At 38.3% G+C, this 121,812-nt stretch overlaps 2 long non-coding RNA genes across 3 annotated transcripts; both read right to left on the reverse strand.

Annotated features, from left to right (window-relative positions):
* Window positions 1-26,473: 26,473 nt before the first annotated feature.
* LOC111941681 (uncharacterized) lies at window positions 26,474-31,284 on the reverse strand. Its single transcript, XR_015280543.1, has 3 exons — window positions 30,801-31,284; window positions 29,457-29,558; window positions 26,474-26,645 (listed from the first exon to the last, which is right to left on the reverse strand). It is a non-coding gene; the product is annotated as an uncharacterized LOC111941681 (long non-coding RNA).
* Window positions 31,285-46,079: 14,795 nt separating this feature from the next.
* Window positions 46,080-66,100, reverse strand: LOC147647984 (uncharacterized). Of its 2 annotated transcripts, none has more exons than XR_015280615.1 (3): window positions 65,803-66,100; window positions 64,429-64,467; window positions 46,080-49,031 (listed from the first exon to the last, which is right to left on the reverse strand). It is a non-coding gene; the product is annotated as an uncharacterized LOC147647984 (long non-coding RNA). The 2 variants fall into 2 exon arrangements; XR_015280616.1 differs by lacking the exon at window positions 46,080-49,031 and adding an exon at window positions 61,991-63,128 and having other exon boundaries at window positions 65,803-66,089.
* Between the last annotated feature and the right edge of the window lie 55,712 nt (window positions 66,101-121,812).

Genomic DNA, 121,812 nt, shown 5'->3' on the forward strand with positions numbered 1-121,812 from the left:
CATCAATGTCCAGGAGCCTTGGAAGCTCTCACTAAGGAAAAATTTGCAAATAAACAAAGTTTCTCAGAAGCTTTCTTTACCTCCATTTTTCTCTCCTGAGGCATGATGGCTATAATATAAATGAAGCTTGTAGAGAAAAAAAAAAAAAAATAAATAAAGGGAAATTGAAAGTAATTAAAGGCTTCATTTGATTTTGCAGTATAATTTTGTATAAATATATTCCAAATTCCAAGGTTAGGATTCTAAACTTCTTATGCCTGTCACTGGATTTCTGCTCATTTTATTTATTTAATTAAGTCCTCTTGTCATCAGAATCAATAATTTGAAACAGGATTTTGAAAGGCTGTTGAAAGCTGTGGGAAACTCATCACATACTGAAACATGGGAAGTACTCAGTGCTTTTGGAAATTGAAACTGCTGACAGAATGAAACCTGTCAATGAAAATAAAGTTTTTGGGGAGGTAACAAGAAGAACATTTATTACAAAACTTGAGGCCAAAAATTGTAGTAGAATATAAAGGTTTGTTCATCATCTACCCGTCAGCAATTTGCATTTGATTTAAAAAAAAAAAGAAAACCAAAAAAACCCCTTGAACACTACTCTTGGTTGCAGGTTTAGGGAAAGGGATCAGACTGGAAGGGATGCAATTATTTTGCCAGGATGTCCAAGGGAATTAGAGCAATGGATATAGGAGATGGGTGATAAACTATTCTCTTGTTCTGAAATGGAGAATAAATGTCAAATCAGGCAAAAATCCTCTCCACAGGTGGCTCAGACGGCAAAAGGTAAAAGGAGTTCTAGATGAGTCTCAGAGCAATATTTTACCCCGTATTTGCACAAGGACAAAGGCAAATCCATTTATGATTTTTGGTATGGTATTTAAGCTTGGAATTGGTTAAGTGTTCCCAAAAAACAGCAATTTTTAAAGGAAGACTGGTGGAAAATTCCCCTATATTCAATAACAAAAGCAAACACTTCTACAGCAGATTATACAGTGTGGCAAGATATTGAACTCCACACTTCAAGAGATTTTTCAAACTCTATGTTTTTATAGAGTGTATTTTACAGTTCAGTTTCCCAAAATGTTTTAGCTTTTACTTACTGGCCCTCTATCAAACTCATTGCCATCCTCTTCACTGTCAAACCAAAAACAGATATGAGAGAAACAGAGTACAAATACTGCCAACCTAACTGGGCTTTCCAAGACCTGGCCATCAAATCTTTCCATGAATTAACCTTGAAAAAAATAACTTCATTTCTTTCCCTGTTACAGGGCAATGTTAATTTATTTCAAAGTGTCTCACTGAGACAAGTGCTAATGAAACGCACTGGATATAGTTTTAACAGCTATTGTTATTGTTAGAACAACTCAGCATTTCATCTGAAGGGCATATTTTTATTAAATAAGATAGGCAGACAGCAAATGTCAAAGTCGTATAAATGTCCATGCAGGGGAAGTCAATCTTTATTCAAGGTTCTACCTTTCAAAATTAAGCAAGTAGATTAAGTCAATTAATTAGCGATTCAACATGAACGTGATGACGTCCTTTGTCAGCCATCTGCAGTGCCTAAATTTTAAACATGATGTATAATAAATTGAAACTAATGCAAAGCAGCAGGGGTGGAATGTGGGAATTATTAAGTAGGCGTCAAGGGTTTGTCCTGCAGGAATACTTCTTCCTGCTGCCAGTGAAACAGAGAGTGGCACGTGGCTCTGGAGTCCTGAAGCAGTAATGCCCACCATTACTTCGAAATGTACTTTTTTTAGAGTCCTGTCATTAAAACAAGTCCAAGAATCTCAGTTGCATTTTTGCATTATTTCTGGCCTCTGTTTCACTAAAGATTATTGTACCCCAAAGCTGCTTGGATCAATTACTGAAGGATTTTTTTTTCATCTCTTGAAAACTTTGAGGTGTCCTTTTGAAGGCTGCTAGGTTGTCCGGGACTTTAATCTCAGTATTGATGACCCATCTGCTTGGAGAGTTTGCAGCTGTCTCACAGCACTGAAACACTGAACTTTCTTTCCTACCTCATTAACTTCTGTTCACAGGCATAGCCCAATAAAGGTTAGTACAAACACATTAGGTTTCACGTCTTTTTGTCACCCCTACCTCTTTCTTTTTTTTTTTCCCCCCAAGAAATGCCAAGTCAGTAATCCTTTATTTTCATTCTACTTCGAAATATTTTTCCCCGATACATTTTAGTTGTCTGTTGGTCTAGTATGAGGTGCCTGCAGCACATACCTGCCTCTCACTGCTCATACACAAAAAGAGAATTGCAATCCATGTCCCACTCAGATTATCATGATTGAAAAGAGCTAATGGATAGTAATAAAATTGTGTTTGTTATTGTAACATTGTTCTCCTTACATGTACATATTTCATTATTTTGGGAATCTGGGAGCTGATGCTGAATCACCTGATTTCAGTGGGCATCTTGAAGATTTAAGAGATGTATTTATGCTGAGGTTAATTCTAGCTGGGTTATATAGTTAAATTTTGGAATGGGATTACGACAGGATCTAAACATGCCTCCATTTTTCCCTTGATTTCCTAAAGGAAAAGATGAAGAGCTCATAAAATGGTGTGGTGACCTTGGGAATACATTTATATTACAGTTCTTGGAGTTGTTTAGGTACAGTTGTGAATTTATGAAGTAATTACACTGACTTGCCCTGAAGCTGAAATTCTCCAATCTGCCTGCCACCCTTGGTGGGGAATCTCAGGCACAAAAATGAGCTCTCATTTGCTCTGGGACTTAAAGTGGGATGCAACCTCCTGTGGGAGGATTTTAACTCAAACACGTACATCACCCTTTACAAAAGGCACTTCTAAATGACAACAGATCATCCATTTCACTGTCTTTGTGGTAAATGATTGCACTTTGCCTTAAACTCTGAAGCATAAGATTATTTTTTTCCTTTTTTTTTCTTTTCCCACAAACATGGGTTCTGATAAAATGCAACAGAAGACCTTCTGGAGAACTTAGCAGCACAGATTTTTCCATCTCACGATCTTTGCCTTGACACTAATTACATGCATAATGTCTAAAATAATATAAAATCTCTTCTTAATAGTTACTGAAAAACAAAAAGTATCAAACCAAAGTCCAAAAAGTATTGCAGGTTTTTCTCAAGTGCTCAATACTAGTCTGCTAGACATTTCTGATGTCTTAAAACCGTAGCTTTGCTTATTATTGATAAGAATAGGTGTCTGAGTGAGGACTGCTTGAAAGGTTAATGTGCTAAGCACATGATGCAAAGTAAATCTGGGGAACAAAAACAAAAAGAAAAGGATTTTCTGAGTAAAGTAGAGTGGAAAAACAGCTTGAGTTCTAACTTCTAGTCATCACTCAATTGTACAGTTGTATAACTGCTCTTTTGGAATTCAGGAGTATTAATTCTTTCCCTGTCTGCAGCTCAGAAAACAGGTGACTCTTGTCCACCACAAAATGTGAAGGAGGAAGACCAGACCCTGGCACTGGTCACAAATGTAAATAAAATCATTGTGTTTGAAGACACCAACACCATGAGACAGCTTCTTCTCAGTCACTGGAAATCAGTGGCAAGAGGAGGATTTTTTGATTCAATTTTGTCTCAAGGGTGTTCCCAGTGTGGTGTAGCTGCACCAACTGCAGTAACTACCGCAATTGGGCTCTCCTTAAAGATGCAGGGATGAGAACAATGAGCTCCTACAAAAGGTGATTTCGAATATTCTGCTCCAAGCAGCCCCCTGGAGCATTTCTGCTCACTCTCTGGTTATTATGCCAGACACCAGCTGCCATGTGTGCTGCTCTTTTCTCACAGCAGATGACAACGTAATCAGTAAGACTTGACTTTGCTCACTGTGACTCACTGAAATGAAGCATTTGGCAAAAAAACATATCTAGCACAGAATCAGATATTAATGAAACCATTACTCCTTGCTACCAGTCTTTATTAGAACCAGGCCTTTGCATAGGGAGAAATTGCTTTGGACAAGCAGAGGAAATAAAGCATCTTCAGTTTCTCTCAAAAATTGTTGTGTTATCACAGCTGCACCAATCACCCTGCTCTGACCATCAGTTTCATGCAGCCCTTGTGCTCTGTGTTGTCCAAAGGGGTTAAAGACGAGGGGTTTCAATTTTATCCTTTTCTTCTCCATCCTGGTGAGGAGCAGACTGTGTGGAGACCCAATAGGAAACTCCCAGCATCTGAAGGGAACCTACAGGGAAGCCAGAGAGGGACCCTTCATCAGGAATTGTAGTGATAGAAAAAGGAGAAATGGGTAAAAATAAAAAAAAGGGAATTTTGCATTAAATATTAGGAGGAAATTCTTTACTGTGGGGGTGGTGAGACACTGGCACATGTTGCCAGGGAGGCTGTGGTCAAATCCAGGCTGGATAAGGCCTTGAGCAACTTGGTCTAGTCAGAGGTATCCCTGCCCATAGAAGGGGGTTTGGGGCTAGATGATCTTTAAGGTCTATTCCAACCTCTTAACATTCTATGATTCTGTGATTCACTGTTAGGGAAATTATTGTTCTACCTGGTACTCTGATTTGCCCTTTCTCTTCAGTAACCAAAACCAAAAAAAATACTTCAAAAGTTCTTAGCAGTCAATCACTGTTGTTTTTTATCCTTTTAAGGTGTGGTCCCTTATGGATTTTTTTTTTTTTTTAAGAGGGAGTGGGGGTTTAATATAAAGAATATGAGAATATCATTGAATATGGAGATGTCTACCATCTGTGAAGGCACCGGCATCATCCTTTCATCCTTTCATTTGGGATCCAGAGAGAGAAGGGAACATCAGCAGCAGTGACATCCCAGAGCACCTGTGTGCATACCCAGGGCCTGAGTTCAGAGCTGGCTCTGCCCCACACAGGTGTACAGGTCAGAATGAGCAATGCCTTGGCCATGCTTTAATAAGGGAAAGAGAAGGGAATTCTCTTGGGAATGAAGTTGGAAAGTATCTCTGCTTTCCCCGTTGAATTTCTTTTACTGTTTTCTTTTCAGTATCACCATGACCTCGACTGTGTGCGGAGTTCATAATGATGCTTCAGGTTCACCAGATATTCCTGGAAATAAAATTTGCTGCCAGTTGCAGGTGATGCTCAGTTAATGCAGCTGGACTTTCTGTCTTACAATTTTGCTGCCTGTTTTTTCTGCTTCTTTGCACTTCCAGCAATCACTTCCCCATTCTGACACACGTGGGGGAGACATGTTTGTTTAAATCCTGAATTTTGTACCTTTACTGAATTAATAGCTAGTGAGAAAGAAAAAGTGATTCTACCTTCTCTCCTTAAAGATTTTTCTGGGTCCTCTGCTATATATGAAACACTATTGCATTTATTACTGCATTATGTTATTGTTAAAACCAAGAGATAAACCAAACTAATATGGTCTCACTAAATAATATTGAAACTTCTGAAAATGACATTCTAGGCTAGATAGACCATGGATGTCACTAAGAGGAAGATTTCTTATGTTCTTAAATCCTTTTGAATTTTATTGATTCCAAAGAAGTACTGGGAGTTAGAGTGAAAACACTGCATAGGGCATTTTTTTTTTATTAGGGTGTTAAGAGTTTTATGAATCTGACAAAATTTAGTGGCTTTAATATATATTCACCTAAAAAGCATTGACATGCTAATCAAATGTCTTTTTATATGCAGTATTAAACCAAGATAAAACTATGGAGTTATCTGTCTTGAAAACAGAAATAAGCATACCTCAAACTCCAAAAAGCAAAATGATCAAATTATCCAGGAAAGAGGTTTTCTCCAACACAACTATTTTTGCATGTGACAAACCTGACTGGGACATTTCCTGCATCCCTGAGCGTGTTCCCACATGGTTAAATACTTTATAAAGTGCAGCTGCCACATGGTAGTCACCACAGCCCTATTACTCCAGCAAATTACGTCCCCCAAGCTGGGTAAGTCTTGTTGTGTGATGTCTCACTTGAAGTTTTTTTCCTGCTCCTTTGAACAAATTTCTGCGGAATTCGGCTCCCGCGCAGTGTTTGTGTTTGTGCAATATCATGTGTATTACTATAATGACTGTAATGAACCCTCCACTAAACCTAAATGAATAACTGCCTTTGAACCAACTTAATGGTCATTTTGCTTTATCACAATTTGGAGAGGATTCTGTTTGGTGCTGTTGATTGCGGCCATCAACAAGAGTCAAACACTAGGAACATTTGGAAATCTGTGTGTACAAACTGTGTGACCATCTGCTTGCTTAACTGATATGAGAAGACACTAATTATATGAGAAAAGAGCCAGCTTGCTGCCTGAGAAATCACAAAAATGTGTGCACATCACAGATACACAAATGCAGGCTCTTGTTTCTGAGCAGCATTTGAGGCAGAATGCTCCTGAAGTGGCAGATATGCCCCAGGCCCACTGCAAGCATGAGAGGTCGTTCACCACTCTCACTTCTAAATTTTTTGGCATTAAAAAAATTCTCAGCTATACTCTTTCAGTTATACTCCTTCAGCTACACTTTTCTTTATGTAGCAGTAAAAAATAACTTTGGTTTTCCTGATGCTTTGCCATTCGTTTACTGTATATCCTCCCCAAAACCATGGACAAAAGCAGTCACTGGTCCATTGCTTTAGAGGACAATGTTGTATTCAGATCCCAATAAAGGAATCTCAGATATTCCTGAGCTGGACATGGACATGGACATGTTGACATGGATTTAAAAACCTTTAACAAACAATTCATCTCCAATGTTCCCTTACCTACACTTAAATTCATGGAGTATTTATAAATATGCATGAATCTAAATATTTTCAGATTCAAAATCCATGTTTCCAATGAGAAATATTTATTTGGCAGGGATGTCTTGCTGCATGTAACCATGAAGATGTGGATTGCTCTGGGAGAGGCAAAATCAACAGTGCACATTCACTGTTGCTGTGCCAAAAAAATCAACAGCCTCTCTCCCTTTTCAGACAGCAGACTGAAACACCCAAAACAACTGCTGGCAGGATTTTGAGATTTCAACTTTTACTCCAGAAACAGTGGTGGAGTTATGTTGTTTTCCTGTGAAGAGTGTTAGATTTATATGACAATTACCACTGTGTTAGGCAGTATCTGTGTTTTGGTTTTACGATTTCCAGATTTGATCGTCATAAGAGCAGCGTAAGTTTCTGAAGGCAGAACAGTTTATAGCCCTTTTAGGACTGGTTTCTAGCAATCAGCATCTTAATTGATCCGTTATCAGCCATTTTTAAGCACATGATGCATCTGATGTTTTCTCTATTCTGAATGGCCTATTCTTCAGCTTCAAAGGACAGTATTGTAGAACAGATTAAAACCCAGAAATCCTTATTTCTGCAGAACATAGTGAGACCTCAGACTTCACATATACAGTATATGCATGTTTATACAGCCATAGCAGCTTCATTAGAGTTTCCAGCAGAAAAGGAACACAGAAGCTGTGCCTAGGCCAGAGTTACAGCACTGAGATAGGCAAAGTGGTCACCTCAGTTTGCAAAGTGTGCTGCACAAATTCTCTCCTGCAATCCAGTGCAGAAATGCAATTCTGTTTGGCAAATCATCACTGCATTCCTGGAAAAGGGGTTTCTCCCATGCTGGGCAGATGTAGCTTTTATAGCTCTGCTGGTGAGAAACACACAGGCAGTGTGAGATCAGGAACAAATTGATCATGTCCTGCCAGGACACACCCACTGTGTATTTTTTTAAGAAATCCACCTCTGCTGCATGCAGAAATGGAATTTTCCAGAACAACTGTGGCATTTCCTGATCTGTGGTTCAGGTGAAGATTTGAGAATCAAAGGTGGCTATGGGTCACAGGTGTGGCTGCCTAAGATGTCTCCCTGAAAATAAACCTTTCCCCATCCTTCATCTCAGAGCCACATCCCTGACAAGGGTGATGTTAGGAACCTAGCTCTGCCTGCTGTAGTTTCCAGAGTTCAGCCAGCCAGAGCTTTCAGAGTTTTCAGAGTTCCAGATGAGCCAGCATTGCTCCTGCAGAGGAGTTTGTCAGGCAGCTGTGCACTTGGTGGGGAGGATGGAAGGAGCACCAGGAGCACCCCAGGTGTGGGAAGGCTGCATGAATTATGCAAGGCCTGTCATGGCACATGTGTGTCCATGATCTCTCCTTCACTGGTGGGGAGAAAAATGCCAGTGAGAGCAAATAACTGCTGTGAGCAGAATGTGATAAGCCAGAGAGTTCCCGAAGCCTGGCTGCTTTGCCCATGCCCTGGCTGATGAAGCACAGCCCTGATGCTACAGCACCTGGCAGAAGGACCTTTAATTGCATGCTAAGCTGCAATTAATTGCAGGATGATTGTAAAATGTGCATTTGGACACTTACAGGCAACCTGAGGCTGCTCACACAACTGACTGAGCACAGAGGGGGAAATGCCATGTGTTACAGGGGAGTCCTTTGCACTGCATAACATTTGCAGGGGAGAGGTGGTGAGCTGGTCCCAGGGGGAGGATGATGCCAGTGCTCATTTACACAGAAGGAGGAGGCAGCCAAAAAATGCACCTGTGATTGCAGGGTCTGACTCCAAGAAGGCAAAAGAAATAATGGGATGTGCCCACATGCTTCTTCAGCAGAGCAAATTATGATAACAATGTAAAGTGTTGGCTGGGGAGGAGCTGTCATAGTGGATAATCCAACTTGAGCAATGCATTGCTGATCTGGCAGATTGCTTTGGGGTCTTGTTTTGTTTTCCTCTGGTTTTGTTGTTGTTTTTTTTACCCATATCTCTCTATTTCTTTTTCTTTTCTTTCTTTCTTTCTTTCTTTCTTTCTTTCTTTCTTTCTTTCTTTCTTTCTTTCTTTCTTTCTTTCTTTCTTTCTTTCTTTCTTTCTTTCTTTCTTTCTTTCTTTCTTTCTTTCTTTCTTTCTTTCTTTCTTTCTTTCTTTCTTTCTCTCTTTCTCTCTTTCTCTCTTTCTCTCTTTCTCTCTTTCTCTCTTTCTCTCTTTCTCTCTTTCTCTCTTTCTCTCTTTCTCTCTTTCTCTCTTTCTCTCTCTCTCTCTTTCTCTCTTTCTCTCTTTCTCTCTCTCTCTCTCTCTCTCTCTCTCTCTCTCTCTCTCTCTCTTTCTCTCTCTCTTTCTCTCTCTCTTTCTCTCTCTCTTTCTCTCTCTCTTTCTCTCTCTCTTTCTCTCTCTCTTTCTCTCTCTCTTTCTCTCTCTCTTTCTCTCTCTCTTTCTCTCTCTCTTTCTCTCTTTCTCTCTCTCTCTCTCTCTCTCTCTCTCTCTTTTACTTTCCTTCCACACTTCCTCCCTCCCTTCCCTTTCCTTCCCTTTCCTTCCTTTCTTTCCCCCTCCCCTCCCTTCCCTCCTTCCCTTTTTTAAAACCCTTGAGGTGAGAATTTATTAAAGGCAGCATTATATATTTTATTTAATGCTTTTTTAGGATATCTGGCTTATAAAATCCAACAATTCAGCCAACAGTTTACATTCACATGGAGCATAAACAGCCATGTGGAAATAAAAGGAAAAAAAACCAAACAAAAGCATTTGTCATTTGAATGTCTTCCCATTTCATTCTCAAAAAAGAAAATTAAATAAATACATAAAATAAACAGGGCAGAAGGGCTCAGTTTTACCAGCTGAGCAGCAAAGGGCAGCAGCAGGCTGGGAGGAAGGAAAAACTGCTGTATTAAAAATTATTGTGTGTTGACTAAATGTGAGCCTGACAAGAGCTCTCTCCATGATTTTTTCACATGCAGTCTATGTGCTTCTAGGTATCTTCTTCCTCCCTTTTTGCTGCTCTTCTCATACCATTTTCCGCCACCTCATGCTCAACTGGCTGTTTATATTGTACAATAAAATACTGGATAATCTATTCTGTAATGCTGCCTCGTGGCAAAACTTTGGCAGTAATAGCTCACCATTTTCAAACACCTGATGTTCCCAAGAGATGTTTGTTTTTCTAAGAAACTCCCTCTAACATTGCAGCAGCAGGATTCTAGATGATTTTTCTTGTGTCCTCATGATTCCCACATCTCTTGGTAGCAGGTGGCAGGGCTTCCCCGTGGGAAAGATGTTCCTGAAAACAAAGAAATTGTGTTTATTTTTCTGTCTATCAAAATAAAAAAATATTCATACACAGAGAGCATCTTTTATCCCTCACAAAATGTCTTCAGAGGATGTTTTCTTTTTTAGCTTTGGTGCAAGAAAAGACATTGGGAGGGTGAGGAAGTTATTTCTCTACCCACTTTTGCAAATGTTTTTGTATCCTCATATATTTAGCAACAATTTTTGCTTTGTGGGTTTCCAGGGTTGTGTCAAAATAAAGTGGGATTTCTTTTTTTTTTCCATTATGAGAAAGCCATGTGGGTTGCACAACAACGTGAGAAAAAAAAAAAGCAATGTTTTGCCTGCGTGCTGTGGTCCTTACATATTGGAAATAAATACAGAATGAAGATTGGATTTTCAGCCCTTCCTCTCAATATATTTCTCTCAATATATTACACATAATATAACATAAACCCATAATCCTGGGGTTTTTTCCCAGTTGGAAATAACAGAGCAAGAGCACACAATGCCCTTTGACCTTCCCAGCGCTGCATCACAAAGGAGACCCACAGGTCTCATTCCTTCAAAAAAAAAATTTTAAAAAAAAATCCTATTTTACCCTGAGTAGAAAAAAATCTTATGTCCTCTTTCATGCTTTTAAGACCTTTTACAAGTCACTGGCTCGATCCAAAATCTGACCCTGAGACCTGATAATGAGCACTGGGAAAAACCTGCAAATAAGGGATTTCACGTCTTGACTTTAAATGTAGCTGTATTCAAACAGTCAAAGAAAATTAACTTTAAAGTTTAATCATAAAAAAAAATAAAAATAAAATAGCAGTCATAGAAAATCACTTTCTCTTGAGTAAGGCCCACTTCCAAAACCTTTGCTTCTGGGGTAAAAATTCATTCCTTCCCCAAGGATTATGGTGGTCCTTGTTGGAGCTCCCAGAAAGTTCCTCAACCTTTTACAACAGCATCTTGTGATGAGCATCCTGGCTTGTCACCAGCCTTTCTTTACCAGTTTTTCTGAGTTGCACTTCTTCACTGCATTTTCTCAGCTGGTGGCACTAAGGTGTACCAGAGGGTGGACATCAACTTCCTGCACTCTGGCAGGATTGCATAAGTGTTGCTTTCTGTGAGAGTGGAAAGTTTCAAGCCATGAAATCTGATTTATTTGATCCTTCTGAATGAGGAGCGTTGAGATAAAAATCTCTAAATATGGTTTAAAATCATAAAGGACTTCATTAAATACATTATTTAGAGTTATTTAATTTTATTCTTTTCATATCAAAAAATTGACTTGAGTATTGTATCTTGATTTAAAAGATGTGCATTCTTCGCTGTCAATAGTCTGATTATCAGATATTCAGACTATCTGATTCAGGAACATCTAGGACATTTCTTTTTAGTTCATTTCTGCGCTTTATCTTCTGGAGTTTATTCCAAGTCCACAAGTAAAATGAATATTTTATTCCATCAGGGTGTTTACTGAACTATAACATGAATAACCACAATCACTATAGCTTTCAATGAATGAATTCCATTTTTCCACCCTTTTTTCTGTATTATTTTTGACAAGAAATCCATTATCTGATTTTCAAGGTAGCCACTGAATCTATTTTGCTAGAAAAACTGTCTTTTCTAAAGCAGAAAATAAATATCACAAATAACTTTGAGATGTCCTACTGTTTGTAGCTTATTTCCAGATATGAAGGCAATATGGCTCTATTTTTAGGGGAGAAGAAAAAAAATATAAAATTAAAATTGACCAGGCAGTTAAGAAAAGATACAATTTGACTTGCCTGAAGTAGTAAGGACAAATTTGTTTCCTAGTTTAGATATGTGAAAATAAAGCACTTTTCCCACATAAAGGTATTACCTGATATCTATTCTGGGCATTTCCCTCTTCTGACCAAACTGAATAATACTTTTTGGAACAAAATTACTTTTAAGAATATACCGTGTGAAAGAAATAAAAGTCGTGCCAGGGGAGGCACCTCGTGAGGACGCAGGAAGGATTAAATGAATAACAGCATTATCTCCTTGATTCATAAGGCGAATTTTCCCATTTCAAGTCACCCTGCTGTACTGGCTGTGAAAGTCAGCTTTTCCATGCAGCTTTTTATGCTCCTACAACCCCTCTCTGTTGCCTATTTCCCTGGCATTGTTTGGAATACAATCGAGCAAGACTCGTCCAATTATCCACAAAGAACCCTGCACGTTCAAGAATCTCCAAAGCCCCGTGGAGGCAGTTCTTTGATGAAAGGTCTGGAGCACAAAGGGGTTTTTTTTTTCCTGTGACCAAGGGGAAGCAGTCCTACAAGTGTATTTGGAAATCTTGCCTCAATTCACAAGTGGGGATTTGAGCATCAAAGGAATACGTGTTGTCGAGACAAGATAAGGCACCTTTTGACTGAAGACACAAATCCCTAAAGCAAAATTAGCCAGAACTAGTAACTGCAAGATTCACAGCGGATCGGTGAGTGAGGAAGGAATCTGCCACTTTACCTGTGAGAACTCCACAAAAAAAAAGAGTTTTAAGCATCAGAGACACTTTCAGGGATTTGGACATAAATCTCATGAAGAGAGAAAAATCTTTGAGCTTTTTTTATAAGATGGTCATCAAAATTCCTTCTTCAAGGTGGGGAAAAAAGTGCCCTTTCCTTCAGAAGGATGATGTGCAGCCCCTCTAGCACATAATATACCATTTTCACAAGGAGTAAGAAAAAATATTTCTGTTGAAGAGAGAACTGTGTGACTTTTCTGACTAACATGTACTGGCTTTAAAATATGGCTGTTCCTTCACAAGGAAAAAGAGAGTTTGGCTGCCTTAAAAGTGGGATTTAAATCCAAAATGTCTGTGCTGGGGTGCTCTAGCACCAGTCTGCTGTGTCAGTGGATGGATCCTCTTCTGCCTTTTGCACAGGACTGCACAGTGATGGAGCATCTCTATCAGATGAACCTATACAAGTAAAGCAGGAAAATAAATATTTATTCACAGCTGTTGTTCAAGCATGAATTAATTAAGTGTGCAATTAGCTCCAGGACACAATACCACTGTAGCAAGAGCAGAGCCAATGCTAAAACAATCAGTCTTTTTAAGAGTGCACTACCTCTAGAAGCAAAGTTAATGTTGGTGTTTGATATGCTTTCAGCTCATGGAGATACACCAAGTCCCAGAGCTGGCTGAGGGATCATTACAACATAGCCCAGCAAACACAGGCACATCACATATTCTGCTGGTGAAATTAGCCCAATAAACCTGTCCACTTTTCTTAATTAAAATTACCTTTTGTGGGAGAAACAGAGGAGAAAGTATCTAACAACTCTAAGCAGTGTGCTGCTTAAAAAAATCTTTAAAAGTCCAAGTGTGAGGCACATCCCACCCATACAAATGATAGAGGTGGAACTTTCAAAGAGAAGAAAGGGAATATACTGTGGAAGTGGCAGAAAAGAAATCTTAAGTCAGCACCAGTGCTCTCCATTTCACTAAGATAATTGAGCTAAAATCATATATAGGAAAGAAATCTCCATAGCTGTGTGTCAGGCACCATAAGATTATTCCATTTCACCCTGCATACTCACTGAGAACACTTTGGGATGAAATTAGATTGTACACAGCAAAAAAGGGGAGATCTTTCTAAATTACTTTTTTTTTTTCTGAATGCCAGAGAACTATTAGCCTCTTATTATCTATGAAGTTCCAAATATTTTTTTGGATAAGCAAACCATTTTACATCACAGATAAGAAGGGTCCCTATGTAGAAATCTTAAAGCCACAGAGAGTGAATTAACTGAAAGAATCACAGAATTATGCAATACTTCAAGCTGGGGGGGACCCATAAGATCATCAAATCCAGCTCCCTGCTCCTCACAGAGATAAACCAAAAGACTAAAAAACCCTGTCCAGATGCCCCTTGACTTTGTACAGGTGTGGTGTCATGATCCCTTTCCTGAAAACCCTGTTCCACCCAGTTCCAGGGGCAGACCATGCTCAGGATAAAGAACTTTTCCTGAACTCCTACCTGAACTTCCCCTGGTGCCACTTCACTCCATTTCCTGGTGTCCTCTTGCTGAGAAGAGATCAGCACCTGCCCCTCCCTCTTCCCTTACAAGGAAAGTGTAGACCTTGATGGGGTCATCTCTCAGCCTTTTCTCCAATCTGAGGAAGCCTTTTTTAAATTTCATGTGGTTGGTGGCTGCCTAACTCTCGACTCTGTATAATAAATGCACACATGCTTATTCTAAGTTTTTAAAACTTCATTTCTAAATTTAACTTCTATAGCAGGAGGAATAGTCATTCTGCTTTCAGTAGCTCCAAGAAAAACATTTTTGGCTGCAGTCAGAACCTTTCTTGCTACACAAATAAGGATAGTTTCAGTGATTTTATTCTACTCTGCTTCCCCGCAGCTGAGGCTCTTAAAAAGTATTTTCCCCCTCTCATGCTTTGACAGAAAGGCACCCAAACATTGTGAAGCCAATGCCATCAGCTCAGCACTGGCAGAGGTGAAGCAGGACCTGGGACTGCAAGGAAAGGTCAGCCAGTGACCAAAACCACCCTGGGCTCACCAGATGTGTCACAGCCTCGACACTGAGCAAGGACAAACCTGCAGGATGGAAACAGAACCTCTGCAGTAAGGTGCAGCTGAACACGTCTTAGGACTCTTCCTTTAAATTTAATCTGCAGTTGATATATTTTACAATATGTGATAAATCTCTTAAACACTTTATTTACTTCCTGCAAATGGTGGAGGTTTTTTTCTTGTGGCTGTTTGAATTGCTGAGGCTTTTAGAAATTATTCTGTCAGTGAGTTCCATCACAAGATGCAACTTATTCTTAACAGAGGTGGCTATAAGTCACAGGATAAAGTTATTATAAGTTCAGAAATGAGTTTCTATGGTACTATATAGGTCAGATCTAATAGAATGTAAATATGAATATCTGTGTCCATATCCTAATATGTCTCATTAGAAACAAAATCTTTTCTTTCTGATCCGTGTGAACCAATCACTCTGAGCAGGTAGGTCTGTTGTCAACCCTGAAGACCACAAAGTATGTATGGATAAGTAAAATCTATTATAAAATGTGGCCAAGGGCATTTTTCCTTGACGTTTTTGTACACATTTGTTTGTGTACACATCTTATTTATCCCAGGGGGTAAATAAGGCAGAAAATCACAAATATCCTTAATTTTTCACACAACCTCCATTAAATACTAAATGAATATTAAATACCTCATTCAAAAGATGTGAATTCAAAACCTGGTAAGTTGTCAGATTCATGATCTCTAATTCTTACCCACTGCTGGAAATATTCTGTCTGAAGCTTGTTCTGCCATGGAACAGCTTCCCACCCTCCTCCTCTTCATGGCAAAGCAGTGTCTGCCTCAGAAGGCCAAGCCCCTGGGACAGATCTGCAAAAATGGGACAATTCTGAGGTAATTTCAGAGTTTTGCAGACTGCACTTATGAACTTTCTGTGGCACATTACATACTCAGATAAAACCATGCATGGTCTGACCACCAAGTGCTCCTGGGGCTGCTTAAAATTAATCGGCTCCTGCACTGCTGAACTGGAAGGAAAGGCTTTGAAAAGACAGTAGGACAGTATATACTGAAGAGAAATATTTGCAATCAGTCTGCAGAAATCTCCCAGAAAAGCACATGTGCAAACATTCCAGAAAAAAATATGGATGTGCAAATTAAAAGCTAGGATAAAAGGGAAAAAAAAATTAAAAATGTTTTTAAGTTAGGGACTTCAGCAGAACAAGTCAAAAATATATATAACCTAAAGCCTAATCACTTCACCTATCATTAAACATTCCATACTGAGGTAGACTTATATCTTCAGTCTCTTCCTCCATTTAAATAAACCAATTTTTAAGGACTCAAGGTTAACACATGATTGGTGTCACCAGGATTTCCTCAATTTACCAAGGAATTCAATCAGTGCCAATAAAAGCAGTGAGTCAATTCTGTCTGCCACATCTAATGGAGAATTCTTGCACTAAGGGACTGCTAAAGCCACAATAATCAGAAGAATAAATCCTCATTTGTATCTATATTTGGCTTTGCTGTTTGACCATGCCATAACTCTATCTATTAAAACAGATGTAGCTACAGATATTTTTCTTTAAGTAAATGATGAGGCAGATCAAGAAAGCAACGTGCAGTCTCAAAATAGCAGAGCTCCTACTTGCAGAGGGATGTTCCTTTTGGATCAATATCCTTTTTGTCTTTACAGAGCAGAATTATTCATAATGACAGGATAATAACTGTGCAGCCAATTTAAAGAGAGCTGTATTTATACCAGATATAAGGAAAAGAAGCTAAGCACTTGGCAATATTAAAAAGCACCCTGGTGGCCAGATGTATGACAAAAAGCATTATTGTAAAACACATGCAGTAATTATAATATAACTATAGGCGACAAATTATATTAAAGAATAGATGTGACTCTTATAGATCATGGGCTGCTAATTATCTTAAATCTTTGAGGAATGCTGTGATCTGCTGCTCCACAAAAAAATAAACAAAACTTTATAATAGCCATTCTGTCTGTAGAGGATATTTTGACTTTATGGCTGAAAAACTGAAAAAAACTTCTATTGGCTTATTCCAGGTATTTTAAGCAATATAATGACAGTGTTAAATATGATCTTGGGACTGCTCTGTTCTGGACTCCTGAGACCCAGCCTGGATTTAGCTCTGGGATCCTCAGTCCAGAAGAGATGTGCATCTGTTGGAAATGGTCTGGAGGAGAGCTACAGAATTATCAGGGGGTACAACCCTTATCCTAAGAGCAAAAAATGAGAGACTTGAGGTGGTTTAGTTTGGATGAGAAAAGGCTGCAGGGAGACTTTATTTCAACCTTTCAGAGCTTATGAAAAAGTTATTCTAGACAGACAGACCTATTAGTGCTGCCCTGAACAATAGGACAAAGGGTGATGGTTTTCAGCTGAAAAGGGGGCAGATTTGGATGAGATATAAGGAAAAAGCATTTCCTGAGGATGTTTGATGTAGCCCAGGCTACTCAGAGAGATGATGTCTGCCCCATCCTGAGAACTCTCAAGGCCAGGTCAGACAGGTCCCAGAATAACCTGGTTTAGTAGAAGATGCTCCTGCTCACTGCAGTGAAGACCTTTAGGGGTCCTCTCCAGCCCAAACTATCCCGTGATAAAGAGTAAAGTGAAAGCTGACTTTATGACATTTCTGGTCTTCCTTCATCCACCCTTTCCAAAAAGCAATTTTGCCACGAGACAGTAAAGGTTTTTTTGCTGGAATGTATTTCTAGAATTATGAAATTAACCTGTAGGTAATTAATAGCTGGCTATGAGGTGGTGCATGACTGTGAATTCCTGGGGTATATGGTGTTTACCAATCAGAGTGACCATATCTAGGCTACTCAAGTGAGAGTCTAATTGGAGGTTAGAAAGAAATGGCTGTACATTATCCATATTGCAGAGGTCTAGCAGCCCCTTATTCTACCCCCCAAAAAAATAAAAAAAATATAAAACTACCAAAAAAACCTAAAAAAATTAGTTTTCCCTGCATTTTATTATTATTGGCATTTAGTGATGGCTTGCAGGACAGCTGGTTTGGATGTGGGCTCACTTAGAACAAGGCCAGCAGCCAGAAAGTTCTAGAGCTGATTAAAATAGATCTGCATAAGCTGTTAAATTTCAGTGCCACAAAAGACAGTAAATAGTAGTGCAATTGCCAGTCAAAGGTCTAATTTCTCATTCTACTAGTAGGACAAAAAATGAGGTAAATAGCTCCTAAAAGAGATAATTAAAATGTTTGGGTTTAACTACTGTCAGTTTTCACTTAAGGTAAAAACGAAACAGAAAAGAAATCCACAGGTTTTTTGTTGTTGAAAAAAAGGAAAGGTAGTCAATGACATTATCTGAAGAGAAGGCTTAAATTCTGCTTTTGCAAGATTTCTTTGTTTGGTTTTTTTAATAATATAATTTGATGCATAAACTGCACAATTTTTCTTAATATCTCTTTTCCTAACTTCATTATGTCTCCTACTGTAAACTTTCCAAATGTCTCACAACCCCATAACAAGTTTCGTACCAACTGCTGAATGAGTTCCATTCCATGATAATGGCAAAAATACTGTAATCCATTTTAACTCGTTCTGTATTTTGGGTAACAATGAAATGCACTCTGTTTGCTCTTGACAGTGTATATATTTGTGCTATCAGCTACAATTGTCTTTATATTGAATCAATATATGATAAAATGGGCTGTATTCTACAAATTATTTCTTGTTCTCTAGCAATGGCTTACTGTAAGGTATCATCTTTCATTACCTTTAAGTTCTCCCCAATTTACATACTGTCAGCATTCAGATGTTTGTTGCTTTATAAAAAAATAGATGTTAGTCTTTCACTCTGGATGAAGTCAGTGTTTTTAGCTTTTTCTCTACAGGAAATTGTGTAAATGGAAATACATCATAAAAGAAAAGCTTAATGTTCCAAAGTACCCAAAGAATTTATGTCAGAAAACATCAGAATTTGCCAAATGAGCCTGAAAATGTTTGTGAAATAGAGATGTAGAGTGATGAACTGATTTGAATCTCTGCTGGTGGATGCTTGATTCAAAGTCACAATGGTTTTGCTTCACTAATGTAATGAAATAAAATCCCCATTTTTTATTTATTTCACAGGTCAGGGAAAATATTGGTTAGTGGGAAAATACTGGTTGGTGTGCGACAACACGGAGTCTGTCAAGTGATAAAGGAGAATGTGCAATACATTATGTCCTATGTTCATGTGGATTTAGTGCTTTTATAAAAAATTATATAAAATTCTACTTGATACTAGAGAAATGAAAAATTCAAAGCAATTCTAACCAGGAAATTTTCATTTCCTCCCTGTGGTGGGGGACATCTCTTTGGACACAATGGATGGAATGTCCCAGTCCCGGATTCCAGCTGGCAAGCCAGTGTGAGAAACAGAGAAGTCCTTGAGACTGTGCAGAGACTATTCAGCACTTGGTAAGAATTCCTACTCTATCAACACTGTTTTGATCACAAATCCAAAACATAGTGCCATGGGAAATACTAGAAAAAATTATCTCAACAAAAGCCATTCACTCCTTCATGGATGCAAAACGTTCTTTATTGATGAATTTTTAAATAAATTCAAGGTTCCCCAAAAGAGGAAACTGCCTGTTGCCTTTTTCCAAACCAAACTAATATGGTGTTAAATAATTTCATTTACTGTTTAAAATTTGAGACAGAAAAAGAAGGCCTCAACTACTGAAATCACATTCCTAGTAGAAAAATATTTACAAGACTGATGTCAAAGACATGGATACAGAATGTAAATGTTAGACACATTCTTTTTGCTAATGGAAGAAACTCAAGGAATCAAGAGTAGTCAGTTCTTCTTTGTCTTTCACATTAGGATGCCACAAATTACCTGGTTTTGGGTTGTTATTCAGTCAACATGATAAATCAAGGTTGGTGGGTTGGCATTTTTATCTACAAAAAGAATAAAGATAATTCACTTCTTAAAACAATCATAAATATGGTACTCACTCAAGTCACTCTTCTGAAATGTGGAGAACATGAAACCAAATTTTCAATATGATACAACTGTACTCAGTCCTCAAATTTAGGGTATCCTGTGCTGAATTTCAGTAAATATCTGTAGACAAAACAGTTCCAGAGACAAAATAAATGTTATCAGCTTAGGCACAAGCTTAAGTCTATAAATGAAATGCATGTACTAGCCACAAAGCTTTAAACATGTTCTATTTCCTTCAGGCACAAATTATGAGTCTTAGGACAGAAGTAACTGGGTAAAATTCAATCATTTATCAAATGTAGAATGAGAACAGATTACATAGACCTCCAGCCCAGGATGTTAAAATGTACTTAACTAGATTCTTGAGTTGATACTGAAGAAAAATTATCACCACCACTTGGGAATTTAAAATAAGTAATATTCCACCTCAAAAATATGTATTTTTCATTGTTGACTGCAAAGAGAGAATTGGTGGCTAACTTTGAGTCCAAATCTACGTCATAAATGAAGTAGGTGGGTGAAATAAACTCCACCATGGGGGCAAGGATTGTGCACAAAGAAATCTCTAACTTCAGCCCTTCCAGAAAACAACATCTTTTCTGAACACAGCTGAAAACAGGACAACATTTTGTTGCATGTATCCAACACTAACAAATACTTTGAGGCTCCCATGGCCTAGGAGTTGATTATCAGTTCATAAGCAAAGAAAGCCTCAGGATATTTAAGTAAATGGGCTGCCAAAAAACATTCAGATCAGCCCAATGAATCTATTGAGTATAAATAGTACCACAGCCCTTCTTCAGAGAGTGAACTGTGCTTAAATTTTGTTGGAAACATGGATCTGTTCAAAAATGATCATTAATTTGGGTCTGATTTTTTTTTTTTTTTTCAGAACATGAAAATGGTATTTATTATGTGTAAGTTTATATAGACAAAACCCCAGATCCCAACCAGAAGAAAAGGAAGTCTTCAGAAAACTTTTGTCATCTACCTGTAAAAATGCCTTCCAAAACTATAATTTCAGCTGCCACCTAACTCAGATTTTGGCAAATTCAGACTTGATGGGAAAATGTTTAACCTTCCATTTTTGTTACTTGTTATTTTTTGTTCTTCAGTGAGACACAGAAGTTCTCATCCTGAACAAAAATTGTCTCTTCCTAAACATTTCAAACTATTTTTTTATTAGGGGGGTGAAATAACAGAGAAGGGAGACTTTGAAATGTAGTTAAAACATATGGGATCTCTAGGGATAGAGATCCCTGAAGAGTTCCTTCCTAAAATAGATTGTGATCATGAGGCTGGACCCACATTTTTATGGTGCTTCAGTCTCTCTCTGAAAATTAATGTTTCATTTTCCCCTCGAGGTTCAGGTGCTCAAATCCATATTTCCACCCACCATCCTGTGGTTTTGGCCACCTGAATCACCACTAGCCCTGGTGAAGATTTTCTCACTCTTCAGAAAGAATCAAAAAACCAAGTGAATGCCCTCAGGATGGGTGAGAGCTTATCTCTGTAAACATGTTCTTTGAAAGTTCACCTCAGGGTGAAAAAGAAGCTAATCATAAAAAAAACTGCACTTGCCCAACCACAGGAACACAATTTATGGCCAAACTGTAGCTCTGACCTGACTTTCTCTGTGATCATTCACTTAAATTTATCTACTCAAAATTAATTATGCCACTTCCACAGCAACTTTGCCATTTTAAATGCATTTTAAACACATCCATCCCCAGGTTGGAATCTAAGGTCATGCTCATGTGGGATTGTATTTTGATTTTTTGAGTTGGCTTCAATAGGGGTTTAAAACACACCATGTGTGCTCTTAGGCATTGTCCTGATTAGTACTGCTAAAAAAAACCCATCTCTTGATGAGTGACAAGGATAGCACACATTTTATAAACATATATATATTTATGTATATATATCAGAAATATAAAATTTATGAATAAAAAGTTAAAATCTATGAATAAGAAAAGTCTTGATTTCAGGTTTTAATACAGAAGAAATATTATCTTGTAAGAAAAAAAAACCCCAAAAATCATACTTTGAAGGTGAAATATCTAAAATTATTGCTGGTGTCCAAAAAAAAAGGCCATTTTTCAGGCTTCTCAGAAAGTAAGCTTGAAAACTGACCAAAGGCATCTCAAATGCCTGGAAATTGGAAACCTCAAAAAGAGTTTGAGTCAGAGAGCTGGATAAAGAAGAGACCAAGCCAGCAGCTGTGAAAAACAAGAATTTTGTTTTCCTATACTGATAAACAACGGCTCGGCTTTCTTCTGGCGCTGCAAAGGAGATGAAAACTGTGGATAAAATCAGGACTAAAAAGTCTTCAAAAGGAATTTCTCATCCTCTTTCCCTCCTCTCTTCTTTTTTCTCCCCAGGCAAAGGTTACTGTAGAGCTCAGATGAATAAAATCCCAAGATACAACATTACTTTACTGTCCTCATTAGTTTAGCTGAGTAAGGCATTCAGCACAGGAATGTTCAATTAATTCCTTTAGAGATATTTACATCCCTCAAAAGGCAAGTTCATGGGGGTTTTTCAAAGCACTGTGGATGTCTTTGTAAACAGAAATTGAGACAGAAGTTGTGCACACCAAAGTTTCCTTGAAATTTTCATAGTAAAGGGTGTTTGTTTTTTTTTAAATCTCAAGCTATAATATAGAATAAGAGTGTTTAAAGTCATGTGGCATAAATGATTTTTGGAAAAATATTAGTTGCAAGTATTCCATCAAGCTCTGATGGCTATGAATTTGTCTTTTACTTAAGGTTTGTAGATAATTCCAGAGAAAACTTACCTGCCCCTCTGAATTCCTTCACAGAGAAACAAGTCAGCTTTTTTTAAAGGATGGCTGAAATTTTTTTCTTTTACCACCTTTTATTACAAAAAAAAACCAAAAACAACCAAACTAAAAAACAGGCAAAAGAATCCAAAACAAAACCCCCACATACAATCAAGCAACTGAACTGTTTCAGTTATTAAAGGCATGTGGAGGAACCATTTCTTCATGAATTGAATACCAGCAGAGAACATCAAATAGAAAATAGAGCAAATTCAGGTAAACTACAGCCTGGAAAGAATAAATGTGGTTTTATTTATACAAATCTCACTTTTATGAGAAAGAAGAGGCTTTCAAAACCATTTAAGTGGTTATATAGTTATATATAGTTATATATGATTTTATAGTTTTTTACTTTCACTGCAAATAGTTTTTTTCTTGAGTCTTTTATTCTTTTCATATTCTCTGATGTAGCTTTAACAGAGGAAAAATCCTTGCTTATGTGGGATAGCCAAAGGCAACAGAAAATCACTGTATTTTGGAATATATACTTTACAAATGTGGCCTTAATAGTTACATTTAGGCCTCTTCATTACTTTTTTAACAACACAATTGACAAATAACTACAGAAAGTGTACAGTCCAGAAGAAAATGTTATATTTGCAAAGATAAATAATGGGCAGTGGAGCTAAATATTTGGGAAAATGAATTATTTTCCTATTGTTTCTGAAAAAAAAAATTGCTTGCCAAATCAATGCTCTCTCTGTTAATTTTTTCTTTCACTAAGTTTGAGTAGCCTGAATAGAGTAAATTTGATTCCTGGTTCATTATGCAAGTTATCTCAATTAAAGCCTAAGATATTGTATGTGCAGACACACTCTGAGTGTGAAGTCAGAGAGGCTGAGGGATTTATAATTCTACATATGAGTAATTAAATTCCCAAAATGGCAGGATCCTCCAAGATAAATTCTTCTAAGGCTGAATTTTCAGATTTAAATTAAAAAAAAAAAAAAAAAAAAAAAAAGAAGAGACATAAGAGCTTGTTATTGCAATGAAGATAGAAACACACTTGGACACAAAGGACACCAGAAATCAGCAGCCTGGTGGCCATAAAAACAGAAATTCAGGATTTGCAGATATTCTTATTTCAATCTTTGCAATAGCTCTAGATAGTAACAATCAAAAGTTCATTTTTCCTTATTGTTCACCTGACCTTTCCCATGAACTCTCCAGATGTAAATGTTTGGGTTTGCAGCATGAATTGCAGAGAGTATTTGACTTCCATCACTGACAGCAGTTATCTCAAACTCAGGTTTGCTGTGCAAATAGTGGAGACTAAAAATTCACTTCTATAAACTTTCTGAGTCAGTTGTTCAATATTCTCATCCAGAGAACTTCTCAGAAAAAAAACTTTCTTTTTAATAACAGCAAACAGGATGGTGACAGATAAAGATCTCTGGAAGCTATTTTATTCTAAAAATAGAACACTGTGGCACATTTCTCAATAGCTGTGTTTTCTCTTACAATACATGACAATGCCCATATATATAATAAGTTTTTCCTGCAGTTGAAGCTGTTAAACAGAATTTAGACTGCTTTTCTAACTTGAATAGACTTTTCGTAGATAATTATGTAATCTCATATGAATCAGACTAGAAAGGAGGGAAACACTGCACTGATACAATCAAAATCATCCTCAACTAATAGCAAATAAAATAAATTCATTTTTAATACCACATTATTATGGCAAGCAGTGAGGAATATTAAACATATAATGAATAACTGACACCAAGGTAACAAAAATGTTAATAACTTTTGACAGCTCATAGCATAATTAAAGATGCCATAGAATATTTCAGTCTGTAAAGTCTCTATCAGGAAGATTAATTTAAAGATTACCATATTAAGGGCAAAAATAGATTTTTCAAATCTATATTATTTGGGCCCTTTAGGAAAACATGTTGCTCTCAAGAACAGTACAAGGAGATATATTATATAGACATAAGTCTTCAGGCTCATTAACAAGAACAAACTCCTCTTAAATTTGCTGTATAGTGACGAGGAAAAGGAGTAAAAAAAATGTATCCAGTTTATGGCCAAGAAACTGCAGCCATGAATCAGAGCTGAACTGATACAGAGTAAGAAACAGAGTTATCATTAAGTTATAGAGACTAATAAATCCACACAGCACACCAGACACACCTACACGTTTGCATTGACTCACAGAAGGAAAATAAGACAGTAATGCTGCAAAAAGAGTATTTGTTGCTTGTGGTCCTTTCAAATCTTGATCTTCTCTTCAATTCCTCCTCCTTTCAAAAATTCAAATCTTGGCTTGTGGAAGAACTGAGGAATTTAAAGCAGAAATTCTGACAGGTAGCACAGTAATGAAAAACTCTGCCACTTCCTTTCCGAAAAGGATTATGCATTTAGAAAAAGGTAGTAATTAATATTTCCTATTTCTCCCTCAGTAAAAACTGTTCTTTCTGAAGAGAAGTATTACTGTTCCTGAGAAAAAATAGGAGTTGTGCGAGCTCAACCCCAGCGCCAGGCATGACTTTGGAGGCAACTCCCCCTACCAATGGCCTGGGATGAGATTTTATTCAGCAAAAGGAAACCCATCTGACCTCTACAATACAAATTTCCATACACTACAGAAAATATGGGTTTTTCTGGACAGTCACCATAGCTTTTCCTTCACAGTCTAGTTAATAATACTATCACAGCAAGGACATTTTACCCCATACAATAACATCCAGTTTGAGAACATAAATCTCTGAGAGATCAAAGTCGGGTTTCCAAAGGATGCACTGGGTTTGGGAACAGCAAAACTCTCTCCAGGAGAACTACAAGACAGGAAGACAAAGTGAGTTGTCCAGTTTCTGTAAATAGTCTTAGCTGCCTTAGAAAGGCAACAGAAAGTTAAGAGCTTTAAATTGAAGCTGTCATGCTTATGCAGTGAATTAGTATGGGGTAAAAAAAGGGTTCAGAACCGGTTTATGAGCATCAGCCATATTGTGGAATGACCTTCTTCCATCCCTACTTTACTTCCTCCTTAAGAAGCAGATATTTTTTTCCACAATAATATTTTCCAAATGCAACCTCAGCTCCTTAGCTTTCCTTCTCAGACTAGAGAGTTTGTTTCCCTTTCTCTATGAATACCCTAAATAAAAGTTTGACTCCTGCAAGCCTATCCTAGAGGAGTAAGGTCTTACGTGAGCCATTCCTTAAAGCTGTGGTAGAGAACTGGCAGCATGCTTCAAAATTCTTTGAAAAAAAAAAATCACAGGGAAAAGTAAACACAATAAATAATTTTTGGACAAAACAGAGCAGCAATCTTTAGGCAATGTTTGTAAAAATGAGGCATCAAGAGAAAAGTTATTTTAGAATACATTCCCCTGTTTTCTTTCCTCTCCCCTTGTCATTCTTTTTCTCTTTTTCTTTTTCTGGGAGTAATTTGAAGATTCCACTCTGCCATTTTTACATGAAACAGTAAATTAGAATTAAATAAATAATATTAAATATTATAGTAATATCATTAGATAATATAAATAATATATTAAATTCAATTAAATAAATTAATTAAAATTAAAATAAGTAAATTATGTTCTGACTGTATTCAAATTTAAAAGGCAAGTGAATTGTGCACATTTTAAGTGGAATTGTAGTGGTAGTGTATTGGTACCTCACTGCTCACTGCAGCTGGGTATAAAAGTGAAGTTTATTGAAAGAATATAGACTAGTATGAACAATGTACAAAATAATAGAGTATCAGCATATAGAGAGATATTTTAATGTCTCATTGCTACTCTCTCACATGTGATTATCAACTCTCAGTCTTTAGATCCTCCAGAGCCCTCCTTATTACTTCAGAAGTACAACTTAGAAGAAAAGCTAGAACATAGCAGCTATGCATCTGTACTAAAAATCAGGTTTTTAATCAGGTTTAGAAAGGGGGAGAATTTAAAACCATCCCACAACAGTGGAAATGGCCTAAAAAATCATACAAGTTTAACATGGTTTCCTCATTTCAGAGGCATAATTTACCATAATCTATCTACTACCTTTGAGATGCAAGGGCTTCTTTGGAGGATTTTATGTCTGTTAGGAATGTGGAATACCAGGGTTTATTTGAAGTCACCACACATCCTGTGATTTAAAGGCTCACCTTAAATTTATTGACGATTTTGTTGTGCAGTCAAGTCCATCACAGGGAACTGAACTTGCAATTCAAAACCCTGCCTGGCCTGTGCACTCTCCTCATCTTCAAATAATGCCACGGGTTACTTCTGAGCAAACCCCTTGTCTTCCAAGACAGATGTGGAATAATTCAGCCCTGTCTGTAAAGCCCAGGTTAAGTGACAGAAAATGATGAAATTACACAGAAAAAAAAAAACAAACCCATGCTTTTCTATCCTGTCACTTTGATAAATAATACATAAAATAAACATGAGACCTTGTAACGGTTGTGTGATACAAGAATCACAGAACCATAACATTGTTAAGGTTGGAAAGGACCTCCAAAATCACTGCTTGCCACCACTGACCTCCCCACCACTGTGTTCACCTTAAACCATACCCCCAGACTGCCAAGAACATTGGGTTTTGAGCAGTTCTGGGGGTGTTGATTCCCTCCCTTCCCTGGGCAGCCAATTCCATTGCCTGACCACCCCTTTAGGGAAGAACTTTTTCCTAATATCAAATCTAGACTGCTCCTGAGAAAATGCAAATTGAGACCATTGAATCTTGTCCTGTGTGCCATGCTGAAGTTTGAAACGGAAAGCCACAAAAAACTGTGAGGGGGAAAACAGAAAACAGAAGAGCAAAATAGGTATCAGTCATAGGATCGTGTTTTTGCACTTCCTTTGTAGGAACATTAAGTAAATTTCACCATATTCCCCAGAACACACTGAGAGAAGTCTTCCTTCCTCTTTTCTCTGCTTTAAACCCTATCACAGAGTGCACTCTTTTAATCTTAATTCTTTTTCTCTGTAAATAACTTTGCGTAATCATAATAGAAAATAAAAAAAGGAAATGTCAATTTGGGAAAAACAAATAATTGTTCTATGCGTCAGAGCCTTTACTGCTACAATCTTAGTGCCCCAAAAATTAACCGAGGAGAAAAAATTACACAGGTGAAATTATGTGTCTGAAGAGATTAGGCCATTTTAATAATTTTATTACATTTTATTGCAATACATTTATTCTGGATGACTTAGGACGAGTCATTAAAAATCAGTGCTGAATTTTGCTCTCCTAATTTCCAGATTACACAGCAGGTGGTGGGGATGGGGAAGAACAAGAAGAACAATATTACGTATGAAATGTACTGTAAAATTCTGCATCCTTATGAAATGAATTGGTGAAATTTCCAGCAAGAGTATGGTAGGAAACACAGATAATACTTTAGCAGAGTTTCTTCAGCACTTGTAAATAAAAAAAAAAAAATGGGTGCAGCTCTGTGCCTTTATTTTTCTTTTTGCAGTTTTTCTTGTTTTCAAGACTTGCTTAGAAATATCTCAAAAACAATAAGAACAATAAGAGACCAAGAAAAAGGGAAGCAGACAGGTGTGTTTGATAAACAACTCAGCTCTGAAAAAGACAATGCTGATGATCAGTTCCAGTCATTGGCTCCCTGACATTTCTAATCTGATTTCTTCCAGAGATGGCATCTCAAGCAGAAATCAGCCTAGTCCTGCCTCAGAAGTGAAGCAGCAGCAGAAGGAAACCTATAGCTGCATCCAACAGCACGTGTGCCAATTTCTGTGTACGTGAGAGAAGTGGTTTGCCTCTGCTTTTTTGTTGAATAGCAACATAAAAATGCCATTATCCCTACAAGTGCATTAGAAAGGCATTTAAAGAATGATGTGTATTCTGTGTGGGCTTTCAGGAACCACTGGACAGTGCAATGATCATGTGCACAAGATGCCCAGAAACACCATTTATCTGCCTATTTTTGCACAGCCTTGGAGCTTTTTGCACTGTTGTTTGTTTCCCAGACAGCATCCCTTGATCAGATTACATCATCCCTTTGTAATTCCCCCAGATGCAACATGTTCCATTTCTATAATTAATAAGTGACAATTGCTAGACAAACATGCTCTCTGGATGGAATAATTATTTCACTTGGAAATGTGCTGAAGCAATTAGAACTCGCTTTCCCTGGGCAGTGTGTTTGTAATAGCATAGTTTGCTGTGGAAAATTAATAGCTAATTATCTTTATCCTGAAACTTTGTGGGACAGTGCTCTGGATCCATCAAAAAGTACCTATGGTATTGCTGATTTACTGCTCCTGAGTCCAATCTAGTCTTATTTTAAGGATTTTTCCTCATATTTATAGTTTTTTACCATTGTCTTTAGCTGGGAATGAAATACAGAGGAACCAAAAACAAAACAAATATATAAAAAACAACAACAACAACAAAAAAAAAAAAAAAAACACAAAAAAACCCAAACAAAAATCTGTGATAATGAAAAGAAAAATTATTTCCATAAAAGTCTCTCCTTGTGAATACTAATTGGCAATGAAAAAGTAAAAGGAAAGTTTGTTTCAAAAAAACAGACTGAGTTGTCCTTGCTGTGTTAATATATCCAATTGAAAATGGTCAAATTTGCATTCATAGGGTTAACAGGAAGGGGTTGTATTTCACAGACAGTTAGGAAATGTCTGGGTTCAGTTCTTGTACAGAAATGTCTGCCACCCAAACCCAAATTTACTTATGAGTCTGCTTTCTCTGGCTAAACTGAGCAAAAAAAAAAAAATCACCAATCTGCTGGTAACATAATTGCACTACTTTAGCACAAAAACAATACTAATAAAATAGCAAACACAATGGCACTGCTGCACAGTGAGTCTCCTCATTTCTTGTATATTGAAAATATTTAGCTTAGAGAAGACACAGTTTCTTACTGCTGCCAGAGGAAGATCTATGGACAGTGGAACCCTTTCATCCTTTATTTTCTCCTAAGGCTTTTTTATTTTGGACAACTTCATTCATATTTTTTAAAAAATGAAACCAATACCCACACATATGAGTCAGGTAAATTCCCATTAGCCACTTTTACTAAATAAATACAATACGGGACTCCTCCTAGTAGAAATTCTCAGATGTTGGATTTTGAAAGCTTCTGAAACAAAATTAATTGGTACCTGGAAAGAAATCTGCAACTGAATGGGGGCTTCTACTCTTCTATTTTATGTCATCTGGTTAATTAGTTACTCAATCATTTCTTGCTTCTGTAAATGTGGCCTCTGCAATTCAGAAGAGATTCAGCAATGAAAGGCTGCAAGTTGCTCATGGCAATTCCTGTCCCATCTGTAACAGGTAAACAAGTAAACAAAAATTCCCTCCCACCAGGGGATGAAAGGCAGAGTGTGTGTATTTATGTGTTTCTATTATGGATCCTAGTACAATTTCAGTACCTGAAATTCAGTGTTCATCTACCTTCTCTCTAAGTGATTTAGAAAGTGTAAAGAGACAATAGCAACCAACTTGCATAGCAGCAACCAACAAACTGAATTTCAACAGCTGACTGAAACAGCCATGAAAATCCCATTAAATGCAAAAAAAAGGATAATTATATAAACTTTAGAAATACATGTTAATAGTGAATCAGCTGGGATTTACATTAATTTGGTTAAATCGCCAAACTACATCACAGCTTTTGTGTGTGTGTGTGTGTGTTTCCCTATTTAGCTGGATTTCCTACTCCTAATCCAAGAACCAGAAACATCCAAGACATTTCAAGAAGTTTCTTCCCAATGTGCCATTTTTTTTTTTCTGGAAATTAAACCTGTCCTGGATTTCTGGAGCAGAGGATGGTCCTCCACCTCTGATCATCTCCTGCTCAGCTGCTGCCCATCCCAGCCTGGCCAAGGCATGCCTGGATCACATGGGAATGTTCTCTCCTAGAGAACAGTGCCTCTGACGCACCTCAGCTTTGGAGCAGTTCCATAAAAATCCTATTTTCCCCCCAAAAGCTGGATTTACTGCAGCTTTCCAAAGTAACTGCCCAACAATGTGCAAACCATACGGTCCAAGACAAAAATGTGGAATGCGACCCTTGTTCATCCAAGTCTGAGAACCAGCTGGGCAAACACCTACATGTAAATATCACTGATCTCTTGGGAATTCAGATGAGAATTCTGACACCTACAAATAGGATTTTTTTTTTTTTTCTAAGACCCTGCTTATTTTGATCCACTTCAGAGAAATGCCAAGACAGATGTTCAAGATGCTCATCATATTCCATAAACAGGCTTAAATATTACATGTGAGTTTCACTAAAGATGTTTAAATGTCTGCATATGTGCACAAAATCACATAAAGATTTCTGTGTTTTATTCAGATATTTAACTCAAAACTAATTCTTCAGTAATTGCTTAGCATCAAAAGCTAGAGTGAATGAAGTCCGGATGCCACTAAAAAGCATTTTGAATGCCAGCTCTATAAAATATGTTTAATAAATAATCAAATACACATTTCATTCATACTTAGTCCTTTCCTGCGGATTGATATAGTTGAACCTCCATGAGGGTTGATGACAAAATACTTTAAAAATTTCCCTTTTGGACCACGGCATTCACTCTGTATGACTTTAAGAATCCCGGAATCCCAGAATAGTTTGGTTTTGGAAGGTTCCTGTGGAGCTCCCTCAGCCCAGGCCGTGCCCAGCTGGGGCTGCCATGGCTCCACACAGGGACACTCCAGGCCCTCCCTGGGCAGCTGTTCCAGGCCTCTGCCCCTCCATGGACACAAGTTCTTCCTCCTGCCGGGCTGCCGCTCGCTGCCCTTTATTTTATTCTCGGCAGCGCCCGGCAGAGCCCGGCCCCATCCTCTGGCAGCCCTCGGAGATGTTTGTGTGGATCCACGGGATCCCCTCCGGGCCTTCCCTTCTCCGGCCTGGCCGGGCCCGGCTCCCGCAGCCTCTGGAGCTGCTGCAGAGCCCAAATGCTGTGTGCGGCCTCCCCTGGGCCCTGGGCGGCAGCTCCTGGGCTCTGCTGGCCTGAGGAGCCCGGGGCTGGAGGCAGCGCTGCACAGGAGCCTCAGCTGGCCGGGGCAGAGGGGCAGGATCCCCTCCCTCACCTCTGCCTGCTCTCTCACACCCAGGCTCCCCCGGTACCAGGGTTTACAGATCGTAAATAGAGAGATGGTGGCAGAGATGAGATGGATGTAGGTTGATATTGGTATATCGTGGTGTTATAAATCTGTATTGTGATATTGGCTTTCGCAAGTATTAAGACGAATATCATATGTTAAATACTTTTTGGCTATGTATGTACTTTTTTTCTTGCTAACAAGTTTTAAGCTTAAAGGAATCTCCTAAGTACAAGCAAGGAAACCCCAGAGGGCAAAGACAGTGGGGCCCAAGCTGCTATCAGGAGAAGATATGAAGCCCATCTGCCCTCAAAGGAAGGATGAGGGGCTCAGACTGTTATCAACACTGACCATTTGCAGAAGAAAGGAAACCAGACTCAAAATAATGTTGGTCAGCAAGAATAATGATGACCAGCAGAAATAATGCTGACCAGCAGAAAAAGAACCCCATACAGAGCATGTTCTAAGAAGGCAGAACCAGGGAGGGGACATGCTTTGAATATGCATTAAACCCTCACAGCAGGAGGGGGATAAAAAGAGTGTTCCCAAGATACCAGGTGTGTTCCTGGCAACCCGCCAGGGCATCCGGCTGTTTTAATCCTTTGCTTTATTTCCTTTGTATCCTAATTGTCTTTTTGTTTATATTAAACTTTTTATAATTTATTGAGTGAATCTCATTTTTAACACTGGCTTGCACGCACTGTAGGCCTCTATATCTCATGCCCTTCCTAACTCTGGCATCACTTTGAAGTCTAATTATCTTTCATGTACTTGTAATTATACCACGTGTAAAACAGATCCCAAGTCTCTTTTAATGAATAATGAACTCGGTGCTTTCATTTGCCTGGGACAAGGGTTATGAAATCAACAAGGAGGGTCCCCATCCCAGAGAGCATCACCAGGCTCCCCCAGCATTGCCAAAGCCCTTGCCAGCATCTTTATTCCATTTTTTTGCCACAATGGGAAATTTTGTTCAGACCCACGAACCAGGATATGCTGAAGAAACCTCACCTCCACCAGGAACCAGCTCCTTACAGTAGAAAATTCCTCCATTCTGTGCTCATCTCCAGGTCTCACTGGGGTGGCCTAACTCACAGCAAGCTCCTTGTGTGGCCTGGACAGTGCAAGTCAGAACATGCAGTGAGAGGGTTAAAATTGTTCATTCTGAAGAACATCTCGCTCCCTACTCGTTCATAAAGGAACATCTGTTCTTTCAAAAAAAACCAAAAAAGTTAATATAATTGTGATAGATTGCACCAAATGTATTTCAAAAATATTTATAATACCCTGGATTAATTCTGATGAGTTCCACTTACACACCAGTGAATTTGTATATGGAAAAGACTAAACAATGACTAGACAAAGAAACATTAACCACTAATCCAAATATATATATTTATATGCTTGTATGCATATTTTTTATTTAGAAATCCAATAACCTACATGTCAGTTATCAATTAAAGCATCCTGTTACTTTCAAATTCCTTTCCTATTTTCACTGTCTTTGCCTTTATTGACTGAAAGATATATAAGTATTTCTTTTGGATCTCTCCTCCCCAGACCCCAAACTTCCTGGATAATCTGCAACAGAGAACAATGTGCAGAATTTTATATGTATGTTTATGTTTATTTTTCCATTTTATATTCATTTAATATATAAATATAAGCTTATATTTATATTTATATTTATATTTATATTTATATTTATATTTATATTTATATCTATATCTATATTTATATCTATATTTATATCTATATTTATATTGGTATAATATATATGTGTGTATATATAATACATATGTATACATGTATATCAAGGACAACCTGTAGCACTTCAACAGAAAAATGCAATACTATTTACACACAGTAAAATTTAGATATGAGCCAAAAGTTCTTCATAATGTAATTTAAAATGTAATTCAAAATTATATTCTGTGCAAGGGTGAGGACCTTATCTATTTAAAGCCACTTTATAATTTAAGTCACACAACAAAAATTGTTTTGACATTAAAAAATAATCTCTACCTCAAGTCACCATAAAATCTCAAGCTCATCAAGAAGAAAAAACAAAAATCCTTTACACTTTTCCTAACTCAAAATTAATCTGAAGAGGTTTTTTTTCATGACAATGATAACAGTAGATGATTGAATTATTTGATTAAATTCAGAAAACATAAAAAGCAAATTTCCTATAAAACATATCTGAAATACTAAACCATGTGACATCCTTGAGATTCCTCTTAGGGAAGAGCCACAAGCATTCAGGTGTCTCTCCATGCTGCAATCAAAAGTTATGACTTCCAGCTGCATGCACAAAGTAAATTCCCCTGCTCCTCTTTGATTATGATGAAACAGCCCAGAATGAGCAGAATAATTTGTACAAGAGAAATGAGATTGTCAGGAGCTGGAGCTAAAAACGGAGAAAACGCTCCTTGCGAGGGAGAAAAGTGGCAGTCAAGCAAATCATGTTCCTGAGTGAGGAAAATTCCCCAAAGGGACGTTGAGGGATTGTCCCAACTGGAGAGGTGATGAGACATCAGTTTGGGTGTAGGGGCTTTGTGTCAACAGCCTCAGGAAGCAAATGGAGCAGAGGAGGTGAAACTCTGCATTTTTAAGGTAAATTTTTCTACTGCAGCCACTCACCATCAATCTCTTAATCAGAATTCAAACAGACAAACAGGGCTTTTATATACGTGCATCTTTAAATCATGTAAATGAAACCCCTCAGAAAAGATATTTAGGGATTAACTGAATTTCATGTTTCATCCCAAATGATGACAATCAGTCAAAATAAAATGTTGTGCATAACGTTTACTTCGGAAAAGCACTGATTTGTAGCATCAAGGAAATTCTTAGCAAGGTAAATGTTTCTATGTATTCATGTCATGCAAACTTCAGTTTCTAATTTCTTTTTATATTCCTTGTCAGTCAAAAATATACTTTTTTACACAATAAATATATACCCGTATACAATGGGGAAGTGTCATTACACATTATAAGAATTGTATCACACATTTTTAAAATTTTCTTTCGAGATTTATGTTGTTGTCATGCTCTGAAACTTACAATGAAATTCAATTTTGTATGGATGCCAATCATTTATTTCCTAGAACAATTTGATGCCCACAACACATAGTTTTGAGATGGTTATATGTAGAAATCTATCATATACTTGTTTATGTAAATTTAATATTTGTAATAGTAATTAATATTTCTTTTTAAATAATATTGTAAATATTACAAAATTTAGCTTTGTTTTAGTGGTGCAAGAATAAATATATATATATAAATATATCTATAGGATCATTATACATATAATAATAAATGTTTATATATTATATATGTATTGTATAATATTTAATGATCTAAATAATATATATATATATATATATATATAATATATATTTACTTTATAAAAATAACTCATGAGTATTGAAAATAATTTAAATAATAGTCAGTTTGAAAGCTCTGCTTGCCTGAGCTTTTATCAGTTTTAAGATACATTTTTGAGTTACACATTCTGTTTACTTTGGAAAAAGAACACTCTCGGATCCTTTCTTGTTGCTTTAGAAACAGAAGGACTTGCATTGCTGTCTGGTTTTGTCCTTCTGTGTCATTTTTTTTCCCCCTTTTGATGGGAACTGGAATGGACTTCCTAAATATTTATGACCCTGTGATCAGGCCTCCTGCTAGCACTGCATTTACCCTTCAGCACTTAATCAGGATGGACATATTTAAAACATCAAGCCTGAATCTTGGCCTTCCTGTAGTCAAAAGACATTTTTCCATGGATTTAAACGAGTCCATGGCTCCATCCTCTGGGGAAGGTTCTTTGAAAAGTATTTTTTTTTTGGTGTCACTTCTGAGCAGTTGGTTGCTACCCAGCATTTTGGATTCAAGGCACTTAAAGGACAGGGTAAACAGCTCCAAAACTTTCCAGAGCAAGGCCAAGATGATTTTTGGGTTGATTTACAGATAGTCCTTTATGCCTCTTTCCAACTTTTTGAGTTTTGGTTTCTTTTATATCATTTTCCTCAACCTGCAAAAGTATTATCCTTAACTGACTGAAAATAATCACTTCCATATTATTTCGCTACACCCGAACTTTCCCTGGATTTTGATACTAAGACTACTCTCCCTTACCTCTTTAATTGTTTTCTTGTAATTCCACCCTCACAGAATCATGAGCTTTTACATAAATTGTGGAAAGATGAGCAACTGAGAAATGTTATTTTTGATGAATTTATTGCAGAGTAGAACTCTTATGGTTATTGAAAAATGTCTTCGGATTTTATTAGCATTGTGAATTGTAGCCATGAAAAACAGTACACACTGATGGAGAGAAGGAAAAAAAAAGTCGGAATGTCCTTTATATGAATTTTTGAATTTCAATTTGGTTTAATTTTTACTTCACATCTTTGGCTTAGACCAAAGAAAGTGACTTCTGAATCCTGTACTAGATCTTAAACTAGACAGACTCATTTCACCCTTTCTCTTCTGGGTATATCAATGGGAATTGGTAGACACAAGACTAAAAGCAACATCTGGAATTTTAAAAAAAAAAAAAAAATCACTCACAAAGACAAATTCAGAGTTCGTTCCAAATTACTTCTCTATAAATTGGGTGAGCTTTTTTTTTCTTGATTTTTCCCTTATATGTAATTGTTGGCCAGCTTCATGGAATCTGATTTGGTTTTTCACTGATTTTAACCTGACAAAAGTTAAATTTTATCTGGTGCAGCTCTGTTTTTAAAGGCAGAGATGTCAGGTTACACAGCTCGTTGGCATCACGTGATTCTTTATGTTTAAAACAGGCAGTTATAAATACCTCCAGATACAAAAATAAATACAGGTGGATATATATGAATTTACTCCAAATTAATAGCAACCACATTTTTGTTTCACCAAGATTGTATGCAGCACCATTCGACCTATTTTGGCCCAAAGATGGAAAGAATAAAGCAAAGATATTTATTAGTGTCTTTCTTATCAGAGCTCTGTGCCAGAGGAAAGTGAGAAAATAAAACAAGTGCCAATTTTAGCCTGCCCAGCACAGAACATGAACAGTATAGAACATTTTCCATACAGCAGATCTGCCTCTTGTGGTTCAGGGCAATAACTCAGCCAGGGGCATGGAGGAAAAGTTTATGGCTTCACAAGTTCCAAAGTCTGAGATATGTGAGGTATTGCCCCCAGCCTCTGCACTACCCTATCTATCTGCCACTAACTGAAGAGGCTGGCCACTAATTAATAAAAAATTATGAAAGTTTAGAGACCTCTGCAGAGCTTCATTCTGTTTGTTTGGTAAAAATGAACAAACAGAAGTTTGCTTAAACAAGAAAGATTACGTTGCCCACCATGAAATTGTCATCTTTTCTGAGCAGAGGACCAAGAGGAATTAATTTTTATATTTGTGCTAAATTCTTCAAGGATGGAAGTATCTTGAAGCCTCATTAAACCAAGGCTCTTAAAATAAGCATCAACATCAGATTTATTGTGAAATAAAGTTTTACTATTATTTGCACAACTTTTATTTACAATATTTATAGCATTTTATATTCAGAACTTTCCCTGGAACTGTTATTAACATCTTCTGCCGAGAGCTTTTTCACAAATATCTTGGTATAGTACTTTCTTTCAAATTCTGACCAGGCAGCTATTAACTGAATGGAAGCAAAAGAGGTGTAAGTAATATTATTTCTCTGCATATAATATTTTCATAATAAGTCATCCAGTTAATTCAGGGGACTCAGCAAGGAGCCTCTGATTGCTCTTCCTGGTTTCTAATTTTGGTCACTCTCTGCTTTCAAACTGCCCACAGGGAGGACAAACACACCTAGGAGCTCTCAGGTCCTCAGGAGAGATGTTCACATGAAGTTTTTAATTGATTGCTGTCAGACAGGAAGGTTGTAGTGTATCATTCTTGGAAATGTTAAAAATCTGTCTGTAAAGGGTCCTGGGTAACTGCATCTGGGTGCCCCTGCTTGAGCACAGAGCTTGGGGCAGTGACCTACAGAAGTCCCTTTCACCCTCAACTAAGAATTCTGTGATTCTGACACTCCTTGTGACATCAGGGAGAGCTTGGATCAAGGTCATACTGTGACATTTTTTATGTCCTTAAGGAAAACATTAACCTTTTCCTTGAAGGCTTTCAAACACAGTCTTGACAGAACTGTAGGTTTCTGTACAGAGGTAGGTTCCTTATTGCAGTTTCATTTCAATAATTTTATCTCTGTCTACGTATTCTCCATGACTGAATTACAAATGAGTATATTAAAGTATATTCATAATTATCAGTGTAACCAGAGCCTGAATAAGCCATATTATACATGCTGAATTTATGGGGGGAAAAAGCAAAAATGTATCCTTCCTGTCTCATATATTCTTCTTAAGGCTTAATCAAAACGCACCTCATAGAATTCAAAATAGCTCTTCTTGAAAGAAAATAGTAGAACTGAAAAGTATTTCTGAAAATAACCTGGAAAAAAGGGATCTCCTATCTGACTACTAATGTATGTTCTGAAGAGACATATCATCACGTTACCATTCCCTATATTATCCCTAAATGCATGGGTTCCTCCATATTAATCCAATCGCAGCCTAGAAACATAAAATGTTGTCAAAGAATCAACAAATTCATGAACTGTGTGAGAAGTAACCACCAACTTTTACACAAGTTACTTATTATGACATTATTTTTTATCTTATTATATTTCCATTGTGTTTTCCTCTTTATCTTTCTTTACCTGGCATGAGCTACCCCCAGTGACTTTGAACCACTCAGTTCTGAGGGCTAAAATAATAACAGAAATTGAAATGAAAACCAAACATAACTCTATGATAGGAGACATAAGGAACTGTGCATCAAAGTGGGCTCTCAAGTAAAAAGCAAAGACCAGTAGAAAAGCAGAGATAGTCACTACAATGGGACAGCACACTGAAGAGAGATAACCTTATTTTTTTTTGTTTCCTTGCTCCAGCTATAGCTCATGGTAATGATGATATCAGCACGAAGCTGAAGGCTGCACAGTTCAACCAGAAAGCTTCCTCCATTACTAGAGAGGTCAGCTCTACAGAAACTTGGAAATATGAATCAAGATACACAGAACTTGGTCAGCTTAAGCTAGCCAGCTGAGCCAAACAGGTGAAAAATACAGAGAATATTCACATTTTAATTAAAAATGTTATGCATCAGCTTTAAGTGGAGAAAGCGCTTCTTAGATTGCTTCAGGTGATGGAGCAGGTGCAGAGTCCTGACTGGGTCTTTAGTACTCTCTGTGGCTCTGTGAAAAGTCTCTTCATCTCACCTTAATGTCAGACATCTATTGAACTACTTATCTGGATGTCTTCTACAATTGTCTGAGAAAAACAAGCACAATTTATTTAACCTGTTTTAACACACCTATTTAAGGATAAAATTATTTGTGCTCTTCCAAGTGCTTTCGATTGGCTGTAGCAGATAAATGTGTTATCAGACACAGGCTGATGTAGTTTTCAAAGCATGGACTGATGAAACCCACCTTGCCACCCCTATTTTCTCTCATCCTTTTTCCACAGTTATCCATCTAAGCTCCAAGATTTCTGGAGAAGTGGCAACTTCTAATTTATGTGATGGTGTCTTGAATCAATAATCAAACTACCACAATAGCACTTCAGAGACAGCAAAGCCTTTTTCTCCCCCTTTTTGAAAGATCAGCACTGTTAATGTACCTGCAAATGCTTTTTTGACCTCAAAGTTAGGATAATTTTTTAAGTTCTCACGGGGACACACTTGGTGTCTGGTGCTGTTTGCACACTCAAAATAAAATGCTCACAGATTTCCCAGCCATTGCTGGCCCTATCCAGAATTAAACCTTCCTACAGCTCTTGCAACAGGGTTTTGGTACCTCAGACCACTCTTTTTTAAATACCTAACAACCAGGCTTTATTATTTTTACATAGCATCATCTCATTTTTGTGTTAGGAAAACATAACCAGGAAAACCCTTGCCTAAATTTTGCACAGTAAAATTCTCTAAAAAAGAACAAAATCATGCCTATTGCTCAGAGATCTGGCTTTGTCTGGAGAAAAACCATTCACAAGGTGAGGGAAACCGCTATGAAAACAATTTTGAAAGACTAAAAACCAAAGAAACTCTTTTCAATTTGCAGTTTTAATTTCAGTGTTTGCTTTTCTTACTTACCTTCCTCTGCCGCGGGGTCTGAGTCAATAGAAACTACTTTGGCTTCAGAGAAACTGCCTTTTACAACTAAAAAATAAAAGAACTTGTGAGGCTTGCTCAGGCTGCAGTGACATGAAAGCAAGACACTGTTTTTATTAGATCCAGGTAAAATCAGAAAAGTAAAATTATTTCCGTTTGCCTCAAGGGAGTGTTGACAATAATGACATTTTGCAGTTCTGCAAGAACATTGGGTTTGCGCACTGTGGCAATGTAAATCACCTCGAGAGTTAGATTTTGGCCTTGAAACACATTTTATCATCTTCTCAGTAACTTGATTGCATTGGGACCTCTGTTACTACTGGAGAAATGCGTCTAAAATGTTTTCCTAATGTCTGCAGTTGTCAAAATATCCTGTTATTTGCATTGTACAGCACTCTGGAAGGACAATCTTGTCTTCCTGAGCTGAGCTGAGTAGCCCATATCAGAGCTCAGTCATATTTATAGTCTTCATGTTTTGCAGTAATTTGCACTGGAATTGTACAATACCAAAGGCAGTACTTGTGCCACCTTCTGTGGGTTTTTTTCCACTCCCTTTCCCTGCTTGTTTGTGGGAAAACTTAACACTTATCTCCTTGAAATGACTTTATATTGGAAATAAATAGAGCCTAAATTCTGCCCTCAGATGAGCATTAAGTTTTTGCTGATGGAAATAATAAATTTGACTCATATCCTCTTTATACCTCTGCAGCTCTGCAGAGAGTGCTCAGGAAAAGCAGATGCTATCTGCTTTTCAGAAGTGGTTCTGCCAGGCATAGTGACATTTATTTGTCAAGATGAAAATAATGAAAAATTAATCCTCTAGCCATTAGTGGAAAAGGGATAAAACCGATGCATCCTATTAACAAAACAAAACAAACAACAACAACAAACAACCTTTAAAAAAATTGAACTTTTGTTTTGGCACTGGGAACTCTTCAGGTACAGAAAATACCCAGCAGTGTCAGCCCAGGTTAGGACATGATGTGTTTTCCTCACTGTTTGTTTTTTCTCCTTTGCTGTGAGTCTTCTGGCCTTTTTAGATGCTGAAGAACAATTAAACATGAACAATTAGCTGGGAATGAGCAGGATCTGCAGACATTAAGGAAAAAGAGATTAAAGGTGGTTCACATATGAAAAAAAACCTCCTCATCTACTTAGAATTTTGCAAGCATGATGGACAACATAAAAAGAAAGAAAAGAAAAGGAAAAAGAAAGTCTGTTTTAAAAAGAAATTGAAATAGTTGCATTATACTCTTATTTGGAAGGTAAATGAATTACAATTAACAAAATGCCCTAAAATTTCCATCAAATGTTGACAAGCTCTCTTTCAGTAAAATGGTGAATGAAAGTGTTCAGTCAAAACAGAAAATTCAGGTTGACTTGTAATGATGACTGTAAGAATACTTTCTGCTAATGATGAGCAATTTGGGAAACACAGAAATTAAAAGTAGTGTTGCTCAATTCAATACCTAGAGAGAAAAAAGGACAAAACCCATGTGTAAACATACCTGAATTTCTGTCTAGATTTTCTTCCTGAAAGAATTCTAGACCTTTCTATAAGGATGGCAAAGCTCATCTATTTCATTTGCTTCTGTCATTGTGGAGTGTCGAAGAGTAGAAATATGTCCTTTTTAACTGCCTTATATAAGAGAAGTGGAAAATATTGAAATGGTGTCTGGGCTTCTTTATTCTGTTTTGATTTGGGGGTTTTTTAGTTTGGTTTATTTTTTTAAACTTCACCTTAAGAGGCCCTTAGAAAATAAAGAATTTTTTACAGGCATAAATAAATGTTAGAAAATTAATTTTCAATTTTTGTTATGACAAGAAAGGCCTTTACCAGAAAACAGAGGAAGATGAACTAATACCATCAAAGAGTATTTGATCTCCTTCTTACATATTTTCTTGAGGAGTTTTCTTGAAAGTTAACAGCTGGAGCCACTTAGAGTGACTTGACACTTGTGCAATTATGTATATTTTTGTAAGAAATTCTGAAGCAGGCTATTCTGTTGTCAATTATAAACTTAATAAAAATATACACATCGCAGCAGGACGACCCCAGCTAGGAGAGAGAAAGGGAATGTGACAAATTTACAAACCTTCACGCCTTCCAAAGCAGTCCTACCATGACTATTAGTGACAACAGAAAATTATAATTGCAGTCACTATTAACACTAGTTTAAATTTCACATTAGCCTCAGTAAAACCAAGGTCTTAATTTGTTGCTTTTTGAAGGAGGGATACCTGAGGTGGGAGCAGAAGAAGTTGAAATGCAGCGAGGAAAGTGCTCAATATTCCAACATAAGTGCAAATGGTACCTAAACATGGCTTTACAGGTGTGTTTTGTGGCTATATGGAAAATACACCAACCCTCATGTTTATTTTAATAAAGTGTCATGCAGATAAAGCACACAGGGAAAAATATCAGTATTTATTTAAGAACTTTCCTGTCCACCTGTATCCCTCATAAAGCACCCCATTGCAGTGCTGGCACGTAAATTCCTGAGTAAATGTCTGTGCACAATAGCCTGCAAATGGTGATAACAAAATATTCAATCTGCTCTGAAGGCAGGGGGTTAGCACAATGGCATCTGCTCTTATATCTATTCTCACTGTCAGCATGCAAAATACAAAGAAACCAGGAGACTGGAAAAGAAAAATCTGGTGTGTTTAGTACAAATGACAAATACTATAAGGAAACAATATCTCCTAATTTATTATCATGCTGGGATCTGTTCCCTTTGTGTTTATAAATGAATTTAGTTTATAAGTGAAAACAGATTGCCTGGCTGTTTTGAGATAGAAATAAACAGACGCTGAACTGTTATGAGTAACAGGAATAAATTCCTAAGAAATAGCTTGTCTTAGATCAATGACTCATCTTAACATATTTATTTATAATGCCTACATCAGTGAAAGAGGGACGGGCTGCAGATGTCATTTATCTGGATTTCTGTCCCCCACAACATCCTTTTCTCTTAATTGGAGAGATATGGGTTTTATGGGTGGACATTTATATGGATAAGAACGTGGTTGAATGGTCCCATCCAGAGGGTTGTGGCCAGCGGGTAAGAGCACTGATGGATAAGCTCCACAGTCTTAATAGATATTTTTTTATAAAGAAGAAATAGGAAGATAAAAGATTTTTTTTTCAGTAATAACAGGAGGGCACTGCAAGAAAAGACTGAGGGTCACTGCACTCTGCTAGAGAGCTCACATGATGTTCAAAGAAAATTTACCTGAACAGTTAGTTTTAGACCACGCTTTGAGGCAATATTTTTTGTTGATTTTTTTTCCTGTGAAGTGTTGTGGTCTGACAACCAGGCATGAGGAAAAGCAAAAACAAAAACAAAAAAAAAATCAATTAAAAAATATAAGTTAAAAAATAAAAGTTGCCTGCTCAATATTGAAAAAAAAGATTAAATAAATATTTTATTTTCCAACTATTTTTTTTCCTAACCAGTACATAATTTCCATATGTGATGCAGTTGGTACGTGCTACAAGATTGGTTTCTTTTAATAAACAATCCCATTTCTTCAATAAGGAGACAGGAAGATGAAGAGGAAAGATACAATTAGAACAGTTTCACATTAGCCATTATTAAGAGTTACATAAATTTTGTTGTGTAGTGCTACTGTGCAAAAGATAAATACCACAAGAAATCTTATTCTCATTTGAGAGAGCTTGCAGCTAACTTCCACAGGAAAAAAAAACAAAAAAAACCCCAACAAACCAGAATTTAAAACCCAAGAGTATTTGATGGATCAGGAACATGCAGGGGGTTTTCTCTCTGTATTTCTTCTCTCTAGGTATTTTTACCAGTAAGTTAAATTATAAAAATAAATCTCAGCCGGAGCAGAATGAACCTCACATTTCTCTCCAGTCAATCTTACACCTCCAGAGTGAATGCTAAATATTTTAGGCAGAAATTAATGAATTTTGCCACACATCCAAACCCTTCTTTGCCTTGGAGTCAGCAGAGCAGTTCAGTGTACTGAACTTTCTGCTTCACTGACCCTCTGTGCCCCGTGTTTCAGGCCCTGCTTGAGGCATGGCTTAAATTTTTGATGAGGAGGAGTTGGTGTCTGGATCTCAACAGCCCTGACTTTGGGGTTAAGGCAGTAAGTAATAAAGAAATGAAAATACCTGTATTACACTCAAAAATTAGTCATCCTTGCATTGCTGAAACATGTTTGAATCATTCAGAAACGTTAAGGATTCCAGGGACCTGAAAATTACTTGTATTTTTATGTAGCCCTTGGTGGTATTACAGGACTTGACTAAAGTAGCAACCAGGTGTTTTTAAAACCTGGGTATTATTTTAGCTTAGCCACAGAAATTTGTATGTGGTGGAGAACTATTAATAGAGAGAGTGAAAAGTTAATGCTGTTGCACCTCAGATGAGAAAATTGTGTCATCTGGCAACCTGAATAGAAATGGTTCGTTCCAATGAAGCACCACAGGGGAGAGATTTCTTTAAGAGAAAAAGAAGAAGAAAGGAAAGGATTGAAAAGAAGGAAAGGAGGTAGCAGAGCATTGTCCATAAAAGTGCAATTCAGAAAAACAGAGTGGATTTACAGTGGGTTTTGGAAAAAAAATCACTGTTCTCTTCCTGCCATATGGATTGGAATTGTTCCATCTGCCAAGGGCAGGATCCCGAAGAAGTTTTTTGCTGTTTCTTCATGGAGTGATGGTGCAAGTGGAAAAAAGCAAACAAAACAGAAAAAAACAAACCAAACAAAAGCAACAAAACCAAACAAAAGCTACAGGCAGTGAAAAATTACTCACAGACTTTGTCCTGATGCCATCATCGTGGGGGACACAAAGGTGGTTTAGGATCCTTGCATATTCATGTCCCATACTTTCCAGCCTTGTGGAAAGGCCATCTTTCCTATAGTGGGTACTTGCACCTATTTGAAGAAGCCTGAAACACCACTGGATGTTTATTTCTGTGTTTCCTAAACTGGCTTTTCATGATGGTGTTAGCATGCACATTGGTGCTATAGAAGACATGTAAAACACAGCACAAACACTTAAATCATTTAAAAACATGACAAAATTATATTTTTTGTTAAATTGCCCATGCAACTGTAGTGAGGAGAACTTAATTAAGCTAGGCGTTGTCTCTATTAAAAATGAAGATAAGATCAAGACATTCCAGTAAATACAATTAACACTCCTACAGCACAGCAAGTTATAGAGGAATAAACATATTTTGATGAATTCACCTTTATGCTATGCAAAGAAGCATATGTTTCCTCACTGTTTAATGATTAAGCTTTTCTATAACAAAGAGGACTAAGTAATATATTAGAATGTACAGCAGAATATCCTATGGTTTTCTTTGTAATTAGAGTTGAATGGCTTTCCTAATTTTTGATGGCAAACTCTTTATATTCAGAATTAACCTATGTACAAAAAAATATGTATGTGGTGAATACAGACAGAAAAAGAAGGTTAATGTTGAACTTTTCTCAACATTTCCTATCAGTTAAAGGCTGCATTACATTTTTGAATGGCTTCATCTCAGTAAAGTGTGGAAGTGTTTCTTCTTTATTACATTTTTCTCACCAAGGACACTCAGAAAAAAAAGTTTAAATCTCACATCGAAGGTTCTGTCTTCACAGAAGCTTCATGACTATCAACTATTTTTATCCCACCACTTCTGGATGCAACAGAAAAGAAAACAGGGTTTTTCCTTTTTCTGTCACCTTCTCCTGTAAGAAAAGGAAGAATTTTGTCCCACATCCACATCTGAGACTTCCCCAAGCTCTGAGCTCAGCTCACTGCCCTTTTAGCAGGCAGAAAGGAGTCCTCCTGAAAGGGATTTAGCACAGGTTTATCAGGCCACCCATTTTAATAGATGCTCTTCAATGTGTTTATTACATTTGCCTGCTCTGAATTGTTTAAATCCACTCTACCTGGAACTGAAAGCAGAACTTCACCAAAACAGCAAACCTCTACAGAGAAGGTTTCTCGGAGACTTTTTAAACACGACACACACATGGAGGAGGTATTACCCTCATTTTTATTTTGACATGATTTATCATGGAGCAGGATTTCCTTCTCCCCTCCAGCCTCCACAGAGCTGATACAAATTTTTTTCGCCACTGCCTTGTGGTGTGACAAGCAGGAGGATTAATGACAAAGAACAAAAGTCCTCTTGCTACTTAACTGATAACTCCATCACAGCAAACTGTGTGTAAATCAATAACTCTGCCCTGCAGTGCCAGGGAACAGCTTGTCTGTGGGGCTCTGACATGGTTGAAATTCTGCTATGGCACCCAAGGTGTATCATTATATTTCCTCCCAGCTGCCATGAACACATTTATCCAGTGTGGGACAGTGTGGACAAATATAATTACTGTGAGGAAACAGCCCCTCCTCTGCAACGATCAACACCTGCATATTATTTGCATCAATTTCTTTTTAGCATCCTACTGAAGTTAGATCAAAGGGAAACAATTATTTTCAGGCTTTTTTTTAAATTTTGGTTTTTTTGTCAATTACTTTCTCAGCCAGCTACAGGTCACACATTTCAAAATTCTTTCAGATCAAAATGGTAGAGTACTACGTGCACATCTTGCAGTTATCAATGTTTAAATTAGCAATCTGACAAAAGCTAGGGGTAAAAACTGTGATAAAATGTAGGTTTGCAGTCTTGCTTTGTATTGACTCTGTGCATACTTGTAATTATCTGAGCAGTCAATAAAATGAAACATTAGGTTTTTGTCAATCAATGGACTAAAATGCAATACCCATAGAATTCTTTTTCTGTCTAAGTTAATACACTTATTTCATTAATCCAAAATATCCCTCCTTAGCTCTAAGAATACTGTCTGTGTATATTGCTTTAAAAACAAAGACATCTGAATGTTTTTGTCTCCAAGTAATTTTTTTTCCCCTGCAATCTCTAACTGTATGGCAAAACATTAAAATAATGAAAAAACCCTGCTTGTTTTCAATGCCTTGCTGCATGGGAGCTGCAGGTAGGAATAATTTCTGTAGAGATAAAAACACTAACATGGTGTTACTGGCCCTGGGCTCTCTTTAACAAATGTAGTAGCACTAAATACCAACTAAGCCTGTCCCCTTCAGAGATAAATTTGAGCAGAAATTTAAAATGTGTAGATGGGCACAGAAAGCTGCTTGGAGCATGGAGATGGTGAGAAATAATCTTGTCAATCACTCTCATAATTTCCTACTTAACTGACACACATCTGCATTAACACAAGTTTTTATCCCAGGTCCCATTAATCTGTCCAGGGGGAATTAAGGACTGGAAGAAAAGGATGTTTTAAGGCAGGCTGCTGTCACTGACTGGTTTGCTGCCATATGAACATCAATCCCTCGCTCAGGGCGGTGTCTGGGATTACAAGTGCTGCTGATATTTGTCAAAACGTGTTTTCTCTCCTCACCTGTAGCTTCACTCTGCCTCTGCCCGAAAATAATGATGCTGTTGATCCGAGTGTTTTGCTGCCATTCAAACAGTGCTGGGCAGGCACAAGGCTGCTGGGGAAAGTGCTGCTCACACAGCAGTGCTTTGATGAAGTCTGCTCCCAAAAGGGCTATTACTGCAGCTGGAATGGGAGTCATGGCTAGGACCCCTTTCTTCCCAAACGTGTTTTTTATGACAGAAAACAGAAAAGGGCTTTCACAGCATTAATAGGATGGCAGAGTCCCTCCTCGTGACCCCTGCTGAAAGATGAGGTGCTTTAATGGGTGATCATTTTCCCTTTTATACCTTCCTATTCCGCTGACCCCTTTTTTGGTCCCCTGTACATATCAAGAACAAATGGTCAAAGACCAAAAACCCCACCCAAAACACCAAAATATGTCATTTGGGAGAATAAACTGCACTGATCTTCTTCATTAAAAAGCTGCATGACTGCCAGGTGAGGTGAAGAGAAGCCAGAAAAACAGCACTGATCACAGATGCCATTTAACAAATCTTCCTTTCATCTGTCTGAGTATTTACCTAAGCCTTCAGTGACCTAAGTGTGGTTGAGCAGGATGGGCTAAGAGTAAGGAAAGACAAAAATGCAAGATTAGAGTACAAAACTTCGCACTTTTATCTTGCTCCTTTAATAAATAAACTTCATGGTTTTATTTCTGTTAGGGGTTTCTTTTTCAGTCAGTTTTGCTGTCTGAGCAACAGTTTTAAAAGGTTTATGGTGTAATGATACACGTAAGCAGAAGATTAAGTCACTGTTCTACCAATATTAGTTCCTCAATGATTAAATGGTAAAACAACAACAACAACAAAAATGTTTAGGCATTTAATAACTACAGGTAGAAGCATCAAGTCAGGAGAATGGTAGATCTGGGTACATCAAGAACAAAAGGTCGAGTTTTTTGTGGAAGTCTGCTCCCATTTTGGCTATTATTGCAGTTGGAATGATGTTCCTAATAGGAGTCCTTTCTTTCCAAACAGGTTTTTATTCAGGAAATAGAAAAGACCTTTTGCAGAACTAATAAGATGTCAATATAGCTCTTGATGACCCATAAATATGCCAATTAATACAGTTAAATTGATTCTTAAGACTGAAAAAACGAATCATACATTCCACTTATGTTTTGAAAAGCGTGTATTTAAACAGACATATTTGAAAGAGAAAGGAACGTACTAATTCAGATTATTCTAAATTTAGGAGCTAAAATGTGGGTGTGTTTATCAAAACTGTGCCTCGTTCCACAAAGAATGCAGAAAAATTAACTGGCATCCTGGCTAAACAGGGATTTTCTCTGGCTGATCAACCACTGAATTCTCTTAATTGCATTGCCAGTAGCAGCATGTAAAATGGAAAACCTTAAGGAGTGAGAGGAAGAACCAGCTGCATTCTGAGTGCTGCAAAAATATATGTTTTATACCTTTGTCACAGCAGCTGGAAACAGAGGGTGGCAATCAACAGCTGGGGAAGGCAAATGTCATTTTCCAGGGGGGAAAAGTTGACGTGGCTCTAAAGTTTAAAAACCACACAGAAACCCCATTTCCTTCAAGTTGTCAGCAGTCACCTGTGCATGTGCCTACGTTGCTAATGGACTGCTGACCCTCTGCCAAGGCAGCTTGCCATGGTCACAGCAAGAATCACCAGATAAAGATCCCAGGTTTATTGCAAATTTCGGTGGAGAAGATGCACAAGCCCACCCTGCGCTGCAACAGCCTTAATTTTTGTGAGAAGGTGAGGAAATCTGGATGGATTTACGTAACAGAAAGCAGGGAGGGGGAATGAAAATTGAGCATTAGGTGATCAGGATGCTGGAAATATCCTCAGTGATAAGGACTCTGCAAATAAAATCAGCAGGGATTTACAGCCTTCCAGCTAAAATTGCAGTTTCTCATCAGGCATGCAGTGCATGGCTCCAGGAGCCAGGAGGTTCTCAGGTCAATCTCCTTCAGCCACCTGGTCTGTTCCATTGTAGGAACACCTTTAAAAATAAAAAACACACAAAAGAATAAAACAGTAACACAAACCAAAGACAGATCTGAAGAATGAAAAGTCACCACCCCCAGCAACCACTTGAAAAAAGCAAAAACACCCCTGAAAAACCACAACAGGCAAACAAACACAAAACCCCAAACAAATAAACAAACAAACAAAACACACAAAAAACCCAACAAAACAAAACAAATCAAGCCCACCCACAAAGCAACGTGGATATATCCATATTGGCTGAAATTCAAGAAAAGAATCAACTTGTAATATGCAGAAAAAATGACAGAAAATTCAAAAAGAATGGACTAGCTCCAAAGCTGGGGCAAGTAGAAATATCTGTCTGAGGATGGCCATCCTCTAAGCAATGAATTTTTAGCACTTGGATATCTGGCCTGTACATATTATAGATCTATATATAATGTATTTATTACATATGTATCATCTATTGTAATAATAATAATAGATATTGTACATGCTATCATATGTAATATATATCTTATAATCTTAGCTATATCATATATATTAACCATCTACTACTAAACCCCTCAGTTTTATTTCAGTATTTTTAAACAAGCCAATTTTGTTATCATATTTAAAATCTCAGTGCTGTGAGTTGTGATTGTTTCCTTTGAAGTCCTTGGCACCTGCTGATTTCAAAATTGAAGATGCTAAAAAGGGAATGGAAGTGTCAACCACATTAAAATTACTTTAAGCAAAAATGGAAAATGTTATTTTAGGGAAAGCTTTGCTCTCATAAAATGAGACACGCACAGTTTTAAAGGATCATGTGCATCCTGAAAGATAACTACTGTATCTGGATTAACTTTGTAACCAACCAGGATTTCTGAAGTTTAGAAATTATTAGTTTTAGGTATCACTTATGAGCCTGGAAAAATGAGAAAAAAATATGAAATACAGATGTAAATAATTTATGTAGGTACTTCAGTTCAGGTTTCTGGAAACTCTTTATTCCATCAGGATGCTCAGAGTTTACAGCAAGCAAAGTCAGTGCACAACAGAATTTGGAATGATCACAGCTTGGAGAGAAGAAAGTAAAGAATTTATTTGAGCTCCTGATAGGAATAGGCCAAATGTACTGAGATAAAATAAGTAAATAAATTAAAGTTAATGAACAATCCATTAGTAGGTACAATTCTTTACATTTCCATATTTGAGAGGTTCGATGTTATAAAACTAAAAATGTATGAGTCAGTAAGTAAAATAAATAAAACAGCAATTATGCTGAAATGACACCTATAATATAAATAATATCAAATTCCAATAACTCATCTATAGGGAGAAAATAACCACTTTCCTAGCTGCAGGGGGAGTTTGTTAAACTTCACAGTATCTTCAAAATTTTTGTTTGGACAATTTTTTTTCTATCCTAATATGACCATATAAGAAAATATCAATGAAGGTCTGTAATGAAAATGCAAGTAATTCTTATAAATAATTAACAAGAATAATTATAAATCATGGCTTAAATTATCAGCCTTCCAAGAATTACCCCACCAAAACATGACAGCTGGAGTTGGTCAAAGAAACTTCAGGAGAACTTTATCCCATCAAAGCTCCCTGCTCTGAAAACTTGAAGTGTACTTCAGGTTCTTAGGTGACTTCAGGATAATTTTAGTTTAGACTACAATTGAGAAGTGAAATTGAGGCAATATGAAATCCTTTCCACAGAAATATGTTAATATTGCCTCTCCTTTTTGAGACTCCCCTTTTGAAATAAGTTCCACTTTGATATTTTTTAATGCCTTGTAGATCAAAAAGGAAACTTAAATTAGAAATAAGATGGTTTGCACTGAATGCTTCTGAAGAAAAAAAAAAAACATTTCCTTTGGAAAATTAAGGAAGGTATTGGATGACAAATGGGTTTAGACTAGAAGAAAGGATTTGGCATGCACAAATTCTTCCATGAATTTAATTCCTATGCCCTCATAGAAATCACCCATCCATGAAGGGAAGGTTCCCCATCCCAAGGGGAAGTTTAGGGGACAACCATGCAGCAGCTCTACCTCCTATCACTGCAGAGATTACTGGGTTTCTTTGCTCAATTTTCATAAATCCACTGAAGCATTAGGCAGCTAAAGCCACTTCAGTGCTACATTAAATTAGCTCTGCATTACAGTGGAACTCTTATGGCTGTTCCTGTGACACTGAAATTAATTTCAAATTAATTGAAATTAATTTCAAACTAATTAGGTCATTGATACTGGTGCAGCCACACTGGAGTGATCTGAGGAGACACTCAAAAATAAATATTTTCCATTGAATGTTGAGTAGTGAGTGCATTGTGTTTCCAAGCTATTTTTCCATTTCTGTAGATTTTTGTTAATCTACATCACTCAGACACATGAATATTTGAAGCTGAACAAGAGCCTTTTTACAAATCCTTAACTATGGTTTGACCTGCCCTGTTTCTTTTATTTGTCTTCCAAGAGTTATTTCAAATTATCTTTCCACTGTTTTGTGGATCTCCTCCTACAACAGCTGTCCTGTTTAAATTTATGAAGTGCAGGCACTACCTCAGGAAAACAAAATCTGGTTTCTCTGATGTGCCATGCAGGCAAACATCCCCACATCAAGATGCCACCCTGGAGCAGCAGCTGAAGAGAAAAGCAGTGGGATGAGTGTTTTAGAATGGTTATTCTACCTCTGTTGTACATAATTCCCTAAATGCTGCATTTCTGACCTGAATAACACACACAATTATGCTTCTTTTGTCTCCTCTGCCTGCATTGATATCAAATTTTATTCCAAAGCGGGCATATCCTTGAGGTTCATATATACAAGTAAAGAGTCTCTGTGAATTATATGAGAAATGTCTCCTTTGAAATGTCAATGTGTCTTTCAAACTCGGCAGGAATTGTTTTCTGGAGATTCCCTGGATGAGCTGGGGCCCACTTTAGATGAGAAAGCTGTGCCACGTGAAAATGATATTGTCCTGTCCCAGGTGTAGCCTCGCTCCACTCACAATTCAAAATTAAATCTGAATTGTTAAGAAGATAAGGACCTAACACAATGATGCTGTTTCTTCCTTTTATGTGTATCTTTCAAAGGCCAAACAAACAAAAAAAAAAAAACCCTTTCAATTCCTTGCTCTAAGTATCTCCAGTCTTGGCAATTGAGAGCATGATAAGTTTCATGAAGTAAAAGTTTAGGGTACTTTTAATCTATTAAAATATGTTGGTGTGAATGCTGCATGTCTACAATGTAAATAACCTTTATTTTTAAATGCTTACATAAGAAGAAAAATATTAAGATTTTTCTCACCCAAATTTGAAAAGGATTATTTGAACCACACTTCAGTTTTTAAATTGCAAGTTGTTTTAAAATTACCTTTTTCATGGACATCTCTTAATTTAGTTAAAACACAAAGTGAAAAGATTTTGCTATAAACTCATAAGTATCATATTCAATTATCGTCATATTCAAATTAAGTAAGTAGAGGTCTGCATAAATTGCAGAAATAAAGTGAATAAGTAGTTTTCCACCTCATTTTCTTGATAGAGCAGTTCCAGCTCACAGCTGTGATTCAAAAGTCTGATTTGTGGTAAATTACCCAATCTTTTTTTTGTTTTTACATGTGGTTTCATGCAGGTGCAATTGCCAGACTGGAGAATTTTACACTTTGATGCCTCAAAATAGAAAATGCAGGAATTTACTTGAACTACTGTTGTACATAATAAGAAACAAATTCTTTTCTTTTTTTTTAGATCTCATTACATAATCCAGCAGTAGGCCAAATTTTTCCCCATTTTCTTGTCACACTTTGACACCTTTTAAAATAAACCTGCAAACATATTTTTACCAAACTCCTGCTGCACAAATTCCTCAACAAACACAGCATAATTCTCAATATTCCAACCTGTTTCTTTTATTTATCATTAATTGGGCCATAAACATTAAAAGTGAGTAAAACTTTAAAGCTACAATATAATCCCTGTTCCAGCCTGCAATAATTTGATATTCAGAATTCATTTTTTTTAAATCTTGACCTTTTGAAATTATCATTATCACTATCATTATCACTATCATTGAAGTATTATTGTTGTTATTATTGTTATTATAATTCCACTATTCAAAGATATACCTCCCTTTAAAGAGAATTATTCTGGATCTACATTTTGATGGGTTCCTTGTTTCTAGACTCAGCCTTTTCATCTCTCTCTGTGCCTCTATTCTCAGCCACAAAAGGACAAATATTACCTTGTTTATTTTTAATGGAGGGAGAAAACTCTAAGATTTTCCAGGCAGTATGACTGGAACATGTATTTAAGATGTCTCCTGGTGGCTACAGTCATGATACAACACTAATAGTGAAAAAAAAAAAGCACTTCAGACAGTTCCACTTCCAAGACTTGAAAGTTGTTGGATGTCTCACAACATGAATTTGCTTTCAAAAGACTTACTCTGAAGCTTTAAGCTGTATCCTCCTGTGGTGAAGAGATTAAACATCGCCTTCAAAGGCAAACAGGAGTCTTTGCTTAAATAAAACAAAGTGTAAATGAAAAGCATTTTGCAAGGCTAAAAAAAAAAAAAATATAAAAATTAAAAATATTTTTAAACAACTCCTTTTGATGTTGTTTGTTGTCTTCCTCAGATAAGAGGAAATTGGTGTCTGTTGTAAACCTGGTTCCTTGGCTGGGTGTAGCACAGCCCATTACATTTCTGGGTTAGAATATGCCTCTTTTTTCCTTTGTTTTAGAAGTGGGTGGGACAGCAGTAAAATAAAACAATTTCCTTATTTTTAGTGTAGGGTTGTACCAGTGTAACGTTAGGCTTCTGTAAATGTTCCTTTAGTAGGTACTCTTTCACTGATTCTCTTTATAAAAATTAAGGCAGTTTAATGATTGCTACATATTTGTCACTCTTTCTTCAAGACAGAGATGGAGAATTCTTTGCATAGAAATTCCTAAAATGCTTGGGGACCAAAAGCACCAAGCAGCACAAATATATATCACTTTTATGCTGCCTATTACTATTTTCACACAGCCTGTCAATATCCACTCATTTTCAACCAGACCTTTAGGGAAGAGGACTTCTTAATTTGCCTTAACTACTCACTATGTGCCTCAGTTATTCAGCAGCAGAAACTATTGGCTGTGATTATTTCATTTTTCTACCATTTACAACAATAGTCCACAGACAGTAGCTAGCATGCAGCCAATAAAAATAAATAAATAAAATTATAAATTAAATTATAAATAAAATCAGGGTTTCCAGGGGAAGTTCAGTGGTCGGAACCTCTGTGTGGTTTTACAAACTATGCTCTAAAACTGTAAAGATAATTCTACTGCAGAAGATCACTGCTAAAAACAAAATGAGCAGGAATGATGGGTGAAAGCAAGAGATCAAATATCTCTGATTGACTGATTTTATTTTTTTTTAATTCTTTTTTTTCAAATTCCCAAATGATACCATAGAAAACACAGAAATTTATTTGGACTTATTATGTGGAACCTTTGCTACTTCTGATCTCCTCAAGCAGTCAATATCATCAAACATTTTATTCACCCACTTTTAAAAATATTTTCATATGTCTCTAAAAAAAAACACCCTCAATCAACCAAAGAAAACCCAGCCAAAAACAAAGCAACCAAAAATAATCCTAAAAAATAATCCAAAACAATTAAGCAAACTAAAAAACCTACAACAAATGCTTTAGCTGTGAAACTTGTATTTTGGATTTACTGAACCAAAGCTATATATTATCTATAAGATATACATTCCTAATATTTTCCAGCTACAAGAATCAGAAAATAAACCTTTTCTCATTTAACTATGATTGTTAAATTAGTCTGCATTTTTTCAAGTTTTATTTTACCATTACATATACCAAATATAAGTAATTAAATTTTGAGCCATATTTGACTCAGAATCTCTCATTTCCCAAAAAAATGTGAGTTATTTGGTACATTTAAATAAGCATTTATATAGAAACGCATTTTGGGGGGAAAATTCCCACTTCATTTCCAGAAGAGGGCTGTGATATCCCTTATCACATCTCAGATTTCTACTATTTAGCTATAAAAATGTTTTTGATATCAGGCCGCAGGTGGAACTACAACATCTGATGGCAGCACTCAGCCAACAATACTGCTAATGCAAATACAAAATAAATGCTACTCTGTGTCCTTTAATCATCTTCCTCATGCACTGAGCTATTATTGAACTGATGGAAGTGAATGGGCAGAATGCATTTTAGACAAGGATAAACACGTTCATGGAAGGCACGTTCATCATTTTTAAAAATGGCCCAGATGAAATATTCTTCTTCAGGAAGCCCTTAAACAATGTGTGATGGACAAAGATCAGAATGTCTTTTCTCCCATTTCATTATTTTCTCTCTCTCAGGTGGAAATAGCCTCTGATGAAAATATGCCCTGAAGGCAAACCTTGCATTTCATCAACCAGATATTTCCTCTTATTCTCAAGTTTTTTGGATTTTTTTCCTCTCATATTTTATCCACTAGACTGGGAGAGGGAGACAAGAGGGGAAATGAGGGTTGAGCACTACATCCCACTTCTCTAAGTTCAGGGAAAACATAAGTATGGAGAAAATTGCTTCTTATATGTGTGTCATTTGATTACACCTTTGCAAAAAGCTGTCTGTACATATAATTATAGAGACAATAAGAGGAGCAAGCAGAAGGCTATTTCACTCCTCTCAGCACATTTTTGAGTTTGCTTTTTTTAAAAAAACCAAAACCAAAACCAAAAAAAACTCCTCTAGATCCAGGCTTTTTTCTTTTTGTTTACTTAGGATGTCACTGCAATGGATTGCCATGCCCTACATCCTTTTAATTCCACCCTTAAAGCAGGAACAAGAGATGTATTTTCAGGAAGTCTTGGCAGTGGCATTCATAAGCCACTTAGCAAAAGGAAAAAAAGGAGTGATGTGGCATACTCCTCCAGAAAAATTTTCAGTATTTAGTGCATAGCATCTTTATTTCTGCCAAATCTGGAATTATGCTACACTAAAGAAAATAAATGGAAAACACAGGCATTGCCAAAGAAGAACGCAAACTTCATTACTACGTCTTGAAAACACTGAAGCATTGAAAAAAACAAGAAAGAAAATTAACACTAATTGAAATAATATGCCATTCATAATTCTTTTGGATATATAAATATTCTTTTTATTTTAGTTGAGTTGGAAGAATCTCATAATCCAAAATCTGTGAAAAAATAACAAATTCACCCAAGTCATTGAAGAAATTTTCAAATTTCAAATTAGATACTTTTTCATTGGTTGGCCTTGGATTTAGGGGTAGAATTTTTCCAGTACAGGGTAAACTGAAAATTTAACTGTAAATCTAATATTTAATGACTCTAATTTTGTTATTTTGTGCCATTCCATACCATTGTAACCTAGTGGTCCTAAAATTGCTTCCAAAATCTATGTATTGATTTCCTCAAGTAGTAGAATTTTTACTTCTTGCTCAGGTGTTCTCAAATTCAAACTGGTCTGCATCAAACAAAATATTAGCACAGATTATGTAACTTTATAATTTTTAACTTCCAAATTTCGTTCTTTTAACACACAGTAAAATAGAAGATTTTCAATCTTCATTTTTTCTGTTTATTTAGGTTTAATTTAAAGTAGCACAGGAGTAACCAATTTACCATTCTGTGACTTTTAATATGTTCTGCAATATCTTAGCCATTCCTTGACAGACTAATTAAATATCTCCATTTTGTAAAGTCCATTCTCACTCTGCGAATATTTTTATTGCATTCTCTACAAGTTCCTCAAAACAAACAGTACATATTTATAGAGGTTGAATATTTACAATTATTATTGACATATTTTACTTGACTAAACATGCTGGTATTTATAATTTTACACAAAATTTGTGATTATTTCTTTATCTGATTTTGTGGTTTCTCTTTAATTAACTAGAGACCTTTGCCCTGCTTTCAATGCAAAGTTGTTAACAAATATTCTCATTACTTACAGACCTTTACTTGAGGCAAACTGCACAACTGAACAGCCCACTTTGTAATTATTTTGTACATTTGTAATTATTTTGTAATTATTTTCTACAGGAAAGTTTGTATTTACTTTGCATCTTTGTGGTAATGGGTTTAGAATCCTGAAACACGAGTGGCTTGCATGCTGTATTGCCAATTATTATTATTATTGTAATTTATAAGCCAAATAAATTGCTAATATCTTGGGTCATCTTAGGGGTGTATTTCAACATGTGCAACTGTTTTTTTTTACTTATGCTCTTGCATTGGTTTAGAGCTTCACAGTTGCTGTGTTTTCTTTTTTTAATAATTAAGTATATATTTTGAACAATGTCTTTTTCTTCACCTGACTTTTAAAGGAAATTTGAAAAATATTTCAAGACTTGTCTTTGTTATGACTTACATGTGTCACAAGGCGATTTTACCTTTTGAGATACAACCTCACTGGTAATAATTTAACATTCTATTGTTTCTTCTTACATAATGACAATATTTCTGTATATCTGTTCTTTCACATATTATGTCAAAACCATATGCCAATCTAATTTCTCTTGCCTGCCAGAAATAATGTGCTTGAAAAAGATAAAAAATCAGAACTAGTGTCCAAGTTTATTCTAATCAAGTTAATGGCAGTTTATAAAATACAATAATGACAGATTCATGTACTAGAGGGATACTGTAAATAACCTTAGAAAGTTATTTTACTAATTAAAACATTCATCTCTCAAAACAGAGAGGATTAAAAATATCATTCACAGAGGACATCCTTTTAGGAGTCAAGGACCAGGCCTCAGTAAATCTTTGAAACCTGAAATCATGTGTGTAAACTTTCATGTAAATACATTCAAGTTTTGTGGATAAAAATACTTAGATCTTTAACTACAGCTGCAAATTCCTTCTAATTACCTGATATTTGGCATACAAAAATAAAAGTTGGGCAGTAAAAATATACTTAATATGTGCCTCAAATTCACGTGAGAATTTCACAAAATATTAGAGAAGATCTTCCCGTCAGCTTGTTTGTTTATTTACTTACTATAATTCCTAATAAAATGACAATAAATACAGTTCTTAATCACAATGTGATGGGAATTTGAAATCAGAGGCACCACTTGTCTCTGCTTTTGGTATGTCACATTTAGACAATCAGCCTTTCATATTTTACCTTTCCTCAGGAAGAACTCTGTCCAATCTCTGGTTAGAGTTTTAGGAGTTTAATGGTAAGAGACTACATGGGTTAAATGTGGATATAGACCAAGTGAAAATGTGGCATTTTTTTGTTGACATTTAGCCAGGCTGGGTGGTTTTATCTACTTATTTCAGTTATCTGGTTTAGAATATGTTTGTTGAAGACAATAAAACTGAACTCCCAGAATCTAGCTTCCCCTTTTGTTATAAAGTGTTCAGAGTTTATTCACCAGATTTATGCCTAAAATCAGCAAAACATGAAAACTGAATGTATTATTCTAATTTTTTTATGTTCTTGGGCAATGGGTTTAGCATTACTTTGTAAGATTTTGTTCTGATTCTTATTCTGCCCTGACAGTTCACACACCTGTGATGTTTATTTGATTCCTTGGCTGTACCAGTGTTGTCCTGCAATAGAGACAATGAAGACAAACACTTCTCACTCGATATTATTGCTTATTCTCCTCCATTAATATTTTACACAACCAGGATTTGAATAGTGAGACACAAATCCATCCAGGCCTTGCCAAGAGCTGTTTTTTAGCTTTTCCTCCACTCTCAATTTTCTGCTAGGTGCATGTGACTGGGATATAGCCAGAGCATGTTTCATGTTGCAAATAGCAGGTGTGATTTAGGAACGAAGACCCCATTATTCTCTTATCAGTGATGGGCTCTACAGTCACATAAATCTCCCCACAAAAGCAACAGAAGACATAATGGGAATATGGCTGTCCTAACTATTATGCCACTAAAATATAGAAGGAGAGGATGTCTAGTGAGGAGGTGCTTTCTTTTGTGGAGATATCATTAATCAAATCCATCTTTTACAGGTTAAAAAGAAAAAACAAACAAAAAACCCAAAAAAACTCACACCATCAAAATCATTTTCCTAGTTCAGTAGGACTAGAATTGTAATGATAAAATTACCTTAGAGCTCTCTCTTCTGGAAGTTGCACCATGGAAATAAATTACACAGATGTTGAAAAAATCTGTCTGGGTGGGATTTTTGGTGAGCAAGTCCAAGTGAACTGGCTCTATCAAAGGGTGCAGCAAACTTTTCAGTTTGAGGAATGGGAATAACTTTATTATCTATCACAAAAAATTGACCAGAAAGATATTTGTCACTTCTTTCATGCACCAAGAGCTGCAATGGTGCCTTTTTTTTTATTACTAGGATGTAAAAATTGTTTACTAGTATGTGCCTTCATTTTCTCAAAGTTCAGCTGTCTCCTGCCATGGGATAAAAATAACTGTGCAGGACTCTTTCATCCTTTTCCCTTTTGTCTTTTCTTTACATTATAAAAAATTAATTCAGCAACAGAATTTACCTGCCTCTCCTTTCAGTGCTCCTCTGACACATCAACAGCAGAGATTTCACGTGCACAGCCTGGTAATTTCCAGCTTTTGGCTGAAAATTGTGGAAATAAGACAGCTCTATACCCCGCTGCTGATTTATACAGCAAACACTACACATTCCCTCAACACAGATTAAAGGGTGTGCAAGCCCCTTTGATGGGCAAGTTCAAAAGAAAAATAGGCTTAGTATATCTTCTTCACCTGATAGACTGGTACACTTACTCAGGCTAAATGGTTTAAATGTGCTGATTTGTCAGAAGCTTTAAAGTTGAAAAGAAGCCGTGTTCAGCCACATTATAGGGGAATAAACAAGGTTTATATACAGTATATTCCAACATGTTAGGCAGTTGTGAACTCATGAATCATCTCTGGTGCTACACAAGTAATTAGCAGCCAGCAGGAGAGAGGTTTTTGCAAATCAGGAAGGTCCTTGTGTCATTTCTCAAGCAAACACACAAGTAGAACTTATAAATCTTTTAGATCTATTTAGATAACATTGAACTGTGCATAAACCAGAGGTTTGCCTGTTTATTAGCTTCACCTGCTTTCAGCACTCCTTGAGGTGAATGTCCTAAGCAAACACTTTAAAAGCTTATTTGATTTATTTTGTTGTTATTAAATGTGATGTTACACCATTTATTTAAGCAGCAGTTAAATGGATATCGAAGACATCTGCAAGTTTTCACAAGATGCTTCTAAGTCTGTCACCACCTCTACTAGTTTACAAATTACTGTCATTTTCAGTACTCCCAGATTATGGTCAATTTGACATTTCTTATCCAGTTGATCATAAATCCTGTTTCCCAAGCACAGTCCTTATGACTCCATCAAAATGCAGGCATGTCAAATGGATAGTTACTGATAATAAAGAACAGAGAATCACAGAATTATTTAGGTTGGAAGGAGCCTAAAAGATCACCTAAAGGTTCCCTTTTGGCAGAGACAACACCTTTCCCAAGTGAACAGGACACACATTGTGGCACACAATCCTATCACAGAGGATGCCATGTGTTCTATTTTTAACATTTGAATTAATCTTGTGCCACTGCTCTGATTTATTTCAAAGAAACACAAAAGAATTAATAGCAGGACAGGTGAGATCAATAAGAAACCACTGAAGACTTTAAAAGTACATGATCTATAATTAAATAATGTTGAGCTGGATATTTTCAAAATATTGCTCCTTCATGGCTCTCAAGTTTTAATTTTAAGCCTTTTTGAGGAAAGCAGTCAGAAATACAATAGAATAGGTAAAATCTTGCAATTTTACCTAAATTCTTTACCAAACAAATCTATTTAGCACCTTAAATAAATTACTAAGGCACTTCCCTGTTGTCCCAGTTAATGTATTTAGTCAAGTGGTGGACAGAGAGGAGAATGAGCTGAGTATTTCCTTGGAACTCCTTTTGATGACAAATAAAACTTGGAGAAAGATATAATTGCCTGTAGCTTGGCTTTAGGAATGGAGTTTCCCAGTCTCATTTGCATGGGAACTTCCTGTCATCCACAGCTCCTTCTGTGACCCACAGTTCTTTCATCCCACTTAAACTCTGACTCAAGCTAAAACACCTGAGACACAAAAAGAGGCTCACAGGGTAGTGCAGGAATGCCTAAAATACTTTGGGTTCCTCAGGTTCTTCCTGTTTCCCTCAAAAATTTCAGCTCCTGGGTTGGGTGCATTTCCCAGGTGAGCTGGGGAGAGCAGTTGACCTTCATGCTTGGAACCATGGCTAGAAAAATTATATATTTAGATCATGATTGTACACCCTGTCAGAACAAACTGACCCAAAGGCCACAGGTGTGCCCAGGAAGTCAGAAAACAATTTGTGTAAGACTTTAACGGGAGGATAAACTTTGCTTTCGGAAGGAAATTGTTGAATAAATCCCACATAACTGATATTTGTATAAGCCATGGTCCTAATTAATGAGGACTTTGCTGTGGAACTTCGGCTCAGCTGGAATGAGATGCTTTTTTCATGGAAATCAAAAGCAAGCTTAATGATTCAGCCCTGAAAAATAAAGTGTGGGGGTTTGCCAGCAGGACAGCAGGATATGCAATGATACAGAGCTCTGGAAAAATAAACCCACTGTAACCCTGTTCTCAGTAAGGATCAATAATTTTGTATTTGCTTTATATGGGCTGTGGAAATCCTTCTTGCACAAAGCACTGGACTTATTGACTCCATTCTATTAGTGGCCACTTATTCATTATGAGGCAATTCATTGTGCCGTGGAAATAAGTCATCAAAAAAGTTTAAGCACAAAAATTATTTTTTTTTTCATCTTTTTCTTTTCCATAGCTTTGGAAATGGAAGAGTTTGCACCAGAAGTACTTTTGATACAGATCTTGTGACACTTCTGTACATAATGCCTGCAGATAAATATCAATATTCAGTGAAATCAGGGAAGAAACATGCAATAAAATAATTTTTTTTTTAAAAAAAAAAGCCTTAAAAAATAACAGTTTAATTGGGGGATGAGGATTATGTGTACATGCAAAGGTAAATAAAGGTTAAGATATGGAATTCTATTAAAAACTTTCAAGACACTCTAAGCCTTTTGAGAATTAACAGCTGTGAAATACAAGATACAAATCCATATAATCCACATATCAGCACATTACAGCAACATTATTTTAAAAAAGGGAATAAGCAAGACTCAGGAGCCTGTTTAAAATTACAAAGCATCAACCTGAACATAAGGCTGGTCTAAATATGCTTTCCTTTCCTCCACCACACAGCATAGAGTGAAGTAATGAAATGAGATATATGGTACTGAACATAAAAGCTGAGACATGACTTCCTTCCAAATGTAATTTATCACACAACCACAGTAAGTACAAATCTATGTATCATGAGAGATAAATAAAAGAACAGCACCAGCAAAATGAGTCTTAGATCCCAATTTATTTCTGGCTTGCAGTTAAAGTTTATGAAATAGAGTTCCAGGCTTTCTTGGGTAAATTGTGGAGAAATGTTATTAAGCCACTGAAATCGTTCGAGGGTTGGGGAATAGACTGAAATCCACACAGGGGATCCCATTTGTATTCAAAGTTTGAGCATTCAAACACCCAGGTACCTCATCTTCCCAGAATTATTTCCCTGTTTTCCTCCTCTGAAATGGTCTCAAAGGTATTTGCTACAACCACTGCAGCTTCCAAACCCATGAGATGATTTACTGGGTTCTACACAATTTCTGATGTGTGAGGGAAGGCAGAGACACCAAAACTTTCACAGAGGGAAAGTTCTCCAAGAGATTTTGTTGTAGAGCAGAGAAAAAGTAAAATAAGCCCTTCACAAGAGAGGATAAAAGGGAATTTGGATGCAAAAAGCCCCTTTTGTGCACGAAAACTTCCTTGCCTTCCTGAAGTATTGACAGACTCTGGGTGAAGACCTAAATCTGCTCCTATTCAGAGGAAACTTCAGTAAGGAAGCTTTCCCAGAAGGGCATCCTGGAAATGCCTGAGTGCAACTTGAAGTGGCCTCCAGGTCCTCTCTGAGCTCCTGGAAACCACTCAGCAGTGGGAAATTTTCTGCACAGATCCTTCTTCCAGTGCCATCTACTGATGCAAAATGACCAGAGCATCTCCATTAGCCCAGTCCCTCAGGCAAGCAGGAAAAATGCAAAGCTGGAAATTAATTTCTCCTTTTGTTTTTTGTCTTTTCTTCCTCTTCATATATTCCTTTTTCTATCTGTTTTTGCCACTCTTGTATCACATAATCATTTTTAACATGTCATCATGCCCAAATTAAAAAGCAAATATGCATGAAGCTATGCCTTAACTCGAATGCAATCTGAAAAATTAAGATTTTTGTTGGTAATGAAACCTTATGGAAATGTTAAAATAAAACATTAAGGAAATTGTACAGGAAAACTGTTCTAGTGATTCTCAGACCACTGTAATTCTGCTACATTAAGATAAATATCCATCTAAATGTCACTTGTGAATGGTTTGAAATTAGTCCCATCCATCATTTCTTGTATACTTACAGCAATTTCAAGTGAGTATTTTCATAGCAAACACTTCTTTGTATCATAAAAAAAGCCCCACATTTCTAAGTATTACATGATATTTTAAAATAAAACTTGCTGCTGAGTTATGGGCTGCTTACAAAATTCTTTTTGCCATCTGCAATGAAACACTTTCCTTAAAACAACATTTTTTAAATAATATTTGTCTCCTTGTATTTTAATTTTTCCACTGATTGTTACCAGGTCATGAATATAAATTATAGCGAACCAAGAGTGAATTCACAGATTCATGTGTTTCATGCATTTTTTTCATGCAAAAGATAATATTAAGGTTAAATCTGATTGTTAAATAATGCTGGGATTTTTATTGCACTCAAACCACAAGAGAGAGAGCACAGGGCCTTCTGAGAATGCTGGTTTTTGGTTGAGGCACAGATTTGTGAAGGACAGAATATGTATGGTTTTTATCTTTCTTTAGCTAAAGAATCAGGCATTTGTTCACCACTGTGATCATACACAAGTCCCTCACACCATATTTACTTTACAGAGCAAAAATTAGCAGAGTGAAAATGACCCTGTGTGCAAGTATGCACAGAATTTCTTAAAAATTCATTTTCAGGAAACTTTAAAAGGAATTGTAGATTGTAAGACAATCTGTAGATCAAAAGATAAAACCCCTAGCATTTTATATCAAATTTATCAAAGCTAGTGTATTTACCTCAGATTTTTTTAATCACTTTTCCCCAAACTTTTGCCAGGGTGCATACACCCACCCTTGGAGAACAAACACTGCACATTCATTTTGAACATTGTTGAGAAATATTTTAAATGCATTTTTTAACAGCACTTAATTTTCCACATTGTAATTAACAGCAGATCACTCTCACCTCAGCCCAGACATCTTGGTGAAGGCACCTCTGCTTCATCTAGAGTCAAGACAAAAAATCAGCTTTAATAACCTGAGGTCTGAGTCAGAATGTATTTACCTGTACTGCCTGGTCACAAAGGATAATGAGATAACTGTGCAGTTAACTTCACAGGTAAAGATAGAGTAAAAAATAAGAGAGTTACGACAATGATAGATTCTGCCACTTAACTCTCTAATGGCTCTGCAGTAAAAACAATTTACTTTTCTATTAAGAGATATCCATGTTATATATTCTGTAAAGTAAATTGGGAGGGAAAAATTGAAGGGTCCCTCGGGAAATTGGATAATATATTAACCCTTATAATAACATAATTATACATAATTATTATATTACAATATATAAAAACATCTATAATAATATCTTACTTTATATTAAAACATAATATATAATAATATACATTATATATATAGCATAATACTGTATATATATTTTAATATAATATCATAATAAAATATACAATACTGATTCTATTATATATCATTCATATAATATAAAAATTTAAATTATTATATCATATATTATATGTTGTATGTAATAATATATAACATATACTATAGCAATAGATTAACATATAATATACAGTATAATAATTATATTAACAAATATTTTATTATAATTATTACATTGTTATATATATAATTATATATTGACAAATATATTATTAGATATTTAACAATTTGTTAAAATATCAATGTTAATATAATACACTACCCTTAAAAATAAAGATGCAAAAAGAGACCTTTACATGGCAGGTGACTATACCCAAACATGCTCAAAAACGTTTAGAAACTCTTGTACCTCTTTACTAGTTTTCCAAACAGCAGAAATGGGAAAGCTAAGCACAGATCTCACAACTCTTTGTCTTCCATCTATTTTCATACTTTTAGCAAAAAATCACAACTTTTTGTGCACAGATATTGGAATTTTCCAGTGGGATCAGGATGCAGCAAAGGGTTACCAGGAATGGCTGAAAGATAAAAAGACTTCAGAGATGGGTTGTAGTGAAGTCAGAAGAAGCTGCTTATAGAATTATGGGACCACTGATGGTTTGGGTTGGAAGGGACCCCAGAGCCCACCCATTCCCACCCCAGGCACGGCAGGGCCAGCTCCCAGTGTCCCAGGAGCTGCCAGCCCCAATGTCCAGCCTGGCCTTGGGCACTGCCAGGGATCCAGGGGCAGCCCCAGCTGCTCTGGGCACCCTGTGCCAGGGCCTGCCCACCCTGCCAGGGAACAATTGCTGCCCAAGATCCCAAGATCCAGCCCTGCCCTCTGCCACTGGCAGCCATTCCCTGGCTCCTGGCCCCGCAGCCCTTGGCAATTGTCTCTCTGCACCTTTCCTGCGGCTCCTTCGGGCCCTGCGAGGCCACAGGGAGCTGAGGCCAAAGCTTCTCCTGTCCGGGCTGAGCAATGGCAGCTGTGGCAGCCTTTCCTGGCAGCAGAGCTGCTCCGTCCCTCTGCTCATCCTGGAGCCTCCTCTGGGCCGGCTCCAGCAGCTCCAGCTGCTCCCTGTGCCGGGCCCGGGCTGGGGCAGCTCTGCAGGTGGGGTCTCAGCTGAGGGGCAGAGGGGCACAATCCCCCCTGCCCTGCTGCCCACGCTGGGGCCCAGCCCGGCACAGCCCTTGGGGCTCCCGGCTCTTACCAAATTCTGCCCCTTCTTGATGGGGCCTCACCTGATTTACTGGAGAATTCAGATGGAAAGTTCTGGAAAACAGACAAAATGAACAGATCTGCCTTGGGGCAACATGGTTTTGACCCAAATCTAGAATACAGGGTGGCTTTGTACCATCCCTCCGTGCTGTTTGCTCTGATGAACTGGGAGGATTTATTGGATGAGTCCATGGGACTATTATTGGTAACTCCATAAATTAGAGTCTATGTCCTGTTACTTCTGAGGGTGTTCTACACAGATAATTGTAAGCAATTATATATTTACAAGCAATTAAGCAATCTATAATGGTGTGTTTTAATTTGGACTAATTGATGCCCTTGCCTCACATATCCATAAAGATTTGTTATTAAGTCTAATATTATCTTATATATTATTTAGTACCACTACATTAATTTGAAAAAATGGAAATTGCAAAAAAAAACCACCAAAACCATTTGAAACAGAAGCTTTAAAAAGGTTTTCAAATAATTGTATAGGAATAAAACAATTTGTATAGGAAAATATTCTCTTTAAAGTTGGGAATATTCAGGTTTTTAAATTAAGCATTACAATTTCAGGAATACTCCTCTTCTTACAACTACTGTAATAAATAATCCTAACCTTCTTTAACCTGATAATTATGAAGATTTAGTGGTTTATCATTATTAAATCCTTATTACTTACCTCCCATATAATAATTTTATTTCCCAGAACAGATCTTCACCAGAAGTTATCTTTATATTCTCAAATTATTTCAAGCAGTACCACTACTGTCTTTAACTCTTTCCCTCACCTTCCATAAATATATTTTTTTTAACTTTTTTAGATATTTCATAACCTTTTCATGTTCTATTGAAAATGTCTCAGAGCTTTTTTTATTTAAATTTTAATCTTTAGGTACTAAAAATAATGTCAACCTTCACTTGTTTGATGCTGAAAAGGTGTGGAACATTAAATTGTGTTTTCCACTGTTTAAATCTGTCAGCTTTTATTTTAAGGGTGTTAACCAGCTTCCAGTCCTACCTAAACTCTTTGATGGGATTACCTAAATGAATGTTATTGCCTAAATGTCTTTCCAGGGTATTTTAATATCTGCACTTTTGTTGGGTTATAGGTTACAGAAGGGGAAACTGCTTTATATTTTTCTTTACATGTATCCATTCTCACCCTTTTTTTATCCCTGTGAACCTTTCCACTTTAATTTTGCTGAAATTTAGGGTTCACGAAAAAAAAAAACAAAAACAAGAATATCTTCTCCTTTCACTGAACATTACATTCCAGGTTATAAATGCAGCAGATTATCATGGCTGCAATGGTGAATTAAAAAATAAAGGCAAAGGCTAAAAGAACTTGGAGATTGTTAACAGACTACTTGAAAAGACAAAGAAACAATGAAAAAGGAACCATTTGAAGTATCTTGTTAACTTTTGATTTTTTTTGTCCTGCAAGAAAATTTAGGGTTCAATTAAAACATCTTAGTTAAGATGGCTTCCAATCCATTCTGTTTCAAGAAAAATAACCTTTTCTCACAGGGGACAATGAAGAAAAAGCTCGAGTTTACTTTTTATTTAAGAAATATTTTCTTGTTACCACTTCAAGACAAAGAAAGGAAACTTCATATTCTCTCTCATTAAAGCAGCTTCATTATTGCCTGGTGCAGAACAGCCATGGCTGCCTGAAATAAGCAAGCAGGTTCTTGGCTAGGGAAAAATAGATAAGAAAGCACTGAAAACAGCTTTCCTCTCAAGTTACAGCTGGTTTAATGTTTCAAAATTTCTCCATGTAAAGCAAAACATGTAGGCTTGAATTGATTTCGTATGCTCAAAGCTGGGGTTAAAAGTAAGCCACTAGAAAAGTTTGGATCTGGGAGCCTCTATTCCAATGAATAATGTCCCTAGTGCTAGCAAATAACAATATTTTAAGCAGAAAGCTGCAATATTTGACATTGCCTATCTACACAGGCATATTCATCTGAAATAACTCTGCAGGCAGTCTGGGAAATGCCGCCACACTAAAGGTTAATTAAGCAGTAAGACATGACAAATCATGACACAGTGCAAATCTGTACATACCTCAGGAAGACAATGAGGCAGAAGGTAAAGCAAAATGCCTCTGGTGCACCAAAGCTATTTATTTATGAGAATGAGTGCCTATAGAATTTTATTTTTTTTTTAAATTTTGTAGAAAGGCTTTCAGTTATCCATTTGCAGTATAAAAATACATAGGTGAAAGGTTGTAGGAAAATTTGTGCAAACATCTCAATAGGATTAGAGCACAATTCTGAAATGATACCACCATGGGCTATAGAAACAGGATCTTGGGCAAAAGGACAGCACAGCACAGTGCAGAAATGCTTTAAGTGGTGGAAAACCTCCTTCAATTAATGACAAGTTTCGGTGGTTTACCTTTCTCTCAAAGCACAGGAAGACATCCTGTGCCCTTACAGCTAAAATCAATAAAGAGGCATTCACTGGAGTAACAGTGGCCCAAGTCCTGGACCAGTGATGGGGGTGTCACAGAAATGTTGTCAGGTTTATCTATACAAGGAAAAAAATCAAACCAGTTTCCTTGTTTCAGACTGCAAATTAAATTTTTTCAGCACTCAATCATTTGTACCATAATGATTTGGTTTTGTTTTTTTTTTTAATACAGATTTTGATTGCAATGCCCTTCTTCACTCTAAACTACCTCATGAGATGTTTTAATTTTAATTAAAATGTACTCAATTAAAATCATAATCCACCACCCAAGGTTTCATGCTAAGAGAAAAGAATATGTCAGTCAGAAAGAGCAGGCAAAATCAGAAATCTTGTGGTGGAGCTGCTACTGCAAAACTTTGGCAGATGCAGTTATTTTAAATGATTCCAAATTATTTCAATTTGTTTATAACTAATTTAAAGCTCATTCTCAATGGTAATTGTGTATTATATGATTATACCACAGCAAATTAGTATGTATTAAATCTCTCTCAATTCCAAAACAGCTGAGCTGTTGTTTGATCAGTACTGTAAGAACGTGTAAAAAGGAATTTATTATTAGAAGTGGTGGAAAAAAAAGAGAGAACCAAAGCATCTGTGGAACAATGGGCAAGTGATGAAAACAAAAGGTAGGGAAACCCTGCCAACAGCTTTTTTTGTGGACCCTGACCAAATAATATGAGCACTTATTCTCCCAACATCATGAAAACATCTTCTTTTCACACCTTTTTATTTTCTATGTATATGGAAACTACTCAGTGTTTCAACTTCTTTCCCCTCTCAATCTGACAAAAGGTAATAAAAAAGGGGGTATTTTTCTCATATTTACATTTACTGAATATCTGTGTTTCTGTAAAAGCAACAGATTTAGGTTCAGTTCAATACCTTTGTTTTTTTAACACCAATGTATGTTTTGAGGATGAAAAAGCATTTAAAACCAACTATAGATCTTCATACTAAAAATGTCAGCTGGAATGATATATCACAATCAAAAGTGTTCAATAAAAGGCATGGAGATTACATCCAAACAGAATTTAACCAAAAGAGATACTTTCTGAATTACATACACTTATAGGAGGGTTGATATCTCTAAACACACTGTAATGTGCTTGCTTTAAGTGCATCTTCCAATAAAATTCCTCGTGTTTCTCTCACCTAAAACAACAATGAGTTTTTTGAGAAATGTGAAGGTAAATTAATTTGTCTTCAGAAATTGTATCATGTTTTACTCTGTACCCTTGTCTGAAGAATACTTGGACTACTTTTATTGGACACGAACCTTGTTTGCAGCCTCGGTTGTGTTAGGAGAGAAAAAATAATTTGACTACAGATGAAATTTGCACTTTGCAAGACAAAGATGATGAAAGTGTGTTGATGTTTCAAAACAGACACTTTCAAAAGACATTGGCACAGGGTGCCCAGAGCAGCTGGGGCTGCCCCTGGATCCCTGGCAGTGCCCAAGGCCAGGCTGGACATTGGGGCTGGCAGCTCCTGGGACACTGGAAACTGGCCCTGCCATGGCTGGGGTGGCACAGGATGGATTTTGGGGTCCTTTCCAGCCCAAACCAGTTTGTGATTCTATAGTTTTATAGTATAATATACAATTTATGGGGTCTTGTGTAAATATAACACATCTAGATCCCTAAAATCTAAAAGCCTGTGTTAAACTTGTGTCTCCTTGGACGTTCACCCTTTTGAAAGGCCTGGCAATTTCCTGCCACACCTGGCATCAGCTTTTTAAAGGCATGAATTTTCAGAGGTCTTCTTTAAACAAATGCCTGCTTGTAGGGCTGTCTCTTCCTACCTTCTGCTTGTTTGTCTCACAAAGCTTATTTGCTTTTCTGGTGGTGTGATGGATTAAGGAATTCTCACGAGCTGCCCTGCCCTTTGCCAACGAGGATATTTCTGCTGATTTCAGCACAACCTCAGTAGCTGCTGGAGACTGTCACAGACTTACTGGAATGCCTTTTCCACCTGCCTGTCATTTGTAATTTCCTGGGTTTAGTGTTTCCCTGAAGTAAAAGTATCTTCCACCGAGTCCTGCACTTTGAAACCATTTTCAGTCCTGTAGATCGTCCTCGATTCCCTCCAAGCTTTCAAAAAATCTGCATCCAATCCGACGGATAACTGCACTTTTTTACCACTGCTGTCATTTCTCAGCAAAAGCCTTGGAGAACTTTATGAAGCACAGAGCAAGAATCATCTTCCTTCCCAATTCATCCTTATTTATATCCCAAAAAAAACAGTGATGTGCTCAGTAGCAAAGGCCATCCCACCAGGATGATTTAGGGCAAGAGATCCCTTTTCTGCTTTTTGTCAGAATAAATAGCTACATGCAGCACAGGAGACGCTTCCTCTAATCCAATTTATTTTAAAAAGTAAGCATCCATGTTTAAACATCCTGCCTGACATTCACTGATGTTGTTGCACAAATTTCTACATCATCAAAATGGCTTCGTTTTCAGGGACTGAGTTCTGCACTTTAGAAAATTTGTGATTTACAAAGAAAAAGGAAAAAAAAAAATAAAGCACTTTTCCAAAAAAAAAAAAAAAATGGTGTGAGAAATTGTTTGTTAATGGCTTAACACACTTTTGAGGAATGTCAGGCAGGAGATGCCAGAAAATAAAGGAATCATTGTTTACAAAATAAACAGGTAAGAAAAAATAGTTTCACTGAATCTGACGCTGCACAGATACATGGAATAATTGAGCTGTCACCATTTATTTAAAGATATATTAAATCTCAGTATTTATTCTGTGTACTGCATATTCTGGTACCAAACTTTGAGAACACTGTTTTATATTTTTATTAAAAGGGTGCTGCTTCCTTACTGATAAATTTGATCACAGGGCCAGCCCGTGTGACAGGTGGGTGCCACTGCCATTCTTGCTTGTCAGAGGAAAAATTGGCTCATCCACAAGTGAGAAATGAAAGGTTAGCAGAGAAAGACCTGCTCTTTGTGTCAAATTTGAGAAAAACAGACTGATTTTTCTGCTATTTCTTGCTTTGCCTGATTGAAGAAAAAAAAAATTTAAATCCTGAAATCTCCTCCCTAGCATCTTTTGTACTCTGATCATTCCAGCTGTCTCTAATTATTCTGCTCTTTTTTTTTTTTTTTCTTGTCTATAAGAAGTTTTTAATCTGTTGCTTTGCAACACAAATTTAAAGTCAATTTTAGCTGTTAAGCCTCTCACAGCCCCAATAAACCTAAGGCAGATGATACATTTCTATAACGAGAAAATAATCCAAAAATAGCAACAAAGTAATGAAAAAATCTTAAACAGAAGAAGAGAGATCCCAAGCAAAAAATGTAAGTGTTAGGAACTTTAAGGCAATTAAAAAAATTAAATAACTCTTCTGAAAATTGAACTTCAGTGTTCTCTGTAAACTTCTACTCAAAAGTGATTTGGAGAAGAAATTTTTAGTTGCCCCCATCAGCAAAATAAAAGTTGGCTAAAAGTAATTACAGAGGGATTTTAAGACTCTGATTGAATTAAATCTGATTAAAATCTCTGTTGATAATTTAAAATTATTTACATAGGGAAAACCCAAACTTCCAGGTAGTTAAGGGATCTGAGTGACCTACTGCTCCTAATAAAATGTAAAATGGGGTATAAGTAGATAATCCTATGAAAATGTCACCTGAATAAAAAACAGACCCTTTGGACCAAATCTTGCCTTTTAATTACATGTTAACTCTACTACAAAGATAATTTTCTCATCTGACCAACATTAACTAGGAGAACAAACATTTTAAGTTGTTTAGAGTTACTTAGTTTATAGCTATAAATAGTTGTTAATAAAACAATATGCATTAGTTACCTATCACTGGCAAATTAATAGGCAGTAATCTCATTAGGGACTAGATACTTTTGTTTACATAGCAATAATAAAGAACAAATATTAATTATCTACTTGAGATCATAGAGAATTTGCCCAGGTTTTCCTCCATAGCAAGCTGTTCTGAAGTTTTCATTAAAATAAATGAAAAATGAAGGGGGGGAAAAAAATTCTGCCCAGGTTCCAGATTTAATGCTAAAAAAAAAAATAGGCCAGGAAATTCTATAGTTTAATTAAATTTATTGCTTAAATTATTTTAATTATTTATAATTTTATAATTTTGTTTATGAAATATTGTTATATATTATTTAATAAAATATTATTTGATTTATTATTATCACATTTAATGTAATTAATTAAAATACATAATTAACAAATTAAAATACAGAATGTGTTGTATATTGTTGTTCATTGGAAATGTACAGCATTTTGATCTGTAGCCAAAATGATTTTACAGGTGGGATATCTTGTCCTCTTCATGTAAGCTTCATGTGGCCTTTTATGGGAAATTGTCTTCTGCTCTGGAACTGAGGTAAAGTAAACTTTGAACTGAATTGTCTTTCTGCTCTGGAACTGAGGTTCAAGTAAATTGCCTTTGTATTTAAAATTTAAAAAATTAATTGTTACTGCACTTCCTTCACTGTGCACTGAGTACCAGAGAACTTCTCAGTGATGTGCAAATCTCATTTTTTAAAATGTTCTGATCAGAGCAAGGCATTCCTTTGCTTGTGGAGTTTAATGTTCCTTAAGTTCTAGAGTGGTTGGGTCTGGAGAGCTAGCCAAGACATAAACACAGTGGAGAAAGGCTCTGCTTTTTTTCTGGGCAATTTTGGGATTTCAGGCAATTTCACCTCCTAGAGTCAAGAAGTTCAAGATGTTTCCAATGTTCCAACTAAATGCAAGCATGTAAGTTTAACACTGATTAATTTTCTCCTAAGCAAAAATAAATGTTACATTTCCTGCTGCTTGATCTGCCAAGAACAGCAAATACTTGTTTAAGACTACATTTTAAGCTTTGCTGCCTGAATACCCCATGGTTTTCCTCTCATGATCCAGGTCAAATTCAGCCAAAGATTACTCAAGGTTTTTTCACAAGATCTCTCACAGTGAAGAATTAGAGACTTTTTTCTTTTTTTTTTTTTTTTTTTTAAACATGGGGTTATATCCGATAAAAGGTGGAGAAAGTTGTGTTTTATCTTTCACCTTGAGATAAAATTACACTGCAAGTCCAGAAGAATATAACATCTGTGCATAGCTAAAATAAGTTTGCTTTTCAAAATTTAACGCTTTTGTACTTACATTAAAAGAGAAATTCTTCATTTCCATCCAATGCATTTATACAGAGACTCTAATAAAAAAAAAAATTAAAAAAAATAAAATAAAAAAAGCCTCCACATTGAAACCCTATTTTTGATGTGAATTTTATGTCTCTAGCTAACATTTACTTTCGGCAAAATGTGTCATGCATTTGACAGGCATCTGACAGGAATATTAATGTAGCATTTAAAGCTATTATTCTGTCCCCAAAAACACTGTGACAGTGTGTGGAATCACTGCAGGGAAGGCAGGGGAAAGCTGTTCTATTACATAATTAGTGATGAATCCATTAAGACTGCAAAAAGCAGACACAGCAACACAGGGCAACCAGCAGCAGTGAAAGATTTCCAAGACAAATTAACTCTAAATATTTTTGTGCCATGGGTTTTTTTAGAAACTTAGGAAAGGTCCTCCTGCAACCTCCTGGAGGTTGTGGAGCATCTTTTTCCCTCTGCTCCCCACAGGCCTCCCCATGGACACTCGATGCTTTTAAAAACTTCAGTGACTGACCCTTAAAACTTCCTCTGATTGCTTTAATCTGCCTCTTAATCTTCATTAGTGAGGCATAAACCCAGCCATGGTTAAAACAATAATATCTACACCATGAAAAGGAAGATTTCAGTGCCCATCTGAGTTTTTTAGCTTTTTTTGTAAATCCTCCTGGTCCTGCAACACTACATTTTCTTTAGGATGTTTGGCTCATTATGTTCCATAACTCTAACTCAAACTCGGTTTTTCCAGCATCAGGTTGTATCTCTGGGAAGATTTATGTATGTAAGCTCTAAGTTAGTAACTTAATTTAGGAAAAAAAGGTTTGAAATCAACATTATAAAAATAATCTTACTTCTTTTCAAAAAAACCAAAGTTTTTAGGGTGTAACAAACAAACAAACAAAAAAAAAAAAAAAAAAAAAAAAAGAGGTACAAGTAAGAGCCAAATCTAATGAAAACTGAGAGCTAGAAGAAACAAAAATTGAAATTCTAATACATTATGGTTTTCTGGCCAGATTTTCAACCCTACTTTCTGCACAAAACCTATATTTTTTGTGCTGTCAAAATTACTTCCTCAGGTGCCATGGAAATATTACTGCAGTCCTTACACATGGTATGACTTGTGGAAAAGAGTTGGGTTATTTATTGATCCTGCTGGCCTTCTATGTCCTAACAGCCAATAGAAATGACAGTGATATTAAAAATTAAAGCAATAATCCCAGATTTTTTTTGTGGCTAAAAAAAAAATAAATTTAAAAAAAGATTAAAAAAAAAATTAAAATCTGGATTAAGAATAGGTATTTTCAGAGTTGTTTGTGTTTTTAATATCATTAATTACTTTGCAATCATGTTACTGAAAAGTAAAAAAATTCAGACCAACCCAGTTGTTAGCATGGAAGACAAACACAGGGAAGATGGAGAAGGAGCATTCTGCTCAAAAAAAAGAGAAATATGGGCCTGCATTTTAGCAGTCCAAGTCCAATAGCTTTGCTACCTCTAAAAAGTCAGATCAGTAGAATGATTTATTTAGATTACATTTTCATTTCATCCAAATTTCTGTTCTTCTTGTTTGTGGTTCCCAGAAGGCTCCACAGGTCAGGACCTGGAGAACAGACCAAAAAAAAGAAAAAAAGAAAAAATTAACTCAAAAACTTAATCATGGTATAAAACTCTATTTTAACCTCAGTAATATCATATTACACAATGTAAGACATCAATAATGAAGGCATTACACCAAGAAAGCCGCTAGATATTAAAATACCATGGTCTGCATCTCAGAATCACCCAGCTGCCATGCAAATGAGGAATTTGTTTAATTTCCTCTTGCTGGTGAGCAAAATAAAAGTGCTCACATAATATCAAACATAATTCAATTTAGTTCTAGTCTGTTTTCCTTTCTCTCTTTTGAGTATAAGCCCCTTTCCCAGAGCCCAAATATTCCCATTAAACCAACAATATTGCCATGTGGTAGATGCAGCCACCCAGTTCCTCATTCTCTGCAAGAAAAATTCACTCCTTTGAGGTGAGGACAAACATGTAAGAAGAACTTTGCCACCTAAACTTGATTTTTTTAGGTTTGAATACTCAGGATCAGAGTCACCATTTTCTGTGCCCTGCTCATTTTACCCCTGGCAGTCTTTACTACTGATATGTAATTCCACCTGTAAAGTGCACTTAGGAACACCCCAACTTCCAAATGTGCCAAATTTCCATCCAGAAATCAGCCAGCACCTTGTTGACAGAAGGTTTAAGCCACAAAGCTTAATGTGCACAGCAGCGTGGAATTTGGTTCAAAAAGCAATTATCTATGACCTGCATTGTCAAAAAACTTAGTGTGGTGAGGTCTGCGTGATAGTTACAAGAGCAGAATTATTCCTTGCATGATAAACCTCGATTCCAGGCCTGACAGCACCTATTTCCTGTTTCCTACCCCTCAGAAAAGACTTTTGGCACTGGAGGCTACGTTAAATGTTGGAATTCACATTTAACAACAGATACCAGAGCGCTGTGTGGACTGCGCGAGACTGAGACAGCTCAGTGCTGCTGTGAGTAACACAGGTGTGTCCTGAGGGTTCAGGAGGATTTCTTCAATAGGTATGGAATAATAACAGGGCTTTAACACCTGCAAATCTATTTTAGCAGTAGCTGAATATAGAAAATACTGAATAATTTATACCGCACCCACAAATATTTCATCACCCTTCCATTTCTGACGAGCTCTAAATATTTCAATTTTCAATTGAAGGGTCCAGCCACTTCAGCTGAACAAATTTGGAGGGTTGATATTCTGAGGTGAGCTTTTGGGATTCCTGTGTTAGAGGAGGACAGACTGAGATTAGAAGGTGAAGGTTCTCTGCTCCATTACCAGGAAAGCTCAAACCCTTTTGCAGAGAGAAAGGTTTTCATTCTTCCACACCCTCAGCACACCCTCTACACCTGCACTGCCTCCCTACAACTTCCACATAATTCAGAAATTTATCAATTTCTTCCTTCTGCATAATATAATTAATTAATTGTAATTATATATAATTAATGTATAATAAATTTAATATAATTAATATAATATCATTATTATGTAATTAATATAATGTAATGTAATATAATGTAATAGATCATGTAATATAATATGTCATGTAATGTAATATATTATAATATAGTATTATAATATATTATTTTGTATTATATAATACAATATCATGTAATGTTATATATTATATTATATTATATTATATTATATTATATTATATTATATTATATTATATTATATTATATTATATTATATTATATTATATATAATATTTTATATTATCTTTTTATAAGTTTATAAATATGTTAATACTATATATGTATTTATACCACCATTGGCATTGTTACACATGGGTGCCTTCAGCCACCAACCAAGGAAGACTATCACTTCATACAGCCATGGAATATTATCCTAATTTTAGGAAAGAAAGATGGAATAGCAGGGAAATTAATCACTAGTCGAAATCAGACAGAAAATCTATAAATGGCAGAGAACTGAAGCTGTATTTCTGGGGTTATGATCATAAGAACATCTTTTATATTTACCTAGTAGGCCCACATTGAGGTTTTATGTGAGGCTATGAGAAGCTGACACACACTTCCCTGGATGTTGAGTCTAAATCTTCTCTGGAGACCACAAATTTCAAAACCTCATTAACTATGCCCTGCATTTAGAAATACCAAAAAAAAAAAAAAAAAAAAGACAAATTTAATAATAATAATTAACAGACTTGTGAAAGTCAGCTGACAGAAGCATACTGTACAGTAATTAAAATTGACTTTATTTCTGCCTTGTCAGGTTTCAAAATTAATTGCCTGTCCAAAGGTGTCTACAAAACAGCTATTGTGTTATGGAAGTCGATTTAAGAATAGCCACTATCTGAAATGGGAGACAGCCTAACATACACCACTTCAATACATGCCAAACCTAAAATCAGAGAGATTTATGGTTTTATTTTTAAAACATTACAAAGTTTTCAGTGTTGGGTCTCCTAGGAATGATTTCCTGCACTGAAGAGACTCCATAATCTGGTTATCTGCACCATGGGATTTAAGGGAACACGCTGTGGTTCCCACTCTTCATTTCAGGAGAACTTTGAAAATCCCAACTTCATCTGATTGATTGCAGGAGATGCTTCTCATCTCTTTCAGTAATAATTTACATTAATATGAATTAATATTAATATGCAACAAGGCACATACAGCTGTTCTGAGCAGCAACTCTAGAGATCTCACTTTTACTGGACCATTGTCTGTTTTCAACTTACTCAGGTCCCTGAAATACAAAACCAGGGGGGAAAAGGACCTCAGGTTATAAAGAGATGTTGTGAAAATGGCAAATTTAATTTGAGGATGTAAGTGCTGCTCTTGTAGCTGAGATCTCTGTGACTGGGAAGGTGAAAAACACACAGAGTAGAAAACTGGTGCAAATTTATAAAGGGAAACCTTGCTTAAAACAAGCTTGATGGAAAGAATAATGAGACCTGACAGCAGTCACACTGAAGGAGTCTACTTAAATTTCAGGAAAGGTCCCCTAAAAGAATGTCACACGTGATTAACAAGTGCTGTGTGGCTTGTGACATGCTAAAGGGGTAGGGAGAAAAAGAAATTTTAAAAAAAAATTTAAAAAAAAAAAAAAAAGGAAAAGGAAAAAATAAAAATAAAAATAAAACTGGAAGTATATTGTAATCAGAATAATTCTGTTATGAAGTGACAGAAGACCCCACCTCTGAGACACACTAAATGAGGGGACAATGAGAGACTCCAGTTTGCATATTTTTTCAAGAGCTGTGACTTTGCAAGAGCATGTAACAGGTTTCTTCTAAAGCACCAGTCCCCATACAGCTCTAAAATATTTCAGAGAATTAGTCAAGGTAAAATTACTTACACAAAAAAAAAAGTTGTTCTCTTCAGCATAATTAGCCAGTTAATCCAGTGTTTCCTCTTTCACAGAGCTGGTGTTTAATATTTACAATTATACATTTCTCAAGAGCAGGGCTGTTTCTAAAGAGTTCAGGTTTTAGCTTGATTCTCCTGGTCAAGTCACTCCTCCCTGAATTTTTTTTAAGTGATGACAATATTCTGTCCAAAATGCAGTATAATCCTGCAATGTGGCATTACAAGAAAATATTTTGGAGACAAAGACTCCCCATTTTGGCTGCACTGGTCTCTGCATTCAGTTTATAAAATTCTGAAGGCCCTTTCTCAGTGTAGAAGCTACATATATGTAAATCACTTTAATCATTTTTTGCTAAAATACGAGTATCTCACAATTCTCATTAAACATTTTCAGAGTTATTTGGGTGTTATTTTCTGAACTTTCTTCATCAAAAAACTTTCCTAGTATAACTTCAGGGCCAGAGGCTATCAAAAAACATGATGCAAGAACCTGATAAATTTCACCATGTCATTTGCAAGACATTTTTCGTCCATACTCAAGTCTGAAATTGTTTTCATTTTCCAAGCATTTATTCATAAAATAACACTGCACATAGATAGATTCACTGTCTTCTTTCCATTTCCTGGAAGAAACTCATACTTTGACTGCATTAATTCTATAAAACTTCATTTGTATAAACTGTACACTCACGTTAAGACAAATGGCCTAGAGCCTGAATCTCCATTTCAAATGCAAATACAAATGGGTTTTTTTTGAAGAGCAGCGGTTTCCACCAGATTCTTTATGTTTCTTTATCTACAAAGCTCATTAAAAAAAAAAAAAATAATAAAAAAAAAATAATAAGTTTCAAAACCAGAGCTCTGGTGCTGAAGGAAGTCATCAGCCTCATTAAAAAATGCAGAGGCATGTCCTGAACTCTGCTTTGCTATTTTTCTGCATAACTTAACATCTGAGAGAGCAAGACAAATTTAAATTGCTCGCGTATCAAAGTAAGCATTACCTACAAGACTTGCATGCTGGAATAGGTTGCCTCCTAAATGTAGCAGTGAATTCAAATATGGCATGCATACATGATTGCCAATTTGTAGGGTTTCAGCTGGGCCCACCCTTGGGTTTAATTAAGTGCTCCTTCGAAATCTACAACGAGAAAGCTCTTAGAATACAGGAAATTGGAACTACCAGCAGCCCAGGAAGTTGATCTTGGTGAGAAAGAGTTACAGACTGGTTAGGGCTGGAAGGGACCTTAAATATCATCTTCTTCCCTCATCATCCCCCTGCCAAGGATTGATTCTGTTTCTGAGAAATATTCACGTATGCCAGAGAAAAGAGAGGAAGTTGTTGCTAACATAAACACTGCAGGGCAAGCAACATTATTTACAGCTGTTTACTGAATCTTTCTGAATAATGCCAAAAAAGTGTCTGCAACCCTGAAGACTAAACAGGGTATGAAATATAATATTTAACAGCAAATTCAATGAACTGTATTGGCAATTTGATTAAGGAAATAACATTGCTGTAAGACAAAGAGGAAATTCATTACTGTAAGAAAGCATCTGACTCATATACAACAGTGAATTTTGATCCTCTGTTTTTTGGGGCTTTTTTTAAGATCCTGCAGTTCGGTGATCAAATTACACAATAAAAAAAATCACCAATACAACTGCATGGAGTTTGTGTGGCCAGGTTTTGTTGCTGAGGGGGCTACAGGGGTGAGCTTCTGTGAGGAGCTGCTGGAAGCTTCCCCCACGTCCAGCAGAGCCAACCCACTACAGAAATCAGAAATCAGAAATTGTGGCTGATTGATCAGAACAATTTATCAGTGCCACGTGCATGGTGTATCCATGGTGAGAGTTTCACCTGACAGATGAGCAAGGACAGGCAGCACTCCCCCCTTTTATGGGAATTTTCCGTGCAATTCATCACCAGAGTGACCCAGTTTGTGTTTGTGTTATCCCATTGATTGGGCAGACAAGGATAAATTGGATATCAGGAAACTGGAAGAACACTGTTGGTATCAGAACCACAGTATCAATGATGTGATTATTAGCACTCAGGAAAAAAGAAACACTTGTCTCATAAGATGTACAGGATCTGAAACTCTGCTCAGCACTGGATGAAGTGCCTTACCTGCAGTACAAATTTTTTCACAGGTTTTCCATGTTTACAGCCTGCTATGGAAGGCTTCATTTGGCATTCCACCAAGTTTTCCTCATGTGAAAACAAAATTTTTTGAATCACACCATAGACTCCAATATCAGACCACAGAAAATAATTCAGATTCATTACTTTTACCAGGAAGATGCAGTACCTAAAAAGCACAAAAATTAATTGAAACAATAAGCTATACTGTTCTGCATTAGCTGTCAGCTAAGACCTTTGGGCATTTTTAATTAAACACAATTAATGAAAAGTGAGTACTGACTCCCTGTACATTAATTCTCCAATTAAGTATGGGCTGCTAAAAGCCCTGTCATACTTATTTTAGACAGGTTTTTACCCCCACGTTTGGCTAATCCTCTTTTAGTCTTTAAAAAGTGCTGTAAGTAGGTTGTAAGTGAAGGAAATTGGACCCTGTATAGAGTAATTTTAGAATAATTGAGATGTTGAGCTCATTTCTTTAGCTCCTTACTTTTTCCTCCCTTCCCTTTGCAGTCATAGCTGTTTTACTAATTAGTATGCATTCTATAATTAGTACAGTATTCAGTATTCATTTCAGCTATATTTGTTATTTCCCAAATCCAGTTTTAAATATATTTTATAGTTTTTTAAAACAGTGTTTGATGGACACTTGATCCTTATCATTACATTGGTGTTGCAGTAGCTGGACCAAACCAATATGCTCACTTTCAACTGCTTAATAATATTGATTTACAATCATTATTGTCATCCATTCATTCAAGGAGCATATAACAATACAAATTATTAGCATAAAAAAAAATTAAATGGGTTTGTTTGGGTTTTTTTTTTCAAAATATTATGGATATCACTTTGTCAACCATTGCCCAAGGTTACCAAAAGAAGGGATGGATTTTCTGATGAGGTAAATTGTCATAGCAACAATGAAGTCATAGTCTGTGACCATTTAAACATCTGACCCCAGCTGTCAAAGATGAGGTAAAAATTAAATCTGGGTTTGTTTCACAGGAATCAGAGGATTTGGTCCATAACCTTGTATGATAAATCAATAGGAACTTTGTGGCCATAAAAGGAGTATATATATTATATATATATATATATATATATGTATTGTGATTGCCACACAACTTTCTCTGTCCTTTGGGTCAACAAGCTGTCCTACAGAATATATTTCTCTGTTGCTAAAGTCAACAATCACCCAAAAACAGTGATAACATATTTCACAAATGAAGATAGAAAGTAAACATTTGTCAGAAAGGAACAGTGGAAAAGGGAAAAAAAAACAATTTTCATTTTCTGATCTCTTCTGTTGGAAACATTTTGTTTTAGAGCCCATTGAAAGGTAAGATTACATTGTTTTTTTACCCCAGCCCCCCAGGAATGCCAGAGGTGAAGCACCCAGGCTCCCTGCAGCAGAGCCAATACAAATGTTTTTGGTGAAAATAATGAATAATGCTCCTGTGCGTTCTGACTCCACAATCACATAATAAATGGAATGCTTTCCAGAAGAAAACCCATGCTGCTGTTATTTCTGTTTTATTTATCCCCTCAGGGCAAGGAAAGACCCTTGGACAGTGACAATTTCGAGTTCCCACAGGGCTTTCAGTTCAGCTGTGTGTTCAAAGTTGTTGTCTTGTGGATGTTTTATTTTTAATTTTTCATTGGTCACATTTCTGCAGCCCTGCTTCTAGGAAAGAAGGAAGTTAAAAGTTTCTCTACAAAGTATAATTCTCTTGAATAGTAAGTATTTTGCTCCAGGTAGATTTGGTTTAACAAGCATTTAGCATATAAAACACAGGTTTGCCACGGTTCTTCGTGTGAATTCATGATTAACTCCTCTCCTGCTGCAGAGCACAGGCCAGTCTATTAGGATAGTTTTAGTGTTGAGAAAATAAGGTTTTCTAGTCCTGGCGTGGCATGTGGTGAGACATTTGAAAAAACCAAAACATAAACAAACAAACAAACAAAAACACCCCCAAAAAAACAAACAAACAAACAAAAAGAAACCACAAAACCTTTTACCCTCTAATTCCAGACCTAGTATGCTTATAATAAAGGTTCCTAGTACAAATTTAAAAATCAACATCCCACAAATTACCCTAAAAGCTGCTAGGTACTTAAGGAGAAGATAATTAATATGTTAAGGAATCATAAATATTGACTGCTTACACCAGTCTGTTAATTATCAAATGCTTTGCAGGCATGTTGTAAACAGAAGCTTTAAAACATCTTTGGGTAGCTGCAAAAGTCTAAAATTCCAGAGAGAAGTGGGAGAGAATGGAAAGGTGTCCCTTGAGAGTTTGTTAAATGGACCGTGAAGATGTGGGTATTTTAAGGAAAGTGGAATCTCTGCAGCACAAAGTGATACAGACCTGTCTCACTTGTACTTAGCATAATTCCCTGTGATAATTTTAATAAATGAGGCCCAATGCTCTTATCTTACACAGTGTGATTTATTTGATCAGTTGATTTTATCAGTGATTATAGCACAAACCTGAAATGTCATTTTTCCTCAGATGAACATAACATGCTTGTATCTTAAATTAGAGGGGGGTGAAAAAAAGGCATTCCAAAAGGAGAAATTCCACTCTGGAAGCACTTGTGATACATAAATTGTAAGTGGCTCTTTGATTTTGGCCTTCACTGTATTTCCTTATGTTTTTTTTTACTATTTAAGCCTATATAGCAAGTTTCTGTCTGCATTAATAGACGGAGAATAACACTTTTCATGTGGTCAGAAAAACTGCTCACGCTTACAACATGATGGATGTTGACACTGGTCAGTAAAAATGCACACTCTGACTTGTACAAGTCTGATATTCCAATGGTTTATGGAAATAACTCTGTGGTTACACAAACAGCAGGCTTCTACAACTCAAAACAGAGCAGCAAAGACAAAACTGGGAGAAAAAGAAGACAGCAGTGAGGCAGGACAAACCCCGGGCCAAACCCACTACCCCAGCTCCAAGAAAATGGCTTGAATAATAAAAATCACATAATAAAATAACTCTAATGTACCACAGTTTTGGGTTATTTTTGTTGTTTATTTTTTTGTTTGTTTGTTTGTTTTTTGCCTAAGCCCTCCCGTCCCTCCGACTTTGTAACCTGGGGTCTTCCTGAGACTGAGAAAATGTCACGTACTTAATATTCTTTTCACAGAATTTTCATCCATTAATTCTCCTGCTCTAACCTTGAACAGAACTAGGCCACTGCTGTTTGTAATGCTCTGCAACAAAAGTATTTCTGATTAAACTACATGAAAATGATGTGTTTGAAGCTGCCTGCTGATAGCTCTGATGCCCTTTAGGTCATCTATCAGAGGAAAGAGTGAGCAAGTTGAGCCTTCTCCATGCTGCTCATGCTTTCATATATATCTACCAGACCTCTTATTCATTTATTTTTTAAACTAAACAGTCCTTGCCTGCTTAATCATTCCAAGTAAAGGGGCCCCTTTATAATTTTTTATCATGCATGTCTCTGTTGTTGTTAAATCAGTGAATTCAGGGTGCATGTTCCTTCAAAGACTTGAGAAAATGTTTTTCTTTATCACACTGTTTCCATAAGAAGCCTCACAAGGGTTCTGAAGATAAAGAAAAAAGGATGATGATGAGGAGTACTTTCAGAACTGAAGTCAATTGTTCTTCTGCAGGAGAAATGGGAAGGCAAGGGATGAATAGAAAGGCCACAATCATTATGAAGAAATTAACTCTCTCACCCTTAACTGTAGCAGTAATCATATAAAAAAAGCATTATGACACTGCTGGTAGCTGCTGGCTTGAAAATTTAATTGTTGTACAGATAAACAGCCCTATGAGAGCTGGGGATTTTTGGGATTTTTTTTCCTCCTGTACTTCTCTTGAGTATTTGACTTTGGAGTTTTCTGGAAGAGAAGTTTCTGTTTCATCAACATTTTCTCATACTCTGCCTTTACTTCCAACCTGGGGACAACCTGATCCCCTGAATACAGGAAATTGAGAGCTGGGGGTCAAATTACCGAACAATATTAATAATATTTATAATAATAATAATCATCATCATCATCAAAAAGCTGATTTGTTCTTACTTTACTTGCTTTGGTGCCTGACTTACTTCACTGGATTTTTTTTGAGAATTAATTTGCTGCTTCTCCATGAACATGCCAGATTTCCAATTTGTCAGCATGGTTCCTCGGCCATTTATGGCTTTTAACGTTTTGTTCTGAATTCATTTATATATATATATATTTTATTATTATTTTTAGTTTGGTTTTGGGGGGGGGGGGGGGTTTGCTACAAAAGCCACAAGTAGTTCATATTCTGGTGGAGTATCTGCACAGTGCCAAATGGCCATTTTGAAAAGTTAGAAATACGTCTTTTGGAGTAGGATCATAAATCCTGGAGACTCCAAAAGGCAAAACCACATAATCCAGTCCCCACTGACAGAAGTTGTAAAGAAGAGATTGGAATGGATGCTAGAAAATCCCACCTGGGCTGCCTTTCCTGTGAAATGTTGGATCAGGTGATCTTTCAAGATTCTTTCTGGGCTGTTCTGTGATTTTATTTTCTCTGTCTGGGTTCTTTTAGCCCAGGACAGCTGCAGTCAGGTTTTACCAGCATTTTTGAGATATTTCAGTGCTTTGGTTTTTTTTCTTATCTCACAGCATAAGACAGAGACAAAATCAGAAGCAGAAAAAAACTTGAAGCCTGTGTTGGATCAAAAGTGTCCATTTCTCCTTTCTAATCTTTTCAGATTTACTGTTTAGACTTTTCCTAAAATCATCATTAACTTTGGAGGCAAGGGCAAATAAAATTGGTTTTATTTAGAAGCCCTTAAAACAGTTCAACACGGTCAAGAAAAATTTTTGAATGTTTTTGAAATATCCACAGGCATAGAAAATAATGGGGAAAACAACTTTCATGGAGACAGAGGTAGAGGGGAAAAAACCAGAAAACAACCCTGATTTTCTCTAGATTCCAGGAAAACTGTCTCAGTGAGAATGCAACACTTACAGTGGGAAAGGGATTCAGAGGTATTCTGTTTGCTAAAAAAAAAAAAATTCACCATGTACAAAGCCCAGGAAGTTCACATTGCAATAATATTGAGTGAGAGAGTTAATTGAAACTCCCAGCAGCTTGTGTAAAAGAGACAGCACTACAGAAAAGAAAACTAATTCTTTCCATTTGATTCTGAGTCCAAACAGATTATAACCAAAGCCAAGAGCAAGGGGTTTTTTATGATTAATTAATGATGGGCTAATTTGCTTTAGGCCACAATGTTTTCCAGCCACTCATTAATCTCAGAAAACGCCACAGGCTACAATTGTTACTGTTTAATTAGAAAGTATGTCACAGCTGCAAAGCTTTAGAAAGCTGTAAATATTATCTTTTGGCAAGCATTTACACATCCAGGATAATCTGTAGTCAAAGGGAGAAGTGCAAGAGGAAGGCAGAGCCCAGCACCAGATGCTTTAGGCTGAGGTAACCTATTTTTTGTCACTGTGATTAGACAGCTCTGAATTTATACATTTTTGCAGCCTCTTTCAGCAACAGTTTTTCATATCTGTGGCTGATTCTTTATGATTCCATGAGCCTCAAGTAAAGCCAAAAGGAAGATTTCTGTTACCTTTCATGAGAGATTGGCTCTGTCCAGACAGCCATGAAGTTAAGGCACAATTTACCCTCTAAACTTCAAGAGAGGAAGATGTCAGAATATAAATGAAGTATTTTTAAAATATTTCTGCAACATTTAGGGCTCTTAAAAGCTTCTTTCTGAATACAAGATCATGCAGTCCTGGAACTATAAAGCAGCATATCTATGATCTTCATAAGAAAAAGAGAGACAGAACCATGCTCTTGAAATATAGGGATTATTTACCTTAAAAATCTGCAATAAAATCCATTTCTTTTTTCTCTTTTTTCTTTTCTCTTTTTTCTTTTTATTTTTCTTTTTTCTTTTTTATTTTTTTTACATTTTTTTAATTTATTTTGTTTCTTTTTTCTTTTCTCTGTTTTCTTCTTTCTTTTTTCTTTTTCTTTTTTAATTTTTATTTTTCTTTTTTCTTCTCCCTTTTTTTTTCTTTTTTCATTTGTCTTCTTTTTACTCTTCCTTTCTTTCCTTTTTTGCCTTTTTTTTTTTTTTTTTTTGTGAAGGACAGAATTGTAAAGGACACTGTAACAGCATAAAGAAATCTGAAAGTCTGGAAGTTGAAGTGACTAACTTTTTATTATCAAACAGGAAGGCTTCTTACATTAAACTGTTACCAAGTGAAGAAATATGACAGTTCTTAGCCCTAGCTGCTAAAAATGAACTGAGAAACGAGATTTAAACATAATGAAAAATGTATGGTTTCATTTATATTTCTTTGATGAACAAAAATTCCAAAACAATGAAAATGGATCCTAAGTTTCATTTTAATTTAAATTAAATTTAAACTAATTTAATTAAATTATTATTTATTTTAATTTTAAATTTAATTAATTTTAATTTTAGATCTCCATTCTAATAACAATGTCAAGATACAATGTGCTGGAAAAGCAATTATTTTGTATAAAACTGCAGGAAACAGTAATGTAAAATGTGTATAAAATTGTGCAAACCGTGTTTTCTGAAACAACAATCACACACAGCCTGGCACTTCACCACAAAAGCCACCACCATGAGGAACATCTGTCCTGAACCTCCTTTTGTGCCAGCAGAACTGAAGGTCTTTGCAGCATCCTTTTCAGAGCTCACATCCTACTCATGGAATTAATCTGAGAGAGGAAAAGTCAGGGTGGGGTTGACCCCCACTGGCCCCAGGCTGCTGCATGTGGGAGCTCTCACCTGGGAACAGGTTTGGGTTTTTTTTGCCAGAACTGTGTGGATGGAGGCACTGAAAGCAGGAGATTGCTCCTTCAGTGGAGAATTATTTTCACTTGAAAAAAACCGAAGACCTTTGCTAAGGGCCCCTCGGTTTGCACTTGGATGGGCCAGGGCTCTGTAAAGGGTTTTCCTGCTGCAAATTCTAAAGCTGCTACCACAAAAAAGAAGGCAAGTTGGAGAGGTAACTGGAAAGACTGGGTAGCAAAACTTCACACTTATGTTCTTTTAAAAAAAAAGTTTTCTCTAGAATTAGCCAGATTAATAGACTCTCACCAACTTTTTTTAGCCTCTCTCTCTTGACTTTGGTGTCATCCTCGTTGAGGAATAGAGCAAATAGGTATCACAGGCATCTAAAGCTCCTTGTGGATAAATTACAATGAGGTGCTTCTTAACTCACACAGGGGCATCTTTAGATCTAACTCTTGAAGCTTTTCCTGAAGCCTAGGCAGACAGTTTGGACAGAGTATTTTGTCTTTTCATTTTCTGTGATTTCTCTTGGCTGTTTTTTTGGTTGTTTTTTTTTTTTCCCTTTAAACCTCCTTCTGCACTGATTACTTGTTTGTGTAGTGATCTCCAGCACTCCATTTCTTATGTTTTTTCTGTGTTGACTTTTCCTTATCTCTGGTTTGTTTGGTGTTTTTTTGTCATTTTTTACTTTGGTCAGGTTGCTGCATCCTTATCTTCAGCAAAACGTTTTTTCTTTTAATCTCTTTTGATCTTTCTCTTCTGTATATTGGGCTGTCATTTTCTGTGCTTTTCCCCTTCTGTCTGTGTGTTTGTGACTAGCTTATGATATTTTCTGATCCCTGTGAAGAGATTTCCTTTGTTTTCTTCCCTTTATTTTTAATGTTTCTGTGGTTACTTTTGTTCTACTGTTTTTTCTCGGTCTGTGCCATTTTATTTACTTCTTCCCAAATCTTAGCACCGTTTTTTCCCCCCTTCTGGGTAATCTCATTGTGTTTTCTATTTCATTTTTCTCTGTGATTTTTTTGTGGTGACTTCTTTGTTTGAGTGTTCTTACAGACCACTTCTGATTCTGCTCCTAAAGTAACTATACATACCTAGAAACACACATAACCTTTTCATTTCACTGCCCTGCATGAATAGCAGGGAAGAATTTAAACACTTTTTCATGCCCAGCTCTTCCCTTTTCTTTTTAGCCTTGACTTTATTTTGGAAGAAAACCTCATGGTCAAGCGTGCCACAGAGAACAGCAGCACATTTTTGTTTTTCTGATCACTCACCTGACCCTTTCTGCTGCACCAGTTCAAGGCTCCCATGCTTTGAGGGGATGCCAGAAGTGGTCCCTGGATAAACAAAAACAGAATTTGGCCTGTCTCAGCCCCAAACACCTCACCAACAATTAGTGACAAAGGAGATATCACTGATTGATTTTCACTTTTCTGATGAAATCACTGGCAAGCAGGAGAACGGCGTGCTTGGAGGAAATAAAGAATGTCAGTGCTTGAAATGGACTTCAGGTCATTGCACACTTTGTGCACAGTCTTGGATGTTTTGGAATAATACTGATGGTGACAGGCTAATATGGCTTGTGCCTCAGTCATGTGCAGAAATAGATTTTATTTTCTGCATTAGGGATTTTTAAGCATTTTTTTGAAACCTCTGCAGGGAAACCTGTCTTGCTTTTCAGGCTTACATGCCAGAAATCTTCTGGAGGAGGAGGAGGAGGGTGGCTGCATGTCTAAAGAACCAAGTACATAAAGAACCAAGTAAAGAACTCTGTATGCATGTCTGATGTTAAACACTAAGTCAAGTACATAATCAGTCCTTGAAATTAACAATTGAAATGCCCTTTCCCAGGGGAAGTTGTTAAAAACCCATCTCATAAGTTACTACTCCTTCTGGTCCCTTTTTTGCCCTTTGCTACTGAATTAGAAATTTTACCAGGCTTTGAGGGCTTTTGGTTCATTGGTTGGTTGGGCTTTTTGGATTTTTTTGTATTAATAATAATAATTATAAAAATAACAATTATAATAACGAATAATAATAATAATAACAATAATAATAGCAACTGCTGTTACTATGATTATTACCATTACTCTTATTATTATTAATTATTCCATCCCCATTCTCAGACTGCTACAGCAAAGACTCACAGCCTGGTGCTCTGCAGAATCCTGGGAGCAAGAGTTATGGTTTCAATAACCTAATGACAGGAAGATAATTGTGTCTGATCCTTGAGTCAGGGCTCGACACTTCGGTGAAAGCGGCCACATTTTCCCCCTGAACTTGGGAAGGGAACTGAAAAATTGTTATCTGCTCTCTTCCTCTGCAGTGAATACTCTCCCAGAATAGTTCCAAATCATGTTCCACTGGGCCTGATGGAGGTGGAAGGAATAAACTCTTCCTCCATCCCGTAGTTCACCATTTTTTTCTATAAATAATGCAGACAGATCCGATTAAGGCCCTTCAAGCGAGACAGAAAAAGGGGCCCCCACACCACAGAGCTTGACAGTGAGGAGAAATACAGGAGGTACTAAACCAACCAAAGGTGAAAAGGCTATCTCTGGGCAAGCACAGAGATGCCAAAACACTGGAAAGCACATTTGAGGGAGTGGGGTATGACATTGCCTTTTTTTTATATCCATTTTCTTTCTTTTTCCATAGCTTATTCCATTCCTCACTTTTCCTGCTACCAGCCTTTGCTACTCTTTGATTTTCTCTATCACTAGTATATTTTGGTTTTTTCTGATCTATTATTAACAACCCAGCTGTGCTGTCAATTGCAAAATCAGGAGTTTAGTCATTCTATAGAAATTATACTCATTGGAGAGCATTGAACTTCATGCAGTGAAGTCAAATTATGCTACCAAAAAAATCTGTATGAAGAAAATCCATTCACAAAACAATCTAAAGCAGTGTGATTTTTTTTCCCCTCTCCACTGTCCAGCAATTATTTAAAAATCAGATTGACTAGGATCTATCCAAGGCTCTTTCAGATTTTTTGGAGGTGTCAGGGTGGTATTCCTGCTGGTATGAACTTCATGATATTTCTATTACAATGACACACTCCTGTTTGGGAAAGTTTGAGGAATATAGATCTTTGTGAAGAGATTATTGACCTATAATGAACAAGTACTAGTAGCAGAATTAGTAGTAGTGTTAGTATTACTAGTAGTAGTAATATTATATTAATGTATTATCATTATTATTATGCTTATTTATTTATTATTATTATTACTACTACTACTGCTACTACTATAGTAAGAATAATTTTTCTACCTACCAGGATGCTTTGAAACAATCATCAGTTTGCCTTCTGGCCCTTTTCAGTTCTGGCAGTTTTTTCCATGATGGTTAATACAAAATCTGCTTGTAATAGTTTACTGCAGGTCTGGGAGTGAAGTCTACAGAACCAACTAAAATTAAACCCTGGATTAGGAGCTGTGCTGGTTTTCCCTGGGTGGAGTTAGCTTTTGTTCCTAGTGGCTGTTGTGGGGTTCTGTTTTGGATTGTGATGAGCACTGAGTTGGTAATTCAGAAATGTTTTTGCAGATGCAGACACAGAACTCTGTCACTTATTTATATATTTTTTTTTCTCAAGCAAATAAACTAATGTTTTGTGGTTCTAAATTGCATAATCTTATCTCATTAATCAGTATTCCCTCTGCTATCAGTTATTGATTTCTCACTTCTCATGCTAATTAGTCTGTATTTTTAGTCTTTTTAGCATCTTTCTAGCATCTTTTTCCTCTGGTTGGGGTTTTCCAGTGCGTATACTGTGTCCTTTTTGGTCTCTCATCTTCTAGTTTCTGCAAAATGCCCATGTGGCCCACAAATTCTGCATTCCAGATGTCCAACCTCAGCAATGCATCTTTCTCTCTCTCTCCCAGGCTTTGTTCATTGAAGCATATCAGAGTTAGTTTATCAAAACTTAAAGTTTCTGTAATTTTTCCCAAGCTGTGCTCCTACGAAAGTAGCTCATGACAACTTTGATAAATGCTGGCTAAGAGTAATTTAAGAATAGCACACAACTCATAATTAGTATATATATATATTGGTTATGAATCATTAAAACAATTAATTTAGGCGTTGATTAAAGCCATTAACTGAAATTATTAAGAAGTTTTGCTGTTTCCAACACTGCAGTGCTGGGGAGGGGGCTGGGGGTGCCTGGGAGCTCTGGAGGGGACACAGCCAGGACAGGTGACCCAAACTGACCCAGGGGATGTTCCAGGCCATGTGACACGGTGCTCAGTATGAAAACGGGGGGCAGAAGGAGGAAGGGGATGTTTGGAATAATGGTGTTTGTTTTCCAAGTCGTTGCTCTGCAGAATGTGACCCTGCTCTGCTGCAGGCACACCTGCTCGTCCATGGGAAACAGGGGATTGATTCCTTGGGGGTTTACTGCTAGGGCACAGGCTTTTGTATCCCCTGTTAAACTGTCATTGTCTCCACCCGTGAATTCTCCAGTTTTTACCTCCCAAATTCTCTCCCCAACCCCTCTGGTGGGGCAGCTGCCTGGGGCTGGGGGCTGGCCAGGGTTTGAACCAAGACAGGTGCCGAATTTGGGAATTGATCACTGTGTGGAACGCTGAGTGGCACAGATTAGCAAACCCCTGAAAGGAGAAACCTAAATATGACATAAGAATCAAGACAGATGTTACTTGCACAGATGCATTTTGTGACCAGGAGTGATCACAGAGGTGCAGGGGAAAAATCTTAAGGGCCAGATTACCCACTGATATAAAACTGCACTCCCCTAAGCAAGCTCTCCAGTGTTGAAAAGCATTCCCAGGTTTTTCATTCTTTAAACCACCATCAGAATGGGAGATTAAACAATGACAATATTTCTGAGCAAATATCAGTGAAGCATTATCAGCTTCAGATTCATAGTGAAAGAAAAACATGAGGAGCAACATTGTGAAGGGATATTTCTGTTCAAGTTAATACACAAGGAGATGTCACTTTAAAATACACATTTTGAATACATGAATTCCAAGGAACATCATTACTGAACAAAGCCACTTCGGCATTTAAATTAAAGTTCTAGGTCCTGAGAAAAGAATGATAGCAATAAAAGGAGGATCCAATGCAATTTCACATTTCTTCTGAGGTTGTTTGTTGCAGCAATTGTACAGGAAAATGTTTCATATTCCCAGTGGATCTCAAAAGTTTGAAATTAGTGCTACTTCACATTAATTCCACCACCACATGTTCAGGAAAAATTCTGGGTAATGTTCCTTTCCAACCAATTCCTTCTTACTTATGTATGAAGGATGAAAGTGGAAGAGCTATGAAGGAGAGTTAAATGGCAGGAAAATTACAGAACTAGAGACACACAGGAAAAACCAGAAAAAAAAATTTAAATATTTCCTTTTTAAAGACTTAAATGCCAGCATCAGATATAGGAAAATGTGAGGAGGGAAAATAAACCCACAACCTTTTAGCAAACCAGAGCTTTTGAAGTATTTTAGGGGCCTCTCTGAGATGCAGTGTGAAAGTGCTGGAGAGTTGAACCCAGCCTGTGCTGAACAAAGCTCCTGATAAATATTGTAACAAGGACTATTTATGCTATCAGAGGACAGGAGGGGAAGGATGCTGCTGCATTAGGAGAACTCCATAAAGTTCAGGAAGGTCTACAGCAGCCATCAAACTCTGCAGTCGGGAGGCATATTTATTTACATAAAAGTCAGACGATACATTAGACTGTGCCTGCCTAGACTCAGATAGATGAAAGGAGTCACAGCTCCAAATGAATATTAATCCACTGCTATGGCTAATTTTAACAGCTTGAAAGTCAACAAACACATTTGTCTTGGGTCCGAAAGGAATAGATGTGCTTTTGAAGTGCAGTGATGAAATTATTGCAGGAAATAAAAAGCTAACTATTGTAGCAAGTGTTAGGAAAATGAAACAGTGTCTTGTCAGGTATCTAAAGAGAAATTAATGCAGATAAATTATAATTAAATGTGAGCATTACAACAATTTTTTATGCTTCAAAGCTGTGCATAACACCTCATTTATCTTCACTTCTTCACTGTTATTAATGGGCAAAATTGGCTTTTACTAGCTGTGACTCTCTAATGTTATGAAGATATTCTTTTTTCCTCTGTGTGTCACAGCACATCTCACAAAAATGCTGTCACTGACCTAATGCTATTAGTGCCTGAATGTCTCATGGAACTCAGCAGGAAGCAGTAAACAGGGCCTGAGTTTCCTCTTCCATTCCTACTAAAGTCAATGGCAGCTGAAACTGGCTCTTGAACCAGTTTTATAATGGCATTCCTGGAATTACTACTTACCTCCTGCCTTTTGGCCAGTAAAGGAAAGACTGGTAGAACTTTTTTAATTTCTCTTAATTAGTTTCAATTTTTTCCTGTCCCCAGCAGCTTTTCAAACAGAATTTAAATGTGCATGAGAGCAACCTGGTAAACCAGGGAGAAAAAACATTCCATACTTGAATGAGAAAGTACAGTAAAATACAAAATTATGAATGAAAATAATTCAGAGGAACAAACAGGAAAGAATTTGGTAGAGCAGAACTAAAATTTGAAGTCAGGAGCAGATCACCACGTGCAGGGGACATAAAACCAAGGACATCAGATCGGAGCACTGTGTTATTATGGCATGAGATGGTGTAAAATGGAGCCTTAAACACCTTGAATTTCCTTTAGAACAGACATACACAATAGAATACATTATAACATACCAAGTATCTGTGGATTTCTTGGGTATCATATATTTCCACAAGAAAAGATGGTTTCTGTGAATTAAAAAAGCACCCTGGGGGATCCTGTGTATGAATTCTTTATGACCAGACTGGTAACATCTTCCAATGACCATCGGAAATGTGGAAATTATCAAAGAAAAGAATATATTTCAAATGGATAATAAAAAAACCCTGTAACTAGGATATTTTTCAAATAAGGGGCAAGAAAAGTCTTCAGCCTAGTCACCGACAGATATTTAACAGCCACATTTGTACATTTTTTAATGTTATCCTCATTCTGTTGCAAGAGGGTGTACCTCGATTTTGTTCAAAATATACGTGTGCATTCTACATAACTAATCTTGATAGATCAGCTTCTACAAAGACCTTCCGTAAAGGTCTGAAGGTTTTCTATATCTATGAGATGAGTTTTCTTTTTCCTAAAAAGAGCTTAAGCTAAGGTTTGCAACACTTCAGGATCTCCTGCTTGGTTGACACCCTTTAAGATAACTGAACACAATTCACCAGCAAGGCATCTGCCATTATTTGGTTCAAAACACGTGGCATTTTGTCATGGTTTAAAACAGTAACTAAAAAAATGTACTTATTCCTTGCTATGAGATATGGATTAGAACAAGAGCAAAAACAGGCTTCAAACTTGAAAGGAATAAAGAAAGTTTATTAACAAAACTACAAGAATAAAAACACCAGAATAAACTTTCAGAAGACTCTTTTATCCCCCACTACCTGACCATTCTTTTGTACGTGTGACAACAAACAGACAAAAATCTTTAGAACTTTGGTGGTTAAAACAGTCTCAATTTCTGCTACAGTCTTTTCAGCAGTCTTTGTAGAGAAACAGAAGTTTTCTTTTGCTAATCTATGGAGTTTCTCACAAGAAAACTATTTCTGTTACAGTTTTCTATTTTTCTGATGTCGGCTGCCCAGAAATCCTCGCATCAGAGTTCACTCCTCCCATTTCACATCACTCTGAGGTGTGTATGGGCCATGAGTCTAGGGATGTCATTTTTTAAGGATGAGTTATTCAAAGGCAAAAGTCCTCTTCACCTGTCTCTGTGAGCTTTTCTGGAAAACAGTTTTCTCATTGCCCCCAAGGCTTCAAAGCTTCACTCAACTCTGTTCCAGCAACTCGCTGTATCACAATTACTCTCTCTCTTTGGCTTCAAATCCACGCTTTGAACACTCCATTCCTCCCAATATACTCTGTCATGAATTAAAGGAGTCTTTTCAAACTACTATTGTCCATCTCCATAGCTTTAGCAGAAAGATACTTTCAGCTTATAAAACATCTCCTTATTCTCTCTTTCCCATTTAAAACTTCACTCACTTTTCTCACTGTTTCTGGTGGTTTTATGATGTCTTCTGTATGTTGATTGTCTCTCTCTGTCTCTCTTGGGAAAACGGAGTAATCTGTACGTTTTATCCAGGTAGTAAAAGAATTAAAGCTTTAGAAAAGCTGCAAGAATTCATGGTGTCAGGTTTCAGTCCAGCAGCAGAAACGGAAAACTAAACCAGGCTGGCCGGCTCTGCTTCTCCCCCCCCACTTCGTCCTCTGCGGCCTTGTCCGGCCTGGAGGGGGGGAGAAGCCAAGGCAGAGCCTGTTACCTTTCCCGAAATCACAGACACAAAGAGGACAAGAGAGCTTTGGCTGTACATCTTAAGGGGGTGTTCACAAGTTGACTTCACTTTTTCATGGTCAAAACTGTTGTCACTTCTTAGAAATGACTGCTAATTGGTCAGGAGGAAGGACTCCCATCAGCCACCAGCAGCTTCAACGTCCTCAGCTCTCAAAACCACCTTAAAGGTAAAGCCACCCCATGACACATTTTTACTGAGCTCTCGTGTTCCTTTCTGATTCAGAAGAGCCCATTCTGCACTGCCTTATCTGACCCTTTAGGACTCTACCCAGGCAGACCATGTGCATTTTTATTTTAAAAATGGGAACAAGTTCAAAATCATCTTTCTTTTTAGTCTTTGCTCTTATTAGTTCCTGCTTCCTTCACTTCCAGGACCGAGTTTTCCAAGGACACTGTTCACACACCACCTTTGCTCCTTTACCTTTGGGCTCCCCATGGAGTGGCAATGTTTCCGTAAGACATTTTGAACCCTCTTTTCTGACTGTGGGTTCTTCATGTTAAACCTCCCACTGCGCCCAAACCCTGACTCCCAACCCCTGGAAATAACTGCCAGACACTGAAGATGTATTTTTGAAACGAAAGATTTTATTTCCTGATCTGCTCTGAAATTTTTAAGGTTTACAACACCCCCCCCCCCCAACCCCGCAAAAAAGCCAACCCTACAAGCGACCAACCAGCTCCAAACTGTGGAGCCCAAAACACCCCCGAAAAAACCTGATAGACACAACAGGAGAGAATGAGAGAGGGGAAGGGAAGGGAAGGGAAGGGAAGGGAAGGGAAGGGAAGGGAAGGGAAGGGAAGGGAAGGGAAGGGAAGGGAAGGGAAGGGAAGGGAAGGGAAGGGAAGGGAAGGGAAGGGAAGGGAAGGGAAGGGAAGGGAAGGGAAGGGAAGGGAAGGGAAGGGAAGGGAAGGGAAGGGAAGGGAAGGGAAGGGAAGGGAAGGGAAGGCGCTGGAAAGCGCTCTCCCGGGACTGACCCGAGCCCCACAAACCCTTTATATACTCCCAGCTGGGGTTGGGGCTCTGCCATGTCACAATGGACTTTGGGCATCACAAGGTCCCGCATCACCGAGGGCCCTGACGCACCGTGCCTGTGTCATAGAGGCCACCCCGGCACCCCGTGCCTGTGTCACAAAGGCCACCCCGGCACCCCGTGCCTGTGTCACAAAGGCCACCCCAGCACCCCGTGCCTGTGTCACAAAGGCCACCCCGGCACCCCTCCAACAGCCCGAGTCACCGGGAGCGGCCTGGAGCAGCCCCGGTCTTGGGGGATTGCTGCCCCTTCTTCTGAGCCGCTCCTTCAAATGATCAGGAGCGGCTGGGGCCGAGTGAAGGTGCAAAGGACACCCTATGGCAAAGCCACTTGTGGGGTTTTACTGAACTGTTCATGTCAGAGACAAAGGGAGAGAGAGAAAGACAGAAAGAAAATAACAATGAGGGTGTTTAGTTACTGCTGGCTGTGGGCTAATTCATCCTTACTGGAAGTGAAAGTATAGTAAATGCAATTGATTCCTGCTAACTAAACTGTAACTATTTGGAAAGTTATTATGAGAAGCAATCCAAAGAATCATTGTTGCGAGGCAGATGCACCCCTTTACAGATGTTCCATGTTCAAATGGAGGTACAGGATGTAGTTTAGAAGATACATGTTGTCTCAAGACTGAAACGACCTTGAGAAGGACAAAATTAGAACGACTAGGCCTTGGGCCTAAAAATGTAACATTGCTGTTTCTGTCCCATGTTTTGAAAGCTTCAGTTTGAAAAAAGTTGAAAAGCTTTGAAATTTTCTTTATTTCTACCGATGTTACTGAGGAAGAGTGTAAAACCATAATTTTATGTAATTTTTGTGTCTAGATCACTCAAATATATCTCTCTATTGCACCACTAACTGTGAAGACCTTAACGTAGAATATATTTCCAGTTTTGGGTGCTGCCCTCAGGAATGAGGTGAAACCAACGTCTGAAACTTTGGAAGGAACAAATGAAAGGATTAGGCTCCTGAAAAAGGAATGTTGAGGTAAGGTATAGGTGAGACATAGCAAATTTCCCATCTGTCAGAAGGAGGAGAAAGAAACGTTTCCTGTCCCTGCTAAGACAGGGAGCAGGAAGTGTGACTTGGAGAAGGAGAGTTTAATACATCTATTAAAAAAAAACAGTGATAAACTACAGCAGACTGATTAGGAAACATTGTTTATGTTTCAGTTCCAAAGGTCTTTAATTCCACCTTCTGCTGAGCAAGAACTGAGTGTGGTGTTGCACTAAGCCAGGCGTTATGTTTGCACTGAAGTGTTTTTTCCCTGTTGCTCATCCCTGGGTGTGTGGTGTTGGATGCCTCCCCTCGCTCTTCCCCTTCCATTTCATTGAAGTTGGAATCCTGCTTTCTCCCTCCCTTTGGCCTCCCAGTTTAAAAACCCCTGCCATTTCTCCCTCTGTCTCTTTTTTCCCCGGAATTCGTTCCAAGAATAAACTGGACAGCATCCTGGAGAAAAGACCCTCCTCTGCCTTTTATCTTGGCCTTTTTGCACCTCCTTCTTGAACCAGTTTTAGAATGGCATTGTTGGAATTACTACTTTCCTCCTGCCTTTTGGCCAGTAAAGGACAGATTGGTTGTTGCATTCTGTTTGTTGGTAGGTTCCTGTTGTTCCCCCACGATGATGTCATGGTCTTTCCCCTCTGTCAATTTTGGAAACCCCTCCCTTTATTCCTGAACCTTTTCTATCAGTCGTCCCTTTACGGCCCCCATTTCCTGCCCGTCATTGTAAACCCTACCCTTTCCTCCAGTACCTTCCATGCCTCTCATCCCCTGCTCGACACAGTATTGGTTTTGTAACTGCCGCCCCACCCACGTATGTTTCCCATTGGTCCCAAGCTCTGTGAACCCCTCCTTTGACTCCTCCCAAAGTGCTCCCTGATTGGTCCCTGAGTTGTACCCTCCCCTTGGTTAAAACCCGACGCACGGAGCTGCTCGGGCCTCACTTGTTCTCCTGTTTCATCGTCCCAGTCCTCTCCCCACTCACCTCTCCCTTTCCTACCAATAAACCTGTTCCTGGGAAGCTAAGAGAGACTCTGAGCCTCCTCCATCCCTTTACTGAGACCTGCGACGCCTGAGATCTACAGGGCCCGAGTGCAGGGGGCTCTGGAGGTTCAGCACTGGGACCATCGTGCCCGTGCTGTTCCCCACTCTTGGCGCTGCCATCGGCCGAGTGGTGTAGAGCTAGCCCAGGCTTGGAGAGCCGTAGAGCTCAGCGTCCATTGGTCGAACTTTTTTAATTTCTCTTAATTAGTTTCAGCTTTTTCCTGTCCCCAGCAGCTTTTCAAAAAGAATTTAAATGTGCATGAGAGCAACCGGGTAAACCAGGGAGAAAAAACATTCCATACTTGAATGAGAAAGTACAGTAAAATACAAAACTATGAAAGAAAAAAATCAAAGGAACAAACAGGGAAGAATTTGGTAGAGCAGAACTAAAATTTGAAATCAGGAGCAGATCACCACGTGCAGGGGACATAAAACCAAGGACATCAGATTGGAGCACTGTGTTATTATGGCATGAGATGGTGTAAAATGGAGCCTTAAACACCTTGAATTTCCTTTACAACAGTCATACACAATAGAATTCATGATAACATGCCAAGTATCTGTGGATTTCTTAGATATCCTACATTTCCACAAGAAAAGATGGTTTCTGTGAATTAAAAAAGCACCCTGGGGGATCCTGTGTATGAATTCTTTATGACCAGACTGGTAACATCTTCCAATGACCATCGGAAATGTGGAAATTATCAAAGAAAAGAATATATTTCAAATGGATAATAAAAAAAACCTGTAACTAGAATATTTTTCAAATACGGGGCAAGAAAAGTCTTCAGCCTAGTCACCGACAGATATTTAACAGCCACATTTGTACATTTTTTAATGTTATCCTCATTCTGTTGCAAGAGGGTGTACCTCGATTTTGTTCAAAATATACGTGTGCATTCTACATAACTAATCTTGATAGATCAGCTTCTACAAAGACCTTCCGTAAAGGTCTGAAGGTTTTCTATATCTATGAGATGAGTTTTCTTTTTCCTAAAAAGAGCTTAAGCTAAGGTTTGCAACACTTCAGGATCTCCTGCTTGGTTGACACCCTTTAAGATAACTGAACACAATTCACCAGCAAGGCATCTGCCATTATTTGGTTCAAAACACGTGGCATTTTGTCATGGTTTAAAACAGTAACTAAAAAAATGTACTTATTCCTTGCTATGAGATATGGATTAGAACAAGAGCAAGAACAGGCTTCAAACTTGAAAGGAATAAAGAAAGTTTATTAACAAAACTACAAGAATAAAAACACCAGAATAAACTTTCAGAAGACTCTTTTATCCCCCAATACCTGACCATTCTTTTGTACGTGTGACAACAAACAGACAAAAATCTTTAGAACTTTGGTGGTTAAAACAGTCTCAATTTCTGCTACAGTCTTTTCAGCAGTCTTTGTAGAGAAACAGAAGTCTTCTTTTGCTAATCTATGGAGTTTCTCACAAGAAAACTATTTCTGTTACAGTTTTCTATTTTTCTGATGTCGGCTGCCCAGAAATCCTCGCATCAGAGTTCACTCCTCCCATTTCACATCACTCTGAGGTGTGTATGGGCCATGAGTCTAGGGATGTCATGTTAAGGATGAGTTATTCAAAGGCAAAAGTCCTCTTCACCTGTCTCTGTGAGCTTTTCTGGAAAACAGTTTTCTCATTGCCCCCAAGGCTTCAAAGCTTCACTCAACTCTGTTCCAGCAACTCGCTGTATCACAATTACTCTCTCTCTTTGGCTTCAAATCCACGCTTTGAACACTCCATTCCTCCCAATATACTCTGTCATGAATTAAAGGAGTCTTTTCAAACTACTATTGTCCATCTCCATAGCTTTAGCAGAAAGATACTTTCAGCTTATAAAACATCTCCTTATTCTCTCTTTCCCATTTAAAACTTCACTCACTTTTCTCACTGTTTCTGGTGGTTTTATGATGTCTTCTGTATGTTGATTGTCTCTCTCTGTCTCTCTTGGGAAAACGGAGTAATCTGTACGTTTTATCCAGGTAGTAAAAGAATTAAAGCTTTAGAAAAGCTGCAAGAATTCATGGTGTCAGGTTTCAGTCCAGCAGCAGAAACGGAAAACTAAACCAGGCTGGCCGGCTCTGCTTCTCCCCCCCCACTTCGTCCTCTGCGGCCTTGTCCGGCCTGGAGGGGGGGAGAAGCCAAGGCAGAGCCTGTTACCTTTCCCGAAATCACAGACACAAAGAGGACAAGAGAGCTTTGGCTGTACATCTTAAGGGGGTGTTCACAAGTTGACTTCACTTTTTCATGGTCAAAACTGCTGTCACTTCTTAGAAATGACTGCTAATTGGTCAGGAGGAAGGACTCCCATCAGCCACCAGCAGCTTCAACGTCCTCAGCTCTCAAAACCACCTTAAAGGTAAAGCCACGCCATGACACATTTTTATTGAGCTCTCGTGTTCCTTTCTGATTCAGAAGAGCCCATTCTGCACTGCCTTATCTGACCCTTTAGGACTCTACCCAGGCAGACCATGTGCATTTTTATTTTAAAAATGGGAACAAGTTCAAAATCATCTTTCTTTTTAGTCTTTGCTCTTATTAGTTCCTGCTTCCTTCACTTCCAGGACCGAGTTTTCCAAGGACACTGTTCACACACCACCTCTGCTCCTTTACCTTTGGGCTCCCCATGGAGTGGCAATGTTTCCGTAAGACATTTTGAACCCTCTTTTCTGACTGTGGGTTCTTCATGTTAAACCTCCCACTGCGCCCAAACCCTGACTCCCAACCCCTGGAAATAACTGCCAGACACTGAAGATGTATTTTTGAAACGAAAGATTTTATTTCCTGATCTGGTCTGAAATTTTTAAGGTTTACAACACCCCCCCCCCCAACCCCGCAAAAAAGCCAACCCTACAAGCGACCAACCAGCTCCAAACTGTGGAGCCCAAAACACCCCCGAAAAAACCTGATAGACACAACAGGAGAGAATGAGAGAGGGGAAGGGAAGGGAAGGGAAGGGAAGGGAAGGGAAGGGAAGGCGCAGGAAGGCGCTGGAAAGCGCTCTCCCGGGACTGACCCGAGCCCCACAAACCCTTTATATACTCCCAGCTGGGGTTGGGGCTCTGCCATGTCACAATGGACTTTGGGCATCACAAGGTCCCGCATCACCGAGGGCCCTGACGCACCGTGCCTGTGTCATAGAGGCCACCCCGGCACCCCGTGCCTGTGTCACAAAGGCCACCCCGGCACCCCGTGCCTGTGTCACAAAGGCCACCCCAGCACCCCGTGCCTGTGTCACAAAGGCCACCCCGGCACCCCTCCAACAGCCCGAGTCACCGGGAGCGGCCTGGAGCAGCCCCGGTCTTGGGGGATTGCTGCCCCTTCTTCTGAGCCGCTCCTTCAAATGATCAGGAGCGGCTGGGGCCGAGTGAAGGTGCAAAGGACACCCTATGGCAAAGCCACTTGTGGGGTTTTACTGAACTGTTCATGTCAGAGACAAAGGGAGAGAGAGAAAGACAGAAAGAAAATAACAATGAGGGTGTTTAGTTACTGCTGGCTGTGGGCTAATTCATCCTTACTGGAAGTGAAAGTATAGTAAATGCAATTGATTCCTGCTAACTAAACTGTAACTATTTGGAAAGTTATTATGAGAAGCAATCCAAAGAATCATTGTTGCGAGGCAGATGCACCCCTTTACAGATGTTCCATGTTCAAATGGAGGTACAGGATGTAGTTTAGAAGATACATGTTGTCTCAAGACTGAAACGACCTTGAGAAGGACAAAATTAGAACGACTAGGCCTTGGGCCTAAAAATGTAACATTGCTGTTTCTGTCCCATGTTTTGAAAGCTTCAGTTTGAAAAAAGTTGAAAAGCTTTGAAATTTTCTTTATTTCTACCGATGTTACTGAGGAAGAGTGTAAAACCATAATTTTATGTAATTTTTGTGTCTAGATCACTCAAATATATCTCTCTATTGCACCACTAACTGTGAAGACCTTAACGTAGAATATATTTCCAGTTTTGGGTGCTGCCCTCAGGAATGAGGTGAAACCAACGTCTGAAACTTTGGAAGGAACAAATGAAAGGATTAGGCTCCTGAAAAAGGAATGTTGAGGTAAGGTATAGGTGAGACATAGCAAATTTCCCATCTGTCAGAAGGAGGAGAAAGAAACGTTTCCTGTCCCTGCTAAGACAGGGAGCAGGAAGTGTGACTTGGAGAAGGAGAGTTTAATACATCTATTAAAAAAAAACAGTGATAAACTACAGCAGACTGATTAGGAAACATTGTTTATGTTTCAGTTCCAAAGGTCTTTAATTCCACCTTCTGCTGAGCAAGAACTGAGTGTGGTGTTGCACTAAGCCAGGCGTTATGTTTGCACTGAAGTGTTTTTTCCCTGTTGCTCATCCCTGGGTGTGTGGTGTTGGATGCCTCCCCTCGCTCTTCCCCTTCCATTTCATTGAAGTTGGAATCCTGCTTTCTCCCTCCCTTTGGCCTCCCAGTTTAAAAACCCCTGCCATTTCTCCCTCTGTCTCTTTTTTCCCCGGAATTCGTTCCAAGAATAAACTGGACAGCATCCTGGAGAAAAGAGCCTCCTCTGCCTTTTATCTTGGCCTTTTTGCACCTCCTTCTTGAACCAGTTTTAGAATGGCATTGTTGGAATTACTACTTTCCTCCTGCCTTTTGGCCAGTAAAGGACAGATTGGTTGTTGCATTCTGTTTGTTGGTAGGTTCCTGTTGTTCCCCCACGATGATGTCATGGTCTTTCCCCTCTGTCAATTTTGGAAACCCCTCCCTTTATTCCTGAACCTTTTCTATCAGTCGTCCCTTTACGGCCCCCATTTCCTGCCCGTCATTGTAAACCCTACCCTTTCCTCCAGTACCTTCCATGCCTCTCATCCCCTGCTCGACACAGGATTGGTTTTGTAACTGCCGCCCCACCCACGTATGTTTCCCATTGGTCCCAAGCTCTGTGAACCCCTCCTTTGACTCCTCCCAAAGTGCTCCCTGATTGGTCCCTGAGTTGTACCCTCCCCTTGGTTAAAACCCGACGCACGGAGCTGCTCGGGCCTCACTTGTTCTCCTGTTTCATCGTCCCAGTCCTCTCCCCACTCACCTCTCCCTTTCCTACCAATAAACCTGTTCCTGGGAAGCTAAGAGAGACTCTGAGCCTCCTCCATCCCTTTACTGAGACCTGCGACGCCTGAGATCTACAGGGCCCGAGTGCAGGGGGCTCTGGAGGTTCAGCACTGGGACCATCGTGCCCGTGCTGTTCCCCACTCTTGGCGCTGCCATCGGCCGAGTGGTGTAGAGCTAGCCCAGGCTTGGAGAGCCGTAGAGCTCAGCGTCCATTGGTCGAACTTTTTTAATTTCTCTTAATTAGTTTCAGCTTTTTCCTGTCCCCAGCAGCTTTTCAAAAAGAATTTAAATGTGCATGAGAGCAACCGGGTAAACCAGGGAGAAAAAACATTCCATACTTGAATGAGAAAGTACAGTAAAATACAAAACTATGAAAGAAAAAAATCAAAGGAACAAACAGGGAAGAATTTGGTAGAGCAGAACTAAAATTTGAAATCAGGAGCAGATCACCACGTGCAGGGGACATAAAACCAAGGACATCAGATTGGAGCACTGTGTTATTATGGCATGAGATGGTGTAAAATGGAGCCTTAAACACCTTGAATTTCCTTTACAACAGTCATACACAATAGAATTCATGATAACATGCCAAGTATCTGTGGATTTCTTAGATATCCTACATTTCCACAAGAAAAGATGGTTTCTGTGAATTAAAAAAGCACCCTGGGGGATCCTGTGTATGAATTCTTTATGACCAGACTGGTAACATCTTCCAATGACCATCGGAAATGTGGAAATTATCAAAGAAAAGAATATATTTCAAATGGATAATAAAAAAAACCTGTAACTAGAATATTTTTCAAATACGGGGCAAGAAAAGTCTTCAGCCTAGTCACCGACAGATATTTAACAGCCACATTTGTACATTTTTTAATGTTATCCTCATTCTGTTGCAAGAGGGTGTACCTCGATTTTGTTCAAAATATACGTGTGCATTCTACATAACTAATCTTGATAGATCAGCTTCTACAAAGACCTTCCGTAAAGGTCTGAAGGTTTTCTATATCTATGAGATGAGTTTTCTTTTTCCTAAAAAGAGCTTAAGCTAAGGTTTGCAACACTTCAGGATCTCCTGCTTGGTTGACACCCTTTAAGATAACTGAACACAATTCACCAGCAAGGCATCTGCCATTATTTGGTTCAAAACACGTGGCATTTTGTCATGGTTTAAAACAGTAACTAAAAAAATGTACTTATTCCTTGCTATGAGATATGGATTAGAACAAGAGCAAGAACAGGCTTCAAACTTGAAAGGAATAAAGAAAGTTTATTAACAAAACTACAAGAATAAAAACACCAGAATAAACTTTCAGAAGACTCTTTTATCCCCCAATACCTGACCATTCTTTTGTACGTGTGACAACAAACAGACAAAAATCTTTAGAACTTTGGTGGTTAAAACAGTCTCAATTTCTGCTACAGTCTTTTCAGCAGTCTTTGTAGAGAAACAGAAGTCTTCTTTTGCTAATCTATGGAGTTTCTCACAAGAAAACTATTTCTGTTACAGTTTTCTATTTTTCTGATGTCGGCTGCCCAGAAATCCTCGCATCAGAGTTCACTCCTCCCATTTCACATCACTCTGAGGTGTGTATGGGCCATGAGTCTAGGGATGTCATGTTAAGGATGAGTTATTCAAAGGCAAAAGTCCTCTTCACCTGTCTCTGTGAGCTTTTCTGGAAAACAGTTTTCTCATTGCCCCCAAGGCTTCAAAGCTTCACTCAACTCTGTTCCAGCAACTCGCTGTATCACAATTACTCTCTCTCTTTGGCTTCAAATCCACGCTTTGAACACTCCATTCCTCCCAATATACTCTGTCATGAATTAAAGGAGTCTTTTCAAACTACTATTGTCCATCTCCATAGCTTTAGCAGAAAGATACTTTCAGCTTATAAAACATCTCCTTATTCTCTCTTTCCCATTTAAAACTTCACTCACTTTTCTCACTGTTTCTGGTGGTTTTATGATGTCTTCTGTATGTTGATTGTCTCTCTCTGTCTCTCTTGGGAAAACGGAGTAATCTGTACGTTTTATCCAGGTAGTAAAAGAATTAAAGCTTTAGAAAAGCTGCAAGAATTCATGGTGTCAGGTTTCAGTCCAGCAGCAGAAACTGAAAACTAAACCAGGCTGGCCGGCTCTGCTTCTCCCCCCCCACTTCGTCCTCTGCGGCCTTGTCCGGCCTGGAGGGGGGGAGAAGCCAAGGCAGAGCCTGTTACCTTTCCCGAAATCACAGACACAAAGAGGACAAGAGAGCTTTGGCTGTACATCTTAAGGGGGTGTTCACAAGTTGACTTCACTTTTTCATGGTCAAAACTGCTGTCACTTCTTAGAAATGACTGCTAATTGGTCAGGAGGAAGGACTCCCATCAGCCACCAGCAGCTTCAACGTCCTCAGCTCTCAAAACCACCTTAAAGGTAAAGCCACGCCATGACACATTTTTATTGAGCTCTCGTGTTCCTTTCTGATTCAGAAGAGCCCATTCTGCACTGCCTTATCTGACCCTTTAGGACTCTACCCAGGCAGCCCATGTGCATTTTTATTTTAAAAATGGGAACAAGTTCAAAATCATCTTTCTTTTTAGTCTTTGCTCTTATTAGTTCCTGCTTCCTTCACTTCCAGGACCGAGTTTTCCAAGGACACTGTTCACACACCACCTCTGCTCCTTTACCTTTGGGCTCCCCATGGAGTGGCAATGTTTCCGTAAGACATTTTGAACCCTCTTTTCTGACTGTGGGTTCTTCATGTTAAACCTCCCACTGCGCCCAAACCCTGACTCCCAACCCCTGGAAATAACTGCCAGACACTGAAGATGTATTTTTGAAACGAAAGATTTTATTTCCTGATCTGGTCTGAAATTTTTAAGGTTTACAACACCCCCCCCCCCAACCCCGCAAAAAAGCCAACCCTACAAGCGACCAACCAGCTCCAAACTGTGGAGCCCAAAACACCCCCGAAAAAACCTGATAGACACAACAGGAGAGAATGAGAGAGGGGAAGGGAAGGGAAGGGAAGGGAAGGGAAGGGAAGGGAAGGGAAGGGAAGGGAAGGGAAGGGAAGGGAAGGGAAGGGAAGGGAAGGGAAGGGAAGGGAAGGGAAGGGAAGGGAAGGGAAGGGAAGGGAAGGGAAGGGAAGGGAAGGGAAGGGAAGGGAAGGGAAGGGAAGGGAAGGCGCAGGAAGGCGCTGGAAAGCGCTCTCCCGGGACTGACCCAAGCCCCACAAACCCTTTATATACTCCCAGCTGGGGTTGGGGCTCTGCCATGTCACAATGGACTTTGGGCATCACAAGGTCCCGCATCACCGAGGGCCCTGACGCACCGTGCCTGTGTCATAGAGGCCACCCCGGCACCCCGTGCCTGTGTCACAAAGGCCACCCCGGCACCCCGTGCCTGTGTCACAAAGGCCACCCCAGCACCCCGTGCCTGTGTCACAAAGGCCACCCCGGCACCCCTCCAACAGCCCGAGTCACCGGGAGCGGCCTGGAGCAGCCCCGGTCTTGGGGGATTGCTGCCCCTTCTTCTGAGCCGCTCCTTCAAATGATCAGGAGCGGCTGGGGCCGAGTGAAGGTGCAAAGGACACCCTATGGCAAAGCCACTTGTGGGGTTTTACTGAACTGTTCATGTCAGAGACAAAGGGAGAGAGAGAAAGACAGAAAGAAAATAACAATGAGGGTGTTTAGTTACTGCTGGCTGTGGGCTAATTCATCCTTACTGGAAGTGAAAGTATAGTAAATGCAATTGATTCCTGCTAACTAAACTGTAACTATTTGGAAAGTTATTATGAGAAGCAATCCAAAGAATCATTGTTGCGAGGCAGATGCACCCCTTTACAGATGTTCCATGTTCAAATGGAGGTACAGGATGTAGTTTAGAAGATACATGTTGTCTCAAGACTGAAACGACCTTGAGAAGGACAAAATTAGAACGACTAGGCCTTGGGCCTAAAAATGTAACATTGCTGTTTCTGTCCCATGTTTTGAAAGCTTCAGTTTGAAAAAAGTTGAAAAGCTTTGAAATTTTCTTTATTTCTACCGATGTTACTGAGGAAGAGTGTAAAACCATAATTTTATGTAATTTTTGTGTCTAGATCACTCAAATATATCTCTCTATTGCACCACTAACTATGAAGACCTTAACGTAGAATATATTTCCAGTTTTGGGTGCTGCCCTCAGGAATGAGGTGAAACCAACGTCTGAAACTTTGGAAGGAACAAATGAAAGGATTAGGCTCCTGAAAAAGGAATGTTGAGGTAAGGTATAGGTGAGACATAGCAAATTTCCCATCTGTCAGAAGGAGGAGAAAGAAACGTTTCCTGTCCCTGCTAAGACAGGGAGCAGGAAGTGTGACTTGGAGAAGGAGAGTTTAATACATCTATTAAAAAAAAACAGTGATAAACTACAGCAGACTGATTAGGAAACATTGTTTATGTTTCAGTTCCAAAGGTCTTTAATTCCACCTTCTGCTGAGCAAGAACTGAGTGTGGTGTTGCACTAAGCCAGGCGTTACGTTTGCACTGAAATGTTTTTTCCCCGTTGCTCATCCCTGGGTGTGTGGTGTTGGATGCCTCCCCTCGCTCTTCCCCTTCCATTTCATTGAAGTTGGAATCCTGCTTTCTCCCTCCCTTTGGCCTCCCAGTTTAAAAACCCCTGCCATTTCTCCCTCTGTCTCTTTTTTCCCCGGAATTCGTTCCAAGAATAAACTGGACAGCATCCTGGAGAAAAGAGCCTCCTCTGCCTTTTATCTTGGCCTTTTTGCACCTCCTTCTTGAACCAGTTTTAGAATGGCATTGTTGGAATTACTACTTTCCTCCTGCCTTTTGGCCAGTAAAGGACAGATTGGTTGTTGCATTCTGTTTGTTGCATTCTGTTTGTTGGTAGGTTCCTGTTGTTCCCCCACGATGATGTCATGGTCTTTCCCCTCTGTCAATTTTGGAAACCCCTCCCTTTATTCCTGAACCTTTTCTATCAGTCGTCCCTTTACGGCCCCCATTTCCTGCCCATCATTGTAAACCCTACCCTTTCCTCCAGTACCTTCCATGCCTCTCATCCCCTGCTTGATACAGGATTGGTTTTGCAATTGCCACCCCACCCACGTATGTTTCCCATTGGTCCCAAGCTCTGTGAACCCCTCCTTTGACTCCTCCCAAAGTGCTCCCTGATTGGTCCCTGAGTTGTACCCTCCCCTTGGTTAAAACCCGACGCACGGAGCTGCTCGGGCCTCACTTGTTCTCCTGTTTCATCGTCCCAGTCCTCTCCCCACTCACCTCTCCCTTTCCTACCAATAAACCTGTTCCTGGGAAGCTAAGAGAGACTCTGAGCCTCCTCCATCCCTTTACTGAGACCTGCGACGCCTGAGACCTACAGGGCCCGAGTGCAGGGGGCTCTGGAGGTTCAGCACTGGGACCATCGTGCCCGTGCTGTTCTCCACTCTTGGCGCTGCCATCGGCCGAGTGGTGTAGAGCTAGCCCAGGCTTGGAGAGCCGTAGAGCTCAGCGTCAATTGGTCGAACTTTTTTAATTTCTCTTAATTAGTTTCAGCTTTTTCCTGTCTCCAGCAGCTTTTCAAACAGAATTTAAATGTGCATGAGAGCAACCTGGTAAACCAGGGAGAAAAAACATCCCATACTTGAATGAGAAAGTACAGTAAAATACAAAACTATGAAAGAAAAAAATCAAAGGAACAAACAGGGAAGAATTTGGTAGAGCAGAACTAAAATTTGAAGTCAGGAGCAGATCACCACGTGCAGGGGACATAAAACCAAGGACATCAGATTGGAGCACTGTGTTATTATGGCATGAGATGGTGTAAAATGGAGCCTTAAACACCTTGAATTTCCTTTACAACAGTCATACACAATAGAATTCATTGTAACATGCCAAGTGTCTGTGGATTTCTTCGATATCCTACATTTCCACAAGAAAAGATGGTTTCTGTGAATTAAAAAAGCACCCTGGGGGATCCTGTGTATGAATTCTTTATGACCAGACTGGTAACATCTTCCAATGACCATCGGAAATGTGGAAATTATCAAAGAAAAGAATATATTTCAAATGGATAATAAAAAAAACCTGTAACTAGGATATTTTTCAAATAAGGGGCAAGAAAAGTCTTCAGCCTAGTCACCTACAGATATTTAACACCCACGTTTGTACATTTTTTAATGTAATCCTCATTCTGTTGCAAGAGGGTGTACCTCGATTTTGTTCAAAATATACGTGTGCATTCTACATAACTAATCTTGATAGATCAGCTTCTACAAAGACCTTCCGTAAAGGTCTGAAGGTTTTCTATATCTATGAGATGAGTTTTCTTTTTCCTAAAAAGAGCTTAAGCTAAGGTTTGCAACACTTCAGGATCTCCTGCTTGGTTGACATCCTTTAAGATAACTGAACACAATTCACCAGCAAGGCATCTGCCATTATTTGGTTCAAAACACGTGGCATTTTGTCATGGTTTAAAACAGTAACTAAAAAAATGTACTTATTCCTTGCTATGAGATATGGATTAGAACAAGAGCAAAAACAGGCTTCAAACTTGAAAGGAATAAAGAAAGTTTATTAACAAAACTACAAGAATAAAAACACCAGAATAAACTTTCAGAAGACTCTTTTATCCCCCAATACCTGACCATTCTTTTGTACGTGTGACAACAAACAGACAAAAATCTTTAGAACTTTGGTGGTTAAAACAGTCTCAGTTTCTGCTACAGTCTTTTCAGCAGTCTTTGTAGAGAAACAGAAGTCTTCTTTTGCTAATCTATGGAGTTTCTCACAAGAAAACTATTTCTGTTAGAGTTTTCTATTTTTCTCATGTCGGCTGCCCAGAAATCCTCGCATCAGAGTTCACTCCTCCCATTTCACATCACTCTGAGGTGTGTATGGGCCATGAGTCTAGGGATGTCATGTTAAGGATGAGTTATTCAAAGGCAAAAGTCTTCTTCACCTGTCTCTGTGAGCTTTTCTGGAAAACAGTTTTCTCATTGCCCCCAAGGCTTCAAAGCTTCATTCAACTCTGTTCCAGCAACTCGCTGTATCACAATTACTCTCTCTCTTTGGCTTCAAATCCTCTTTGAACGCTTTGAACACTCCATTCCTCCCAATATACTCTGTCATGAATTAAAGGAGTCTTTTCAAACTACTATTGTCCATCTCCATAGCTTTAGCAGAAAGATACTTTCAGCTTATAAAACATCTCCTTATTCTCTCTTTCCCATTTAAAACTTCACTCACTTTTCTCACTGTTTCTGGTGGTTTTATGATGTCTTCTGTATGTTGATTGTCTCTCTCTGTCTCTCTTGGGAAAACGGAGTAATCTGTACGTTTTATCCAGGTAGTAAAAGAATTAAAGCTTTAGAAAAGCTGCAAGAATTCATGGTGTCAGGTTTCAGTCCAGCAGCAGAAACTGAAAACTAAACCAGGCTGGCCGGCTCTGCTTCTCCCCCCCCACTTCGTCCTCTGCGGCCTTGTCCGGCCTGGAGGGGGGGAGAAGCCAAGGCAGAGCCTGTTACCTTTCCCGAAATCACAGACACAAAGAGGACAAGAGAGCTTTGGCTGTACATCTTAAGGGGGTGTTCACAAGTTGACTTCACTTTTTCATGGTCAAAACTGCTGTCACTTCTTAGAAATGACTGCTAATTGGTCAGGAGGAAGGACTCCCATCAGCCACCAGCAGCTTCAACGTCCTCAGCTCTCAAAACCACCTTAAAGGTAAAGCCACGCCATGACACATTTTTATTGAGCTCTCGTGTTCCTTTCTGATTCAGAAGAGCCCATTCTGCACTGCCTTATCTGACCCTTTAGGACTCTACCCAGGCAGACCATGTGCATTTTTATTTTAAAAATGGGAACAAGTTCAAAATCATCTTTCTTTTTAGTCTTTGGTCTTATTAGTTCCTGCTTCCTTCACTTCCAGGACCGAGTTTTCCAAGGACACTGTTCACACACCACCTCTGCTCCTTTACCTTTGGGCTCCCCATGGAGTGGCAATGTTTCCGTAAGACATTTTGAACCCTCTTTTCTGACTGTGGGTTCTTCATGTTAAACCTCCCACTGCGCCCAAACCCTGACTCCCAACCCCTGGAAATAACTGCCAGACACTGAAGATGTATTTTTGAAACGAAAGATTTTATTTCCTGATCTGGTCTGAAATTTTTAAGGTTTACAACACCCCCCCCCCCAACCCCGCAAAAAAGCCAACCCTACAAGCGACCAACCAGCTCCAAACTGTGGAGCCCAAAACACCCCCGAAAAAACCTGATAGACACAACAGGAGAGAATGAGAGAGGGGAAGGGAAGGGAAGGGAAGGGAAGGGAAGGGAAGGGAAGGGAAGGGAAGGGAAGGGAAGGGAAGGGAAGGGAAGGGAAGGGAAGGGAAGGGAAGGGAAGGGAAGGGAAGGGAAGGGAAGGGAAGGCGCAGGAAGGCGCAGGAAGGCGCTGGAAAGCGCTCTCCCGGGACTGACCCGAGCCCCACAAACCCTTTATATACTCCCAGCTGGGGTTGGGGCTCTGCCATGTCACAATGGACTTTGGGCATCACAAGGTCCCGCATCACCGAGGGCCCTGACGCACCGTGCCTGTGTCATAGAGGCCACCCCGGCACCCCGTGCCTGTGTCACAAAGGCCACCCCGGCACCCCGTGCCTGTGTCACAAAGGCCACCCCAGCACCCCGTGCCTGTGTCACAAAGGCCACCCCGGCACCCCTCCAACAGCCCGAGTCACCGGGAGCGGCCTGGAGCAGCCCCGGTCTTGGGGGATTGCTGCCCCTTCTTCTGAGCCGCTCCTTCAAATGATCAGGAGCGGCTGGGGCCGAGTGAAGGTGCAAAGGACACCCTATGGCAAAGCCACTTGTGGGGTTTTACTGAACTGTTCATGTCAGAGACAAAGGGAGAGAGAGAAAGACAGAAAGAAAATAACAATGAGGGTGTTTAGTTACTGCTGGCTGTGGGCTAATTCATCCTTACTGGAAGTGAAAGTATAGTAAATGCAATTGATTCCTGCTAACTAAACTGTAACTATTTGGAAAGTTATTATGAGAAGCAATCCAAAGAATCATTGTTGCGAGGCAGATGCACCCCTTTACAGATGTTCCATGTTCAAATGGAGGTACAGGATGTAGTTTAGAAGATACATGTTGTCTCAAGACTGAAACGACCTTGAGAAGGACAAAATGAGAACGACTAGGCCTTGGGCCTAAAAATGTAACATTGCTGTTTCTGTCCCATGTTTTGAAAGCTTCAGTTTGAAAAAAGTTGAAAAGCTTTGAAATTTTCTTTATTTCTACCGATGTTTTGAGGAAGAGTGTAAAACCATAATTTTATGTAATTTTTGTGTCTAGATCACTCAAATATATCTCTCTATTGCACCACTAACTATGAAGACCTTAACGTAGAATATATTTCCAGTTTTGGGTGCTGCCCTCAGGAATGAGGTGAAACCAACGTCTGAAACTTTGGAAGGAACAAATGAAAGGATTAGGCTCCTGAAAAAGGAATGTTGAGGTAAGGTATAGGTGAGACATAGCAAATTTCCCATCTGTCAGAAGGAGGAGAAAGAAACGTTTCCTGTCCCTGCTAAGACAGGGAGCAGGAAGTGTGACTTGGAGAAGGAGAGTTTAATACATCTATTAAAAAAAAACAGTGATAAACTACAGCAGACTGATTAGGAAACATTGTTTATGTTTCAGTTCCAAAGGTCTTTAATTCCACCTTCTGCTGAGCAAGAACTGAGTGTGGTGTTGCACTAAGCCAGGCGTTATGTTTGCACTGAAGTGTTTTTTCCCTGTTGCTCATCCCTGGGTGTGTGGTGTTGGATGCCTCCCCTCGCTCTTCCCCTTCCATTTCATTGAAGTTGGAATCCTGCTTTCTCCCTCCCTTTGGCCTCCCAGTTTAAAAACCCCTGCCATTTCTCCCTCTGTCTCTTTTTTCCCCGGAATTCGTTCCAAGAATAAACTGGACAGCATCCTGGAGAAAAGAGCCTCCTCTGCCTTTTATCTTGGCCTTTTTGCACCTCCTTCTTGAACCAGTTTTAGAATGGCATTGTTGGAATTACTACTTTCCTCCTGCCTTTTGGCCAGTAAAGGACAGATTGGTTGTTGCATTCTGTTTGTTGCATTCTGTTTGTTGGTAGGTTCCTGTTGTTCCCCCACGATGATGTCATGGTCTTTCCCCTCTGTCAATTTTGGAAACCCCTCCCTTTATTCCTGAACCTTTTCTATCAGTCGTCCCTTTACGGCCCCCATTTCCTGCCCATCATTGTAAACCCTACCCTTTCCTCCAGTACCTTCCATGCCTCTCATCCCCTGCTTGATACAGGATTGGTTTTGCAATTGCCACCCCACCCACGTATGTTTCCCATTGGTCCCAAGCTCTGTGAACCCCTCCTTTGACTCCTCCCAAAGTGCTCCCTGATTGGTCCCTGAGTTGTACCCTCCCCTTGGTTAAAACCCGACGCACGGAGCTGCTCGGGCCTCACTTGTTCTCCTGTTTCATCGTCCCAGTCCTCTCCCCACTCACCTCTCCCTTTCCTACCAATAAACCTGTTCCTGGGAAGCTAAGAGAGACTCTGAGCCTCCTCCATCCCTTTACTGAGACCTGCGACGCCTGAGACCTACAGGGCCCGAGTGCAGGGGGCTCTGGAGGTTCAGCACTGGGACCATCGTGCCCGTGCTGTTCTCCACTCTTGGCGCTGCCATCGGCCGAGTGGTGTAGAGCTAGCCCAGGCTTGGAGAGCCGTAGAGCTCAGCGTCAATTGGTCGAACTTTTTTAATTTCTCTTAATTAGTTTCAGCTTTTTCCTGTCTCCAGCAGCTTTTCAAACAGAATTTAAATGTGCATGAGAGCAACCTGGTAAACCAGGGAGAAAAAACATCCCATACTTGAATGAGAAAGTACAGTAAAATACAAAACTATGAAAGAAAAAAATCAAAGGAACAAACAGGGAAGAATTTGGTAGAGCAGAACTAAAATTTGAAGTCAGGAGCAGATCACCACGTGCAGGGGACATAAAACCAAGGACATCAGATTGGAGCACTGTGTTATTATGGCATGAGATGGTGTAAAATGGAGCCTTAAACACCTTGAATTTCCTTTACAACAGTCATACACAATAGAATTCATTGTAACATGCCAAGTGTCTGTGGATTTCTTCGATATCCTACATTTCCACAAGAAAAGATGGTTTCTGTGAATTAAAAAAGCACCCTGGGGGATCCTGTGTATGAATTCTTTATGACCAGACTGGTAACATCTTCCAATGACCATCGGAAATGTGGAAATTATCAAAGAAAAGAATATATTTCAAATGGATAATAAAAAAAACCTGTAACTAGGATATTTTTCAAATAAGGGGCAAGAAAAGTCTTCAGCCTAGTCACCTACAGATATTTAACACCCACGTTTGTACATTTTTTAATGTAATCCTCATTCTGTTGCAAGAGGGTGTACCTCGATTTTGTTCAAAATATACGTGTGCATTCTACATAACTAATCTTGATAGATCAGCTTCTACAAAGACCTTCCGTAAAGGTCTGAAGGTTTTCTATATCTATGAGATGAGTTTTCTTTTTCCTAAAAAGAGCTTAAGCTAAGGTTTGCAACACTTCAGGATCTCCTGCTTGGTTGACATCCTTTAAGATAACTGAACACAATTCACCAGCAAGGCATCTGCCATTATTTGGTTCAAAACACGTGGCATTTTGTCATGGTTTAAAACAGTAACTAAAAAAATGTACTTATTCCTTGCTATGAGATATGGATTAGAACAAGAGCAAAAACAGGCTTCAAACTTGAAAGGAATAAAGAAAGTTTATTAACAAAACTACAAGAATAAAAACACCAGAATAAACTTTCAGAAGACTCTTTTATCCCCCAATACCTGACCATTCTTTTGTACGTGTGACAACAAACAGACAAAAATCTTTAGAACTTTGGTGGTTAAAACAGTCTCAGTTTCTGCTACAGTCTTTTCAGCAGTCTTTGTAGAGAAACAGAAGTCTTCTTTTGCTAATCTATGGAGTTTCTCACAAGAAAACTATTTCTGTTAGAGTTTTCTATTTTTCTCATGTCGGCTGCCCAGAAATCCTCGCATCAGAGTTCACTCCTCCCATTTCACATCACTCTGAGGTGTGTATGGGCCATGAGTCTAGGGATGTCATGTTAAGGATGAGTTATTCAAAGGCAAAAGTCTTCTTCACCTGTCTCTGTGAGCTTTTCTGGAAAACAGTTTTCTCATTGCCCCCAAGGCTTCAAAGCTTCATTCAACTCTGTTCCAGCAACTCGCTGTATCACAATTACTCTCTCTCTTTGGCTTCAAATCCTCTTTGAACGCTTTGAACACTCCATTCCTCCCAATATACTCTGTCATGAATTAAAGGAGTCTTTTCAAACTACTATTGTCCATCTCCATAGCTTTAGCAGAAAGATATTTTCAGCTTATAAAGCATCTCCTTATTCTCTCTTTCCCATTTAAAACTTCACTCACTTTTCTCACTGTTTCTGGTGGTTTTATGATGTCTTCTGTATGTTGATTGTCTCTCTCTGTCTCTCTTGGGAAAACGGAGTAATCTGTACGTTTTATCCAGGTAGTAAAAGAATTAAAGCTTTAGAAAAGCTGCAAGAATTCATGGTGTCAGGTTTCAGTCCAGCAGCAGAAACTGAAAACTAAACCAGGCTGGCCGGCTCTGCTTCTCCCCCCCCACTTCGTCCTCTGCGGCCTTGTCCGGCCTGGAGGGGGGGAGAAGCCAAGGCAGAGCCTGTTACCTTTCCCGAAATCACAGACACAAAGAGGACAAGAGAGCTTTGGCTGTACATCTTAAGGGGGTGTTCACAAGTTGACTTCACTTTTTCATGGTCAAAACTGCTGTCACTTCTTAGAAATGACTGCTAATTGGTCAGGAGGAAGGACTCCCATCAGCCACCAGCTTCAACGTCCTCAGCTCTCAAAACCACCTTAAAGGTAAAGCCACGCCATGACACATTTTTATTGAGCTCTCGTGTTCCTTTCTGATTCAGAAGAGCCCATTCTGCACTGCCTTATCTGACCCTTTAGGACTCTACCCAGGCAGACCATGTGCATTTTTATTTTAAAAATGGGAACAAGTTCAAAATCATCTTTCTTTTTAGTCTTTGCTCTTATTAGTTCCTGCTTCCTTCACTTCCAGGACCGAGTTTTCCAAGGACACTGTTCACACACCACCTCTGCTCCTTTACCTTTGGGCTCCCCATGGAGTGGCAATGTTTCCGTAAGACATTTTGAACCCTCTTTTCTGACTGTGGGTTCTTCATGTTAAACCTCCCACTGCGCCCAAACCCTGACTCCCAACCCCTGGAAATAACTGCCAGACACTGAAGATGTATTTTTGAAACGAAAGATTTTATTTCCTGATCTGCTCTGAAATTTTTAAGGTTTACAACACCCCCCCCCCCAACCCCGCAAAAAAGCCAACCCTACAAGCGACCAACCAGCTCCAAACTGTGGAGCCCAAAACACCCCCGAAAAAACCTGATAGACACAACAGGAGAGAATGAGAGAGGGGAAGGGAAGGGAAGGGAAGGGAAGGGAAGGGAAGGGAAGGGAAGGGAAGGGAAGGGAAGGGAAGGGAAGGGAAGGGAAGGGAAGGGAAGGGAAGGGAAGGGAAGGCGCAGGAAGGCGCTGGAAAGCGCTCTCCCGGGACTGACCCGAGCCCCACAAACCCTTTATATACTCCCAGCTGGGGTTGGGGCTCTGCCATGTCACAATGGACTTTGGGCATCACAAGGTCCCGCATCACCGAGGGCCCTGACGCACCGTGCCTGTGTCATAGAGGCCACCCCGGCACCCCGTGCCTGTGTCACAAAGGCCACCCCGGCACCCCGTGCCTGTGTCACAAAGGCCACCCCAGCACCCCGTGCCTGTGTCACAAAGGCCACCCCGGCACCCCTCCAACAGCCCGAGTCACCGGGAGCGGCCTGGAGCAGCCCCGGTCTTGGGGGATTGCTGCCCCTTCTTCTGAGCCGCTCCTTCAAATGATCAGGAGCGGCTGGGGCCGAGTGAAGGTGCAAAGGACACCCTATGGCAAAGCCACTTGTGGGGTTTTACTGAACTGTTCATGTCAGAGACAAAGGGAGAGAGAGAAAGACAGAAAGAAAATAACAATGAGGGTGTTTAGTTACTGCTGGCTGTGGGCTAATTCATCCTTACTGGAAGTGAAAGTATAGTAAATGCAATTGATTCCTGCTAACTAAACTGTAACTATTTGGAAAGTTATTATGAGAAGCAATCCAAAGAATCATTGTTGCGAGGCAGATGCACCCCTTTACAGATGTTCCATGTTCAAATGGAGGTACAGGATGTAGTTTAGAAGATACATGTTGTCTCAAGACTGAAACGACCTTGAGAAGGACAAAATTAGAACGACTAGGCCTTGGGCCTAAAAATGTAACATTGCTGTTTCTGTCCCATGTTTTGAAAGCTTCAGTTTGAAAAAAGTTGAAAAGCTTTGAAATTTTCTTTATTTCTACCGATGTTACTGAGGAAGAGTGTAAAACCATAATTTTATGTAATTTTTGTGTCTAGATCACTCAAATATATCTCTCTATTGCACCACTAACTGTGAAGACCTTAACGTAGAATATATTTCCAGTTTTGGGTGCTGCCCTCAGGAATGAGGTGAAACCAACGTCTGAAACTTTGGAAGGAACAAATGAAAGGATTAGGCTCCTGAAAAAGGAATGTTGAGGTAAGGTATAGGTGAGACATAGCAAATTTCCCATCTGTCAGAAGGAGGAGAAAGAAACGTTTCCTGTCCCTGCTAAGACAGGGAGCAGGAAGTGTGACTTGGAGAAGGAGAGTTTAATACATCTATTAAAAAAAAACAGTGATAAACTACAGCAGACTGATTAGGAAACATTGTTTATGTTTCAGTTCCAAAGGTCTTTAATTCCACCTTCTGCTGAGCAAGAACTGAGTGTGGTGTTGCACTAAGCCAGGCGTTACGTTTGCACTGAAATGTTTTTTCCCCGTTGCTCATCCCTGGGTGTGTGGTGTTGCATGCCTCCCCTCGCTCTTCCCCTTCCATTTCATTGAAGTTGGAATCCTGCTTTCTCCCTCCCTTTGGCCTCCCAGTTTAAAAACCCCTGCCATTTCTCCCTCTGTCTCTTTTTTCCCCGGAATTCGTTCCAAGAATAAACTGGACAGCATCCTGGAGAAAAGAGCCTCCTCTGCCTTTTATCTTGGCCTTTTTGCACCTCCTTCTTGAACCAGTTTTAGAATGGCATTGTTGGAATTACTACTTTCCTCCTGCCTTTTGGCCAGTAAAGGACAGATTGGTTGTTGCATTCTGTTTGTTGCATTCTGTTTGTTGGTAGGTTCCTGTTGTTCCCCCACGATGATGTCATGGTCTTTCCCCTCTGTCAATTTTGGAAACCCCTCCCTTTATTCCTGAACCTTTTCTATCAGTCGTCCCTTTACGGCCCCCATTTCCTACCCATCATTGTAAACCCTACCCTTTCCTCCAGTACCTTCCATGCCTCTCATCCCCTGCTTGATACAGGATTGGTTTTGCAATTGCCACCCCACCCACGTATGTTTCCCATTGGTCCCAAGCTCTGTGAACCCCTCCTTTGACTCCTCCCAAAGTGCTCCCTGATTGGTCCCTGAGTTGTACCCTCCCCTTGGTTAAAACCCGACGCACGGAGCTGCTCGGGCCTCACTTGTTCTCCTGTTTCATCGTCCCAGTCCTCTCCCCACTCACCTCTCCCTTTCCTACCAATAAACCTGTTCCTGGGAAGCTAAGAGAGACTCTGAGCCTCCTCCATCCCTTTACTGAGACCTGCGACGCCTGAGACCTACAGGGCCCGAGTGCAGGGGGCTCTGGAGGTTCAGCACTGGGACCATCGTGCCCGTGCTGTTCTCCACTCTTGGCGCTGCCATCGGCCGAGTGGTGTAGAGCTAGCCCAGGCTTGGAGAGCCGTAGAGCTCAGCGTCAATTGGTCGAACTTTTTTAATTTCTCTTAATTAGTTTCAGCTTTTTCCTGTCTCCAGCAGCTTTTCAAACAGAATTTAAATGTGCATGAGAGCAACCTGGTAAACCAGGGAGAAAAAACATCCCATACTTGAATGAGAAAGTACAGTAAAATACAAAACTATGAAAGAAAAAAATCAAAGGAACAAACAGGGAAGAATTTGGTAGAGCAGAACTAAAATTTGAAGTCAGGAGCAGATCACCACGTGCAGGGGACATAAAACCAAGGACATCAGATTGGAGCACTGTGTTATTATGGCATGAGATGGTGTAAAATGGAGCCTTAAACACCTTGAATTTCCTTTACAACAGTCATACACAATAGAATTCATTGTAACATGCCAAGTGTCTGTGGATTTCTTCGATATCCTACATTTCCACAAGAAAAGATGGTTTCTGTGAATTAAAAAAGCACCCTGGGGGATCCTGTGTATGAATTCTTTATGACCAGACTGGTAACATCTTCCAATGACCATCGGAAATGTGGAAATTATCAAAGAAAAGAATATATTTCAAATGGATAATAAAAAAACCCTGTAACTAGGATATTTTTCAAATAAGGGGCAAGAAAAGTCTTCAGCCTAGTCACCTACAGATATTTAACACCCACGTTTGTACATTTTTTAATGTAATCCTCATTCTGTTGCAAGAGGGTGTACCTCGATTTTGTTCAAAATATACGTGTGCATTCTACATAACTAATCTTGATAGATCAGCTTCTACAAAGACCTTCCGTAAAGGTCTGAAGGTTTTCTATATCTATGAGATGAGTTTTCTTTTTCCTAAAAAGAGCTTAAGCTAAGGTTTGCAACACTTCAGGATCTCCTGCTTGGTTGACATCCTTTAAGATAACTGAACACAATTCACCAGCAAGGCATCTGCCATTATTTGGTTCAAAACACGTGGCATTTTGTCATGGTTTAAAACAGTAACTAAAAAAATGTACTTATTCCTTGCTATGAGATATGGATTAGAACAAGAGCAAAAACAGGCTTCAAACTTGAAAGGAATAAAGAAAGTTTATTAACAAAACTACAAGAATAAAAACACCAGAATAAACTTTCAGAAGACTCTTTTATCCCCCAATACCTGACCATTCTTTTGTACGTGTGACAACAAACAGACAAAAATCTTTAGAACTTTGGTGGTTAAAACAGTCTCAGTTTCTGCTACAGTCTTTCAGCAGTCTTTGTAGAGAATCAGAAGTCTTCTTTTGCTAATCTATGGAGTTTCTCACAAGAAAACTATTTCTGTTAGAGTTTTCTATTTTTCTCATGTCGGCTGCCCAGAAATCCTCGCATCAGAGTTCACTCCTCCCATTTCACATCACTCTGAGGTGTGTATGGGCCATGAGTCTAGGGATGTCATGTTAAGGATGAGTTATTCAAAGGCAAAAGTCCTCTTCACCTGTCTCTGTGAGCTTTTCTGGAAAACAGTTTTCTCATTGCCCCCAAGGCTTCAAAGCTTCACTCAACTCTGTTCCAGCAACTCGCTGTATCACAATTACTCTCTCTCTTTGGCTTCAAATCCACGCTTTGAACACTCCATTCCTCCCAATATACTCTGTCATGAATTAAAGGAGTCTTTTCAAACTACTATTGTCCATCTCCATAGCTTTAGCAGAAAGATACTTTCAGCTTATAAAACATCTCCTTATTCTCTCTTTCCCATTTAA

This window comes from Cyanistes caeruleus, chromosome Z (genome assembly GCF_971803275.1).
Source record: "Cyanistes caeruleus chromosome Z, bCyaCae1.hap1.1, whole genome shotgun sequence".
Classification (NCBI taxonomy): Eukaryota; Metazoa; Chordata; class Aves; order Passeriformes; family Paridae; genus Cyanistes; species Cyanistes caeruleus.